Source organism: Phocoena phocoena, chromosome 3, assembly GCF_963924675.1.
Source record: "Phocoena phocoena chromosome 3, mPhoPho1.1, whole genome shotgun sequence".
Classification (NCBI taxonomy): domain Eukaryota; kingdom Metazoa; phylum Chordata; class Mammalia; order Artiodactyla; family Phocoenidae; genus Phocoena; species Phocoena phocoena.
In genome coordinates this window covers 149,168,826-149,313,004 of record NC_089221.1, presented here as the reverse complement: position 1 = coordinate 149,313,004, position 144,179 = coordinate 149,168,826, and the positions used below count along the sequence as shown (strand labels likewise).

General features: G+C 42.1%; 5 protein-coding genes across 6 annotated transcripts in view; all 5 read right to left on the bottom strand.

The window, feature by feature from the left end:
* Positions 1–6,699, bottom strand: part of BNIP1 (BCL2 interacting protein 1) — an 18,807-nt gene extending 12,108 nt beyond the window's left edge. Inside the window, exons 1-2 of one of the 2 annotated variants that reach the window (XM_065874154.1) lie at positions 6,613–6,699; positions 3,579–3,671 (exon numbers count right to left, since the gene is read on the bottom strand). In XM_065874154.1, coding sequence (XP_065730226.1) covers positions 3,579–3,671; positions 6,613–6,696 — 177 coding nt within the window. In that variant the 5' untranslated portion in view covers positions 6,697–6,699. The remainder of the gene's footprint in view (positions 1–3,578; positions 3,672–6,612) is intronic. The other variant, XM_065874155.1, reaches the window with a different exon arrangement.
* A 9,674-nt stretch (positions 6,700–16,373) lies between these two features.
* Positions 16,374–45,875, bottom strand: CREBRF (CREB3 regulatory factor). The gene is made up of 8 exons (XM_065874709.1): positions 45,867–45,875; positions 43,462–43,587; positions 40,699–41,785; positions 33,525–33,719; positions 31,682–31,871; positions 30,394–30,467; positions 22,436–22,558; positions 16,374–16,489 (listed from the first exon to the last, which is right to left on the bottom strand). Exons 1-8 carry the CDS (start codon positions 45,873–45,875, stop codon positions 16,374–16,376), a joined length of 1,920 nt encoding a protein of 639 aa, XP_065730781.1.
* A 38,377-nt stretch (positions 45,876–84,252) lies between these two features.
* On the bottom strand, positions 84,253–118,952 carry ATP6V0E1 (ATPase H+ transporting V0 subunit e1). The gene is made up of 4 exons (XM_065874291.1): positions 118,789–118,952; positions 113,816–113,863; positions 93,217–93,346; positions 84,253–84,749 (listed from the first exon to the last, which is right to left on the bottom strand). The coding sequence occupies exons 1-3, from the start codon at positions 118,890–118,892 to the stop codon at positions 93,253–93,255; spliced, it is 246 nt and encodes an 81-aa protein (XP_065730363.1). The 5' UTR covers positions 118,893–118,952; the 3' UTR covers positions 84,253–84,749; positions 93,217–93,252.
* A 7,641-nt stretch (positions 118,953–126,593) lies between these two features.
* On the bottom strand, positions 126,594–134,580 carry RPL26L1 (ribosomal protein L26 like 1). The gene is made up of 3 exons (XM_065874282.1): positions 134,413–134,580; positions 127,684–127,824; positions 126,594–126,921 (listed from the first exon to the last, which is right to left on the bottom strand). The coding sequence occupies exons 1-3, from the start codon at positions 134,578–134,580 to the stop codon at positions 126,793–126,795; spliced, it is 438 nt and encodes a 145-aa protein (XP_065730354.1). The 3' UTR covers positions 126,594–126,792.
* A 9,194-nt stretch (positions 134,581–143,774) lies between these two features.
* Positions 143,775–144,179, bottom strand: part of ERGIC1 (endoplasmic reticulum-golgi intermediate compartment 1) — a 71,701-nt gene continuing 71,296 nt past the window's right edge. Inside the window, 1 exon segment of the mRNA XM_065873744.1 lies at positions 143,775–143,882. Within this exon segment, the coding sequence (XP_065729816.1) occupies positions 143,775–143,882 (108 nt within the window).

Genomic DNA, 144,179 nt, shown 5'->3' with positions numbered 1-144,179 from the left:
TGCTCTGGAGCCCGCGCGACACAACTAGAAAGCCCATGTGCTGCAACTACTGAGCCCGTGCCCCACAACTAGACAGAAGCCCACATGCCTCAGCTAGAGAGAAACCCACATGCCTCAACTACTAAGCCCGCAAACTCTGGAGCCTGCGGACCGCAATGAAGGGCCCACGTGCTGCAACGAGAGATCCCACATGCCACAACTAAGACCTGATGCAGCCAAATAAATAAATATTAGAAAAAAGAAAACCCTCCTAGAACGGAAGACTTAGGAATGCCAGTTCACATACAATAAACATCCTTTTACATAGATAGCTCAGTCTGCAGGAAAGTAAGGAGCATCCCCAGGACCACAAAACGAGAAGGGAACTAAGAGCCAGAGCGGCCTTCCTGTGAGGGATGTGAGGCTGCCCTGGAGCAGGAGATACGCTTCTCTAATCTAGGGCATGCCTGAAAAGAAAAGGAAAAAAATACAACTATATAGGAGCCTACTGATTCCACTCTGAAATATGATGGAAATACCACTGCTGTTGCTTCATGTTTACTCTCAATCTCTGTACATATTTCATTTTAGACTGGAGGCAAAGAGGGTTTTAAAGTCCACGTGGGGGGACTTCCCTGGTGGCGCAGTGGTTAAGACTCCACGCTCCCAATGCAGGGGGCCCAGGTTCAATCTCTGGCCAGGGAACTAGACCCTACATGCGTGCCACAACTAAGAGTTCACATGCCACGACTTAGGAGCCGGCGAGCAGCAACTAAGGAACCCACCTGCCACAACTAAGGAGCCCGCCTGCTGCAACGAAGACTCAGCGCAACCAAATAAATAAATATTTTTTAAAAAACAACAAAAAAATAAAGTCTATGTGGGGACAGAAAATGAAGCCTTGGCCATTTGAGGCCAGGAATTGGAATGGAGAACACCACAAAGCCAGGACCACAAAGGGATACACCCTCAGTGAAAAGGTGAACTAGGAAAATGTCTGTCAACCAGCAGAGAAAATGTGGAAGCTTGTCCTTTTTTGCTGTGGGGTCTGGCTAGAGGGATACAAAATATCTTCCCTGAGAATACATAACCATGGAGCTACCCTCACACTGATCTAGGATTCAAATTCATACTCCCTGAGTGGTTTCAGAAACTCCACGAGGAGAAAAGAACATGAAAGTGCTCCCAGACTTGTGATAATCCTAGGAGACCTGGCAAAAGCAAATGCAAAAACCTTTGAAGAGACTTGCCTTCAACTCAGGCCACACAAAAGTCCCACCAGGAAGGGCTTCTGAAGAGGAGTACTCAGAGCCCAAAATAACCAAACACCAGGACCCAACCGTCCACCACAGTGAGGGACAGCAGACCTAACAACCAGCTGTCTGAGACCCCCAAGAACTTCAGATGATGGAACTATCAGACAGACCATAATTAAAGATGTCAATATACCTTGAGTCTCATGTCATATTTTTTTAACTGAAGTATAGTTGATTTACAATATTGTGTTAGTTTCAGGTATATAGCAAAGTGATTCAGTTATATGTGTATGTATATATATATATATATTCCAATTCTTTTCCATTATAGGTTATTATAAGATTTGACTATAGTTCCCTGTGCTGTACAGTAAATCCTTGTTGTTTATCTATTTTCTATATAGTGGTGTGTATCTGTTAATCCCAAACTCCTAATTTATCCCTCCACCACCCTTTCCCCTTTGTTAACCATAAGTTTGTTTTCTATGTCTGTGAGTCTATTTCTGTTTCTGTAAATACGTCCATTTGTATTATTCTTTAGATTCCACGTGTAAGTGATATCATATGATATTTGTCCTTCCCTGTCTGGTCATGTCATACTTTTGGCTTTCAAATTAAAACAAGTTCCAGTTTTAATCAAGCTATTGATGCAAAAACATAAACTATTAGCTCATTTATATACTAATTTATTTATTTATATGCTTGTTTATACACTAATAAATGTTTGGAGATGCAGATTAAAACTGGGATGGAGTCAATATTCATTGACCATGTGCAAAATTATTAGGGCCTTACTAGGTGCCTGGGTAGACTGGTGCTTGAAGAGCTGATGATCAGGAGGGAGGGACATAACAAATGTGTAAATGTACTGAGGTTATCTTACTTAGTGAAGGACATCAACACTGGGTGAGCACACAGAAACTTAAACAGAAAGAACAAGGAAATACTTATACTTAAGGTGGTGAGTGTGGTTGGAGAGCTGAAGTCATATGAGTTGAAAAAAGGTCTTTCATGGAATAAACTTGCTTTAAAAAGCAAAAAAACAGTCCAAATAAATGCCCTTTGACAGAGAACAGGCCAAAAATAAATTATGGCTATAAAAAAAGAATGAGGAAGCTTCCCAATACTGACATGGAAAGATTTCCAATACATATTAAGCTTAAAAATGGTATGAGAATACCATTTTTAATATGCTACCTTTTAGATGAGAAATGGGAAAGAAATAAGAAAACATTTGTCTTTTTTAGCATCTGAGTAGAGAAACTATGGAAAGATACATAAGTAACATATAAGAGTGGTTACCTATTTGGAGGAGGGGAACAGAGAACAAATAAGGAGGCACACCTGAGGTTTTCACTGCACTTTTTCCTGCCTGCCAATATTTACACACACATACGCATATATAAAAAACATGTGAAAGTAACAGGCTTTCTAAATTAAAAAATTAAAATTATTAAATCAGCACTAGAGATGGAGGTGGAAAGAGATCAGCCAGGTTCAGTGACATTGCTGAAATCTTCAAGTGAACTCCTTTGACAAAAACTGCATATTGCCAAAATTGCCCTTGAAAATCCCTTAGGAAGCAACGCACAGGACACAGACATCCTGTTTTTCAGGGTCCAAACTGCCACTTTTTCTATCATCTTTGGAACAGACTGTCTTCTTCTGGTAAGCAAAAACAGGGTTATTGGCTGGCATTTGGGGCCATGTCATAAAGAGAGCACAAGTCTTTAAATCCAAGAACCATATGCAGCGAGACCAGGTGCCCCAAGACCGAGACAGGAATGGCCAGATCCATGCCTCCCATCTTACCCTCACTCAGGGCACAGCACAGAAACACCTATGCTATTCAGACTGCTACTTTTCTCATTCTATTGTTTTTGGAGACAGCACATATACCCTAGTCAAATTCAGGACTGTTACATATGCATATGATGTGACTGGAGACTACAGAAACAGAGAGGAAGAGGCTGGGCAAAGTGACAGCACGGAAAAAAAAAACCAGGGGACACTGGTAATGGATTGAGGTGGATGGGTTGGAGAGAGTGGTAGAGAAAAGAAAGTAATGCAAGTGACCTCAGAGTTTTCAAGTTGAAAAATTCCCAGGACAATGGTGTCCCTACTATCCACCTGTAACATAGCTGGCAGTGTTGTGCATTCAGAAGTCCCTCATCTTTACCTGGATAGCAGGTTAGTACAGTTACCTCCACTGTCTAAACGTTTACTACTCCCATCTGAACATTTACTGAAGGACCTGGACAGCTCTCGAGCAGAGGTTAGACCCAGTTCGAAGCCCCGTTCATCGTTACCCAGTTTCAGCATCCCAGCTCTGCAGACACTCACCTGTATTCTGTGCCGCAACTGTTGAAACTTCTCTTTCACTTTAGTATTCAGCTCGGTAAGTGCACTTAATGGCCCTGAACAATCTCCAATATCCTAGGAGACATTGAAGAGATGAAGAGGTCTTTCTCAAGACAATGCAATGAAATGACACCAGCTGTATAGTGAGAGGGTTGGCTTACAGCACAACTAAGTTTGGCCTACTGACTGTAATTCATCCTGATCTTTGCTGTTTACCTCTGCAACACAAGCAAAAACATTATAATTTACATTTTCTCATCCCTCTTTAGGATAATTCTGAGCAAGCAACATAAAAGCATAGATAGAAACAAAATTGTCTTGACTTATTAGTTCCTGAAGCTTAACAAAATGCCACCCAGCCACTATGAAAGACTTAAAGCTGCTTATACATCTGACAAGAATAAACATCCGAAAGAGATACTATAACTTTAGATCTTTCCAACTTGAAAATCAGGATGCTAAATTCCTGGCATCATATGACAAGATTAACTTCTCAATCTAATTTTACAAACCATCTATTATAAATCACACTGTTTATAGACATGTTGAAGGTAGATTTAGAATTTGTTTCTGGACATTCAAAATTACCGGGGCCAGGTTTTTAGTTTTTGTTTTTTTGGTTTTTTTGCAAAAGGGCGGAGCTGGTTTTATTCAACAGTCTCATTACAAAAATAACCAAAATGTGTACAGCAGCGAATTAGGAAGGACCCTGCCTGACTTCTGCAAGAGTGGGCAGCCCCCTTTTCCCCACAGCCCTGCAAGGGCAGTCAGCTAGCACAGAGAGCCTCAGGGCAAGGTAGAGGGCAGAGCTCTGCATGGGGGCCTGGCCTTGGCTACTACTGTCCACTCTGAGCACTTCCATCCTCCCCGCCATTGTAAACACCATGCTCAGGTCAGGTCTCCCAATGCTGGGCATCAACCCTACCCCGCTGTTTGGTCCTCAACAGGACAAACTATCCTGGAAACTTCCTTCCATCCAGCCAGCCAGGAAGGTAGCAAATAAGGGGTGACGACTCGAGGAAGGATGGGCCACCCCAGTATGGTTGGGTGCACTGCTTTCCCCCAACACTCCTAGGTGGGCTGTCCCTGGGCTGAAACAGTTCCCAAAGAGGCCACAGCGGCTCCCCAAGGCTGAAGGGAGTTGAGGCTGTGGTGGGCCCAGAGGGGAGCACTGGATTTCATTCCTAAGACCCTAGAGGCCCAGGGAGGGGAGCCCTGGGAGGCTCAGGCGTGCTCCATGGGGCCGGGGCCACCGGCGTAGGAGTGGGCAGGGGCTGCAGCCTGCAGGGGGCCAGCACTGGGCTCTGGGGACGCCGGCAGAAGGCCTGAGAGGCCGTCAGCGGAGTCTGTGTTGAGGTCCAGCCTCCAGTAAGCTTCACACAGAGGCAGACCATTAGCTTCGCAAAGACTTGAGCTAGACGAGTAATACTCCTCCTCCAGCTCGTAGAGGTCTATGGAGACCTCATCCCAGGGCAGGTTTTAAAGCAGGCCCTAGAGCCAGATTATGTGGATTCAAATTCTGGCTGTAGCAGTTTATTAGCTGTGTAACCTTGAAAGTTAGAGTCCTCTGTGCCTCAGTTTCCTCATCACAACATACCCACTTCACAGACCAGGTACCTATGTAAAGGGCTTAGCAGAGGAGCTGGGACACAGTAAGAGTATGCTAAATCTGGCTATCATCAATTGCTCTCATCATGAGAATGCAAATGTTGGAAAGTGCAAAAGGGCGCTTAAGCAATTTCGATTATGTGAAAAGGCAATTTCATTTGTTCTGAATCTTAAATTTATTTTTCTAGAATTGGCCCAGATGTTTTGTAGTTTACACATGGGAAATGTGAAGTTCAAGAAGTTTAAATGTTTGCATCAAGTTGCCTCACTTGTTCTCTGGATTACTCGTTAAATCACAGTCCTTGCAACATATACTAAGCTATTAATTTGGTTTATTTTGCATCTGATTTCCGTGGGTAGCCTTACTTTCCTTCACCTTTTACGACAGCTGGTTGCAAACTCTGAGTCTACATCGAATGTTTAGTAACATTTGTTGGAAATGGAAACGATCTGCCTAAAAGGAAGGTTTGTTTTTTTTTGTTTTTTTTGCGGTACGCGGGCCTCTTACTGCTGTGGTCTCTCCAGACGCACAGGCTCAGCAGCCATGGCTCACGGGCCCAGCCGCTCCGCGGCATGTGGGATCTTCCCAGACCGGGGCACGAACCCATGTCCCCTGCACTAGCACGCAGACTCTCAATCACTGCGCCACCAGGGAAGCCCAAAAGGAAGGTTTTAAACTTTTGGTTTCTTTTTGCTAAACTCAAGGAACCATTTCTACATTCCTAACTCTTGCCTATGCCAATTGGTTTACTGCAATACTACCTTCTACCCTTAAAATTGGCTTAAGGCAAAGGACCTCAATTACCCCATCTGTTAAACGAAAGAGTAGACTCTTAAGTCTTTTCTACAGACTGACTTTCCCTATCCGGGTCCCAGTTTTGCCAGTATCTGCTTTCTGATCCAGGCAGACTCGATTTCCTCATTTCCAACAATCTCAACTACGGTCCAGGTGACGTTCGTTTCACGTAACGAACGGTGCCTCCCATGCCAGGTGGCCTTTGGTGCCACGGGGCATCGGACCCAGGGAGCTGGCCAGCAGGGGGCGAGGCTAATGGCTTCCAGGACGCTACCAAAGGATGGAGAGGACGGTGTCAGAAGGCGGGGCCAAGCAGGATGACAGGTAAGCTTTGAGGCTGTCGTGGGGGCGAGGCGACGGCCAGAGGTGTGTAGGGGAGGGGCCACAAAGGGGAAGGCTGGTCGGGGCTGAGGTGGAGGGGGCGTCCCGGAAGAGGGCGAGCCAAGGGCAGCCAGATGGAGTACCAAGGCCAACGGTCAAGGGGACGAAGGGGACGAAGGGGACGGGACCAAGGGGGAAAAGCTCGGGAGTGAGACCGCCGAGCTCACAGAAGGCCAGTGGAGCTTGGGTTTAGGGCTACTGGACCCCGGCGGGGGTCCCGGGCATTAGTACCTGGATAAGCGCCTTCACCTCCAGATCGAATTTGACAATCTCTTGGTTACAGATCCTGACGTGGACGTCTTGGGGAAACGCCATGTTGGGAAAGCCAGCTACGGGCTGCCGCGGTGCCCAAATTCCAACGCGTTTTCGCACCGGCTTCCTTCTTCCCCGTCGGGTCTTGCGGCAGCGCCCCCTAGAGACCGGCCTGCGGCGAGCGAGGGTGGTAGCGCCGAGTCGTGTGGACTTTCGCTGACTCGTGGGAAAAATCAGTCGGCCTCTTGGTGTGGACCTAGTAAGACGGAGAGAAAGAGAGGAGGGAATTATCGGCAACGCTTTAACAGGGGCCTCTCCCCATCTTCCGCCCATCAGTCATTCTAATGACTGCATATTTTTTGCATAGAGGGGGAAAAGAAACTGGAGGAAAAGTATCAATCGGGATGTCTCTGGAAGGTGGAATTAAGTTTTTTATATTTCTTTAAACTTTCTTGTATTTTTCATATTTTCTACAGTGAATATAAATTGTGGAGTGAAAGAAAAAAATGACAAATGTTATCATTACTTTTTTAAATGTACGGAATTCAAAGCAGTTTGCTAGGGTACTTCCTGTCAGTCCAGCCCACGGTTCAAGGGATCTTCCTAAAACGCACAACTGATCAAGTCACATTCCAGCTTACACCCCTTCACTGGCTCCTGGTGGTTGCCTTTTGTGTACAACTGGATTTAATAAATTTACCTCGCTGGAGTAGTTTCGATGGAAATAATTAAGAAGAGACCCTCAACAGATGGAGGCTCTTTCATTGTATTTTTATTAACTAGTCCAAGCTTCTTAGCTGGACCTCAAGGGCATCAGGTACCCCACACAGCCCTGTCTCCTTCCTGGATTCTTCAAGCTCTTTTTGGATCTGTAGCCTTGGAGGGAACACCCTCCCTTAAGGTGTTCATCACCCCACTGCACCTAATAAACAGGCTGTATATTGCAGGCTTGGGCATCTGCCCTGGCTTGAATCCTACTTAACAACCCACTTCACATCTCTGTGCTTCAGAGGCTAAATGCTGGTGATCACAGCATTGACTGAAAGATTAAAAGAGGTAATACATAAAAAGCACCAAGCACAATGTAGTAATGTGGTACATCGTAAGAATGCAATGCACATGACTACTATTATTATATTACTGACATTTGTGGAGTACTTCCCTTGTGCCAGGTACTTTGTACTAAGTGCTTTATGTGTATCATTCTAACTTAACTCTCACAACAACCCTGTGAGGTAGAGTTATCCACTTTTTACAGATGAGGAAACAGGCACAGAGAGATAATGACTTGCCCAGAGCAAATGGAATTGCTAGGTCAAAGGATATATGCATTTTAAAATTCTGATACATGCTACCGAATTGCTCTTCATAGAAGTTATATCAATTTACACTCCCACCAGCAATGTGGTACAAATGCCTGCTTTCTCACGGCCTCGTACACACGGTGTGTTAACAAACACTGGGATTTTTGCCAATCTGATTGAGTGAAAAATGCCATCTTCCAATTTTCATTTTTCTTATCATGAATGGAGAACTACTTGTATTTATTTTACTATCTGCTCATTTTTCTATTAGGTTGTCAGTCTTTTTCATATCAGCTCCCAGAGTTCTTTAGATATTAGGAGGATTTGCCCTTAGAAATGAGCTTTGTCTCTTAGTCTACAGAATTTTGACTTGGCTTTTATGGTGTTTTGGGCCTTAAAAAATTTTATTTGAAATTTTATTTTTACATTTAGATCTTTACCCATTTTGAAATATGTGTTGGCTTATGGTGGGAGATACAGAGCCAAGTTTACTTTCTCCAGAGGGTTACCCAGTTGTTCCAACACTATTTTCTGAACAATCCATCCTTTTCTCACTGGTTTCAGATGCCACACTTACCATATAAATTAAATAATATATAAATTAATAACATATTAATATTATTTATAATATATAAATTAAATATAAATACATCTGAATCTATCTCTATACTTTCCATTCTATTCTGTTGGCCTATTCATTCATTCACCAAAATGACACTGTTTTAATATTAGTTTTATGTGTTTTAATATCTGTCAGGATCGAACACCCCATTTTTTTCCCCATGTGAATTTTAGTTTTTTGAAATCGTATTGGTATGTCTTATCGGGATGGCACTGAATTGTTCGTTTAAGTTAGGAGGACTGACAGGTTTATGCGGTTGACTGTTCCTATTTAAGAACTTGGTCTATCTTTCCACTTGTTCGTCTTCTGTATCCTTCATAGTATTTTAATGTTTTCTTCAGAGTTTGTACATTTTCTTTTAAGCTCATTCCTGGAGACATTTTAAGATTAAAACCTTTTAAAGAAACTGAGGTTGACATTCTTCAGGTCAAACGTTTTGGATCCTCAAGTAGAAGCTCCCTGTTCAGGACACTGAAGAAACCCAAACTCTGCACGCAGTAGATAGGCCCACGTGACCTTGAGCCCCTTTCCCATCATGCTACTTGGTGGAAATTCCTCTGCAACCAACAGTCACCAATTGCATTTCCATGAGGCAATTAGAGAAAACATAGCTCCTCTTTTCTCCACCCTCCAACATACACCATTCTAATAAAAAAGACTCAATTCTAAGGCCTTCAGCTAGAGGCCATCTTTGAGGGATAAATATACAATTTGGTGACCCGCACTCCCCATCACTGACTACTGCCAATGCTGTTTTGCTTCCATCACCTTTACCTACTGATCCTGAGACTAGCTTTTGTTTACTGCATCTACTAGGTTCTGGCTTTGGTTCTTTCTGGTTTTCAGACCCTAAGCCCATTATCTCCCTCCTACACAGACATCCATCCAAATATTGCCAGTGACTTGGCCAGGTCCCTTACAGAGGAGTATGGATTGTCTCTGAGTGCTGCAAGCAGATTGCCATTTGAATTGGAGTTCTGTATCATCTAAGCTGGGTCTGGGGTGAGTCCCTGCATCTGGTTCTAGTCTCTTTTGTAAAATGGACATGATCACCCACCTTACTGGGCCACAGAGAGCAGCAGGTGAGTTCCCTGATAGGAAAGCACCTAGCAGGGGCTTAATGAATGCCACCCTAGCCTTCTAGGACTTTCTAATGCCTTCTTCCTATTCTGAACCTTTCAGCTGGGATATTAAAGTATTTCCCAACTAATGTTTTTCTCTCTAAGGTGCTCTCTGGTTCCGAAATCAATGTGGGCAACGAGAGACAATTGAACAGCCCATCTCACTGGGCGCTACCTAACAGAAGGGTTGGTTTCCTAAGAGCTGTACTGGAAGGGCTGGCTTACCCAGCTTCTTAAAGTGCCCAGACTCTGACAGAGGCTCCTGTGAGGTCAAGTCCTGAAGCAGAACCAGTCCATGAGAGGCTAGGCCCACTTTGCTTCCTGACAGCCTCAGTGTCACTCAAATGAAGCAAAAAGGGCTTCTTCAAGGGACCAGGGATGTCATGCACACAGCCTATCTATTCTCTTAACATACCCCACTTGATGTGGTACCAGTGTCCTTGCAAATACCTCTGCGGTAACGTACCTAGAACCCTTTGCGTGTTTAACAGCTCTTGTGTTGTTTTGTGGCCCTGTTCACACGTGGCCTCCCTCAGCAGACTAAACGTTAGTGGCGGTCTCTTTAGTCTCTTTCTGGCCAGTACGCAGCACAAGTCTTGGCAGAGAAAGTGCTAAACAAATGTTTGTTGGCCGAAGGAACACACTGCTACAGTGGTGTTTACTCGGGTCCCCTGATTTAACAGTTCTATGTATATGCCCAGCCTAGCTTGGGGACCTACTTAGAATTATGAAACACACAAACACATACAAAGGCTTAAGTCAGGAGAGACTCAAAATACCTTCTTTCCCTCAGAGATATCGCTTGGCCAAAGAATCAAGGAGGAGAAATAAGGATAAACTAAACTATGCTCTAAACTATAAAGAATGTAAATGTTTTTGTCAATGAGTAATTCTACGTAATAGCTAAATTTAACTAAAGTATTGAAAAAGCAGCCCAAAGTGTTAAAAAAAAAAAAATGTTAGCTGTTCGCACACTACACCAAGAGAGGGGCAGCGCGATCAAGAGTTCACTGCTGTCTCTAGTTTGGAATTTTGTTGCAGTGGGTTATTCTGAAGGGTGGATGATCACCTTGGAAAGCAACAGAAAAGCAACAGAAAAAGGAAGGACGAAAGCATGAGGCAAACAATTCAAAACCTTTTCTTTTCATCTTTTTTTATTTTAAATTACAAAGGATGTTGCATACACTGATGAATCTGTATCTGACTAGAAGTGCTGAGGGGTTGGAAAGTGACAGAAAACAAAGGCAATGTTTGAATTGCCTTTTCTTCTGAAAAGAAAAACTGCACAACTATTAACCAACATTTAATAGAATAATTTTTAAACAGCTCATGCGTCAACGAGATAAAATTCTTTCTAGACAATAGACAAGACTGAATCCAATAAAAAGTTTCATAGCTACAGTTAGGGGAGTGGGGAACAAAACTACAGAATATTTATGATAGCATTACAAACAGGATCCTACGCAACTATGCAAAAGAGGCCGCCACATTGTATGAACAAACACTTTGAATTCTTGCCCTTCCGCTCTTCTCTTGTGACGTCTTATGTGCAGTCAGCCCTAGTATCACTGTTAACCACAAATGCTAAGTTATAGGACAAATCCTAGGGAAAGAAGGTTAAAAGAAAAAAAAAAGCAGGCAGTGGAATACAGTGTCATAAAAATGTGGTGAAAAGGCAGATACAGTACACACATATACATTTCTGTTATTTGGTTCTGAAAAAAACAAAGGGCGAAGGGCAAGACACAGTAATCAGTCCCGCTCACATCCACCCATAATTTAATTAACTACACCATTGTGTTTACATTGTTATGAAAGAGGCAAACTTAGTTCACCCGAACTTGGCACATTGAAATACCCAACTTTGATGTTCCTCACTAGTCACCAAGTCATCAATTCCAAAATACTATTTGGAAGTAGTTTTAAGGTTCTATTCCCTCACCACTACCCCCAAATCTCTCTTTTCTAAAGGAAAATGGCAATTTGGCATAATTCAGTTCCTAGGTGTAATTTCTACAATTTCAGTCAGTTTACTAAGCACGAGGATTATGCTTCAACACATAATCCCACTTGTCTATGGAAGTGTAAAACTGTCAGTAGTACATTTTCATCATCTTCCCCCAACATGCTTATTCCTTAAAACGAAACAACCATTCCTACAGTTGACATTCATGGTTACATCCCAATGTGTTTGAAATATTAAAAAAACATGGAGTCATCTTCTCATAATGCCCTTATTAAGATTACAAAGATTACAAAAGAATCCACAAGTATTACGGCACTGTGTGAGGCTTATTTGTCATGATCCGAGGGAAGAACAAGACTGCAGTTCTGTGCAAAGTTGTGGAAATGGCCTTAGTTCCATGGGAAATGGTATTCCACAATAGACTTCACTAGAAGGATAATTTGAAACTTTAACACTGAAAGCATAATTCAATGCGTTCTCAAAATTCAAGTTTCAAGATTTGGAGAGATGCTAACATTCTGTTACATAATTAACTAGAAAATACTTGAACAGAATTTTAGGAAGACTATATAAAGAAAGGGAACATAAGTTTTTGTTAATTCCTGCTGAAGGCAACTTGATTTCGTTTCTTAGAAAGTTAACTAACTCTTAGCAGCTAAAATATTTAGAAATGTATGGAATAAAGAAAAGCACATCCATTCTTGACATTTTGGTGAATAAACTAACAGCTTTATTAATGAAGGCAAACATCAGATAACTGTATGAATATTATATATAAAAAAAGAAATCCAAACTAACAGCATTGTATTTCAAAAGTACTGTACTTCTGTTTCTTTTAAAGAGACTTGTCATCTGTTTTATAAAACAAACAAAATGAGTACTCTTCTCCTAAAAAATTCTGGAAAAATGAAAATAGTCAATTTCAAGCTGATGAACTGAGCATACCTTTCTTTAAATGCAGACTACTGCTAAGGAGCAAATGAAGTCAAGCATCAGAAAGAAGATGTATGACAAATTCATGAAAGTTAGGAAAAAGGGATGTAGTGAAATTACTGCTAATCTCTCCCCCTCATATTCAAAGACCATTCAAAACTGGTCTTTCATACAAATATAAAATAACAATAAAGAGAGGGAATTTGAAACCATACCCATCTGAAATCCTTCATGATGTTTTTATAATAGCTCTGATTCTCTTACCAAAAAGGTCAAAGTGAAAGATTTAGGAAGTGAAAGGGAATGGAGATGTTTTGTTTTAAATGTACAAGTAAGGCACAATATAAAGCCACATCATAATCTGTCATGAAGGATATAGGAGAGGACAAGAATCGTACATGGTACAGTAGAACAAGCAATCATATTGACTGAAAAAGTGTGGCACCCAATTCAAAACTCAGACAAGATCTTAACAAGAACAACTGGACAGCATGCTTTCATATGGAGACAAACTCTATAAAGAATCCAGTGTATCTGAAAAGAGGAAGAACGTTTTTTGTTTTTTTAAATCATAGTAGTACTAGAGTCAAAGTTTATAATCGCTTTGGGAACAATGGGTTTATTTGAGGTGAATTCACAATGCCTTCACTTAAAGTAAAATTCTGGACTTCATTATGAGCTATCTGTATACCATGTATGAACACAGAAAACCTTTAGAGAGCTCTTCTCTAATGATCTTCACCCAAAAATACATGCCACAATTTTCAAAAACAGAACACGTACAATTGTTGGGGTTTTTACGTTACCCTTGTAAGATTTGTTTGTGTGATACACTAAACGTATACATTTTAATGACAATAGAGGAAGCAGATTATTACTGGCATTAAAGTACAACCATTTCTAGACGGTTTTAAATGCCACAGAGTCCCCTGGTTAAAATGTAAAGCTGCACAGCTTGCCTATGTCATCTTTATGATAAAGTTAAAACAGCAAGAGGATTTAACTTTCACTCTACATTTTACTGCCAGGTTTTTATTTAGATCAAGTATCGCTGCAGCATTCTGACCAGCCCAGATTTAGCAGCAAATGGCAGGAATCATATAAAATGCAATTTTTTTTAACAAAGTGCTTTTCTAAGATATACATACATATATAAATAGGTACAAAATAAAGTGTCAACATTAAAAAGCTCAACTATTTAAAAGCTTTTACCTATTTAACTTAAGTAGTACATATAAAACACTGAAATGCAAGGATATGGAATCTACTAAACAGATTCAAAGTCTTTTTTTGAAATGCAAGACCAAAAAATCAAATTCTGGTTTGCAGACAAGAAAAAGGTATAAAAAACCAGAATTCCTAACAGAGCAGCTAGAAAGGGGCAATTTTATAAACCTCATCAGCTGAATCTCTATCATGAAGTGATTTTCACCTGATTGCAAAACTGCCATATTTTGGAACATGTTTCAATTTCCCAGACACATTCTGTCAAAACTTCATATACCTCCAAGTTACAAACCTGTGCTTTGCCTTCTCCCACCTAAAAATGAAAAACTTTAAAACAATAAACTTACATTCTATTAAACCATTAGATCTAAGCTTATCTGTTTAGTGTGAATGCACTAACCAGGTACATTTCCACCAAGCACACAGGGTAATCTTGTGCATCACAGCTCAGCTAAGGTGTTAAGACAATCCTTCTTGGAGTTTCTTTTTCATAATGTCAAAGAAGCATGAAAGCAACATTGCTCACTTGTTACTGTGTGTTTTAGAATCAAGCAAACCTTTATAAGCTATAGCTTCATGTGCTATCACTTACAAATGGGAAACCGTGGTGGGGAGGGAGAAAATAACAGAAAAGGAAACACACTGTATAGACAAAATATAATTAAAAATAAATTCTCCAAGGGGTAATGGAGAAATAGTTGGAGAAATAGATACTTTCCCGGCAGCTAGGTCGGAAATTTTTGGTTTTTTTTTTTTTCTGGCTAAATAGGATTTTTTTTAAGGTATAATTTTTAAGCTACCAGTTTTCAGAGTTCAAAACACAAGATTTGAAAATAAAACAGTAAGAGAGACAGGACGGAAAGATCTGTAGGGAAGGTTTATAACGTTGCCTTGACATAAGAAATTTCTCATCAAGAGGTAAAGCTTTAACATAGTTAAAACACTGACTAATGAAGCTGTTTTATGTGAACAAAAAAGAGCACCTAAAAACTAAATGTGTTAATATTTCTCAGTTCTAGAAACTATAGAAGAAGAATAAGTCACATGTTAAGTTTGAAGAAGCTAGTTTGAAAATACCTGTACAAAAATATAAAAATCTATAAATCTTTTTGTTTTTGTTTAAGCTTGTGTTGATCTTTGAAAATATTACATGCACAATAATACATCAATTGGAAAAGTGGCAACTAAAGAATTAGATATTTTTAGCTTTTTTCTGTCTTTACATATATATATACATAATACAATAAAAATAATCTGTATTTTGGTTGTTTGGTGGAAGTATACTACAATAAGCTAAATAAACTTTTTAATTTTCAAGGTCAAAAACTATTTTACCAATAGCTTACTAAAATGAAATATATTAAAATTTCCTACAATAAGTGCAGAAATAAAAAGACTTATAGACACCTAAATGGCCACCAACTTATCTACTATGGAAGCGAACTAGAGGAACAGCAAAATAATATCTGTATGTGTGGATGCTCCTTCTGTAGATAATTGGACCCAAACAGAAATAAAATTCACAGTTCAGTAAGATCCCTAACCCTGACCTTTTCGTTTTTCTTTTTTTTCTCCTTTTTTTTCATACATTCATACAGTATCATGTAAGCTGTGCAAAACTTTACTTAGACTGGCAGTATGCCATATCAGTTGCATTTGTCTTTGGTACAAAAAATAAAACAATCGCAATAATGTGCAAGTATTTGTCTTCTTCCGGTCAAGTACCGAAATATGAGTTTTCTAGAGCCATCTTTTTTTTGTTTGTTTTTTGTTTTGTTTTTTATACAATACACAGACTCTGTGGCATATATCTACATTTCAACATAGTCCTATATACATTCAAAAAATTTGAAAAAGAGTTGGAACAAAAAAACATTTAAACCCCATAATTTTTCCATCTATATATCTTGTTTTTCCTCATTAGGGTTTTCATCATACAAAATATTACCAGTTTTATAGTTTCCCCAAAATACAAGGCACAAAGAATATGCTTTTTTTTTCTTACTTGCACAGACATTATATATATATATTTATATATATATTTATATATACCATATTGAGCTCGGAAAATGAACATCTAATATGGCACATGGGCATGAGTGCTGGGTTGTGCCATGTACAAGTGAGATTAATGGTTGTGGAAAATTAGAATAAAAAGCAATAATTCTAAAAACAATCTAAACTGACTGTTCAAAAAAATGCTTCCTCAATTTTTTTGTGTGGTTCAGAGCATAAACCTGCCACAATATTTGGCATTTACTATTATCTTCACTCTTCCAAAATGTTTTGCTTTAACAGATTTTGTAATCTGTATCTAAACATCTACTTAAATGTATGAGTTTCAATTCTGATGCCAGTAGCAGTTTTAACCAACGGTTTATGCTCTGAAAATGTAATAATCAAGTATTTTGGATCATGCTTCACTTATGCTACTTAGTTCTTAAAACAATGTAACCTAATTGTAAATGTTTACATAATGCTAAACTGACATGCAAAACAGAATGAAAATTTACAATGAATAACGTGACAAACACAGACATTTCTGACCAGTGGTCCAATGAGGCTGATTACACTTTTGATGTTGGTATCCTTAGTCCTACAAGGCCTCCGGTGGGATTGCCTTCCGCAGTCTTCTCTAACACTTGGTTAACAAATTCTGAGGTTTGCCCAGCAACTGGGAGACCTGAAGAAAAGAATAATAGGCACACTTAGACACATATGAAGGTGAGGAGTAGGAAAATCTGAGGGTCAGGGGTGACTCTCAGCTAGACACTGGTCCCAGATGAGTGTTCTGCCATTTGCTACTGCAGCCCAGAAAATAATTCTACCCACCATAATTAGAGCCTACAAGATTAGAAGGATCAAACCACCAGTCTCTTCCAACTGCTCCAACCTCACTACATCTCATGGATGGGCTTCACCCACGTGACTGAAAATATATACCTGAAGGATGTTTTCATTCATTTTTATAACGATGATCAATTTTACGTTCCTTTTTCTTCATTTTAAAGAAAAGTGGATAAATAAGCAAACTTGGAAGAGAAGAAGGAAAGGTGGGAGACACTGCAGGTATGTTGATTTTTTCATCTTCCTCATCCTCTATAGCTGAGGTCAAAGATATTTGATATATTGATTTTACGTAACAGAGGTGTACGTGCTTTAAATGTAATACAAAACGGAGCAATTAAAGGAGATGGAAGCAGAAAAATACTATGCAGTAATTGCTCATAAGAAGTCAAAAGATATTGTAAAAAACAGAGAATTGACACCACCTTAACCATGTGATCAAAATCAGCCTGACCAATAATGGGACGAACTGATACTGTTTCTTGATTGACATAATGAGAAGGATATATAAGCTACAATGTATTCTTGCCAAGAAAATTTAACTGTAACTAATCATGGGCAAACAGATGAATTCAAATGTTGGGACATTTTACAAGATCAACTACCTGGATTTTTTATGGAAGAAAAAAGCCTGGGAAACTGATCTAGATTAAAGGAGACAAAAAAAAAAGACACAACTAAATGCAACTCATGATCCTTAATTGGATCAAAAACAAACAAAAAGGTTAGAAAGGACATTACTGAGACAACTGGGGAAATTTAAATATGGACTCCATATAGATATCACATCAACGGAAGTTATAGCAGTATTGTGTCTAAGAAAGTGTCCTTGTTCTTGAGAAATACATGCTGAAGTAGTAGTTATGGATGAAGAATCATATGTTTATGTTACCTTCAAATATATAGGGAAAAAATGTACACAGAGGCAGAAATAAAGCAAATGCAGCAAAATATTAATAGCTGGTGAATCTAGCGGAATGACACGCAGGTGTTCACTGGACTGTTTCTTTCTGCTTTTCTTGTAGGATGGATATCTTAAATGAAAAGTTGAGAAAAAAATTAAGTATACATGTTATTAGCTAAAAAGTGAACCTGCAAGACAAAAATGTAGAACTTGAAAATAATCAGAGGACACATACAAAATGAAACTATAATAATAATGGATCATACAGTGAATGACATAAAAAGGCAAGAAAGCCATATGAACAAATCTTAACAGCTTTTTTTTTTTCTTTTTTTCTTGTGGTACGAGGGCCTCTCCCGTTGCGGAGCACAGGCTCCAGATGCGCAGGCTCAGCAGCCATGGCTCATGGGCCTAGCTGCTCCGCAGCATGTGGGATCTTCCCAGACAGGGGCACGAACCCGTGTCCCCTGCATTGGCAGGCAGACTCTCAACCACTGCGCCACCAGGGAAGGCCCTAACAGCTCTTCTGATAACAGAAATAAAACCAAACATACATCAATAAATAAAAATGAGCTGGGACTTCCCTGGTGGCACGGTGGTTAAAAAGCCACCTGCCGGGCTTCCCTGGTGGCACAGTGGTTGAGAATCCCCCTGACAATGCAGGGGACATGGGTTCGAGCCCTGGTCTGGGAAGATCCCACATGCTGCGGAGCAACTAAGCCCGTGCACCACAACTACTGAGCCTGCACTCCAGAGCCCACAAGCCATAACTACTGAAGCCCATGAGCCTACAGCCTGTGCTCCGCAGCAAAAAAAGTCACCACAATGAGAAGCACGCACACGGCAACGAAGAGTAGCCCCCACTCACTGCAACTAGAGAAAGCCCGTGCGCAGTAACGGAGACCCAGCACAGCCATAAATAAATAAAAATTTAAAAAAAAAAAAAAAAAAAAAAAAGAGAATCCGCCTGCCAGTGCAGGGGACACGGATTCAATCCCTAGTCCAGGAAGATCCCACATGCCGCAGAGCAGCTAAGCCAGCCCGTGCACCACAACTACTGAGCCTGCGCTCTAGAGCCCGCGAGCCACACCTACCAAGCCCACGAGCCACAACTACTGAAGCCCACGTGCCCTAGAGCCTGCGCACCACAACTACTGAGCCTGAGCTCTAGAGCCTGCAAGCCACAACTACTGAGCCTGTGCACCACAACTACTGAAGCCCGTGAGCCTAGAGCCCATGCTCTGCAGCAAGAGAAGCCACCGCAAATGGAGAAAGCCTGCACACAGCAATGAAGACCCAAAGCAGCCAAAATTAATAATAAAATAAAAATGAGCTAAACTCATCCATTAAAGAAAAACTCCTAGACTGACTAATAAAGAAAATCAAACTACAAGTTACATATAAAAATCTAGGAGTGAATTTTATGGTATGCAAATCGAAATTAAATGTAAATTTTAATCTAATTAAGATCTTTTAAAAAGAGATGTATATCATATAAAGTAATTCAGAAAGACTGAAAATAAAAGGGAAGGCTACCAAGCAAAGATAAATAATAAGAAAGCTACATTCATGACTGTAAGATCAGACAAGATTGAATTCAAGGAAAAAGCTGTAAACAAGACAAAAGATGTGTGCTTCTTGATGATAAAGACTATAATCCATAATGAGGGGGATGTAACGTATAGCATGGTGACTGTAGTTAATAATACTGTACTGCATATTTGAAAGTAGGTAGGAGAGAGGATCTTAAAAGGTCTCGGCACAAGAAAAAAATATTTTATAACTATGTATATTAACAGATGCTAACTGGACTTACTGTGGTGATCATTTTGCAATATATACCAGTATCAAATCAGTACATTATACACCTGAAATTAATATAATGTTATGTCAATCACACCTCAAAAAAAAAGAAAAAAAAATGAAAAAAGGAACTCCTGAAATTAAAACAAATCTAAAAGGATATAAGAGCTGCAAATAAACACAACAGATAACGCATTTAAGAGAAACAGCAGTGAAAAGGGGAAGAATTTTAAAATAAGAAATTAAGAGATTTTTTTTTTTAATTTGAGAAGAAGTGAATATACTTCAGAAAATACTGAAGACAGGCAAAGAAGATCCAACCCACAAATAGTAAGAGTCCCCAAAGAAGAAAACCAAAGCAAGGGAACAAATCAAATATTAAAAACATACGGGCTTCCCTGGTGGCACAGTGGTTAAGAATCTGCCTGCCAATGCAGGGGACACGGGTTCGAGCCCTGGTCTGGGAAGATCCCACATGCCGCGGAGCAACTAGGCCCGTGCACCACAACTACTGAGCCTGCGTGTCTGGAGCCTGTGCTCCGCAACAAGAGAGGCCGCGATAGTGAGAGGCCCGTGCACCGCGATGAAGAGTGGCCCCCGCTTGCCGCAACTAGATAGAGCCCTCGCACAGAAACGAAGACCCAACACAGCCAAAAATAAATAAATTAATTAATTAAAAAATGTTTATGATGTAATATGGTAACATCAACAACTAATACTTACTAAGTATTGAGAATTTGTGTTCAGCAGTATGCTAAGTGCTTTACATGCACTCTTTCCATTTAATCCACACAACTGTCCACACTTTACATTATAGATGAATAAAATTAGGTTGAGGGAAGTGAAGTTACTTCCCTAGGGTCCTCAGGTAGTAAGTGGCAGGGCCAGGACTTGAATCTAGAACTGATTTCAAATACTCTGATTTTAACCATTATGCTAAATGAGCTTTTGTTTTTTGGAAACATATCTTAATTTCTGCACATGACCAGTGGGTATTGCTAGAGCCACAGAGAAACCACTAGCATTTTGTGTGTAAAAAGATAGGAAACAAGGCATGCAGAACCTTAAGTACCTTAAGATAAAGAGAATGTTTTAAGAATGAAGATAAATGCTCAAAAGAATCAAATGTTACACAGAATGTCAAGAAAAATAAATTCTCAAGTAAGTCTACTGGATGAGGCAATTAGTGGGCCACTTGGGAACTATACAGTTCAGAAACTATCTAAAGATGAGTGTCAGATGACAGGGCCAAGTGATGATCCATGGGTACAGTGCAAGCACTTGCAACTAGGAGCACTTACTTCTAGCTCCTAGTCCTGCCACTTGTTGGCTATAGGACTTGTGGCAAGTTACTTAATACCTTGTTGGGCTTCCAATTCCTCATCTGTAAAACCAGGATAATAATACCTTCTTCACAGAACTGTGGAAGTAAATCACTAAATCTGAGTAGACAGATCCTGGATCATAATAAGTACTATATAAATGTTAGCTGTTTATCCCTTCCTAGACTAAGGAATTCTTTTTTCTCATCTCTTAATCTCTCTTTTAGATCTTCTCCTTTGGCCTTTAAACATGAAAGCTGTCAAATTTCATGAAATCGTTGGGTTAAAATCTATATGCCTTGCTAATTTTACTAATGATTCCAAATTGCTCTACAGAAACACTAGTATATTTTACGTTCAGTATGAACACAACGCTGACAAGAGAAATTAATGACATTTCAAAAACCATAAGAAACTTACTAAGTGCATGGAAGCATAAATGTGTATTTATTTTCAATTAAAGAAAATGCAATGATTTGGGTAGCAGATTTGGTATACAGGAGCATTTCTGTATAAGTAGAAATAAAATATTCTTGCTCACTCCACTGCATCTAAGCATCTTGATTTCTTCATAGCAGTTACCACAATGTTATTATTATTATTTTTGGTTTTCTATTCCTTGCCTTCCATTTTTAGACTACAAGCATCTAAGAAGAGTAGCAACCAAGTCTCTACTTAACCCCTGTATCCCCCAACACCTGGCAACATAGTAGGCATTGAAAACATTTTGTGGAATGAATGAATTTATAATAACTGGAAGTCAGAAAAACTGTCTTAACAAATTCTAAGATATTTACAATTAAAAAAAATTTTTTTAATTATAGTGTTTGGCACTCTAAAATTCAGGTAAATAACTAATTAATGATTGAAAAGTAAGCTGTAATTCTTTTAAGTGACGTGATTCAATATACAGTCAGCATCCTGGGGAAGAAAATTCTCAGGTAAGTGAAATTTACTACTCTACACAACAACTATGTAAGAACCAGTTTTTAAGAGACAGTCCTAGAATAAAAACTGCTAAACAAAGAACATATAATACAGCTGAAACAATTTTATGATGCTTCAGGGTTTTCATGGCTGGTGTTATGCTGTAATGCCCTTGGGATGCTACTGATCATAGGGTGATTTGCTCCTATGGTAGCCAAGCTCCTGGGGCCTCTAGGGTTTGCATGTCTTTGTCTACATTAGCTACCTCTACCCTCCCTGTCAGGTATCACTCTGCCTGACTTCTGGATGCCTGCCTCTCTGTTCCTCCCCATGTGGTATAAACTGTTCAGGGATGGAAAACCAGATAATCAAGTCTGTTAGAATCCTGTGAAAGAGTAAAACAAATAGGTAAGAACCTCTATTGAAGTATATACTGCAGGCTTGACAAGGTCAGGGATCTTTATTTTCCCCACAGAAGGTTAAAGTTGCCAGAAGTTTATCTTTCCTAAGTGTTAAAACAGTTCAGTGACGAAGTCTAAATAATAAATTGTGGGGCAGCACAATGCTCACCTGCCCACTTGTAAGTCTAGTAAGCGTCCTAATAAATCACTTCTTGTCTATCAATCAATCAATCAATCAATCGTGGTAACCAGCAGAACATGTTTATGAATGCTAACTCTCAAAACACAAATCTTCGCATAAAGGGAGGTAACTACAATGAGACCACTTGAGTTTTTCCTTGAAAGAATTTTGAATATTCCCTTGAATCATATACCTTACACTATACGTTATTAGTGATTATTAGTTTATCCAGTGTTCTTCTTACCAAGAGTATCTTTAATGAGGATTTCAAGCTTCTGTCCCATGTTGGGTCCTCTCTCCTCTCTTGGATTCTGTACTCGGTTTACAATCTCTTGCTTGATGGAGTTGATTACAAACAATAAATTATCTGTAAGACAGAACAGGACAGTTGGAGCATGTCATTAACATGGAAGAATTTACTTTTAATTATGTAATAACAGATACTCAATTAAAAATGAAGAACATATAAGAAAACATTAAGCAGTGATGGTTGTAACCTTTCTTATCCAAAGAGACTAATAATCAAACGATATGCCACTTTTGATAACAGATTGTAGACATGTATCAATGTCCACTATCCTGTAAGCAATTTGCCCTACTTGTCTTCAAAGCTATGACAGTGCCTGGTATATTGAATCATAGGGTCTTAGTAAATGTTTATTAAATAAATCGAACAAAGCCCTTCAAAGACAAAGCTTTAAAAACAAATTTCCCGGGCTTCCCCAGTGCCTCAGTGGTTAAGAATCCGCCTGCCAATGCAGGGGACATGGGTTCGAGCCCTGTTCCGGGAAGATCCCACATGCCGTGGAGCAACTAAGCCCGTGCGCCACAACTACTGAGCCTGTGCTCTAGAGCCCGTGTGCTTAGAGCCCGCGCTCCGCAACAAGAGAAGCCACCGCAATGAAAAGCCCGTGCACCGCAACGAAGTGTAGCCCCCCTCACAGCAACTAGAGAAAGCCCGCGCACAGCAACAAAGACCCAACGCAGCCAAAAATAAAATAAATAAATTAAAACAACAAAAACAAATTTCCCCACCTTAAGAAGCTTTAAAAAAAAAAAAGAGCAAAGTTAACCAGAAGTAAATAAGGAGGGAAATAATAAATATAAGAGCAGAAATCAATAAAACAGAACACAACAGAGAAAGTTAACAAAGCCAAAAGCTGGTTCTTTGAAAATATCAACAAAATTGATACCCACTCCCACCCTCATCCCCATCTCCAGCTAGACGGCTTGATCACCTCTACCTAGAATGGAAAACGGGTTATCACTTCAGAATACAGCCATTAAAAGGATAATAAGAAAATGCTATGCTGACAAATTCAAAAACTTGGATGAAATGGACAAATTTATTGAAAATGCCACTTCACAAGAAGAAATGGAAAATCTGAACAGCTCATTTCTAATAAAGGAATTGAATTTATCAAAAAGTATTCCCCAAAGAAAATGCAGAGGGCTTTAATGTTAATGGAAAATTCTATCAAATGCACAATGAAGAAATAAAATTAATTTCATCAAACTTTCAAAAAAAAAGGAAGAAAGATCATGGCTGAATTCATTCTCTAAGGCTAGTATCCTCAAATACCAAAACCTGACAAAGACATTACAAAAAAAGAAAATCACAGACTAATAACCCTCTTGAATAAAGATATAAAAATCCTTGACAAAATATTAACAACAGAATCCAACTTAAAATATCAGAATAGAATCTTACAAAATATTTTCAATAGGCTCTAATATAAAAAGGAAAATACATCATAACCAAATAGAGATTATTCCAGGAATGCAAGGTTGGTTTAATAAAAAGTTAGTTAATATAATTCACCATATTAACAGGGGAATATGTGATACATTACCAGAATAAAGGAAAACAATGTGATTGTTCCAATAAATGCAAAAAACAAAAAAAAGGAAAGAAAATGACAGTATTCAGTATCTATTCATGATAAATGAAACTAGGAAAAGAAGGAAACTTACTCAAAATAATAGAGAGCATCTCATCTACAAAAAAGCCTACAGCCAATATCAGCTTAAAGGTCAAAGTTTCCCCTGCAAACAAGGCAGTCACCACTTCTATTCAAATGTCTTAGACATTGCAACAAGGCAAGAAAAAGAGTTAAAAGGCATAAAGATCAGAAGGGAATAAATAAAGCCATTTCTATTTGCAGATGATGACTGCTAAAATAGAAAATTCCAGGGCATCTACTGGAACTAATAAATTTAGCAAGAAAATAAGGTATAAGAGTAATACACAAAAATTCATTTTATATACTACCAAGAAAGAATTTGAAATTTCAAAAATGAGTCCATTTACAACAGCACCAAAAAACATAAAATACTTAGGAATAAATCTAACAAAAGATGGTCAAGCACTCTACATTGAAAACTATAAAACAAGTCAGAGAGAAATTAAAGAAGACCTAACTAGATGGAAAGAGAAACCAAGTTCATGGATAGGAAGCCTCCATTTTGTTAAGATGATAATTCTCTCCAAACTGATCTACAGATTTAAAGCAATTCCAATCAAAATTTCAAGAAACTTTTTTTGTAAAAAGTGATAAACTGATTCTAAAATTTATATGGTCATGCAAAGGACCTAGAATAGCCAAAACAACTTTGAAAGAACAAAATTAGAAGACTAACAAGGACTAACAGTGCCTGACTTTCACAATCTACTATACAACTACAGTAAGACACTGTATATTCACATAAAGATAGTCAAATAGATCAATGGAACAGAATACAGAGTCCAGAAGTAGACCCATACATATAGGATCAACTGATCTGATAAAGGTGCAAAAACAATTAAATGGGGAAAGGAAAGTTCTTTCAATGACTGGTGCTTGATCAACTGGATATTCATATGGGGAAAGAAAATCAACTCTTAGCCTACACCATACATGAAAATTAACCTGAAAAAGATCTCATAAACTTAACTGTAAAACCTAAAACTATATAAATCCTAGGAGAAAATATACAAGAAAATACAATTTTTGGAGTTGGCAAAGTTTCTAATTAGAACACACAAAAATGTAAAATATAAAAGGAAAGACTGACAAATTGGACTTCATCAAAATTGAACATTTTTGCTCTTTGGAAGATGTCAGTGAGAAAACAAAAAGGAAATCCAAAGACTAGTATAAAATATTTTCAATACATATATCAGACAAAGAGCCTGTATCTAGAATAAAGAACTTTTAGAAGACAAAATTTTTAAATGGCAAAGTAGTTTAATAGATACTTCACATATACACACAAAGTATATGAATAGCCAGTAAGTACAGTAAAGATGCTGAACATCATTAATCAAAGCAATACAAATTAAGACCACAATGAGATACTGCCACATACCACCCATTAGGTTGGTTAAAAGTAAGAAGATTGACCTCGCCAAGCGCTGGCAACGATATGGACCAACTAGAACCCTCATACACTGTTTTTGAGAATGTAAAATGGTACAGCTACTTGGAAAACAGTTTGGCGGTTTCCTATACAGCTACTCGTAGGTATTTAACCAAGACAGATTAAAATATATGTCCACCCAAACACTTGTACGGAAATATTCACAGCAGCTCTGTTACAGCGAAAGCAAACAATCCAAGTATCCATCAATAGGTGAATGGATAAAGAAACTGTAATATATCTAACACAATGGAATACTACTCAGCAATGAAAAGGATTTAACTATTGATATAGATGACATGGAGAAATTTTAAAATAATTATTCAGAGTGAAAGGAGCCAGGCAAAAAAAAGAGACTGTATGGTAGGATTCCATTAATGTAAAATTCTGAAAATGTAAACTAATCTACAGTGACAGAAAGCAGATCGGGGCTACTAAGGGGTAGGAATGGAGGGAGGGTTAGCTTACAAAGGGGCACTATGAAACTTTTGGAAGTGATCAAAGTGTTCATTATCTTGATTGGTTTCACATGTATATACATATGTCCAAACTAACCAAATAATACTCTTTAAATATGTAGAGTTATTGTACTTCAATTATACCTCAATAAAGTTGCAGGGGGGAACACATCTCCAATTTCAACACACAGAATTCCTATGGTCTGAAATAAATCTCTACTACTTCAGACACTGCTTTGAAATCAATGATGTGTTATTCCTAACCCTGTAATACTTAGAAGAGACCAATCTAGACTAATATTGAAGCGAGAAGGCAGAAATAACTGGGGGTGAGGGGGTGGGGAGGCAGTTTAAAACTACATGCAGGAACAATATATATAAAACGTGTCAGTAAACAAGGAAAGCACAGCTGACTCCCTAAATCACATGAAACAAGAAATTTATGCTTCTTCTCGAATAACTGAGAGAGAACACCATTTACTCAAATATAACGACATTTACATGCAGGCTGGACTTATGAGAAGCAATGAGGTTCCCTCATCTTCAACAGGTAAAGTAAATCAGGTCACTTTTTTTTTTTTTTTTTTTTTGCAGTACGCGGGTCTCTCCCTGCTGTGGCCTCTCCCGTTGCGGAGCACAGGCTCCGCACGCGCAGGCCCAGCGGCCATGGCTCACGGGCCCAGCCGCTCCGCGGCATGTGGGATCCTCCCGGAACGGGGAACAGGGCACGAACCCGTGTCCCCTGCATCGGCAGGCGGACTCTCAACCACTGTGCCACCAGGGAAGCCCCAGGTCACTTTTAAAAAGAAAGAAAGAAAGAAAAAAAAACCCCACTGTAAAATCAAAATTGAAACAGAGCAGAACAGCTCTTCTCAACCTGGGCAGTGTCCATGCCAGGCCCTGGGGGGAGGGAGGGCAGAGGTGAAGGGTTCTAACACCATCAAAAACTTCTGGGTGAGGAAGCGGAGGCATCTGGCTCAGAAAGTGAGGCCAAACCGTAAATCTCTAACAGATCCCTCCTGTTTTGATTCCATGTTCATCCAAGAATCTTCCAGTTTTAATTTTCTCATGTAGCTTGCTTAGGGATAAAATATGTCAATCAGGATGAACGTCCAATCCTCTTAGTAGCTTTACTTTTCATTCTGAGTCAACAAGTCGACATTTGACTCACGGAGCAGCTTCTTGCGAGCTTTGGTAGAAGGAATCAATAGGAGGAGGAGGTTCGGCAGGATAGGACGGGATGAGTAGGACAGTCCTGGGCCCTGAAGCTAGTCCTTGAAACGGTGCTAGTTGATGACAAATTTAAAAGGATAAGGACAACAGAGTACATTTTTTCATAAAGCTAACTTTACTCTGAAATTATGCCTGTCTCAATTTTCTAATGCTAAAATATTCTTCCTTATATGAAATGACAGTAATTGTAGATGATGTTCCTTTTAATGGCTTCACGTGGCAAAATATAAAGCTGGCAACACTATGGTTCCCAAGTCCCAAAATCTTTTCCCGATGTCACCGATTTGTAAATCACAAATTCTAGAAACCATTGGGTCAACAGATAGGTAACAGGGCTTCCCTGGTGGCACAGTGGTTGAGAGTCCGCCTGCCGATGCAGGGGACACGAGTTCATGCCCCGGTCCGGGAAGATCCCACATGCAGCAGAGCAGCTGGGCCCGTGAGCCATGGCCGCTGAGCCTGCGCATCTGGAGCCTGTGCTCCGCAACGGGGGAGGCCACAGCAGTGAGAGGCCCGCGTACCGCAAAAAAAAAAAAAAAAAAAAAAGATAAGTAACGGATAAAAGTGCTCCACAAAGCAGTAACAGAGTGACTCCCAGATATTTAGAGGAATCAAGGGCACCATTCCCTTGAGAGATGTATCAGAAACTCTGGGAAGAACTTTCAGACTACATGTGGCAAACTACACAGGAGTATCTCATTGCTTCTGAGATGTCTTCTGAACCAACAGTCGAAGCTGCTCTTCCCCAGACTGGAGGAGAGAAGCTAGTAAGACAGAAGTGGAAGAGAAATAAATGAATGAGAAGATCCTTTTCCTCCATGCTGACTAATTGAGAAGAAAATGCTACCTTTTAAAGACAGGCCTTCAAATGTAAAATAGCTAGCTAGTGGGTAGCAGCCACATAGCACAGGGAGATCAGCTAGGTACTTTGTGACCACCTAGAGGAGTGGGATGGGGAGGGTGGGAGGGAGATGCAAGAGGGAGAAGGAGATATGGGGATGTGTGTATGTGTATAGCTGATTCACTTTGTTGTAAAGCAGAAACTGACACACCATTGTGAAGCAATTATACTCCAATAAAGATGTTAAATAAATAAATAAAAAATAAAGACAGGCCTTTCCTACATGAAAATATCTAGAGGCTTTAAGCTAGCTTTGGAAACAAGAAACATTTAAGGCCATCAAAAACTCAATTTGAGATAGAACAACACATTCAGAAATACACATATTCCTGGCCCTTACCAATTCCCCAATTGTGCCACACCCCAGAATATATTTACATCACAGACAGAAAGCATGTGTGCGTGGGCATGCATGTACATATATACAAATGCAAAAACATATGGCCACACAGATGTACATCATTATGGATAAATTTATTAACTGAGTAACACACAGATATATGCCTACATGTGTCCAGAGAAAAAGAGACCAGAAGGCTCCCAGGAGCTCACCACATTTCCCTGCAGTGTGATTCAGCTGGGTTCTAAAATGAAGTATGAATGTCCATGACATTGCAATCATATATATACTCACAGAGCCCAAGGTCAAAATGCTTCAATAAGCAAGAACGAATAACAGGAAAATGGGAAGATCTCCATTCCAACAAACCAACTATTGTTTTACCTAATTCATTTACTTTGATTAGAATTCCTGTTTGGTCATTAATAAATAAAACCATCAGTTCCTTTCACAAGTTGTAAACATCACAGTTGGAAATCCTCTTTCTGTCCTCACAAATGCAAACAAGATAACCAAGATAAAGGATTAAGAAAAAACTCCACAACATTTATTGAGCACTTATGTGCCAGACATCATGCTGGACTTAAGAAAACCTCTGGAAACAAATAATAATCGATCATTTAGCCACTGTTCCACTTTCAGATACAATTTAGCCCAAGAGCAACACAGTGAAGAGGACAATTTTAGAGGCAAAGGAACATATGAGCTCTTATGCTACCAGGCTTAAGGAAGAGTAACAGAGCAAGGGGGAAAGAAGGGGTGGTTCTTATTACAGAAGATCAAAAGCAGAGCTTTCCAACCCACTAGTTCGTTGTAGAAGGGTTCCAGGTGTATGAGATAATGATCATCTCAGCCCAAAAGGGCCTCCTCCCATCAGCAGCCTACTCTGTTATACTCCAGGATGCCTTAGGGATGATAGTTTTCTGCATGTGCCATGATGTGAAAGATTGGGAAGCACTGATCTATCTAAACCAACAGTTCCCAAATATGTACTAGGATGGTTGCATAAGAGTAATCTGGGGTAGGGGCTTCCCTGGTGGCACAGTGGTTAAGAAGCTGCCTGCCAATGCAGGGGACACAGGTTCGAGCCCTGGTCTGGGAAGATCCCACATGCCGCGGAGCATCTAACCCCGTGCGTCACAACTACTGAGCCTGAGCGCTAGAGCCCGCGAGCCACAACTACTGTGCCTGCATGCTACAACTACTGAAGCCCACGTACCTAGAGCCTGTGCTCCGCAACAAGAGAAGCCACCGCAATGAGAAGCCCACACACTGCAGCAAAGAGTGGCCCCCACTCGCTGCAACTAGAGAAAGCCCATGCGCAGCAATGAAGACCCAAAACGTAGCCAAAAATAAATGAATTAAATTTTTTTAAAAAAAGGGTAATCTGGGGTAATGTTAAAAATATGGATTCCTGGGTTCTACTTGCATAGATTACAGTTCAGAGTATCTGGGGAGAAGCCTAGAAATCTACAGTTTAACATGTACACACAAATGATTCTAATGAACAATCACATTTGTAAAACATGTTTCTAAACTATCCACTCAAAGGTTAAAATATACATTACTTAATAAAACTGGCTAACCCAGCACACAACTGTAAAATGGAAGTCAGAGATTACCCACGGTCACAAGAGGTGAGCTCTTTAGGACAGAGGTGAGATTTGGCTTGGCACGCCACAGACGGACATACTAAGAGAAGGACGTGAATGAGTAAGAGTGAGTATATAGCTTACTGAATGGATGAACAAAAAAGAGGCTGGCCTAAAGCTGGGCAGAATACAGGGAAAGCAAATAACAAAACCAAAGAAAAAGAGAGGGGTCAGCAAGGTAAAAGGAAGTTAATCAAATTGTTAAAAGTGTAGGTTTACCATATTCTGTGTTGAGGCCCCATAATTTCACTTTATTAGCTTCATACTGTGCTTTTTTCTTTAACCGACAAGCCCTGTGAAAGGAAGGAGCAATTAGTTCACTTTTTTTTTAAAAGGAACATTCAGAATATACTTCTTTTGGCTGCTGTCAGACATTTTCTAATAGCAACCAAAAATCGCTGCCTACTGATGTTTGTATCGAGGGCCTCAATCATCACCCCAAAACATACAATATCATCATTTATCCAAACTGATTTTTTAAAGTTTCAGCATAGATTCAAAAATAAAGCTATGGTTAGTATGCCAAAATAAACAAACAAACACTGACAATACCAAGTGGTGTAGAAGATGTGAATAAGTGTAACCCTCGTATGTTGCTGGAGGGGATGTAAAACAGTACATACAACTACTTCGGAAAACAGTAAATATTGTTTTAATTTACTTCATTACCTTGGAAATAGCTACTCTGGTAGTTTCTTATACAGTTAAACACACACTTCTGGGAATTTACCCAAGAGAAATGCAAACTTATGTTCACAAAAACAACTGCAGATGAATGTTTATGGTGACTTTATTCATAACTGCACAAAATTAGAAACCACTCAACTATCCCTCAACCGGTGAACAGATACACTGCAGTGTATCACTTCAAAGGACTACTACTATCAATACTCCTCCACACAACAACATTATGAATCTCAAATTCGTCCTGTGTGATATCAAAGCCAGACTCAAAAGGCTGCATATAATACGATTCTATCTATATTCTGGAAAAGGCGCAACTGTAGGAACAGAAAACAGATCGGTGGTTGTGAGGAGTTAGGGGTGAGAGAGGGAGTTCACTTTTACAAAGAGGCATAAGGAAATATTTTAAGGTGATAAAAATGTTCAATATCTTGACTGTGGTTGTGGTTACATAATTGGATATGTTTGTCAAAACTCACAGAAGGATACACTGAAAGTGAAGCATTTATCAAGTAAATTATACCTCAATAAAAAAAACGTGACTTACTGCAAAACAAACAAAAAATAAAGAGCTATGATAAAATTTTTCCTTTTTATACTATAAGGCACTTGAGTTCATTCACCTCTCCCCTTTAAAAACTTCTTCCATGAAGCATAAATACCATCATTTACTTTCAAAGGAAAAATTATAATACTCTCATTGTAGTATTTATAAAAGTATATTTCTGAAAAAAGGGCCGAGGGCCATCTCCTCTATGAAAGCTCACTGAAGTCTAACCTCACCTCCTAGACTTCAATCACATGAGTAAACATTACCATTTACCTGGAAGCCAGCTTATTTTTTTCCTTCCTTGACCTTGGCCGGGCTGTTAAGGGAAGCTCACTGACTGGAGTCAGATCACTAATCACCTTATTCAGTTTCCGGAGTTCATTGCCTATCTGGAGCAGTTTTTTAGGATTTGGAGTCAGGTCTTCCACATCCGTTCTCCGTGACTTCTTTACTGCATATTTTCCTATAGATGGTTTAAAAGAAGTTTAAATGAGATCATTTTATCTAACAAGAGATACATTTTATATAGCCATATGTAAAAACCCATCTCTCCCCTCCCCCCTTTTCTTTTTTCAGAGGTCTCACCATGTGAACAACCTACGCTAGAAGGGCTGGCCTCCTCTCCTTCCCACTTTGTGATGGCAAGAAATGAGGGTAATAGAGCACAACTCCAGGCTTTTCCCAAACCTTCTCCACCTTAAGGTTTCTAGCCCTGGTATGATGGATTCTTAATTATCTGTATGGAAATAATAAGCATCTCAAACCTCAGGACTGGAGTCCAAGTTCACCTGCACACAAAAATCAGGGCTAGGGTACAGTATATGGTCAGCAACGAATTTGGAAATTTTACCCAAACCAAGACATTTATGTTGCTATGACTGAAAATCTGTCAGACACATATATTCCTGTGTTGGACCCAAAAGTCCAACAAATAAGGATTGCCTTTTCAGAAACCACGTCTTCAGTTAGTTTGATAAATAACATTACAGAAGACTCAAGAAGACTTTCCCTACCACTGCAGGCAAGAGGAATGGCTCTGTCCTCTGAACTACAATACCCTGAACAACTTTCCTAGTACTCACTACATGCTACCTGGACCTATTTGTTGGACCCATCTTTTCACTTCTGGTAGAAAATTAATCTGAAGTCAAAAACTAGGCCTTTATTCACTGAAAGATAATAGAGTACAGACCTGGGTGCCAGTGGAAAGGGAAAATGAGGCACAAATATACTTCTGATACAACTTCGGTGTCAAAAATGCTTAGCAACTTATATCTGTAGCATGAGCAACTACTAAACTGTTTACTGAGCTCCAAGCCTACTAGTGCCCCTCACCTTCTCAGTACAGGCTTTGGATTAAGGTAAAAACATCTGTGCAGAAGAAATTCTACTCAATTACATCCTCCTGGGCTCACAGTTCAAAATCTGGCCTACCTAAGATTATAAGCCTCTCCTGACTCTTACTATTCAATTCTTCCTGCTCCATTCCTTTTCTCTGCAATTGTTCTTCCTTTCTTTCCTTTCCCTCCTCTTTTCACTCCACCACCGTTTTGATTCCAATCTCCCTGTTTATATTTAGGCCTGGAGAGTGGACAAAAATGAAAGACAGAGATGCTAGAGCCCATTCTCTTCTTCCCCAACCCTTCTTGCTTATGGCAACTGTGACAGGTCAGGAATCAGCAGGCTCTTGGGTCATTTCCTGGGTAGGATATATAGAAGAAGAAGTGACTAGAAATCATTTTTACACAAGCTTTCCTCCCTGTTTAGATGATGGCTCTCAATACTGATAAAAGCTATTTGTGAATGAAGAGCAGTCACAGCAAATACAGCACCTCTATTGTTCTACTCTCCAATTTGCTAGGAAGGGTTGAATACCTACATATAATGTATAATGATTAAGCATTATGGTTTACTATCTCTATTTAAAAGTGACATGAAATATCCAGGACTGATGGTTACACCAAGACTTATCATGGTGATCATGGTGCCTGCAAATGTCAGATCACAATGTAATACACCTGAAACTGACATAATATTGCACATCACCTATATTTCAATAACAAGAGAAAGGAAGGGAGGGAGGGAGGGAACATACATGATCACAATCCCCTCTTACCATGATGTAAGCCATTTTTCTGATACATGTTACTTGGCAAGGTATCTCTGTTCCATTCAGATGGCCTTAGCATCCTCTCTTGCTGTGATGGTGTGAGTTGTTCACTATACTCCCAGAAGTACCTTCTTTTACCTCTCTTCCGAGAGGTAATTGAAGTCATCTCCTTCAAATCTTCCACAGAATCATTTTCATAGCCTTAAAAAAAGAAAGCCCCCCCCCCCCGAATTTTTTAAGTTCTGTACATTTCAATAAACCAATCAGGACAAACAAAAAGATCCCCTCTATTTACCATTTGACACATTTCCTTTCATCAAAAAACAGTATTAACATGTCAAAGATAATAAACCAAATCTATAAAATAACTTTTAATATAGAAATCTCTAAATCAAAATATTTAGAGACTAATAAACAGAGATAACTACACTGTTTACCTTCCTTAGGTTTCTCTTTGGTTAGTATATGACACTTTTTTTTTGTATCTTCACATGAGATTGAGAGAATAATGAAATACAGCCACAGGAAAACAAACAACCCAATCAAAAAATGGGCAGAGGGGCTTCCCTGGTGGCGCAGTGGTCGAGGGTCGGCCTGCCGATGCAGGGGACATAGGTTCGTGCCCCGGTCCAGGAGGATCCCACATGCTGTGGAGCAGCTGGGCCCGTGGGCCATGGCCGCTGGCCTGCACGTCTGGAGCCTGTGCTCCGCAACGGGAGAGGCCACAGCAGTGAGGGGCCCACGTACCGCAAAAAAAAAAAAAAAAGGGCAGAAGACCTAAATAGACATTTCTCCAAAGAAGACATGCAGATAGCCAACAGGCACATGAAAAGATGCTCAATATCACTAATTATCAGAGAAATGCAAATCAAAACCACAATGAGGTATCACCTCACACCAGTCAGAATGGCCATCATTAAAAAGTCCACAAACAATAAATACTGGAGAGGGTGTGGATTAAAGGGAACCCTCCTACACTGTTGGTAGGAATGTAAATTGGTGCAGCCACTATGGAGAACAGTATGGAGGTTCCTTAAAAAACTAAATATAGAGTTGTCATAGGATCCAGCAATCCCACTCCTGGGCATATACCCGGAGAAAACTCTAACTCAAAAAGACACATGCACCCCAATGTTCATAGCAGCACTATTTACAACAGACAAGACTTGGAAGCAACCTAAATGTCCACAGACAGATGAATGGATAAATATATATATATATACACACACACACACACACACACACACACACACACACACACCCCAGGATACTACTCAGCCATAAAAAAGAATGAAATAATGCCATTTGCAGCAACATGGATGGACCTAGAGATTATCATATTAAGTGAAGTCAGACAGAGAAAGAAAAATAAGTATCATATGATATCACTTATATGTGGAGTCTAAAATATGATACAAATGAAGTTATTTATAAAATAGAAACAGACTCACAGACATAGAAAACAAACCTATGCTTACCAAAGGGGAACGTGGTGGGAAGGATAAATTAGGAGTTTGGGATTAGCAGATACAAACTACTATATATAAAATAGATAAAACAACAAGTTCCTACTGTATAGCACAAGGAACTATATACAATATCTTGTAATAACCTATAATGAAAAAGAATATATATATGTGTAACTGAATCACTTTGCTGTACACCAGAAACTAACACAACATTGTATAAATCAACTATATTTCAATTAAAAAAAAAGAAATACAGCCACAGGAATGTTAAAAAGTACCATTAATTAACGGTACTTAGACACTATACAATTATTTTTAATGTCTTCCGTCTAATATTTATGCATCAGAAACATCCCCAGACAGACAGCTGTGTGCATTTCTGGGAAGGTATCCTATGAAGCAGAATTCTGTGAGGCAGCAGTGGTTTTCTTCCTATTTCCCACAATACGCTTTTTGTAAAAGTACAAAAATGACAGTTCTCACACAGGCTATTCAAATAAAAACTTATATGCCTATTCTAACTAATATTTTATTGGAAGCAATTTGCATTTACTGCACTTTTTAAGAAGTTATTTTCCCTACTAATAGGAAGTTTCAGAAAATACTTAATTCTGAGCTGCTAGAACTACTGGTCAGACCCAATACAGAATAACCTCTAAATCTAAAATACCCTCAGAGCATGCCCATCTTAGAGATTACTCCACCTAATTAGTACTAGGTACCTGGGGCAATGGAGATGGGCTGTGCACGGGGTGTATACAGCCCTAAACCTAAGGTAGCAAGAAAAAACTGGATGGCAATGGCCAAGCAAAATGACCATTTTCCTTCCTAAAAACATGACTCCTCTGGAACTGACACTAAGAAAGTGATGACATCTGGACATTTTGGAAATAAAATCGAATTTTAGAATTTTGCCAGGTTTTCTTCACATTAAGAGTTAATTAGGAACATGATTCCATTTATTCGACATTGTGGGAAAGGCAAAAGTACAGGGAAAAAATGGTTGCCAGAGGTTGGGGGTGGAGGGAGAGGCTGACTATAAAGGAACGGGAGGGAAATCTGGGGGGTGATCAAACTATTCCGTACCTTGATTGTGGTGGTGGTGGTTTCATGATTACATGCACTCGTCAAAACTCAAAGAAGTGTACACTTAAAGAGGGGTGAATTTTACTGTTATGCCTCGATAAACATGACCTTTGAAAAAAGAATCAATTCAGAGAGCAGAATGATTTCGAGGCAACAGTAAAGACAAGCTTTTGTAGCACTGCTGGCTTAACAGCATTATAATGCTCATGTAGTACTTTAAAACAAATTAAAAAAACACAAACAAACAAAACAACAACATGGCAAGCAGTGTGACAGAGAACCTTAGTTCTTCTTAAGAAATGAGGCACAGACTTCCCTGGTGGCACAGTGGTTGAGAATCCGCCTGCCAATGCAGGCGACACGGGTTTGAGCCCTGGTCCGGGAAGATCCCACATGCCGTGGAGCAACTAAGCCTGCAAACCACAACTACTGAGCCTGCGTGCCACAACTACTGAAGCCCGTGCACCCTAGAGCCCACATGCTGCAACTACTGAGCCCACGCACCTAGAGCCTGTGCTCCACAACAAGAGAAACCACTGCATGAGAAGCCCGTGCACCACAACAAAGAGTAGCCCCCGCTTACCGCAACTAAAGAAAAGCCTGCATGCAGCAACGAAGACCCAACGCAGCCAAAAATACAATTTAAATAAATAAATAAGAAATGAGGCACAAGTGACACAATCATTTTTGGAAACCTGATTTTTGAAAATTCTGTTAGATACATAAAGTAATAATTTTTTATTTACTTGTGTTAATGTATCATTTTAAATTAAAGGACTTTATCTTATTCCAGTTATCAGCCTAGCTTTGGAAAAGGTACAAGGGCTACATGCTTCCGCCAGATATGGCCTTTTTAAAAAGGCCTTTGCTCCATGAGGCCAAGCTAAAATTACTGGCTCACAGAGGCTAGTATGGCTGGGAACACCTCAACACAGGCAGCACCAACCAAAACACTCCCATCTTCCTATCAATGTCAAGAACTGATGTCCCAAGTCTACCGCGGCCCAAAGTGTAAGGTAAACATTTTTACATACAGCTTCCTCAGGCAACCCATCCCCTGACACTTTATTTGATATGCTCCCTCAGGTGGCCTAGATTTCTGGCAAAACACTGTCTCTCTCATTTAATGTACTCACGTATTTCACTCACAGATGTTTCATTTGAGGCTTCTAAGAACTGGGTAGGAAGAGGTTATTAACCCTATTTACACAAAGAAACATGCTCAATGGAGGGTTTAAGTGATTTGGCAGAGCTGGGACTGGCTCAGGCTCCATGACTCCAGCTCCAAATGGGCTTCCCGCTTTGCCTGTGCCTATCTAGTTAAATGGTCTAAACAGATTTTTTTCCCCACATATATTCCACGTTAAATCCAAAGAGTCATTAGGATTTGGATTTCTTCTCTCCCACCCAAATTAATAACCAGTTTTATTTACTTACATATGTTCAGCATTTTCCCCAAAAAAGTATTTAAGGGTTATCAGTTTTCTTTGATCTAATATTTTAATATTTTCTAATAGCATACACCATGAACTCACAATGACACACATACACACAATGGATTTGTTAAAGTCATCTGCCTTTCAATACAGAGACTACTGTGATCAAGTAGAATGCATGAAAATTATATTCCCAGATCACTGGTCTTGCATTTAAGGTGATTAAATATTTCTTGAAGTGTGTTCTGAGGAACACTATTACTATAAAATGTCTTCAATCCCAAGTGAGTTCTGTGATCAAATAAATTTTAAGAAACTCTTGTCCTGAATCTTTCTCTTGCCAAGTCACAAGTACACATAAGATCAGAAGACTGAGAAATCATGACAGTAAATAAACCCACTCAGCTCTAAGTTGCATGAAGATAAGGATCATGTCTATTTTGTTCATCTCTGCATAGCCAAAAATCTAGTACACACAGTGCCTAACACAAAAATAGGCCCCCCCACACAATTTTTTTTTAACAAATCAATGATTTGTTTAATGTAACATTTCCCATGGAGCCTTTTCCATTTTCTCGTCATTTGATGGATCACCATATTGATCTAACTCATTCCTTCCTGACAGTTACCAAAACGTAGTCAAAAAGCCCTAAAATTCTGATCACACGTCTTTGGTTAGTGCAGATTACTGCCATTAAGCTGGTAAAGTCAATCATGAAAATCCTTAGTAGGGATTACAAAATAAACTCTCATTCTGGGGGCCTAATTCTTAGCCTTACAACCATGTAATTCCATGACCCCAAACAGTTGTAGCCTGTCCACAGAATAGGCTCTATTAAAACTTGGGAGCAAGTCCAGAGTAGGGACTGAAACTCCATTTTACACCTTTCCTGGAGCTTTGTAGGCTCAGGCACTGTTGTAGCCAACTGCCAAGAAACAGCATCAAGGGAGCTAGTCATCACAAAAGGGCCTTTGTAAACTGCTGCAAATTAAACCAATCAACCCACTCTGAAGAAACTATAACTATCCCACTTTTCTGCTTCAAAGAATTTCTTCTTGCCTCTCACCAATAACTCACATTTGTATTCTTAAAGTCACTTGTTTATTAGCTCTTTCTTCCAAGAAGAAGGGAAATTTTCATTAGCAAATGAGAATAAGCCCCCAAAATACCATAAAAAATCATTGATTTGTGGATAAGGCATGTCATTCGTTGACATTTGTGAGAAGTGTCCAAGTAATACTAACCAAAGAGGTTTTACTTCAAGTCAACTGGAAGTGAGTGAATTAAATGCCATCCAAACATTTAGTATTTTTAAATAGTGCCAATAAGAGGGCTTCATCCTGACAAATGCCAGCTAACACATCTCTGTTTAAAGCACTGTTGGTTGCTTATCACCAACAAACTCACAAATCAGGGCTCTCCCGCCCCACCCCCGACAAGTCAAAAGGCTGAGAAAATGGAAATGAGGGTCAACTTATCAAGTGGTTTCTTTTCATGGACCTACTCATCTCTCAACACATTTATCCTTGTGAAATCAAGTCAAAAGATCAAGGATGACTGGAGTTAAAAGTCAAAGAAAAGCAGGAATTCCCTGGCAATCCAGTGGTTAAGACTCCACGCTCTCATTGTCGAGGCCCAGGTTCAATCCATGGTCAGGAACTAAGATCCCACCAAAAAAAAAAAAGTCAAAGAAAAGCAAAACTACAACCAGAAGTGGAATAAACAGTATAGTCCTTGCCTGCCTTGCTTGGTGATAGTGGCATTTACCGACTCCCTCAGATTTACATATTCCTTTTAGCACCAGCCAGTAAAGGCATTTTCTTCCCCACACTTCCCACTTCCTAGTTATCACCCTAGTTATCACTCCCTGTCTCAACCCTTTCCCTCCCTCCTACCCTAATTCTAAATATGGGACTCAAAACAATAGGACTGACCTGTCAGGTTTTAAGGACCACTCATGGAGAACACTTTGGTCTCCCTATGGGAGGGAGCTATATAACTTACTGCTAACTGCAAAGACAGTTTGAAACATCTCAAAGCAGATTTCATTAACTTGTTGAGAGAAAAGTTTTCCTGCTAAGTAGAAAAGACAATTGTTCTGTCTAGACTATACTGAGTGCTAAAGTAAACCAAAGAAAAGGCATAAACCCTTTTCCTCCACCTTTTCCTTACTTGAAAATCCACTCAAGTCAAACAACTTAATTATATCAAATGCATAAATCTAAGCATTTGTGCAATAGAAAGATTTCACTAAGAGGAAAGTCTCTGGGCAATAATATGCTTCACTGGCTACAATATAGCTACTATGGCTGAAAAACCTTTCTGAAAATTAAATACCAATGTTTATACTGCCTGAAATTCCAACAATGAAAGGGCTCTCTTTGACAATTTACATTTTTCTTAATAACTTGGTCTTTTATGTAGAAGTTATAGTACCAACATTATTTTTGAAGAAAATAACTTTCGCTTAAATGTGAAGATCTTCACTTCTTTGTGCATTTAACTGTGTGCCACTTGGCAACACCATTTTCATATATAAACTGCACAAGCCAACAGTGGCAAGAGCCCAACCATGTACATGCTGAAGTGAACCAGTTCCCCGCAGGTTTCATTTTCTTTCTCCCTTTTTTTTATATGCACTGTATATAAATAGAGCAGAGACTCCTTCATGCTCATTAAATTATAGCATGTATTTTTCTTCAGTGGAAAAATACTGTGCAAATGAAAGATGCAGCAGACACAAAGAAAAAGCTCTCTTTTACCTTATTCATTAAGTAGGCTTTGTTGGTTATTAGGGATGAGTAATATAAACCATCATTGCTTGGTTCACCATTCTAGGGACTCCAAACATACCTCAATTATAACAGAGGGACACATGCAGAAATAGGAATATTTTTTAAACCAATGAATTTTGGCATCTTTGCACAGCTGCTCAAGACAGTAACAAATCAGATCACTTAACATAAGATAAACTAAGAAGAAGCCCTCGAGGAATCAGCATATGAACTACACATGAGCAAGAGTGATTATTTTAGAGCTGTTTGAATAGATAAAAGCAATTACATATCCAAGTCAAGATACTAAGTCATTTAATCCCCAAACAAACAAAGCAAGCATCCACAGCAAAACATTCTATTTCAAGAGAGTAGCAAAAAGTCAATTCAGTAAGCCTCCAAGCACTACAATACCTGGTTCAGAGAAAGTGTCACTGATGTCATCATCCTTGTCATCTTCATAATCCTCTTCCTCTTCTTCCTCTTCCTCGTTTTCAGAAAGTTCGTGCTCGCTGCCAAATCCTTCATCATGGTCCTCATCGTCAACATCTTCCTCGTCCTCCTCCTCTTCTTCAGGACTGCATTTGGTTGGCTGTTCACCCAAGTTGTCAGAGACAAAAAGGGAATAATTGTGCTCTTCTTTTTTCTGGGATGAATCTGAGACCGATGTGCTGGCAGAAAGGCTGCTACTCTCTCCTGCTGCAATAGACACAGGCCCCTCCTGGGGCAGGGGACTGAGTAATAGTTCCTGGGTTTCTTTAAAAGGCAAAGCTGGAGTGGCATGGCCCTGCAGAGGCTCCGTCCCTTTTTTCTCTGGTCTTTTGGCTACGGCACCACAGTAGCAGGTGTTCTCCTTTGCTGCGTCTGCATGAACCTGGCTCAGTAGAGGCCGGCTCTGCTGCACTGGGTTGATCTTTACCTTTGCCTTTTTCACATAGTCTTTACATTCAACATGAAAGTTCACTTTTTCATTATGATACATGTTGGTCTTCACCATGATTTGTGTGCTTGAAGTGGGTTTACTTGCTTTTTGGACACAGTCTGACAAAGGGACCTCAGCCTGAAGAGTCTTAGAAGAACACACAGGAGCAGCTGCTCTACTTGCGATCTTTTTACCAGGGAATGATGAGGGCAAGGGATTTTGTTTGACACTGAAAAGTGAATCAGGGTAATAAAGGGAATCAGAAACAGACTGAGAGTCCTCGCTATTAAGCTGGGCCAAAGTTGGAGTTTTACTTATGACCTCTTCATCTTGGTAAGGGCTAGAAAAGTCATCGAGACCCAAGTAATCCACTTCTTTTGTTCCCCAGATGTCACAGCTGGTTAGTTTGGTGTACTTCGTTAAGTCTTCACAGTATGTATCCCACTGTTCCCAGTTTGAGGTTAAAGTACCCTCGTTATCCAGGACATCTGTGAAAGACTCCAGATTTTCAATGTCTTTGCAGTCCTCCAAAGAAAGGAAGTTGTCTCTAGGATTTTGCTGGTAGTTCATCTCTCTATCCTGAGAAAGGTTTAAAAAAATATATAAATCACATACTGTAATTGAGGAAAGAATTATTTACCTCCATCGTCACTTTCATGCATCAAATTGATAAATCAGTACTCAACCTCTGGTCTGCTTTTACGATAAACACTACTTACATGACACTCTACCATTCCATTTAATATCATTTCCTCGGGCAAGGAAAAAAAAAAATAGGGAAAATATGTCCCCTGAGAAACTTAGGTATGGTTCAGGGCTCTTGAACTTCACTGTGAACACTCTTCCCGAAAAAAAGTTTACATTTCCTGATCTTTAACTTAGAAGGATTTTGGGACCTTCTCAGAAACAAGCTTCAGTTATAAAGCAAATAACAAAGGCCTTACCTTCATCACAGAATATGTCTTCCTAAGTGAGAATTTAAACATAGAGGTGAAGAGCAATCCAAAGAGAGGTGCAACTCAGCCACAGAAAGATAAGATCTTTGGTAAGACCTCATAACAACTCTTGGGCATGGGAAAGTACTTTAACTCCTCATGAGTAGAGAGATGATTTTTTTTTTTTTTTTTTTGGTACGCGGGCCTCTCACTGTTGTGGCCTCTCCCGTTGCGGAGCACAGGCTCCAGACACGCAGGCTCAGTGGCCATGGCTCACACGCCCAGCCGCTCCATGGCATGTGGGATCTTCCCAGACCGGGGCACGAACCCGTGTCCCCTACATTGGCAGGCGGACTCTCAACCACTGCGCCACCAGGGAAGCCCGAGAGATGATTTTTTAAATGTCAGTAAGACTATGCAGCCATTAAAAGGAATGCAGTTAAGCTCTAATGTACTAGGATGAAAGGCCACTTACCACGTTTTTATGTTAGAAAGAGTTAAGTTACAGAATACTGTATCAATGATATGTCATCCAATTTAAAATATTCATATATTTATATATGCATAGAAAATCTCTGTTAGTGGTAATTATCTCTGGGGAGAAGGTTTGGTGGGTGGAGGCTCAGGAAGAAAATGAGGAAATTTTCAGTTTTCCAGTTTGTTTTTGTTCTGTTTTTGATTTCTCCATTTGTTTGTGGGGTTTTGGTTTTTTTTTTTTTTTTTGGTTGCACGTATGTCTCTGTGTGTTTTAACAGCTTTATTGAAACATAGTTTATATACCACAAAATTCACCTCTATTAAGCGTACAACTCAATAATTTTTAGCAAATTAACAGATTTGTGTTAGTTTTCCAGTTTTGATATACCTCCGTGTTTCTGAAGTTGCATGTAATTTAAGCTATTCTTAAAGTCTTTTTCTTAAGAATCTTAAGTGTCTTTTTACCTCGAGAATAAATAATTAGTATATTCAGATGTTGCTTGGAACTGCTACCTTTGTCTCACATTCTCTGTGTCACCTGCCTTGCTCAATGTTATCAGTCCTAAATAGCCCAGCTGAAAAGTCCTTTAGCAGTTAGGCATATTAAAAAGAGGGCTTCTACCTTCATCGTCAAAAACTAGAGTTAAGGATATTTAGATAACCTTTCCTCTTACTATTTTCAATGGGCTCATACACCCTTCTAAAATACCAGACTGATAGTGACAAGAAAAAAATTTGGCCTGATCACATCATTTTTTCTTTTTAGACATTTATAAATAAAAAAATGATACAACACCTTTACCTCAAATCGATTAAAGCAGAATCCAAGAAAATGTTACTTACCAGTTCATACATGAAATCTGGATCTGAACTGTTTGCTAAGAGATCTGTGCTCGTCAGAGTCTGTTCTGAAAAGGTGTGGCTTCGAAAGGCATCCCCAAAAGGCGGATCCATTCCGCTTACACTAGGCTACAACAGAGTGATTTTAATTTTGGAAAGTTAACGACTGCTTCGAGACCAGTTTATTACACACAAGCCCCACCCTCACACCTACTAAATAATTATCTTTAAAACAATTTTGTATTTTTTCCTGCTTTTTAATTTTAGTACATTTAAAATATCTAACTAACATTAAACTATGGAATTATATTAGGAAAATAACTAAGATGCATCAAACATTGGAAAAGGAATAGACTGGAAATTGTTAATTATACCTAACTTCTAAAAACTAAAGCTTATTTAGCCACCAGAGTCAGCATGTAGTACCTAATGAGTACTTTTATTTATTAGCTATATAACATTTCTTCAAATCCATCTCTAACAACACTCGCTGTTCTAACTCCAGAAAGTGGAGAATCCCCTGCCATTTCTTCAGGTCTGAAGAGATAGCAAAACAGTCTCTATACTCCTAAATGAGTTCAATGTCTTATTTCCCAAAACAAGTGTAAGACCATTTGGGCATCTCTAGTCCAACTAATGCCTCCAGGAACGTGATGGAGTCAGGATCAGCCAACTATCAAAAAATGTGCTGAGTGAGGCCAGTAACTGGGGCATGAACTCGGTAGCCTTAATCGTGATCCCTGAGAAGGATACAATTTCTATGATAAATAAGAAAGGGAGAAAAAAAGGCTTGGCACCCAGAGTTGATGCTCCTTCTTTTCTCTTTATCCCCCCCTTTATCATTTCAAGGTCTAAACAAATCAGTTCAGAGTGAAGTTCAGGCTAAGACTACTAAAGTGGCCCAAACAAGTCAAAGTCCTCACTTTGAAATCTACCTTGGATAAAGGAAGAAGATGGGAAAGAATACAAATTCCCTGTTTGCCTTTTTGTTCTTCTCTTGCAAGTTTCTGTCAAAACTTTTAAAATTATATTAGTCTACTTGCTTATATTTCTCTATTCATATACCTTCTATCTACCACAGACTGACCCCTTTTCACACACTCTTTCACCATGTTTTCCTTCATGGGTACTTCCCATCCCATTCTTTTCTTTCTCTAATTTTCTGCAAGCTTGCCAGGTTGCAAGCTCAAAATAAGTGTTTTATAGACCTAAATTCAAGTATTCAATAAATAGTGAATGAAACCTTGAATGGGAAAGAACTCAAAATGGGTATCTGCAGTCCACTTGGTATAGTGGTTGGGGTGGAGGGAGGCCACTGGTCTTTTTACTGTCAGCTAGCAAACCCCCTTTTGCCTCCGCTGCCTGCCTCCAAATCACTGGACCATCTCGGCAAGTTGCTGATTTCCTGTGCTCGAGGCACAGTTCTGCCTGGCCCCATATAAAGCCACCTCAGGGTCCCTGCCCTCTCATTATTTCTAGGTTTCTCCCCAGCATAAAAAGAGGAGGGATAGGGCTTCCCTGGTGGCGCAGTGGATGGGAGTCTGCCTGCCAATTCGGAGGACGCGGGTTCGATCTCTGGTCCGGGAGGATCCCACGTGCCGCGGAGCGGCTGGGCCCATGCGTCGCAGCTGCTGAGCCTGCGCTCTGGAGCCCGTGCTCCGCGGCAGGAGGGGCCGCCGCAGTGGGAGGCCTGTGCACCGCGGCTAAGAGTGACCCCCCTCGCTGCGGCTGGAGAGGGGGCCCGCGTGCAGCAGCAGAGACCCAACGCAGCCAAAAAAAAAAAAAAAAAAGTGGGGGAGGGATAAGACCTAACCCCCGGGGGGTAAGGGAAGAAGTTTGGGTATGCCAAATAGGGACTAACAGGACTTCATTTATTGTTTCAGTGATTGCCTCAAACCAGAACTGAGCAATTCAAAGTAGTTACCATGATATAAATAGTCATCCTTAGACATGTTTTGTGGGAGGTATAGGTATATATGTGTGTGTGTGTGTGTGTGTGTGTGTGTGTGTGTGTGTGTGTGTGTGTGTGAAAGACAGAAAGGTTGAAGTCCCTCACCATTTCCTCCTAACTGAATTCAATGGGCATGAAGGGAAAGGAACAATTGGGAAACTAGAAGAAGATAGAGGGGATGGAAATGGGCTTTCTGTGGCAGATTAATTTTCAGGGGAGTTGGTTTAGACCCCATAAAAGCCAGGACCTCTGCTACCTTCTAACCAACTTTTCCTGTGTCAACCTCATTAAATTTCAAAGCTATAGCAAAGGAAGGACACGTATTCAAAACCAGTTGAGATAAGCAGCAAAATGTCTTTACAAGATAGTACAGCAAGTTGTGTTAAGATTCAGAGAACTTACTGAACCAACGGCAGTGGGAAAATATAAAACTTTGCACCTACTCTGTATGATTTACCTGAGGCATTTCCAAGCCCAGATCCTGTGAGTCCGATCCCAAACTTCTGTTTTTTCTCGTTTGTAAATTCCTTTCCAGCTTTACTTTTAATTTCAAGATCAAAGATGATTTTCACAATAAACAGCAGGTTTCCCAGAACGCCTTCAATTCAACTGCTTGTATCACTGTTGTTTTTTTAATAATTCTGTGCGAATCTGTCAACAACACAAAGTTACTTCACTGAAAGCCACTAGAAACAAGTTGACCTTTCAAAAATAACATTAACAAAGAACACTTTAAAGGAATAAGTACTGTGATTGTACTATCAAGAATTTAGGCCATTTTTTAGTACCAACTATTCTGAAATTCACTATCCCTCCCTTTATTTGTTTCTACAATAGGACTGGTCAATAACCAACTGGCACCATTAAAAAAAAAAAAAGCTGACAAAATTAACATAGGCCTGGGACTTCCCTGACAGTCCAGTGGTTAAGACTCCATGCTTCCAATGCAGGGGGCGCAGGTTCGATTCTCTGGTTGGGGAACTAAGATCCCACATGCCCGGTGGCACGGCCAAAAGGAAAAAAAATATTATTAACATAGGCCCATCTTTCCTGTGATCTAAAAATGTATTTTACTTAATGTTAAAATAAACCTCCCATTCTCTTCATGTTTTGTATGAGAAAACATAATGTCTCAGCAATTCCATCTACTGTATAATCATTACTGCTAAGTGAACCTACATTTTATATCTCTCATAAATGTACAAGAAGAGCAATGAATATGTATCACCAATAACAGAATTTAATATATTCTCTACATTACATAAAATCATGTTCATAATGGTATACGCAGCATTATTCTTTGAGTTATAAGTGAAATCTGTCCTTGAAGTAAGAATTATTCCAGTAAGCTCTGAACGTGTATGTTGAGATGGGAAACAGGGATAAGGACTACTTTGCAGAGTGGTTTCAAGGGTTAAATTAAATGACTGCAAGTCACCGGGCACAGGGTCTTGACTGTGGTAGAAACTGACAGGTTAGTTCCCCTTTCCCTCCTCTGTGAAGGCTTTAATCAAGAAGAACTAAACAGCTATACCTACTTCATCATCTCTTCCTAGATAAGTGGTCCTCAAAGTGTGATCCCAGGACCAGCAGCATCAGCATCAACCTGGAAATCTGTTACTAATGCAATTCTTGGGCTCCAGCCCAGACCTACTAAAGCAGAAATTCTGAGCGTAGGGCCCAGTAATGTGTTTTAACAAGCCCTCAGGGTGATTCTGCACCTCTCTAAAATCTGAGAACCTCTGCTTTAAACTGAACTCCTTGCTCTTATTCATTCTAGATGCAGTATCATTTCTTAGACTGATGTAAAGAGCCAATTTAAGCTACGCTGCCCTCTGTAGTTAACACATTCTCTGGCCTAGAGCTTTAGAGTGATACATTACATCAATTTCAGAGACCTCTTGCTGAACAAATAAGAGATAGTCAACAAGGACGAAATAATTGTTCTACTCAATTAGATTAATAAATTGAGTATCATCTTCATTTCCTAGATCTTTGCTGGGCTTTTCCCACTAGTGGGCTGTCATTCTCAGTGCACTGTTCTAGCCTAGGAAACACCCTCAAGTGCCCAACCTGGGCCCAGAAACAGAATTAACTATGCATCTCAATCCAGTGCTAAGGTTTAAATGGACTGATGCCTGCTTGTGCCAAAGGCTAGTTCTGGCCCAATTCCTCCTTGGACATACTGCTGACACGTACTCTCAGTCCTAACTCTTCCCATGATTCCTGTGAGAAACAAGGTCAGTTGCCTTTTCCAGACCTATTACTTAGACCCCCGCCAAAAAAACAAATTATTCAAGTGATGCATTCAACAAAGTGGACTAGTATAATCCTGGTCTATAACCTTGGATCTGGGAGAAAAGTTTGATACTCTCTAAAACCTGAAACTTATCCTTTCTAGCAACAGGGTTGAAGAATCAAGAAGAGATTGTGTTCTCTACAGCATATAGATTTTGGCATATATTTATTGACAACCACTATAGACACCATGTACCAACAGCTTGGTTTATCAGGAAAACACTGGACAAAAAAAGGGCTAAGTTCTAGTTATTGCTCTCACTTGCAAACTCTACAATATTGGGTAGGTCAATCTTTCTAAGACTCATTTTTCTCATCTATATAAAGAAAATAATATTACTCCTGGCTACCAAATTTTCTAAGCCATAAAACTTCCATACAAATACAAGTATTTATGTAAAACATTATTTTAAACACTTGGCATCGAAACAAATTTGTCAATGCAGTTAGCAAAAAGAGCACTTGTTTGGAAGACAAGAGACCTGGATTCGAGTTTTGATACCATAATTAAAACTAAATAGGAGGGCTTCCCTGGTGGCGCAGTGGTTGAGAGTCCGCCTGCCGATGCAGGGGACACAGGTTCGTGCCCCGGTCCGGGAAGATCCCACGTGCCGCAGAGTGGCTGGGCCCGTGAGCCATGGCCGCTGAGCCTGCGTGTCCGGAGCCTGTGCTCCGCAACGGGAGAGGCCACAACAGTGAGAGGCCGCGTACCGCAAAAAAAAAAAAAAAAAAAAAAAAAAAAAAAACCCAAAAAACCAACAACAAAAAAAAAACACAAAAAAACGAAATAGGAGAGTGGCCAAGATGGCGGAGTAGAAGGACTTTAAGCTCATCAACTCTCACAAGCACACCAAAATCACTCACAAGCACACCAAAATCTGCAGAACAATCATTGTTGAAAAAGACTGAAACCTACCAGAAAAGATCCTCTACAGCTAAAGACATAAAGACAGAACCATGAGACTGGTAGGAGGCATGGACTTACAATATAATCAAATCCCATATCCCCCAGGTAGGTGAACCCCAAATTGGAGAATAATCATATTATAGAGGTTTCCCCACAGGAGCAAGAGTTCTGAGCCCCATATCAGGGACCCCAGTCTGGGGGTCTGGCAACAGGAAGAGGAGCCCCTAGAGCATTTAGCTTTGAGGGCCAGCAGGGCTTGATTGCAGAAGCTCCACAAGATTGGGGGAAATAAAACTTCATTCTTAAAGGGTGCACACAAAATCTCATGCACACCAGGACCAAAGACAAAAGCAGTAATTTCACAGGAGCCTGGGCCAGACCTACTTGCTGGTCTTGCAAGGTCTCCTGGGAAGGTGGGGGGCAGCTGTGACCCACCCTGGGGACATAGACACTGGTGAAAGATAGATGGGGGAGGCTGATACATTGGCACCAAGACCTGGTTGCACCCAACAGCCTGAAGGCTCCAGTGCTGGGATACCTCAGGCCAAGCAACAAACTGGGTGTGGACACAGCCCCACCCGTCAGCAGACAGGTTGCCTAAAGACTTCCTGTCCACAGCTGCCTCTAAACACAGCCCTAAACATGGCCCTGCCCACCAGAAAACCAAGACCCAGTTCCACCTACCAGGAGGCAGGCACAGGCCCCTCCCACCAGGAAGCCTGCACAAGCCCCTGGACCAACCTCACCCACCAGGGAAACAAACAAAATTAAAGAATACAATAACTGAAATGAAAAACACACTACAAGGAACCAACAGTACACTAAATGAAGGAGAAGAATGGATCCGTGAGCTGGAATACAGAGTAGTGGAAATCACTGCTGCCAAACCAAAAAAAGAAAAAAAGAATGAAAAGAAATGAGGACAGTTTGAGACCTCTGGGACAACATCAAGCATGCTAATATTCACATTATAGGGGTCCCAGAAGGAGAAGAGAGAGAGAAAGGACCTGAGAAAATATTTCAAGAGATAATAGCTGAAAACTTCCCTAACCTGGGAAAGGAAATAGTCGCCCAAGTCCAGGAAGTGCAGAGTCCCATACAGAATTAACCCACAGGGGAATACACCACAACACACTGTAATCCAAAGGACAAAAATTAAATATAAAGAGAGAATATTAAAAGCAACAAGGGAAGAGCAACAAATAACAAACAGGAGAACTCCCATAGGGCCAGCAGCTGATTTTTCAGCAGAAACCCTGCAGGCCAGAAGGGAGTGGCACAATATACTTAAAGTGATGAAAGAGAAAAACCTACAACCAAGAATACTCTACCTAGCAAGGCTCTCTTTCAATTTTGATAGAGAAGTCAAAAGCTTTACAGACAAGCAAAAGCTAAAAGATTTCAGCACCACCAAACCAGCTTTACAACAAATGCTAAAGGGACTGCTCTAGGTGGAAAAGAAAAGGCCACAACCAGAAACAAGAAAATTACAAAATAAAAAATCTCACTGGGAAAGGCAAACATACAATAAAGGTAGGAAATCATCCACACACAAAGCTAGTAGGGAGGTTAAAAGATAAAAGTAGTAAAATCTGGACTTCCCTGGTGGTGCAGTGGTTAAGAATCTGCCTGCCAATGCAGGGGACACGGGTTCGAGCCCTGGTCCAAGAAGATCCCATGTGCCGCGGAGCAACTAAGCCCGTGCACCACAACTACTGAAGCCTGTGCGCCTAGAGCCCGTGCTCTGCAACAAGAGAAGCCACCGCAGTGAGAAGGCTGTGCACTGCAACGAAGAGTAGCCCCTGCTCGCCACAACTAGAGAAAGCCCGTGCACAACAACAAAGACCCAATGCAGCCCCAAATAAATACATAAATTTTTTAAAAAGTAGTAAAATCATTTGTATCCAACAATAAGCAGTTAAGGGATACACAAAACAATTAGATGTAAAATAGAAAATCAAAAACAGTAATCATCAGGGGAAGAGAATACAAATTCAGGGTATCTAAGATGCGTTTGAAATTAAGAGATCAGCAACTTAAAATAAGCACATATAAATATAGACTCCTATACAAAAACTTCATGGTAACCACAAAACAAAAATGCATAATAGATATACACACAAAAGAGAAAAAGAAATCCAAACATAACACTAAAGTTAGTCACCAAATCACGACAAGAAAACAAAGAATGGGGGGAAAAACCTACAGAAACAAATCCAAAACAATTAACAAAATGGCACTAGGAACACACATATCGATAATTACCTTAAATGTAAATGAACTAAATGCTCCAACCAAAAGACACATACTGGCTGAATGGATACAAAAACAAGACCCATATATTTGCTGCCTACAAGAGACTCACTTCAGATCTAGAGACACATACAGACTGAAAGTGAGGGGATGGAAAAAGGTATTCCACGCTAATGGAAATCAAAAGAAAGCCAAAGTTGCAATACTTATATCAGGCAAAATAGACTTTAAAATAAAGACTGTTATAAGAGACAAAGAAGGACACTACATAATGATCAAAGGATCAATCCAAGAATATACAACAATTGTAAATATATATGCACCCTACATAGGAGCACCTCAATATATAAGGCAAATGTTAACAGACAAAAAAGAAGAAATTGACAGTAACACAACAGTGGGGGACTTTAACACCCCACTTACATCAATGGATAGATCATCCAGACAGAAAAGCAATAAGGAAACACAGACCTTAAATGGCACATTAGACCAGACGGACCTAGTTGATATTTATAGGGCATTCCATCCGAAAGCAGCAGAATACACATTCTTCTCAAGTGCACATGGAACATTCTCCAGGACAGATCACATGCTGGGCAACAAAGAAAGCCTCTGTAAATTTAAGAAAACTGAAACTGTATCAACCATCTTTTCTGACCACAACACTATGAGGCCAGAAATCAACTACATGAAAAAAACTGCAAAAAACACAAACACGTGGAGGTTAAACAATACACTACTCAACAACCAATGGATCACTGAAGAAATCAAAGAGGAAATAAAAAAATACCTAGAGATAAATGAAAATGAAAACATAATAATCCAAAACCTATGAGATGCAGCAAAAGTAATACTAAGAGGGAAGTTTACAGCAATAAAGCTTACCTCAGGAAACAAGAAAAATCCCAAATAAACAACCTAACTTTATGTCTAAAGCAACTAAAGAAGAACAAACAAAACCCAAAGTTAGTAGAAGGAAAGAACTCATAAAGATCAGAAGAAATAAATGAAGTAGAGACTAAAAAAACAATAGAAAAGAGCAACAAACTAAAAGCTGGTTCTTTGAAAAGATGAACAAAATTGATAAACCTTTGGCCAGACTCATCAAGAAAAAAGAGAGGGACTTCCCTGGAAGCACAGTGGTTAAGAATCCACCTGCCAACGCAGGGGACACGGGTTCAAGTCCTGGTCTGGGAAGATCCCACATGCTGTGAAGCAACTAAGCCCATGCGCCACAACTACTGAGCCTGTGCTCCAGAGCCCATGAGCCACAACTACTGAGCCCCTGTGCCACAACTACTGAAGCCTGTGCACCTAGACCCCATGCTCCACAACAAGAGAAGCTACCACACTGAGAAGCCCGCACACTGCAATGAAGAGTAGGCCCCGCTCGAGGCAACTAGAGCAAGTCCGCACGCAGCAACAAAGACCCAAAGCAGCCATAAATTAATTAATTTTAAAAAAGAAAAAGAAAAAGAAAAAAAAGGGAGAAGGCCCAAATCAATAAAATCAGAAATGAAAAAGGAAAAGTTACAACCAACACCACAGAAATACAAAGGATCATAAGAGATGACTATGAGCAACTGTACACCAAAAGAATGGACAACCTAGAAGAAATGTACAAATTCTTAGAAAGGAACAATTTCCCAAAACTGAACCAGGCAGAAATAGAAAATATGAACAGACTAATTACCAGTACTGAAATTGAATCACTAGTTAAAAAACTCCCAACAAGCAAAAGTCCAGGACCAGATGGCTTCACAGGCAAATTCTACCAAACATTAAGAGAAGAGTTAACACTTACCCTCCTGAAACTATTCCAAAAAATTGCAGAGGAAGGAACACTTCCAAACTCATTCTATGAGGCCACTACTACCCTGATACCAAAACCAGACAAAGATATCACAAAAAAAGAAAATTACAGGCCAGTATCACTGATGAACATAGACGCAAAAATTCTCAACAAAATAGTAGCAAACGAAGTCCAACAATACATTAAAAGGATCCTACACCATGATCAAGTGGGACTTATCCCAGGGATGCAAGGATTTTTCAATATCCACAAATTAATTCAGTGTGATACACCACATTAACAAACTGAATAAAAACCATATGATCATCTCAGTAGATGCAGAAAAAGCTTTTGATAAAATTCAACATCCATTTATGATAAGAACTCTTCAGAAAGTGGGCATAGTGGGAACAAACCTCAACATAATAAAGGCCATATATGACAAACCCACATCTAACATCATACTCAATGGTGAAAAGTTGAAAGAATTTCCTCTAAGATCAGGAACAAGACAAGGATGCTCACTCTCACCACTTTCATTCAACATAGTTTTGGAAGTCCTAGCCACAGCAATGAGGAAGAAAAAAAAGAAAAGAAATAAAAGGAATCCAAATTGGAAAAGAAGTAAAACTTTCACTGTCTGCAGATGACATGAAGATACAGATACATATGCAGATACATAGAAAATCCTAAAGATGCTACCAGCAAACTACTAGAGCTCATCAGTGAATGTGGTAAAGTTGCTGGATACAAAATTAATATACATTTCTATATACTAACAAAAGAATATCAGAAAGAGAAATTAAGGAAACAATCCCATTTACCATCACATCAAAAAGAATAAAATACCTAGGAATAAACCTACCCAAGGAGGCAAAAGACCTGTACTCCAGAAACTATAAGATGCTGATTTAAAGAAAGTGAAGATGATACAAAGAGATGAAAACATATACAGTGTTCTTGTGTCAGAAGCATCAGTATTATTAAAATGACCATAGTACCAAAGCAATCTACAGAATTCAATGCAATCCCTATCAAGTTACCAATGACATTTTTCACAGAACTGGAACGAAATTTTTTTTAATTTGTATGGACACACAGAAGACCCCAAATAGCCAAAACCGTCTTCAGAAAGAAGAATGGAGCTGGAGGAATCACGCCCCCTGACTTCAGACTATACTACAAAGCTACAGTCATCAAACAGTATGGTACTCACAAAAAAAGATACATAGATCAATGGAACAGGACAGAAAGCCCAGAAATAAACCCATGCACTTATGGTCAATTAATCTCTGACAAAGGAGGCAAGAATATACAATGGAGAAAAGACAGTCTCTTCCATAAGTGGTGCTGGGAAAACTGGACAGCTACATGTAAAAGAATGAAATTAGAATATTCTCTAACACCATGCACAAAAATAAACTCAATATGGATTAAGGACCTAAATGTAAGACTGGATACTATAAAACACCTAGAGGAAAACATAGGCAGAACACTGTTTGACATAAATTGCAGTGATATTTTTTTGGATCTGTCTCCTAGAGTAATGGAAATGAAAACAAAAATAAACAAATGGGACCTAATTAAATTTAGAAGCTTTCGCACAGCAAAGGAAAACCATAAACAAAACGAAAAGACAACCTATGAACTGGGAGAAAATATTTGCAAATGATGCCATCGACAAAGGATTAATTTCCAAAATATACAAACAGCTCATACAGCTTAATATCCAAAAAACAAACAATGCAGTGAAAAAATAGGCAGAAGATCTAAACAGACATTTCTCCAAAGAAGACAAACAAATGGCCAAGAGGCACATGAAAAGATGCTCAATATCACTGATCATTAGAGAAATGCATATCAAAACTACAATAAGGAAAAAAATAAATAAATAAACTACAATAAGGTGTTTCCTCACACCAGTCAGAATGACTATCATTAAAAAGTCTACAAATAATAAATGCTGGAGAGGGTGTGGAGAAAAAGGAAGCCTCCTACACTGTTGGTGGGAGTGTAAATAGGTGCAACCACTACGGAGAACAGCATGGAGGTTCCTTAAAAAACTAAAAATAGAGTTACTATATGATCCAGCAATCCCACTCCTGGGCACATATCTGGAGAAGACTCTAATTTGAAAAGATACATGCACCCCAATGTCCACTGCAGCACTATTTACAGTAGCCAAGACATGAAGGCAACCTAAATGTCCACTGACAGAGGAATGGATAAAGATGTGGTATATATATACATACAATGGAATATTACTCAGCCATAAAAAAGAATGAAAGAATGCCACTTGCAGCATCATGGATGGACCTAGAGATTATCATATTAAGTGAAGTAAGTCAGACAGAGAAAGAAAAATACCATATGATAATCACTTATTTGTGGAATCTAAAAAAATGACACAAATGAACTTACTTACAAAACAGAAATAAACTCAGACATAGAAAACAAACTTGTGGTCATGTAAGGGGATAGCAGGGTGTGGGGGAGATGAATTAGGAGTTTGGGATTAACACATACACTATTGTATATAAAGGAGATTACCAACAAGGACCTACTGTATAGCACAGGGAACGATACTCAATATCTTGTAATAACTTACAAGGGAAAAGAATCTGAAAAAGAATATTACATATACATGTATAACTGAATCACTTTGCTGTACACTTGAAACTAACACAACACTGTAGATTAACTATACTTCAATAAAAAAAAGAAAAAAACTAAACAGTCTTATGAATTAGAGCAAGTTAGTTAAATGTATGCTTTAGCTCCCAGACTGAGGAATTACAATTATTATCCCTTAACTATGTAATAGAGGTGTTATGAGAATTGAATGAGATATTAGATTAGGATGTAGCAATGAACTAAATCTGAAAGGTGATTATTATCAATAGGTGTATTTTGCCAACACATTCTTTTCTCCCACAGCTACTCCAGCTTAAAAACTCAACATCTGTGACAGCTGTTGACAACAAAGCTGTATATTTTAAAGACACCAATTCCCAAAAAGAGGGTATCCACCATATAGAGGGTTGAGCTTGTTCTCCTGGGATAAAGGTCCTTAGTTGCTTCTCCTAGTCTCTTAGGTGGCAGCAAACAGGATGGGGGAGGGCCAATTCTACCCCAAGCAGTAGAACCTCTTTTCAGTGATAAACTCTCCCAGTCTCTAAAACTAATGACTAAAGGTCACAACACCAACTATTCTCATTCCCAACATTTTGCACCCATTTTCCAGAAATGCTTGGTACTGTTCCAAACATTTATTGTGAAACAACCAAGAAGAGCAAAATTCCCCACCCAAAAGTGGAAGGGAAAAAGAAGAATAAGGACTTCTACAGCAGTTATACCGTTACAGTTCCACCGTCACACAGAATCTTCCATAATGACACACTGCTCCAAAACTACCTCCTAGGGCTTCCCTGGTGGTGCAATGGTTAAGAATCCGCCTGCCAATGCAGGGGACACGGGTTCAAGCCCTGTTCTGGGATGATCCCACATGCCGCGGAGCAACTAAGCCCGTGCGCCACAGCTAATGAGCCTGCGCTCTAGAGCCCACATGGCACAACTACTGAAGCCCGCACGCCTAGAGCCCGTGCTCCGCAACAAGAGAAGCCACCGCAGTGAGAAGCCCGTGCACTGCAGTGAAGAGTAGCCCCTGCTCACCACAACCAGAGAAAGCCCGCGTGCAGCAATGAAGACCCAACACAGCCAAAGATAAATAAAATAAATAAATTTATTAAAAAAGGCAAACAAAACAAACTACCTCCTATACCAGGGAGCCATATACAAAAGGCACATTAATACTTAGATGGCCAAGTGACACTGAGGAGGAAGGTGTAACAACATGCTTTTTGGGGATGCCTTCACACTTCTGTGGTCTCAAGAATATCCATATTTTATTCAACGTTTTTGACATTAAAGTACATAAAAAGTTAATGATCTAATTTCCCAATGTGTGACCTGAGGAATATTTGTCCCTAGGAATGTTAAATGGTTACTCAACAAAAGGGTTGTGAGGTTAGGAAAACACCATGTTAACCAAACTTATACTGCCTTTATGCAGAATTTCTTGGAAACTTCAAGATGCTAGGTGTTAATGTGCATTACAGACCCCCAATAGGTGAACAGAGCAGATCTCATTTCTCAAACTTATTTGATCAAAAAATCCTCCACCCTGCCCTCAAGCTGACCTCAAGGACTAGTAGTTATTCCAAAAAAACAAAAACCCAACAATGACAGCTAGGGGAAAGGCTAAATTAATTCCCCTACTTTCTTATTCACAGCTCTGGCTCACCAGTCCCAATACAGTTTTGTGAGCCTTTCAAGGGAGAGAAGACTGTGGTCTATCAGAAACAATATTTACCAATAGATTTTCTGTACCTGGGCTCATTCAAAACTATTCAACAACAGCTCCTAGGGGCAGGAAGACATTGCAGTAACAGAGAACTACCTCTCTAAAGCAATGAGATGGGGCAAATGATTTATTTATGAGCAGCAATGGTACCACCCGAAGAGAGCCACAGCTTCAATCTCTTTTCATAGCCCTTTCCACCAGGTCCTACCCTACGTTTTTTTGGTTCTCCGTTTGAAAATATGTTGAGGCTTACTATGTACATTAGGCAAGGCAAAAGGTCAAGTAAAATGATAGGAAAGATCAAAGGACTTCTTACAAAGGTTCATCCCCGGGACTGCTCACAACAGGAATCCAAACCTTAAAAGCCAAATCCAAGAGCTGACTGGTGTGGCCCAGGCAGCTCACACATACCCAAGGGCTCCTAAATTGTGCCCCTTCCAAATCCGAGGGTTTCAGCTGATCCCTAAGGGTCCACATATCTTACAAAAAAAAAGGTTGACATCAAGAAAAATATAAACCTCTTTATAAATAAAAATGTCTATGAATAAGCAGATATTGCATATGATGGCTAGAATCCCTGCAGCTCCTCTTTTATATGTCACTGCCTTAGGCCACTGCTCCCTTTTACTATCTTGAGGGAACTGGTTCCTCACAATAGTAAGCAGCACTTCTGAATCATCAGAGTAGATGTTAAAAATTTTTGACATACCCATCAGGATGGTTATCATCCAAATAAGAGAAAATAACAAGGGTTGGTGAGGATATGGAAAAATCAGAAAACTTGTGCACTGCTGGTGGGAATGTAAAACAATACAGCTGAGACACAGTTTAGTAGTTCCTCAAAAAGTTAAACATAGAATTACTATATGATCTAGCAATTCCACTTCTGGATATATACCCAAGGGAATCGAAAGCAAGAACTCAAACAGATACGTGTACACCCATGTTCAGAGCAGCATTATTTCCAATAGCCAAAAGGTGGAAACAACCCTAGTGGTCATTGACAGATGAAAAGATAAAGAAAACGTGGTATATACACACACTGGAACATTATTCAGTAATAAAAAGGAATGAAATTCTGATACATGCTACAACATGGATGAACCTTGAAAACATTATGCTAAATGAAATAAATCAGATAGAAAAGACAAATAATATACGATTCCACTTATATGAAGTACCAGAATAGGCAAATTCATGGAGACAGAAAGAGAAGAGAGGTTACCAGAGGCTGGGAGAATACGGTTTCTGTTTGGGGTGATGAAAATATTCTGGATATTTCAGAACAGTGGTGATGGTTATACAAAACTGTCAATGCACTTAATGCCACCGAATTGTACACAATATGGTTTAAATGGCAAATTTTATGTTTATTTTACCACAAGAAAAATTTTTATTATTATTATTATTATTATTTTTTTTTTTTTTGGCTATGCCGTGCATGGCTTGCAGGATCTTTGTTTTTGCTCCCTGACCAGGAATCGAACCCGTGTCCCCTGCTGTGGAAGCACGGAGTCCTAACCACTGGACCACCAAGGAATTCACCACAAGGAAATTTAAAAAAAAAAAAAGTTTGTGGTAAGACAGGCCAACACATTTATACTGTTATATACCACGGTTTATTTTGATCTTTCCTAACTCTGCTAGTTCATGTTCATCATTTCTTTCAGGTGGCAGAGTTCTTGGGTTCTCTCTCTGTAGGTGGTAATTGTCCTGACTCCTAATTTAAATCAGTCATTCCTCCTGAGATTTAATCCCCAAGATGAAAGAAAGGGAAGAGGGGGAGGGAAGGAGGAAGGACACCCACACACTCCGTCCAAACTGTTACACTTCAAATGTCCCACTCAACAATTCCTTGCTTTCTGAAAACTACTTAGCAAGAGTTGAACAAAACAAACCTTCAGATGCTTACTAAATCAAGCCACTACCTATTTCATGGTACAGTAGAAATCAGAGATCCCCAAATCTCCAAACCACTGAGGAGGAAGAGGCTGACTAGGCAAGGAACACATTGGAGAAAAGGCAGGGGCTGCGTTCTCCCTTCATCATGTAATATAAATCCTGTGAACATGACTGCAGAGAAATTGCTACTCTCTGCCCTTCAACAGCAGTTCACTAGACTCCAAAATCTGAAAAACAAGTAAGTAAATTTCAGTCTAGATGGTTATCCTAATTAGATGTTAATACAATCAGGATATGGATCCTTCTGCCATAACACCTTGTGAACTCTTTATCCCTGGGTCAACCCAATAGTCACCTTTTATCCTCACACTCAGAGTTTAAAAAATAAGGGGGTAAATTAGGTTGGCCACAATATCTTAATTAAATAATTAAAACCACATTTTCCTGAGGATCCTGAGGAGCTAAGAAAATATACTAAATCTCAAAAGTGATCTCTCCTTGGAATGCTGTCTTAGACAGACACAAGCCCTCTCAGAGAATTTTATTCAATTCTTTTCCAAAGGCTTTGGCCCAACGTTAATCTTTGGGCTACAGAGACATCACACTAGAGCTTATTTAAACCACTTTGGGAACCAATAAGAAAGATCATTAAAGCAGGTTTCTAGATCAGCATGAGGTGAATGGGAAGAGTTTTTATTTCTGAAAACTACTGACGGTTAAGATACTAGTAGGCTCTTTCTGCAGCCTTTATACCTGCCAATTAAGTTGTTCAAAGCACAAGAATAAGAGCATGAGACAGTTTTAGATAGAACCAAAGAATGCATTTCTAACCCCAGCCACCTTTGATTACTCCTGGCAACAAATATTCAGTTTATATTTGATGTAACTGTTTACAGATTACAGAAACACTGCTATACCTTGTCATTTAACAAAACGTAGTGAAGTAATTAGGGTTAGTATTAGCACCCCCCACCCTCTGTCTAACCACTTGTACATGAATTTTAAAAGTTCAGCAAGGACAAGAGTTGTCCAAGGTCATCCAGTAAATGGATGCCTCTGTGCAAACCTATCATCACAAAGACCATCTCTACTCTCAGTGCCTCAAAAGTCATCTCTAGAGAACTCTCGAATCTACCTCTTCATCCTAAACACACCAGTGCACCATCCCTACCATCTGAGATCCAGGTATTTCCCTGGATCACCTGCATCCCATGACCTCAGACACAACATGCCACCTCCCCACCCAAACATTCCTATTCTGCCAATAGTATCACCACTCTCAGACATCCAGGCATGTAACACTGATCTCAGCCTTGACTCTTTCTTTCCTCCTCCCCACTTGCTTTGTTATTAAATCACGCCAGTCTCGTTTATCAAAAATACACTGACGACTTACCTTGTACAGAGCATGCATGTACCTGTCTGACTTTGCCTTTCCCACCTTCTCAACCCTTGCTTGGACCTCATCATTTTCTATTTACCATCCCAATATTTGCCCTGCATGTCTTCTTGCTTCCAGCCTCTCCCTCTCTCCAGTTCTTATGCCCCATTATAAAATTATTTTCCCTAAACTACCACATCATATTAGCACTGTGCTCATAAGTTTTTAGCAACTCCCGTTATCTCTTGGATAATATTCAAAATACTCAGACACAAGGAAACTATCTTTCCAACCCCATCTTCCACTACTCTTTGATAAATATAACATTAGTATTAGTTTGGTCTTACAATTTTCCCCCAAATCCTTGAAGTACTTACAATCCCACTTCACTCCACTAAGGATGTCCAGCAATGAGACTCCAGCTTTTCATGCCTTTGCCCATAACGCTTTTCCTCTTTCTCCTCCCCAACCCCTTGCCTCTTCTACCAGAGATTGTAAAATTTTTGAGAATGACCATTACATCTCATGTCTGTTTCACTACAGTGCCAAAAGCAATGCTATGCCCAGCACAGGCATGCAGACAAGAGCTGACTGACAGCAAACAGGCAATCTCCTAAGACCACAGGTCATTCTGGATAAGGAGTCAAGAGGTGCGACATTCTTCATGTAGAAAGAGTACATTACAAAGAAGTCAGTCATTCAGTATATATTTATTAAGTCTCTTTTAAATGCTCCAAAGTATCTTGTACAAGCTTGTTCATTTGAGTCTTGAACCACTGTAGTATTGTATAGTAAAAATATTTAACACTGTACTCCTGAATTTTCTTTTAAATTTCCAGGAACAGTAGTGTTTGAATTTCAGTCAATTTTAAAGACCTGAAATAATTTTTGTCTACGGAGGAGAGGGTAGAGGAAAAGAGGAGGATTAAAACTTATTTAAACCAACTGAATCCAGGCACTGGATTAATACATGTTCTTTTTTCTTTTTTAATTTTATTTTATTTGGCCACGCCATGCAGCATGCAGGATCTTAGTTCCCTGACCAAGGATCAAACCCCGTCCCCTGCATTGGGAGCACAGAGTCTTAACCACTGGACTGCCAGGGAAGCCCCTGGACTAATAAATGTTGTACTATACTCTCTCTCTTTCGCGTGCGCTCTCTCTCTCTCTGTCTCTCTCTCTCTCTCTCTCTCTCTCTCTCTCATACACACACATTTTTAACTAAGACAAAGTACTTTATCCAGGTTAAACATTGGAGTTTTAAAGAATCATTTCGTTTTCTGAGCTGTTCTGCAAAAATCTACAAGATGTAAAAAGGGTACAGTACAATTAAAGGTAGCGGCATAAAAACAGCGGTGCACGTGAGATCACACTTGAGCCGTCCAGCAAGATTGCAGGGAAACATCCATCATAGAGGACACTGGGGACATACCCTAACAACTTCAGTGCTCTTGTTATCAGGGATCTGGACCCTTCCTCAAAATTTATTGTCTCCTCCCTCCCTTCTCAGAGTTGATGCTTTTCACAAGTAGCATGAATGTATACTAGAGACAATTTTGAAATTCCCTTCGAATTCCTTCCTAGTGTGAAATGGGCTATATAAACCACCAGCTCAGGACTATAGAGGTACAGAGGTTGTGGCGCAGGGCTACAAAGAGGTTGTGAATACAGTTTTGCGATCATTTCTTTCAAAACTGAGAAAGGCTGGCTGCCTCTTTGGCTCCAATACTCCTAAAGACTTGCTCTTTGAGAAACAAACTCTAGATTCAAGATAAAAGGTTCTGCTTTAAAATTGAGTATTTGGAATTTCATTCCAGATTCTTACTTGCCTTCTTTTATTTGTAAATACAAGAATTCCCCCTCTTACTTTGCAGGGATATTGTGATTCATGATAATATGTAAGGAATCTAGCCCTGGCACAAAACAGACAATAAATGGTGGCTATTTTTTGTTTCCTGATTCCTTCGTCAGTGTAAGATGTTCCTGGGATGTGGCTGCTATTGAATGTATAAACCTAAACTCAATTCAGAATCCTAGATTGTCTGAATTCCACACTTAATTATCACAAAAACCCAACTGCCTGGAACTAGGGTGAATAAAGGATATGCAGGCAACACAGGTCATTTAACACCCTCACTCCAGCTTTATGAGGGTGAAATCTTCAACATGCTGGTTTAATCAGCAAAAGAATCTCTGGAGTCACAAAGTAATTCATAAAGTTGCAAACTAGTCATCTCTACACACAGTAAAGAATTGGTGGATAAGTTACAAGGGGAAAGGCTTCTTCAGAGAAATTACTGCTCTTATTGTTCAAAAAATTACATACAATTTATCTTTTTTATAGTATTTATACTGGCTTCACCAAAGAGGCTGAGCAACTCGAGGGAATGGATTTATACAAAATTTATCTTTGTACTCGTAATACCTTACACAGTTTCTAACGAACACACACACATACAAACACACAGTTTAATCTTTACCATACTTGTCTCAACAGGGTTCAGAATAAATCAAAGGAGGCAGACTATCCCAATTGCTGGGAAAACAGCTTTGAATAGAATCAGCAGCTCTCAGAAGAGAAATACAAAGAGTAAAAAGAATCTGATCCCACCCTTCCATCAGACACTCATAATTCTTATATCCCCCTACAATCAGAAAACAGAATAAAATTCATTTACAGTAATTCATTAGTTTTTAACTTGGGAGATAGAAAATCAGCAAGTTATTATTCTAAGCTATAAAACAAATGTAACAAGGTCCTAATAAGTTCACTCTACCAAGAGTATGTACATTTTAAAACAAGAGACAAAAAACTGAAGGCTTTGTTTTTTTGGCCATATTGCACGGCTTGCAGATTTTAGTTCCCCAACCAGGGATTGAACCTTGGCCCCAGCAGTGAAAGCACCGAGTCCTAACCACTGGACCGCCAGGGAATTCCCAAAAAACCGAAGATTTAAAGCAAAGATCTCAAACTGGATTGCAGTCACAAATCAATGCCTACATATGAGTTTTGTTCAGCCCACACGTTAGTGTTTTGAAAAAATTAAATTTTAACTGCCAGCACTTAAGTTGGAAATTTCATATAAAATTTCTGTATCCTGTTATCAAATGCCACTCCCTTGGGGGAGAAATATCAGACCTGACAACATTGGGTACATATTCTCAGGAAGATCACTTGAATTGAAGTGAGAGTTATCGCTTGAAACGGGCCTGTGCTTTCCAGCTTGCTCCAATCTCCAACCAGTCCCATTTTACAAGTAGGGAATCTTAAAGATTCTCAAGGGCTTCCCTGGTGGCGCAGTGGTTGAGAGCCTGCCTGCCGATGCAGAGGACATGGGTTCGTGGCCCGGTCCGGGAAGACCCCACATGCTGCGGAGCGGCTAGCCCCGTGGGCCATGGCCGCTGAGCCTGCGCCTCCGGAGCCTGTGCTCCGCAATGGGAGAGGCCACAACAGTGAGAGGCCCACGTACTGCAAAAAAAAAAAAAAAAAAAAAAAAAAAGATTCTCCAAACCACAGAATTAGCAAAAAGCTTGTTTGTGAACACAGGTAACTCCAGAACTTTCATTCTTAACCATTTTGCAACTCGACCTCCAAAATGAAAGGGAATGTGAAAACAGGTATTTAAAAGAACTGTCCATGAATGTCTACTGCAGCTTAATTCACAGTAGCCTAAAATCTGGAAGCAACCCAAATATTCACCAATATGGTAAATGGACAGACAAATTGTGGTACATCCGTATAATAACAAGTACTCAATTGATAACTTGAAACAACATGAATCTCAAAAGCATTATGTTAAGTAAAAGCAGTCAGACTCGAAAGACAACACATTCTATGATTGCATTTATATGAAATTCCGGAAAAGAAAAAACTACAGTGATAGAAAGTAAATCAGTAATTGGGGCCGGGGTGAAGGTGGGCATGAGGGAACTTTCTGTGGTGATGGAAACGTTCTATATCATGACTGCAGAGGAGGTTAAATAATTGCATACATTTGTCAAAACTAAAAATTGTGTGAATTTATGTAAATTATACCTCAATAAAGCTAGTTCTAAAAAGAGGTGTTCAGAAAAGGCTATAAAACTAGAGAGAAGAGTACTGCCATCTCTACCTGGGAAAGTTTCAGGCAAGGTGAGATTTGAATTGGGTCTCATCACAGAACAAGTTTAAGGCACATAAGAAGTAAAAAACACAAGATATAATTAGTAATATTCTGCACTGTAGCCTATGAGAAGTGACATCTCTGAATACAAAGGAAAATGCTTCGAAAAAGGAAATTCACAGAGATGGATAATTAGTACCTAGATAGGTATCAAAGACAAGTTGATTTCACAAGATTTCCCAAGAGGGAATCAACTCAGACATATATTGCTGTTCATATGCAAAATAAACAGTAATGTGAAAGAATTTTTGTTTTCTTTTTAAATAGAGCAAAATGAAAAGTAAGACTCAAAAAAGGGAAAGGAAACCTAGAGAGTAAAGGAAGGGATGGCGGCAAGGAGATGAAGTAAAGGTAAGGGACACACTGGGTCAGAATCAAAGGTACCTGGTGACCACAGATGAGAAGACAGAAGAAGGGAGGCGTGTCAGACCTTGATGAGGGGCTAAAAGAAAAACTAAAAACTAGGGGGAAAGAGACCAAAGTCAGAGCTACAGAGACCTGAGTGCAAAGCAGGCCCAAGAGAATTAAAGGCCAAGGGAAAGCAAAAATGTTCTTTCCTCCTAAATCTCACAAAGTAGTCCCTTCCTCTTCCATCTCCACCTCTGCCTTAGTTGAGGCCTTCTCATACCCAACCCCACCCTACACATCTTGTACATTTTTTAGACTTCCCTGACTTCCTTCACTAGTCTTCAAACCCAGGTCAAATGCTGTCTTTTCTGGGAAGCTTCTCCAACTTGCCCAGGCAGAGTTAGTAGTCCATCTTCCATATTCTCAGGACATGTTGTTCTAAATACTATAATGTTGAACTGCAATGTCTGTCTCCTCTACTCGTCTATGGGCAACTCCAGCAGAGGATTCAGTAGTAAGGATGTAAACCCTTACTAAAAACAGTTCAAAAAGCTAGAAAGTCTACCTCATCTTTCATAACACAAGTAGGATGTTTGAAGCCTTGCTGTTTAAAGGGTACAGTGAGGGAATTCCCTGGCGGTCCAGTGGTTAGGACTCGGTGCTTTCACTGCCAAGGGTCCAGGTTCAATCCTTGGTTGGGGAACTAAGATACTGCAAGCTGAGCAGTGAGGCCAGAAAAAAAAAAAAAAAAGGGTACAGTGAATCTTTCAAACAAGAGTATATCCACCCCGCCCCTTGTTTCTCCCTATAACATCAAGGACATTTTAAGTTTCGTTTTCATAATGCTTTAATTTCTTGGTGAATGGCAAACATATAATAGGGAAGAAGGCAAACTGTACCAGGAATGGTGTGTAGCAGTCAAAGGAACTTCCTCTACAAAACAAAAGGGGCAGCTTAAATTCGCCAAGACAAAACATTATCCGGAAGAAAATAAGTGTCAACAAAGAATCTGAAGAAAACTGAAGAAGGACAAAAAATCACCAAGCTCATGACGCTTTCGTCAGAAACTTGTCAACATCAATAATACCCAAGGATAAATGAGTGAAAACATGACTTTGTAACAAAAAATGTAAAAGTGGTTTTGGCGTTAAAAGGACAGAATGACAGGATGATCAGAGTTGCTGGGAATTAGTGGAGAGATGAGTAGTTTAGAAAGCTGTTGGGGCAGGAGAGTTCCAATATAGATTTCTGGAAGGAATGTCATGAACTGGCATTGAAAAGGTATACTGTCATGAAAAGGCACACAAGGCTTGGCTGGCAATGGAATGGGATTGCAGTCACAAAGTACCATTTTCTCTCTCCCTCTCTTTTCTCTTTCAAATCAAAACCGCAAGTCCTGAGACTGACAACCTGCGACAGTCACTAAGCTTCACCCGCTGACAGGGCTGGGGCCTGGAGGCCCCTGGAGGGGGTGGCCTTGCGGGGAGATGGCCTCTCCCAGCCGCCCTGGGGCCAGGCTGGCTCCTCTGGGCTTCCAGGGAAGTTCCATCCATCCATTTTCAAAGACGTCAAACCACCCTTCTAACTATGGGGCCTCCTGTCAGGGCCAGACCAGGGAAGGCTATTTTCTATTCTGGGGGATTGTTGTAATTTAAATGATTGTTTTAATAAAAATTCTAAGTTGTTTAAAAAAAAAAAAGGCATACTGTCATGAAAAGGCACACAAGGCTTGGCTGGCAATGGAATGGGATTGCAGTCACCAAGTACCACTGCAGTCCCCTGCATCAAACTCCCTCCACATCTAGCCTTCCCCATTGGGGTAAATCAGACTTATTAGCCAGAATGCTTTTACAGTGCTTCTCCACCAAAGGGACCCTGCTACACAGATGAATAATTATCCCAAACAGCTAAGAAATAAGAGGCTTCACTCACATTTGCCAAACACCCAAAGACCAAGTGTGCCAAGAGCTAATGACAAATCCAAGGACAAAGCACAAGGTCTTTTTGTTGTTGTTTTTTGGGAGTGTGCGCACCTGGAAGGAATATTCAATGAGTCTAACTAACGGAATGTACCTGAAAAAAATTAATAAAAGAATTCAAGGGGTTTTTAGACATCATCGAAATAGCTTCTCTATAAACTTTCTTACAAGAAAGGGTCAATTTTAACATGAAGACTTTTTGTATGAGAAGATGGTGATTAATTACTCCCTTCCAACTCAGAAAGCCCAACATCTTTACTAATAGCAGACTGACTTCACTGCCTTCCAGATAAGCAGTTTTTAGCGATTCACTCATTTATTTAAGTAGTTCAGAAGCACTAAAAGGTGTGAGGCACTGGAGATATAGAAATAAGAGGCAGACTCTGACCTCAAGTTGCTCGCTGTTAAGTGGGTAGAGAAATGCTGTAGGGTGGGGAAAGTCCTAATAAAGAGAAACTGAGAGGCAATCACTAAGAGAAAGAAAATTGAATCCAGATTTGGGATGTGGTTTCAAGCGGCCTGAAGCATTAGCATATTCAAAGTACAAGAGTTTGAGAACACAATAACTAACCATTTCCCAATATCCCTCTGTGAGATAGAAAAACATCCCCACTATTAACAAATTAATAAATTGAATTACCCATAGTCACCCAGGCAAACACAGGTTAACTAGAACTAGAAACAAGACTGAACGGCACATGATGCTTTTCAGCTTTAAGAGGTCAATATATTCTCTTTCCTGAACTTTCATGCTCACGCTTGAAATCCAGTTCAAATCAACAAGACTGGTGAAATATTACGTAAAAACAAAACAAAAAACTACACGTGAAAAAGTATCTGCCTGTGTATATTTTTAGTTACGGCATCTCTGCTTCATTGGGCACTTAGCACCACCTGACATTTTCCAAGGAAGGGGAGTGGCGGCAACCTAAAAATTTTGGGGGTCTTCTTTGGAAAAGCACCCCACCTTATTTAGGTAATTCTAGAAACATCTCAGGCAACAACACAATCAATGTGGCTTCCAAATTAACTGTATGTGTGTGTATATATATATATATATGTATATATATATGTATATATATATATAAATAAGAGCTAAGTGTGTTATCTATTCACTTGACCAACCTCTCTTCAAACAGCTGTACAGTTTTGTTACGAATGATGTGTTAAATGCACTTTTAAACCTCAACAGGACTATACCCTTGAATATACTGAGGTTCTTAGAGACATCTTAAAGCCAAATTTTTTTTCAATCACAATGCATCTCTAAAGTAAATAGGACTTAACAGTCCAACATTTGCTTTAAATGGTTTTTCAGGAAAACACCTACTTGCAAATAAAATTAAAATATAGAATACAATGTTGCCATGTGCTCTTACTCTAAAAATTCTTCAAGGCAGGAGATATGTACATTCTGCAAGTGCTCAAATATTACTCGAAGTTCACGTTTATATATGCTGCAATAAGTTAACATCTAAGTACTTAAAACCCAGAGACTGATGTCTTGGAACATGGGTTGACAAACAAATTACAGCCTTCAAATACAGCCTGTTCTTATAAATAAAGTTTTACTGGATTATAGCCCCAAACATATTGTCTATGGCTGTTTTCATGCTACAATTTGCAGACCTCAGTAGCTGTTACAGACACTCCATGGTCCACAAAGCCTAAATATTTACTACTTGACCCTGTACAGGAAGTCTGTACAGGTTACACTATCTTAGAATCATTAGCACCAATGATCTGACAAATTTATGTCCAGTCTAAGAGTTTATCTACCCTGAAAGACAAACTACTGAATACGGTGAAAGACGACTCGTCCCCAAAACATCCAAGTACAAACCCACATGGAAACAAACCTCTGCTGAATCACTGAAAGTCTCGTAGTTGTCAATCTTGACTAAAAACTAAACTTTAAAAGCGAACAGTGAATTTAGTTCTCTTAATCTTTTAAAACTGTGCTACATTAATAGAATCAATATGCAAACTCACTGTATTTTCATTGTCACTTGTATTTAGTTCACCACCACAAGGAGCCATAATTATTCCTTTATTCCTTACACTGGCATCCAAGAACCCACACATGTTAAACTAGTAAACCAGACGAGACATAGTTTTTGTAAAAGCTTGTTTCCCCTTGTCATGACAGACAGAAAATGGGATAGTAAGTGGAGGATCCCAAATCTCTTCTTTTGGATATATTTAGCCTCTTCTATGCTTACTAGTCTAAAAATTCCAAAAATGCTTTATCAATCATATAAAAGAATTACATCCAAATAAGTCCTGTTGGATCTATTTACCATTCTTAGAATAAGAGAAAAAATAAGGTAATATTTTAATTTGTCATAAAAATTATACTTAATAGCTGAAGTCTATCAAATAGTCAGGGATTATATTTTTATATATCATTCTTAACAGAACCGTGAATCAATCATATCAAATTAATACAGAAATCGATAAATCATTTATTTACCAATTATTACTTTTCTCCAATTAACAAAATAGGAGATAATGCAAATTCCTAAATAAAAAGTCAACTCTTGAATAGCCCCTGCACGATATACCTAAGGCATGTTCCTAACCATAAGTGTTTAACCAAAGATGCAACAACAGCCTGGTACCCTTGACAATACCATTGCAGTCACAGATTGTAAGGTTATGTTAACATAAAACTAAATTAAGCATCTAATACGGCGGACAAGATGCCAAAATAATCGTGAAGCAAATAAAGTAAAATAAGTTACTTTCTAATTACTCATACCATTTCCTCTTTCATCTTTGGTGTTTCTCCTAGCTATTGTGGATTACAAGAAAATGGGGAAAAAAAATATTTAGAAGTACAACCAAGTGACAAACAGTGACAAACAGTTTACCACAAATCACAAGATTTACAAAGAAATCTTATTTTCTGCTTTTTCAAAAAGAAATAAGTCAGATCTTGATCCTATTTCTCACCTGCAGGATATTCGCAAGACAGAGTCCTAAAGAACCTTCAAATCTAAATAATTTTCTCATGGCTCAGTTTTCTCACGAAGCTAATTTAAGTGAGCTACTAATTTATGTAAGCAGGAGGGGCAAATTACTACTAAGCTAGGGCAAACACGAGGGGCCTGATCTTTAGACGGTATCCAGATGAAAAAACGGAGACCCCGCCCAGCCCTTAACTTTCTCGGCTTTTCTAATCCTGGCTTCCTCTGTGCAAAATCCAGAAAAACATAACTTCCTCCTCACTGCTTCTATCTGAGGCCTGGTGCAGAAATTTAGACCGCTAGTTATCCAAGTACCTTCTTAAGGCTCAAGCTCGCTCAGAAACAGCAAAAAGGTTTGCCTTCTTGGGTTAAAGGAGGGCAATTACAGGGTTTGGCGGCCGGGTTTGTCAGGAAGCGTAAGGCCGAGAAAGAGGGCGAATCCAGAGACTGAGCTCCATCTAGTCCCAGGACCCACCCCCAAGGGGCGGCTAGACTGCCCTCGGTACTTCCCTGCCTCCTCTGCTCGGGTGGGGAGAGCGGTGGGTCGGGGTCAAGCTCCCCTGAGCTACTTCATCGTTCGATATGACTCGCCTTCGGACACCCGAAACGCCCCCGGCCCGGCTCCCTTGCCCTTTGCCCTGTCTCCTCCCCTCTCAGTGACCCACCACCACCGGTCCCCTCCCATCTAACATGGCCGCCCCACCCGGCCCACCCCGGCACAGCCTAACTACTTGGGGGTCCGAGGCACCGCCTCCCCTACTCTCATTGGCTTGGCAGCCTTCATCCGCCTGCTCCATTGGATAGCAGACCTGCCACTCTGCGCAGAAAGCTCCGCCTCCAAGCCGCTTCAAGCTGCTTTGAGAAGACATATAAACAAATCCCGGGAGGGAGGCCCCCGCTCGCCAGTCGCCGGGGCGGGGACGGGAAGGGGAGCGGCCACCCCCGAGACACCCCTGCCTGGAGCCCCCCCAACCCCCAGCCCGCGCCTCCTCGTCTCCTGTCAGCCTGGTTCCAACCTTCGTGGCCCCAGCCCTTCCTCACACGCCCCTCTCTCTCGTCCTCCCCCGCCAGCCTCGCCTCCCCTCCCTTCCCCGGCCCCTCCCACCCGCTCGCTTCTCTGACAGGCCGGTTGCCGGCAGCCACGGCCCCGGGCTCCAAGGCAGCGGTGAAGGGCCGGGCGGCCTGGCAGGGCGGACGCCCGGCACTGCCCACCCCTGGCCTAGCCTGCCTCCCGCCCGTAGCTCCCTCTACCGCCGCCCCGCGCTTTTATATAACCATCCCGGGCCGGGGGTGGGGGAGGGGAGCCAGAACCCCCGTGACCGGCAGGCGGCAGCCTGCGGCCCGCGCGCCCCTAGACTCTGCCCTGGTCCTGGCCCACGCCCCGCGCCAGCCCGGCGCAAAGCCCCGGCGCTGCCACCTCCTAGGCCAGCGGCCCTCCTCCGCCCCCCGCCCGGCTCGTCCCCTAGTCCTGGCCCCTGCGGGCTCCGGGTGGCGGGCAGCGGAGCTCACCTGTGGGAGTGGGGGCGGCTCAGGGGCTGGGTCCGGTTCCGCTGCAGGGGCCGCGGCCCCTCTCCATGCTTCCTCGGGTTTGTTTTGTTTATGTCCTTCCTGACGGGTTCCCGGAAATCGCGTGACTCGCCCCCCTCACGTGGGCCGCGGCGAGGAGGAGGAGGGAGGCGGGGGCCCGCCGGCCTCGGGCCAATCGCGAGGCGTCCTGCAGCCCGGCCAATCAGGAGATCGGCCCGGTGAAGCACCCCTATCACATGACGCGGGAGGGGCGGGTGGCCGGGAAAAACCAGAAAGAGGGGGCGGAGCGGGGGCTCGGCGCCTGCAGCTGCATTGTGGGCGTGGGCCGTCTGATAGCCAGCTACCCTCACGTTTCTCGGCGCTGTTCGTTTACAAATGCTTTCACGTCCTGCATTCTATCTAACCTTAGAACTACGCTGTGAGGCCGGAAGTGCCCGTATGCCCATTTTACAGTTTAAGTTCACTGAAACTTGAAGGGATCTAGGAAAACAGAGGGCATTAACTTAGAAGGGGGATTGCATCCACTTTCTGTTTTATGAATGTTCTTCCCATCCGAACCTCTCAATTCACTGAGAAACTGACCTTGCCTTCAGTCGTTCGATCATTCTTTCAACTAATATTTATTGCACACGTTTGCTCCAGATGCTGGAATAAACCAGATTTCGTGCACCTTGGAGACAGCGATCTGTACACAACGGTACAAACAAAATGCTACCAGAGCGCCTAGACAAACAAGCCTTCGTAACACATGGACCTGAGTGTGTGTGTTTCCTAATTCTATTAATAATAACACGCAGTGCTAATACACCAATTTTTCAGACGGGGAAATTAAGGCTCAGAGAGGTTAAGTTACTTGCTCAAGGTCAGGCAGTTTGTAAATGACCCAACTGGGACTAGAACCCAGTTCTGTCATCACAGCCTGCGCTTGCAGACTGCTCTTTATTCTCCTTAAGGGCACAGAATTCATCTTCTGAGCACAGAAATCTAATTTTAGTAAGCATTGGGAAAGGAGGATTGGGGAACAGAAATGCTTGACTAGATTCCTTTAGGATGCCAGTTTCCTCTTAGGAATAATTGCTTTTGAAAAGGTGGCTCCTCTTTGCACACATATAGAGAAGTAGTAACGTCAATGTCAAAACCATGGACTTTTGAATCAGAGAGTTTTATAGGTCATAAGCTTCAAGAGGACAAGGACCAGCCTGTATTGTTTATCCTCTACCTTTCATGCCTGCCACATAGTCATTAAATACTCGTTGAATAGCAACCTGGATTTGAAACCTTGCTCTACCGTGTGTGAATCAGCACAAATTATTTAACCTCGTGAGGCTCCACTGTAAGTAGCTCATGGGGTTGATGTGAGAACTGAGTGAAAATAATTCGTATAAAGCACTTACCATAGTGCTTCAACTATAGTGAGCACTTAATGAATGATAGTATGATTAGATTGTTTCAAGGACATTATTTAGAAGATCCACAGCAGACTAAATACAAGCAAGGATAACTTTAGACTTCAGCAGTTAAACAGCTACTGAAATACTTTTGTACACCATATTAATAGATAAGTATATGTAGATACCAAAGAGGACAGTAAATCTCACCTCTGTATCCTTCAAAATGCCTTAGGGTCTCAATACCCAATGAAGGAATGAGTATTTTCCCTATTGCACAGGAAGTAGCAGGACTATAATTATTTTCCTAAGTCTAACATACCACCTTCTAATTTTCCACATGAACTGGAGTTTAAAAATGAAACCCCAATAGAAAAACTAGCTTGGGAAGTTTGAGCCATGTTCCTCTCACTCATTCATGAGATTCATGCATTAAATCTCTGTAGGTCACAGATAATCCTCTCTCGTAATACTATATTTGGAAAAACTCCAGCAGATGGTTAGCTTCTCCACCGTTACTGCCCTTTGAACATAGGTATTTTCACCTCCTCTACTGGGCAACCGTTTCTTGGGCTCAAGGACCACCCAGATTCTTCTCCCAGCACGAGACGCTGCCCATTGAAAGCACTTACTAATGAATTACGTTGTATTCCCGCCTTTGCATGTTCTGTTGTCTTGGAAAGGACAGACTTTTGGCTAACAGAGACCTTTCCATCCAGCTTTATTAATGACTACTTCCTGCTCTGAAGTGAATGAAATCACTGACTCCTAATTGATTTCTGTTTCTCTGGGCTTTATCCTGCCAAAGTTGGCAGGGAGTTAGGACTCTGGAATAGCATTGCTTTGAGTTTCAGAAGGCTCTTCTTGTTCTAGCCACAAAGCAGTAACCAACTGCCATGACCACTTCCAAAATGCTTAACCTTGATATTGCAGAACCATTTTACATACTGGGATAGCCTGAGTCAGAAAACTATGTTTTACCCAAATATGAGTCAATGGGGTAAAAAAGTAATACTTAGGACTCCACTGAATTCTTAAAAATAATTTTTATTGTTTGATTAGGTAACATGTTTATTACACTGTACAAAATTCAAAAGGTACGAAAAGTATTCAGTGAAAATTAAACCTCTCTCCCACCCCTGTTCCCTGGCCACTCATCTCTCCTCAGAACCAACCACGGTTACCCACACTCTCTGTATCCTTAGAGAGACATTGGAAATGCAGACATTTCACCCACTTTAAGCCTTGATGTATTTGAAACACTGTTCTTGGCGCCAAGACCCCAGTTGGAGCTCTACCACCAACTATGAGACCCAGGGTGAGGGGCTCGACCTCTGTGGGTTCCAATTTCTTCACCAGGAGGAACTGGGCTAGAACTGGATGTTCCCTATGGTCCTTCTAACTTTGAGTTCTCCTGAAAGCATTAAAATAATTGCCACAGGTCCTAACTTTCCTTTTGACCTAAAGTTTGCACTGTGTAATTTTTCATTGGAGCACAGACTGAGCCCTGCCTGCTGGTCATGCACATATCTTCTAAATGAGTGTTTTCCTTTTGAATCTGTGTTTTCTTTCCAGACCCCTCTGGATCTGTGTAATATGTTAACATTTCACAGCTTTAGAAGTGAGATTAATTAACTCAAGATTAATCAAGATCTCCAGGAAAAGCCGTGTCCTTCTGACACTTTTGAAAACCAATTTTCTTCCTGAGAAAACTGGAGCGTTGCTGAGGGTGAATCTAAAAGGGATACTAGTTGATGTTTGGCAATTGGCACCCATCCCTCATTCATCCCTCCTAAAAAATATTCTTTGGGGGAAGAGAAAAGATCAGTTCTTCCCATAGCCTCAACCTCTCAATAGGATGCAGTGTTCTTTATGTGACAGCTCTGAGCTTCGGTTTCTTACTCCTCCTGGGAGGCACCGAAGTTCAGCCCCAAATGCACTTCCCTAGTCGATCATTTACTTATTTCCCCTGAATCCTCATTCTCCAAACCCAGACCATGTTTGCCACAGGACAGGAGCTTGTTAACTGCTTGTGGTCGGAAGGCACAGATTAACCTCTAAATCCTATTCATCCTCCATGGCTGAAGACCCCATACCTTTTTTTTTTTTTTTGCGGTACGCAGGCCTCTCACTGTTGTGGCCTCTCCCGTTGCGGAGCACAGGCTCCGGACGCACAGGCTCAGTGGCCATGGCTCACGGGCCCAGCCACTCTGCAGCATGTGGGATCCTCCCGGACCGGGGCACGAACCTGCGTCCCCCGCATCGGCAGGCAGACTCTCAACCACTGCGCCACCACGGAAGCCCCCCATATCTTTTATGAAGTTTATTTCTATCATATCTATTTCTGCCCTCATTAATCTCCTTCCTTCTTCCACCCAACTGAGCATTTAATGTACTTACTGCTTTGTATTATTCGTAACATGTGTTAATATTATTTCCTCGAGTAAATCAAGGGGCATAAACACTAATACATCCTTGAATTACAGAGAATGCCAGGCACATCAGTAGACAGCAGATTCAAGCCTGCTTAGTGACAGATAAGGGAAGAGAAAGCAACAAAGAAACTGACATTTGTTGAGTGCCTAATGTGTACAGGAAGACACAGCCTCTGCCCTGGAGGAACTCAGAACCTGGTGAAGGAGACTGACTTGGGAAGGTGACAATACAAGAGTTTATAAGAGGGGAAGCCCTGACCTGGTTGTTAAGAACATGACACATGTTTCAGGGCCACTTTCTTGCTAACTGATTTGGGCAAGTTCCTAATCCGTCTATCCCTTGATTTCTGTCATCACCTGCCTCACAAGTTGATTTTGAGGATGAAATGCACAGCCTGATGCCTAATAGGTGCTCAACAGTGTTGGTCTTCCCCTCCTCTACCTTCGAGGGAGGAATGTGACCAGAAGTTTCTTGGAAGAGAAGCAGCAGCAGAGAAGGGAAAGTGGCATGGCAAGAGAGGGCAGCAAGCAACTCAAGACTGTTTTGGGATGCCATTATCTTCCAAGGCAGCATTCCTGTCAAAATTGTTGTCTGTTTCACTAAGACTGAAAATTTCCAGGACATCTAGTAGTTCCTGTGGGGTTTTCGTTTTTTGGTTTGGTTTTGGTTTTTTGTCAGTGCTGAGCTGAAGATACACTGTTACTATCAGCCACTCTAACTGAGAGCTAACCAGGAAGCCAGGGAGTGAGAACAATCTAGTGTTTGTTGTAGGAAAGACTCCCAACGGACAGGTACAATAAGACCTTCTTGTTGGGGAGGCCAGAAATAGGACAATAAAAACAGAAAGCGGAGGAACAGACTGATAAGAAGTAGGAACCAAGACCTGTAGCCAGATAACAGTTTGTTGAACTACAAATAGAGGCACATTCCAAAAGGCCCAACCTGGTGTAAAACTGTGAAGCTGGATTTCTAAACACAGGAAGTAGAGTCCAGAAAAGGTCACTAAAGGAAAGAAATAATAATAAAAAGTACAGAGGACTGAGGGTGAAGTTAGGGGGTCCTGTGTATCCAAGGTCCCCCCACCCCATAAATTCACAAGGTCATAAATTTCCCTCACGCTACAGCAAAACCAGGGATGGTGCTCACCAGTTTTGAGTTTCCAGCTTGTTTTCACAAGGTCCAGCCCAAGAGTGAGATGCATGAAATAAATGGGTGCAATGTACCTGAATTCACACTCCAGTCACAGTGAGACATAGAGCACATTAACAAACCTGAACGCCAGCTGTGGACTCTATCCTGTGTTAAGAGGGCAGTACTAGGAGGAAGTCTCATTAATCTACCCCCATAACTCAGTGCCCATCTAGGCTCCTGCAGGGCTGCTGGCCTTTCCATACATATCCTAAGGGCACCAGCTCCCTGCAACCTGGGCGGTGCACCCACCACTCAGGCTTACGTCAGGATTCTGGTGGCAGAAGTCCTGGTGAGCTGGCTACAGCTCCTTCTTGGTGCCCTGATAACCAGTCAGCTGGACATGAAGAGGCTTCTTGCCCACTTACCCAATCACCTCTTCCCAGTCTGGCAAAAGAGAAGTCGCCTTTGGGGAACTTGGGAGTAGGGTGGATCAGGACAAAGTAAGGGGTGGTTCTCCTTTCCTCCAAACAAAGGTTCAGGCTCCTGCCAACTCCATAAAAGAAGGGAGGACCAGGTCGGTGGTTTTCTTCTCTCCTCTGGTTGGGGAACAGAGGAGTAGGGAGTATTAGAAAGGAGGGAAATGTACAATACTGCTCTTGCCCTGCCCCAACTCAATTACACTCTGGTGAGGTATAAGGCAACACAGGTAAAGTCCTTAGAGTCTGGCACACAACAAGCCTAAGTGAAGGTTAGCTATTGTTGTTGTTATTAATAACAATGGCTCTGAACTTCCCTAGGGGTCTGATAAAAGCCATAGACTTGCTCCCCAGAAAAAAGCGCACAAGTATACACACACCTAATTTTGCAGGTGATTTCAGGGGGTGTGCAGATATTTGTGTAATACTCTGATTAGGACCCACTGCGGTCAGAAGAACACACTCCAGCCTACAGAACAGCTACATAATTTGCAGGTCCGAGTACAAAATGAAAATGCAGGGAGCCCTTGTTCAAAAATTAAGAACTTCATGACAACAAAAGCAGAACATTAAACCAGGTGTGGGACCCTTCTCTGCATGGGGTCCTGCTTGACTGCACCTGTCCCACACCCAAGCAGCTGGCTCACCAAGACCTTAGAGCTCTAGGTCAGACCACTGTACCTTTGCTTTAAGCAAACTCAGCATCCCAAGAATGGAATTTACAAAATGTGCATTTGAAAGCTGGCCACCCATAGGACTCTTATTGAGCAACTACTTAGTCCAAGGTTGTAGAGATCAAACACTTGAAATGAACAAGCCAGAGATGCTGCACAGCAAAGCTTTTGCAGCCTGGGGGGAAAGACCTGTAAATTACACAGCTGTGATGACAGGAATCAGCCACAGTTGCTGTGGGAACCCAGAGGGGGCACAATTTAGGAAGGGAGGAGGTCGGAAAGCGCCCCCAGGGCCTGACTAGGGTCAACACAGCAAGATGAGAAGGGTGTGAGGTGTTCTAGGCAAAGGGAGGTGAGAGGAGATGATGCTTTGCCCAGACCCACACTTTCTGTGCATGTGCTACATTATGCCTGAAAATTCCACTGGTGACCCTGCCTTTCAGAAATGCCAGCGGAGAGCAGGAAGCGCACCCCCTCCCTCGGACATGCAGGTGTAGGTATGGGCTGCTCCTTTACCGCAGGTACCACAGAAACAAACCACGGTGAAGCAGCTAAGACTGCAAGACCCCACCCAAAAGGGTCACGTGAGGAAATTTACCCTGGGACAAAATGCCATGGAGGCTCAGCAGCAGCCCGGGACCTTGCGATCAGACTCCTCTGGGTTTAAATCCCCTTACCTCTATGTAGCAGCTTGTGGCCTTGGGCCTCAATTTTTTCATCTGTAAAATAGGGATAATCGTAGTATTTACCTAACAGGGTTACTGTGGGGATTAAACACGTTAACATATGTGAACCATTTAGAACGTCTTGCTTACCCAAGTGCTACATAAGCGCTAGCTATTATCATTAGCAATAGGACTGATAACAATGAAGGAAAAAACACAAACTAAAAAAAAGAAGTTGCAAAAGGGCTCCCGGATCTGAGATGGGAAGAGGCTTGGGTGTGGATGAGTAGGAAGGTTGGAGGCCCTGTAACCATACCAGCTGAAGGGGCAAAAAAAACCTTTGGAATGTGATGACCTTTGATGTATTATAAAGATAGACCTCTGGGTGGCATTGGCTAAGTCATGTAACCTTTGTTGACCTCAATTTCTCCAACTGTGGAATAGGAATAATGTGTCCCACTTACTTCATTGGATAACATATGTGAAAATATTTGGTAAACTGGAGGCGAAGGTGGTGCTGACTACTGTCTAAGCCACAGGGTTTACTAATGATGTCATTTATAGACAGACCCCTCGTCCTCTGCCTACCCCTTAAGAGTGGGTGCTTCTCAGGTCTCCAGCCTAGACTGCTTCTCAGCCCCCATAACCACACCCATAGCTTCAGTAATATCCGTGCTGGTGCCTAGCATCCCTACCTCCAGCCTGGTCCTCCTTCCCAACCTCCAGGCCCATGTAAAAAGTACACACTAGGTACGTCCATGTGGATATCTCAGGCACCTGCAAACTCTCATTGTCCATGACTGAACTCATCATGGCTCTGTATCTCAGTGAAAGGTTCCACGGTCCAGCCAGCAGGAAACCTGGGTGTAATCCTTGACCTCTCCCCCGACCTCTGACATCCATCAGTCATCTGTATGTGCTAATAAATATGGCCCCAGTGCAGCTACTTCTCTGACTTCATTTCACTCCTATTCCCATAATCCAGGACACCTCTCCCTTTCCTAGACTCCCACAACTTCATCACTCATTAGCCTAGAACACCTCATTCACTCCTGTTTGCCTAGCTCTTACTCATCCTTTGGGTTTCCCCTTAAAGGTCATTTCCTTTAAAAAGCCTTCCTCCAGGGCTTCCCTGGTGGCGCAGTGGTTGAGAGTCCGCCTGCCGATGCAGGGGACACGGGTTCGTGCCCCGGTCCGGGAAGATCCCACATGCCGTGGAGCGGCTGGGCCCATAAGCCATGGCCGCTAAGCCTGCGCGTCCGGAGCCTGTGCTCTGCAATGGGAGAGGCCACAATAGTGAGAGGCCCGCGTATCGCAAAAAAAAAAAAAAGCCTTCCTCCACCACTCGTTGAGGGTTCCTAGTGCTCTTACCCAGCAACCTGTACTTGCTAAGATACTGCACCTACACTGAGGTCCATTGCTAAACTCTCAGCTGGAGGAGGTCACAGGCTGAGTTTCTTCCGCTTACCAGTGTCTCAAGCAGGTAACATCAGGACAACAGGAGCTGAAAATACTTGTTGAATGTTGCTGAAAACCTTACACGGCTTGCAAAGTCACACTTAGCTTCTTAACTCACACTTCCCCAGACACAGCGCTTACTTTTACAAAACATCTGCTCCTCGCGTTCCATTTTGGGGTGGCGCCCACAGCAGTACCACACTTTGGACAGTAGAAAGAAACTATGGAAACCATGTCAAAATCCTGATGGCAACTTAAATAGAAGCTTGACTGGATTCACGTGGGTAGCCGTCTTCATCGTTGAGCATCCTCAGCTAGAATACTCCTGTTTTGGAGTTGGCCTGGGAAGGGGGGCTGGGGAGTAGTGGGAGGTGGGGAAAAAAGGGCCAATACATTTCACAAGGAGGGGGTTTGAAATGAAACAGCAGCATAGCCTGAATGAAAGACTTGCTTGGAGCAGTTGGGAGTGGAAGAACAGTAGGGCTTTTTCTACCCGTGTGGGACCCCAGAACATTCATACCCCAGGCTTCCACTTTTCTATGTGGGCAGAATCAAAATCAATGCTCCCTTTTCATTTCACCGCACGGTCACTGTGAGCACCTATACAGAGGGAGGCTGGCATTTTATAAGCTGAATGCTCTGCACTCCATCCTGCACAGTGCAAACAGTTAATCAGAACTGCTGTGTGAACTCGCGGATTTTCATTGATTCAGAATAGCTTCAGTGTTTTAATAAATCTAGCTGACTTCATTTCCCTGGGCCCTGAATTACTCTTAAAATAAAAGTGTGTGTGTGTGTGTGTGTGTGTGTGTGTGTGTGTGTGTTATATAATCTTTGAAGGAAGTACTAATACTATTCTGACAATGTTCCCCTGCAAAACAGCATTTTTCCCCTGATTATAAAATAACATGCTCTTTGCAGAAAATTTGTAAGTACACAAAGCTGTAAAAGACATAATCACAATCAACATTTTGGTCCATCTCCTATCAGGTTTTTTTCTGTGCATGTAAGTTTGAAATCCTGTGGGGTTTTTTTCCCTCTTAACATAATATCCTATTATCTTTTGTTATTAAAGAAACTTATTGTTTCTTCTTTTTGCTAAAGTATCACAGCTTCATTGGAGAAAATGCTGAAAAGGAAAAAGAAAATTAAAATCATTTGCAATTACCATCCAGAGGCCATGTTAATAGTTCTGCTGTTTGTCTTTTCAATCTCGTTTTCCAGGCATATATTTTGGGGAAAAAATTATTAAATGCACCAGGATATTCCTTTATTTGTATGCAGTATGGCTTATGTAAGAATCTCCTTTTGTTGAACATTAAGGTTGCTTTCCATCAATTCTGCTACAAAAAATATCCGTCACGACAGCATTTTACATTGTGCTTTTTTCCTTAGAAAATTATGGATTTTCTACAATTAACTTCATACATTCAATTCTTGAGAGAAAACTGAAATAAAGGGACAGGGGGAAAAGTAATACACAATTTTCACTTGAGTCCATCTCCATTTTAAATACATTTGTCCTCCAAACAGAAGAGAGCTCTTGCATAGAGAGGTAGGGTGATGAAACCATTCTAAACTGCCAGATAGATATTTTTAAATGTAATTTAAATATAGTTGATAAAGGAGCAACTGACTTCAAATTTTTGGAAGATGAAATCCAGGGCCAGATCTTCCATGAGTCCGAGCAACAGTTTAAAATAATTTCTCAATTCTATATTTCCCTCCACATGGCAGAACACCTACCAGTACTTAAAAAAAAAAATTAAAAACTGGCCAGAAGAAATAAACAAAAAGGTGCCATTTCTGAAGCAACACCAAAGGAAGATATAATAAAAAATTGTTGGGTCAGTGATAAGGGTACAGACATCATATGTTTAAAGAAAACAACAAAAAGAATGTTAAAAGAAACCAATGACCCTTGAACTACATCTTCAAAAGCACACCAGAAATACTCCTGTTCTGGTATATGAGCTGGTAGAGCCTGGAAGGGCAGGAAGGATGTGGTCTAGACACTTATGCTATGATTGTTTCTAAGAGATCCATCTCCCTGCTCAGAGATCAGGCCTAGATCCTGGTGTGTGCCTTTTATTTTTCTGTAACCCAAGTACAAATGACTAAACAAAAGGGAAACCATATGTTTAAAAAAAAAAAAAAAATCAGCTGGCTGCCTCTCTGGGGCCTATCTTCATAGAAAAGTACTGTCAGTGGGTCCTAGGGATTTTACCATTTCTTTGAAAAATACCCTTTGTATATTATTATAATTTACAAATCACCTTCACCACCACATCTGGTAACAACGTCACATAGCAGAATGGTCAGGTATTATCCCCATTTTATAGATGAAAAAACTGAGGCTCAGATATTAAATGATTTTACCCAAGTCACATAACTAGCAAGTGATGGAATAATTGCAAAGCTAGGGCTTCTCCTAGTCTGATGATCATCCCCAGGCCACACCATGTTCACCGGGACTTTGGAAGAGAGAAACACTTCCAGTATCCTTTTAAAGCGCTGGATGGTGCTCCTTCCAATCTGGGCCCTGACAAGCACTAGAGCAAGGGCACTGTCAAAGGAAATAGGATTCACAGGCATCCATCTCAGATGCTGGGTCGTTTTAACAAAATGGTTCAATTATTAGGGAGGAGGTGAGGAGAAAACATATATCTGAGTTTACCTGGCTGTTAGGAGCTTGCAATCAGTCTTTGGGCAGGGAGGGGCAGGAGGGTGGGGGGGTGGCCTTTGATCTCCAATCTGGCTAGGAAATGAGCTCCTTTCTTCTTCACAGGCTTTATACCGAGGCCTCATCGGGAGTGAGTCCTAGTAGGGTTTGGAGAAAACCCTCTAGATTCAGGCCTGAGCTGCTGCCTTATTAGGGCCTTTTATCTCCCTAGAAAGTTTACTGAGCAGGCTTTTCAAAACCTCCCTGGCACATCACCAGGCCCTTCAGTGCTCATGTCCCTGTGTCTCCCACTGCTGTTAGTGGAGCCAACACATAAATCTTCCCTACCCGTCTGTAAGAATTGGATCCCACCAAATGGCAAGCAAGCCCAAGTGCAAAAAGCAATGTAATCCAGTTTACCCCCTAATGTCTTACAGCGAACAAGAAGTACGAAAATGGATCCGTACAAAGTGACAGAACAAGGCAGAACTCAGGGACCTGGATCAGCCAGGGTTGTGACCTCTGTCTTCAACCATGCCATTAAATCAGAAATGTGTCAAACCACGATCGTGAATGAGAAGGGTCCCCCAAGAGCTGCCCTCCATCACTGCTGCAAGCATGCCACAGCCGAGGTCTGCTGTGCTGAACCCATGTAGGCTCCCTATCAGCTCATGCCGTGCTGAACTCGGGACAGGCAAAAGCAACACTCAAGGGAAGCACCACACTAGGGACGACATGAGGCTCAGCTTCAAACCCATGGTGGTCTGCTGGGAAGCAGTCCAGGGTGGGAGTTGGAACAGTTTCAGACTGACCGCCAGTGATGATGGGCAGTAGGGCCTGACTTGAAGAATCTGGGTACACAGCTGCACTCAAGTCACGCTCCCCCGACCGCGGTCAGGACTCAAAGACTGTGGCATCCTTTCATGTACCCACAGTAACACCAGCATTGGTTTCTTAGATGACAAATAACGATTAAGGATCAAGTAAGTTGCTCCGATGAGAGACAGCTTGATCATCCACAAAGGCATAATTCTTCCCTCCCACCCGAGCCCCAGAGGTGGCTCCTGGCCAGTGGAACTCTGAGAGAGGCGGGGTACAAGGAAGAAGTGCTCTAGAGTAGAAATTAGAAAACACGGATTCTACTCCCCCATCTGCCTCTGACCAGCTATGTTAAACTGGGAAAGTAACTCTCCCTGTCTGGGCTGAGATTCCTCATCTATAAAATGATGGGGTTAGCATGTATCACTATGGTCCCTCAACATCAAATCTTCAGTGTTTTCTGGATTCCATGAAAGTAGCTAAAGAGGCCTGTTTGCTGGAAATGTAAAGTACACAGCTGCCTCTCAGGAAAAACTTTAAGTTCAAAATGAAGGAAAAGAAAGAAATGAAAGCAAGAGAGTCATGTCAACTTGAAACTCTCTTTGGTCATAAGAATAGCAAAGCAATGAGTTCAGATAGTTTGGGAGGAATAGAAAAGTACAAACTGCAAAACAGGAAACCCATTCTTGGCTGGCTGTCAAAGAGCCATGAGCTGGTGAAAATTTAGATCCATTTTCATTTTAAATTTCTTAAAACTAATAAAGTCCCCAAGTTAGTGAATTATTGAGAGGCCTGCTACCGAAACACAGAATTATTGTTCCCGTCCCAGGCTTTTTAACCACTTGATTTTTCAGTCCTATTTCTGATAGTGAGGTGGTACAAGGAACTGCTGGTTCCTGCTTGTCCCTGTGGCTGGCACCGCCCCTCTACCTGCTTAGCATCATGACCACATTTTTATGGACAATGGTCAAACGGGGCCTTGAATTATATACCTCCCCAAATAGCATTCCAGCTCTTGAATTTACAGGGACCCAACTTCCACATCTTTGATTCCTCCAGTGGCTACAACAAGCACTCAGGTGTTTACCGGATGATTAACAACAGTACTTACCAGACTCCTCAGGTATCTCAAACTACACAGCCAGATTAATCCATCCAAGCTACGTTTGGACTACAAAATCATTTTTCAAAAAGGCATTATCCAGAGACAGAAGAGCTTACAGAAATGAGCTTAACAAACACCAAAACCAGATTTCCATAGAGAGCAGAAAAATAATTTATTCCAAAGGAGGGCAGAAATAAGAAACTCATCCTGAAAATATACTTTGGTATAATTCTGGTGGGACACATTTTCCCTCTGAACATGTTCTCCTACTGACTGCCCCACTGGAGTCTTACTGTCATGTAATAGTTTTTAAACACTTCGCTGATTCTCATGTTGTGAGCAGGCAGGAGCCATCTTCAAATCCACAGTTTCCAAGGAGAGAGTAATCTTATTTCTCCAAAGAACAGCACTTGCTATCTCCAAACAGTACATAAACATTTTATAGAGGCAGCACAGTTCAGATTCAACAGGCACATCATTCATCAAAGTGTAAAAAAGGTGACAGGAAAAAATACTGCATTGTAGAATAAGATATTCAAATGTGGTGGGAACGTTTAAGGCAGCTGACAGCCAAAGTGGGCGAGTCAAGGAAGGTGGTCTGGGTAAGGAGGTGATTTTGCATCTAAAGGAGTTCTCTTCGTGACCTGCAAAACAAAACCGTTCCAGTAACTGGGCCTTTCCATCAACCTCAGGAGGACAAAAGGGTAACACCAAGAAAGTCAACCAGGCCAGTAATTTTAAATACAAAGATGCCCCCTAAATGAAAGTGGGCTCGGTTAATGTGCAAGTTCGGGCAGGTTTTGCGGGGCTGTGACAGTAAGTCCAGTTACCAAGGACAATGCTAAACTGAGGATCCCAAGTCCCGGTTTGACGGTATCACAGAAAGCAGGAAGAGTGGAGCTGACTAAGACCCGTTGCACTGGGACCTGACAAGTTCCCTTGGGCTTCAAGAATCTGTATTTGCACTTCCGCTCCCACAGGCGGGCAAGCTGGTCCCTGCGTCAGACTCCTAAAGAGCAGGCTCCTTGCTACTCGAGATGGCTCACCGTTCTTGCCACCCCAAGTGTAGGTGACAAATGAGAATTCCTTCTTCTAGAAGCTTAAAGCTGCAACACCACCTTTGCAGAGCTGGCAAACATTTAAAATAGGTATCTTCACACATCAGACTGCTAACAGTGGTCGCATAACTCCTTCACGCAAAAGCTTATTGTATAACGTCTTGATAAATAAAGCCATATGTGCTACTTTTGAAGTTAAAGAGAAAAAATAAAGAGAAAATAAAAGCTAAATAGTGTCTTTAAGAGGTGATTTCCACACAAGCCTCGAGTTAGTGGGTAAGAAAACAAGCTGGTTGTGGCCCACCATTTGCTAGGGTGTTGAGGGAGGTGCAGGCGGAGTGAGGGGCTAGTTAAGTGGGGATGAGGCACGGCTGCAGCAGGCAGGTCTGGAAGGCTGGAGGTCACAAAGCCCACAGGGAGACCACACGGGCCCTTGCGATTTCCCAAGCCAGTGGGCACGCACCCTGGAGAATCCCCAGTGCCGGGAGATTAAATGGCGGGTTTCCCAAGGCTCCGGGGCCAAAGTGCCCAGAAGCAGACATGAGACTGCTGGTAAATCTTACTGGAGCAAGCTGGGCAGGCCAGCCGCCCTCCATGGTGGAAAGCACCGGACTGCTGGGGACCCACTAGGGCAGGACAGTGCAAACAGTCAACTGAAGATGTAATTAGAGGACCATTTTTACCACGTACTAAGGAAAATAACCGTAGCAGGCTAGGTAGGGGCAATGACCAGAGCTACCGGTTTCTTCCATGGCTTCATGAAACCTTTCCTCTAATCTCACGATCATTTTCTCTTCTCTTCCTTAGGCCAGCAGAACAGCCCTCTGCATAGACCTGAGTTCCAGGCAGATTATTAATTTACTTGAGAATATGTGAAGCAGTGAATCCAAATGTTTTGTGTGTGAAGTTCCTATGAAGAGCATACGGTCAGGGGACTTGCCTGGTGGCGCAGTGTGTTAAGAATCCGCCTGCTAATGCAAGGGACACAGGTTTGAGCCCTGGTCCAGGAAGATCCCACAAGTCACGGAGCAACTAAGCCCGTGTGCCACAACTATTTAGCCTGCACTCTAGAGCCTGCACGCCACAACTACTGAAGCCTGCTCACTCTATGGCCCGCATGCCGCAACTACTGAGCCCACCTGCTGCAACTGCTGAAGCCTGTGCACCTAGAGCCCACGCTCTACAACAAGAGAAGCTACCGCAGTGAGAAGCCTGCAAACTGCATTGAAGAGTAGCCCCTGCTAGTCGCAACTAGAGAAAGCCCGCGTGCAGCAACGAAGACCCAACGCAGCCAAAAATTTTTTAAAAAGAGCATATGGTCAGACTTCCTCACTGTTTAGGCCTTTCTGGATGAATGAACAATCACAGAAGGGGAAAACAGGTCTTCACTTTTGAAAAACCACACGGAAAGAGGGAATAATTTTCCCTCAAGCTCAGTGATACCAGTTTAAGATTAATGTGAACGAGCATTATGCTCGAAGACCTGTGGTTTGATTCTGGAGTGAATTAAAGAAGCACATATTCTAATCATCTCTCTGATATGAAATAGCCATTCTGGGGTGGAGGTGGGGAACTCAACCAAAGGGTCCATGCTCTCATTTTGTAAAATAAAGGAATCACAAAGCTACTTTCAGATAAAACTGAGAATAAAGACAACATAAAAATATTAAGGCTAGGGCTTCACTGGTGGCGCAGTGGTTGAGAGTCCGCCTGCCGATGCAGGGGACAAGGGTTCGTGCCCTGGTCCGGGAGGATCCCGCATGCCGTGGAGCGGCTGGGCCCGGGAGCCATGGCTGCTGAGCCTGCGCCTCCAGAGCCTCTGCTCCGCAACAGGAGAGGCCACGGCAGTGAGGGGCCTGTGTACCACAAAAAAAAAAAAAAAAAAAAAAAAAGATAAAAATATTAAGGCTAGAATCAAGAAATCTGTTCAGGGAAGGATGATGAGTGAATATACATATTTTTAAAACAAAAAAGAAGAGGTCTCATTTTTATCTTTATTTTTTCTTTTCAGATAACTTCGCAAAATAATTCCTTCTTTACTCTCATGGTAAGGTATGTATTTATTGTAGGAGATTAACTACAAGAGGTATTTAAGCAACCTATAAAGGCCTGAATGTTTCACAATTCAAGGCAAAAACAGCAGAGCTAAATACATTTAGGAGAGAAGAGATCTCTGGGAAGCCAAGTGGCCAGGAAAGGAAGTGCAAGGACTTGCAAGCTGGACACTCAGAGAAAACATCAGAAAGAATTGAGAATGGGCGAGTGGAGACAAGAAACCAGAATGTTCGCTGAATAGTGTGTTTACTAACCGGCCTTCTACATTAATGACTGCGGTAGGGTAGTGAGGCAGGAAAAGCTAAGTAAAGCTAATTAGGTCAAGAGCATGAAAATGGTATGGCTGGAACCAGTAGGTCACGGAGGAAAGTTGTGCAGAGAGAGGCGAAGGTGGTTGGAAGGCAAACTAGGCAGGCCTTGACCACCAAGTTAGAAAGTGGGACAGAATCTGCAGACTAGTCATCCTTATCTTTTGTGGCTCATGGGACCTTTGGCGACCCTGACAAGCTGTGCTGACAACACGTTACATACAGCATTCCAAGCGGCACGTACCCATTAAAATCAGGGACCTTGGGTTTAAGAAAAAGCCCTGCTGTAGCCCACAGAGAGCTACTCAAAGTTTCTGGGGCAAGCAGGATGTGTTTCAGGAAGTGCTATGTCAGGAAGATAAACAGGGTGGTGGTTTGTAGATACCTTGAGTGTAGAGGCAGGCAGAAGTGATGAGGAGCCACTGCAGTAATTCAGAGCCGCAGTGACTGGGTCAGATAGTAGGGTCCCCGACAGAGGAACAGAGTAGACAGGCAGACACAAGTGACATAAGTGGCTCAACTGGATTCAAGGAAGAGGAGAAAGAAGCGATCGAATGGGTTCTAGGTGACAGGGAAAACTGTGACAGGCTTTTTAACCAGAAAACACCTTGCATTGTTTTAACTTTTCACAAGTATGGCTTAGTTCCAACCTCTCAACAGATCACAAACCCCTTCAGAGTCCACAGCCTCCTCTGAAATCCCCACTCAGTACTATGTACCTCGTGACACTCAAATATTTTTGGAATGCATAGAAAAACAGCTTCCTCAGGGCAGAGGCCTAATTACCAATAGTGTATAACTCTCCGGTCCAGACTTTGTAATAAAATAGAATGCCTGCCCTTTTAGGACCGCGGTAAACCATATAGGCTTATCTAAACATATCACCATGATGCGGTTAACCAACTAACTTACAGAACACTGGTCTGAAGCCATTCCAAGGAGATTCCGTACAAGCATCACACCCCCAAAGCTGCAGGAAAATGGGACATTGGAAAAACAGCAACCTTGATGTGCTAGTTCCATAAGCATCTCAGGAATCGAGGCTCTAGAGGCAGCCAAGGTTGCAGGGGACAGAGATGGCATGAACATAGTTCTTTGAAGTATTGGGTAAGATTTCCAGCCAATAAACATAATGTGCTATAACTCAGCCTATCAACATATGAAAGAAAATCATGGCAATTAAAGTGTTTAGAGTAGCAAAGGACCGGCTTGCTGTTTAACCGTGTTGTTCAGGATCAGTTCAATTTCATCTGTATAGAATTATTATTTGAAAGCTTTCATGACTGCTCCTCATTTTTCTCTGCTGAATACCATGCCTAGCTTACATCTCCTACTTTCCAAATCTGGCCTCTTAAAGAATCACATACAGAATTGAACACTTTTCCTTACCAGCTGAGGACAGGCCTAAATCTGGTTTCTGCACTCCTTTATCATCCCACAGTTGTGTAAAAGTTCAAAGTTCTAAAGGGAATTTAGCTCATTCTTTGAATTTTACCACCAAGAAAAGTGAAGTCCTGTCTTAAGAGCTCTGTTTATGGGCTTCCCTGGTGGTGCAGTGGTTAAGAATCCACCTGCCAATGCAGGGGACATGGGTTCGAGCCCTGGTCCCGGAAGATCCCACATGCTGCGGAGCAACTAAGCCCATGTGCCACAACTACTGAGCCTGCGCTCTAGAGCCCGCAAGCCACAACTACTGAAGCCCGCGTGCCTAGAGCCCGTGCTCCGCAACAAGAGAAGCCACTGCAATGAGAAGCCCGTGCACCACAATGAAGAGTAGCCCCCACTCGCCACAACTAGAGAAAAGCCCACGCACAGCAACGAAGACCCTACACAGCCAAAAATAAATACTTTTTTTTTTTTTTTTTAAAGAGAGTTCTGTTTGCTCCAATGTTAGGATTAGGTTAGATTAGATCTCCTGATGTGATAACTCCATAGGACTAGAGGTACAGTACTACCACAATCACTACCTCAAACATGGAATCAATGTGACATGATGTTCACAACTAGGGCTAACTGGCTGTGCTCTATTTCCTGCCATTCTGCTTTTAAAGGAACAACCGTTAACATAAGGGTTTCAAGCAGTCCTAGTTTGTGCTGTGGACCAGAGTGCAAACATTAGGAATTCATCATTCAGGTTACAGACACATGAAACTGAAAAGAATGGGCAAATGACACCAGATCCACAAACACAGTGTTATTCACTGTGGGCCCCATTTACTTACGGTGAGAGATGGAAATGAGGCTCAGAGAAGGTAAGTAAAAGGCAATGCTAGAATGAAGATCTCACTCTTTGAGAGGCCTGAGGTTCTCAGCTTTAAACCCCAATCAATACCACCTCCTAACATTCACTATAGTTAAAGAGGAAGGACATAAAACAGAACCTGATGGGGAAAAGGAGGGGGCGGGGAGGTTTTATATATATATATAAATCAGATTTTTTTTTTTAAAAATCTATATAAAAGGGAATCAAAACCCCTTTAGGCAGGCAGAACTCTAAGGGAAAAAAACGGCTGCCTACCTATCAGGCTGGCAAAAATCCAGGCTGTGAGGAAATAGAAATTCACATACATTGTTGGTAGAAATGCAAAAATGGTACAATCCCTATAGAAGGGCATGTATTTATACCTTTAACACAGAGATTCTATTTTCAAGGACTCTAATCTAAAGAAAACTGGTAAAAATACAAAATGTCATATGCACAGGATGGCACTGTGGCTTTATCAATAATAACAAAAGACTGGAAATAATGCAAAAGGATATCAATGGCTATAAAAAGAATTAAGGAAGATCTCTATACACTGATAGGATATATTGTTCAGTGAAAAAGAGCAAGGTACAGAATAGCATATGTAATATGATATTTCTTCTGTAACAGCTGTGTGTGTCAGGGAAGGATGGATACACACACACACACACACACACACACACACTATGTATTTGCTTATCTCTGCACAATGAAACACTGGAAGGATATAGACTTCTATGAATATAGCTTACTTAAAATTTTGACTCTGGAAATGTTTTACATATTCCAAAAAATGTAGCCAAAAAAAAGAAAAAATTACTATAAATTGAACACAAAATAAATCATCTTAACCTAACTGTATAACAAATTGATAACCACCAGAGGAAATAATTTCAAGTAACCACAGAAAACAGCATGTTGTTCTTTACAAATAAAGCAGCAAAGAAATCCTAAACTGCATTCAATAACCTAATAGTTAGTAGTTACATTGGGGTAATTTTGAAACTATTTTATATATATTATATGATAATCAAATTAAGTTACTGTCTTTAGGAGCCAAGATTTTCAGCATATGTGAATGATATTCAAGTATAAAACTGAATAAGTCAAATGAAAATCCTGTAGTGTTAAATCTGAATTAGAAATACTGACATGAACCCGTGATTATTTTTTTTCCTTTTTAAAAATCCATACTTCCTGGCTTTGTCCACTGTAAAGGCTTAGAAGCAACAACACCCCAACAGAAATGAATGCACCTAGCAATCAGATCATGGTTTATAAATACCACTTCCACTGAAAGAAAAACAGGGCCAACTGGGCTTGAGGACTGACTAGTGAACCAGGGAATCCTTTCAGTGGGAAAGTTATTAGAGGAACAGCTGATTCCAAGTCAAGAAACATACAAGAGAGGTCTGGGACACCTTGATGTTGCCAGAAAGAAAATTATCAAAGACTAATATCAAAGGGACATAGAAGCCAGTCTAGACAGGTGCCCACAGGGCCAAAGAAAGAACAACTGAACTTTATCAAAAGGATAATAAACATTTAATTGATTAAAATTGAAAAGGAAAGAAAAGAAAACCTCATTGAATACCCCAGAAGTAACTTGGGCACCAAGTTACTCACTTTGAAAACTAAAAGAGGGACTTCCCTGGTGGCACAGTAGTTAAAGAGTCCGGACACGGGTTCAAGCCCTGGTCTGGGAAGATCCCACATGCCGCAGAGCAACTAAGCCCGTGCGCCACAACTACTGAGCCCATGTGCCACAACTACTGAAGCTCACATGCTCTAGGGTCCATGCTCTGCAACAAGAGAAGACACCGCATTGAGAAGCCCGCACACTGCAACGAAGAGTAGCCCCTGCTCGCCGCAACTAGAGAAAGCCCACATGCAGCAACAAAGATCCAACACAGCCAAAATAAATAAAGTAAAAAAGAAAGAGGGCTTCCCTGGTGGCGCAGTGGTTGAGAGTCTGCCTGCTGATGCAGGGGACACGGGTTTGTGCCCCGGTCCAGGAAGATCCCACATGCCGCGGAGCAGCTGGGCCCGTGAGCCATGGCCGCTGAGCCTGCGCGTCGGAGCCTGTGCTCCGCAACGGGAGAGGCCACAACAGTGAGAGGGCCGCGTACCACAAAAAAAAAAAAAGAAAAGAAAATTAAAAGAAAAAAACTAAGTGTGTATCCCACCTTTCTTATATGCTCTACATTTCAAGGTTAGTAAATAACTCTAGTTGATAAGGAAAAGTTCATCTTTTAAAAAAATATTTATTTATTTATTTATGGCTGTGTTGGGTCTTCGTTGCTACGTGCAGGCTTTCTCTAGTTGTGGCGAGCAGGGGCTTCTCTTCATTGTGGTGTGCGGGTTTCTCACTGTGATGGCTTCTCTTGTTGCAGAGCACGGGCTGTAGGCACGTGGGCTTCTGTAGTTGCGGCACACGGGCTCAGTAGTTGTGGCACGCAGGCTCTAGAGCACAGGTTCAGTAGTTGTGGTGCAAGGGCTTAGCTGCTCTGTGGCATGTGGGATCTTCCCGGACCAGGGATGGAACCCATGTCCCTTGCATTGGCAGGAGGATTCTTAAGCACTGCACCACCAGGGAAGTCCAGGAAAAGTTCATTTTTTTATAGAAATATTTCACCTAATCAAATATGGAAGTAATAACAAAAACTAGAAAATCACCATTTTTGCAATTTCTACTGCAATGCTTCATTCAGGCTAAGATCATCAATGGATACAATCACTGGATAAAGGTTGACAGAGACCTTTACACCTGGAGGGACCAGAACCCACTGATCACCTTGGCATCTCTAACGACCAGACAGCCAGACATCACGTCTCTCCTGATATAAGGCAATATGAAGTTCACAGAACCACTTAAGTACCCTTGCCAAAAAAGCTGAACCTGAATCTAGTCAAACATTTAGCGCTAACCTCCAGTTAACATAATAATGGAGACTGAAGAACAAATGAACTGACAGGCTTTCTGACTCTTGGCCAGTGAATAAATCATTCCACTACACCACTCCTTACTTCCCTGATCCTCAGAAGCAAATGAAACTTGCAATTTTGAGACCAATTTTCAAAAAGCATCTGTCTCTGTCTGTCCAAAGCATTCACAGATGCCCTTCATCTAAAATCTGTCAGCCACTTAAAGTTGCTAAATCTCAAAATACCAAGTACACATAGTCACATTCCTGATCTGTGTCCGAAAGACCACATGCAAACATAATTTATTTAACTGGCTGGGTAAGAATACAATTTAAAAGAATCTTATGGATAAATCCTTTGCTAAAAGTGAATGGCCTAAGTTCCAAATCTATTTCTGCAATTCAGATTGTGTTTGCTTTCAGCAGTCTGCCCTTGCCAAGTGTTAAAATGAGGAAAAGTCCAGGCAAACTCTAGCTGACCGATTGACAACATTGATGTGAAAGGTCAAGGGCATAGTCACCTCAATGACTGAGCACTGGCGAGCAGGTCTTCTTACTCAAGGCCAATGATGCTTGAGGTACCAGATGGTTTCATTTTTCAACTGCGGTCCAAAGAGAGGGTTGAGTTGGGCCAGAATTGCAATCAGCCAACTAAAAAAATAATGGGGGAGGAAGGACAACAGAAAGTGGTGAAATCATGTTGGAACGGGACCATTTTAAATTAGGATGAGAAAAGTGCTTTAGTAGAATTTAAATCTATTGTTCAGACCAAACCTTCAACACACTTAAAGTTCATAAAGCACACTGTGCTAATGGAAGCATGTCTTGTAAGAAAAGCCTTCACAGAACACACCCTCCCTTCATCTGATACATTACTGACAAAGCAGTGAGGCTTCATCATAGTATGTCTCTGTCTTTTCTCTCATTTTCTTAATTCCCTGTCCAAGTAGTCAAGATTTCCTGAATTCATATGATATCGTCACCTCAGAGTGTTTTTGCCTAATCTCAGTTTATCATCATCACAACTTCTGGGCTCAGGAAAAATCAGTTTACTTTACTTTATCCATTCTCCAAATGCTAAGACCCACAACCAAAATGACACATCCAGTTTTACTGGTATAGCCAAGGTGAAATTTCAGCCCACTGTCTCCCAATTAGACTATATCACTTGAGCACCCCTTCTCTCATCACCATCACCACTAAAACGTGTTACATATCTTTTGGGCAGTAGTGGAGCTGAACCAAATGGGCATCTAACTCCCCCTGCTTACTTCAGATCTAAGTAACAAGGTATTCCTCTGTATCACAGACCGATTATGGAGGAAGTATGATGGTGTTACATATGTACCTCAGGGTCGGAAGTGCAAAACAGTACATAGCCAAAACTGTCTTTAAAGTTTTCTTCTACTGCTCACAAAGTTCTGAATAAATGGTTTTGTATCTGATATGGGAATTCATATACTCAGTGAAGTTTGAGAATCACTGAACTGAGACCAAAGCAAAGAACAAAAGAAAGACAGTAAAAGATTTGCAAATCATATATCTGATAAGGGGCTAATATCCAACATATATAAAGAACTCGTACGGCTCAAGAGAAAGACAGCAAATAAACAGCTGGCTATTCAAACCATTCCATGTTTTACTTTATTAAACCAATATTTAGTGAGCACCTGCCAGGCTCCAGGCCCCAGCAATACAAAGGAGAAAATGAAATGCTACTGTCCTCACAAAGCTTACGGAATGTAATGTCAGGAAGGAAATAAAGTGAGGCGAAGGAAGAGAGAATGATGGAGGTAGTACTCCTTTGATGGGGTGCTCAGGAAGGCCTTTCGAAGAAGTTACCGCTTCAGGCGAGCACAGAATGAAGCAGAACACACAGTGCCTTTAATTCCTATTCAAAATACATGAGTTTTTATTTAAATTAGAAATTAGAATTGCTCTCATCTGGGGGGAGGGGGTCTGGTAAACAGGCCCAGACTCCATCCACTACTGATCTTGGAGGATGGATTTTAGCATCATAATCTGATACCGCTGTCCTCTCTGCATGGGATACAGAGAACTGCTCTCTAAGGGAAAGGAGTTACCCTGCCTCAGCTATCCTGTAGTCTCCTTCTACAATTTTAGGACTTTAAATTCCCCTAGAAGAGGGGAACTAGCCAAACGCAACCATTATCTGGCTGGATCTCTTTTCTTCCATTTGCTGTAATATTTAGAACTCTTCCAATAAAAGGATCGAAAAGCTGATTCTGATCACCAATGATCAGACTGCTGGAGAATCTAGCAGCGACAGCAGCTTCACCTACAGAAACAATGTACCCGCCCCTCCCCACCCCAGCCCAACAGAAGGTGGTTCTGTGACAGGAAACGTGACACCTGAGGACATCCAGCCAAGACAGCTACCTCAAGCTGACTCACTTTATAAACAAAAAATTCAGATGAGACTCTCTGATCTGTCCTTAGAACTACAACATTTGACGCAAACAAAATACCCATACTTGTAGTTGAGGTTTAACATCTACCTGAAAAAAAGAAAGAGAAGGGGAGCACAGGCAGACACACTGAAGAGCTGTGACTGCAGTGAACAGTAATGGTGCAGAGCTGAGAGTCATGGAAAATTCCACACAGACCCAGGACTTTCCCGATCCCAGCAGGCAATGGAAGCAGACAGTACAAACAGTCGTCCGTCCTTTCAGGACAGACTGAAATACTGGCCAGTGCTTAGAAATGCTAAATAAAAAATACGTTAGAGCCTCGCCTCTGTCTCCTCTCGTTACCAAAAATGTTTAATACTGAATAAAAACACCATCTCCCAGTACTTTGTACGATGTGGGATAGCGATGCTTCTGAATTCTGACTTCACATTACAAACACCCAGGGAGCTTTAAAAAAAAAAAAGTGATGGTAGACTTCACAAATGATCTTTCTTTTAATTCTCCCACAACATGGTTAAGGAAACTGAGGCAGAGAGAGGTGAAATGATTCGCCTGTGGTCACAACACTAATTAGGTGGTAGCAGCTCCTGAACCCAAAATCAGGTCAGACTAATGTTCTTACAAAAGTTACCTTCTGTACAAAAGTTACCTTCTGAAATATTTTAACTGACAACAGTTCAGAAAGCATCAATCAGTTTAGCTAAATCTAAACTGTCTGGGAGTTAAGGAAACAAAGAATCCATCTGCTAACTATAGATGAAGTCCATCATGAGCCTTTGGTACCTGAGGTAAAGAAGAAATATCCAGAAGCAAGAACGAAGTCCACTCTGCTTGCTCAGATCAGTATTCGGAAACTTTTTTGAATTTAATTTTACGTACTATTTTTAATGTTTCAAATCAAGTGAAACATCTTACTTAAAACAACAACAACAAACCGAAGTTCAAGAAAATTCCTTGGGAAACAGCCCAGGTCAGTCCATTTGAAATGTCCTGGAGGAAATTCACCCCTCTAACCAGATGAGCTCTTCGTCTGCCCTTCTGATTACTGCCTGACTTCAGATTTTTCTTTAAAGCTGATAAACAGTGGGGAGAACTGGAAGGAGGAAAAAAAAAAAATCCACTCTGAATTGATGGAAGTGGGTGGAGAAAGAGATCATATTCCAATGAATCTATTATTTCACATGTCCAAGAAAACAGAACTAAATGTACTCTTCATATTTGCCCAAACTGTTCCACATGTCTCCACAACCTGAAGTCCAGCCTAATAACTAACCTGAGCTTATTCAAACTACCGAGGCAGCTGTGGCACGGTAACATCTTTCAGAGAACTGAAGAGCTGGAATGCACCAGAGGTCAAGTTCACGGTCCTCATTTTAACAGCAAAGAAACTATGTCCTAGGGAGCTTAATACTCCCATAGCGAATCAGGGATAGAGCTGGAAAGGGAAACCAGGACTTCTGAGTCCCTGATACCAGGCTGCTTCCATGGGGTATTAAGGATGAAACACATCAGGCAGCCTAGGAGTTCCTCTTTTATTCCACAATCATTTACCAATGCCATGCTCCATCATCAGGCCCTAAGCATGCTCAGAGGAATCAGCTGAGGGGCCAACCCCCCCCACCCTGCCCCCAGGGGCTCATGAGCTTGTGAGAGACAAACCAAGGGTGGGGGCAGAGTATGCTCTGGAAGAGAGAGGCAGAGGGTACTTCATCTACAAACACTCCTGGCCACTTATCTTGAGCTCAGCTCTTGGTTATTAGAATTCTTCAAGCATAAAATACGTCCTCCCCACAGAAAAGGCTATATACCGAGCTCTCTCAAATCCTGCTTTGTTCTTTTGTTCCACATTCAGATATGAGAACAGGGAACAGAGGCATGGTTACTTCCCAGTGATGCACAGGTCAAGCGGATAACTGCTCAGCTTCCCTGCTGGAATAGGGAAGTCCGGCTAGAACTTCTGATCTGCTGTCCCTCCAGCGAGGGCCATGATAGGAGTAACCTCTATCACCTCCTTAAGAAACAGCAGAGAAGTGACTTGCCCTGTCTCTACCGAGATGACCTCTGTCAAATATCCTTATCCCAATCCAATGACGCAAATTCTTTCAAGGGCAGCAGTGTTATTATACACTATTAGAAAATACGGGATTCAGTATTAGACAGGGCTGGATTTTAATTTTAACTACATCAAATATTAGTGGAGTGACTCCAAGCAAGTGAGCTTACAACCCCGAGCCTCAGTTTTCCCTTTTGTAAAATGAAGATAATAATCCCTGCCTCAAGATACTAAGAATTAAAGGAGGGACCTCCCTGGTGGTCCAGCGGTTAAGACTCCGCACTCCCAATGCAGGGGGCCCGGGTTCGATCCCTGGTCAGGAAACTAGATCCCGCATGCTGCAACTAAGATCCCATATGCGGCAACGAAGATCCCGCGTGCCACAACTACGAGCTGGCACAGCCAAATAAATAAGTAAATATATATAAAAAAAAGGGCTTCCCTGGTGGCACAGTGGTGAAGAATCCGCCTGCCAATGCAGGGGACACGGGTTCGAGCCTTGGTCCAGTTAGATCCCACATGCCGCGGAGCAACTAAGCCTGTGCACCACAACTACTGAGCCTGTGTGCCACAACTACTGAAGCCTGTGCACCTAGATCCTATGCTCTGCAACAAGAGAAGCCACCACAATGAGAAGCCCATGCACCGCAACAAAGAGTAGCCCCACTCGCCACAACTAGAGAAAGCCCAGGCACAGCAACAAAGACCCAACGCAGCCAAAAATAAATAAATAAATTTATATTAAAAAAAAGAATTAAAGGAATAATATATGAAAGTGCTCCGTGTAGTAGCTGACAAACAGGTGTTCAATAAATACTACTTATTCCTTCTCTTTCTCTGTGATACAGCTAAAAATGCATTCAAGCCACAGAATGAAATACAACCTATTTTACTTTACAAAGGAGTTTCTCATGCTGCACTGAGTCATGCTCATCTCCACCTCCTCTCCCGCCCCCACCTGCTCTGCAGTAGGCAGAATTCTAAGATGTTGCTCAAAACTCCCATCCCCTTGCGTACACACCCTGTATAAACAGGGGATGGTGGATATGTAGGGACAGTCACTGCAGTGATTAGATTATAAGATATGGCTGGCTTGACAGAGAAAGACAAATACTGTATATCACTTACATGTGGAATTTAAAAAATAAAACAAACTAGTGAATATAACAAAACAGAAACAGACTCACAGATATAGAGAACAAACTAGTGGTTACCAACGGGGAGAGGAAGGGAGGAGGGGCAATATAAGGGTAGGGAATTAAGAGATACAAACTATTATGTATAAAATTAGCTACAAGGATGTATTGTACAACACAGGGAATACAGCAAATATTTTATAATAACCTTTAAACATTGTGAATCACCATGTTGTACACCTGAAACTTACATAACATTATTCATTAAGTATACCTCAAAAAAAAAAAAAGATACAGCTGGCTTTAAGGGAAATTTCCATCAACAGATGTATGGATAAAGAAGATGTGTGCGTGCGCACACACACACACACACACACACACACACACACTCTGGAATACTACCCTGCCATAAAAAGGAATGAAAATGCCATTTGCAGCAATATGGATGGGCCTAGAGATTACTATACGAAGTAAGTCAGACGGAGAAAGACAAATATCATATGATATCACTCATATGTGGAATCTAAAAAAAATGATACAAAGGAACTTATTTATAAAACAGAAACAGACTCACAGACATAGAAAACAAACTTATGGTTACCATAGGGAGAAGGGGAGGGATAAATTAGGAGCTTGAGATTAACAGATACACACTACTATATACAAAATAGATAACCAGCAAGGACCTACTGTACGGTACAGGCAACTATATTCAATATCCTGTAATAACCTATAATGGAAAAAAATCTGAAAAAGTATATATATGTGTGTGCATATATATATGTATATGTATAACTGAATCTCTTTGCTGTACACCTGAAACACTGTAAAGCAACTATACTTCAATTAAAAAAAAAAAGAAAGAGAATTTACCCCGAGTGAGCATGACCTAATCAGGTGAGCTCCTAAAAGGGACAGGGCTCTTTCTGATGAAGGCCATTTGGAGTGCGTGTATCACTTATTAATTCATTGCCAACCATCTTGCAACGCACCCTTTAATATGTGCTCTGTAATAAAAAACTGAATCCCTTTTTCTCCTTTAAAGTGAGCACGATGTTAAGCTTTCTCAGTAGAGGTAGCTGGAGGGACACAGCATGGGCTAGAATTTGGGGGAGTGGGTATGAGGACATTTGGTGGAATCTGCACAGGCTCTGGCCCAGAACATGGCTGCTCTTTGTTCTAGAGACTTGGCCTGGAAATAACCTTTCTGCAGCCCTCTCGACATGAAAACCAGAGCCCCTACCTGGCCTACATGCTTTGAAGTCCTCCTGATCACACTGGCACAAGAATTCCCACTACCTGGCCACTGATCTCTCCAGCCTGCTCTGCTACCTGCACTTAGAGCGTGGCCAACTGCTTGCCCAGCAACTCCAGACCAACTCCAGCCTGGCCAAACTAATGAACTTCTCTGCTATCTGGTGGGCTGAACTACACCTTCTCCAACAAGGTCTGAATTCTTTCCAAGTTTGTCCTTGCTTGGGTACTCTCCCTGAGCCCTAGGGTACCATATGGAGTTTCCTTCTATCTTATAGTAACTCTTCTGCCATAGTGAATAATTATGTTAAACTTCCTGTGTTTAATCTATTGTGTGGTTGCTACCTACTTATTGGACCCAGACTGCTACAGGATGAGGAGGATTTGACACAAAGGAAGATTCTCTCTTGCTAGCTTTGAAGATGGAGGAGCTACATGGCAAGGAATGTGAGTGTCATTTAGGAGCTGAGAGCAGCCCCCAACTAATACCCAAGCCAAGGAAATGGGACCTCAGTCCTACAACCACAAGGAACTTAATTCTGCCACAGCCATGGGAGTTTGGAAGAGGACCCCAAGCTCCAGATGAGAAGGCATAAACTTACTTTCCATTAACCTGATGCCAACTGTATCTCTTCTATGGCCCTTGCACTACTACAATACAAAAATAGGAATATGCCCTATTTTTGCCAGCTCTAAAGTTGAATCATCTTTTCCTTTCTTTTCTCCATACTTTCTATACTAGGCCTTCCAGCTCAAATTCTCTTATCTGCCAAATTATAAATGAAAAGATTATATGGTCAGAGTAAGAAAAATAAACTTTTAATATAGTAGGTAATAGATATAGTAGATAATCGATAATATAGTAGATAATAATATCTAGAGGTACCTAGATTTCCTTTCCACTATCAACAGTCAAGACATCCAAATATTTTACATGAATCCATGAGAGAAATATAAGCAAGTCTCAGAGCAAAAAACTAAGTGAAGGCAAGTACCCAGAGAGGAAAATAAAGTGACTACAGGTTGTGTTCCATACTTTGAGAGCATAACTAAACCAGATTAACTTCAGCTTTTATTTTCAGACATTGAAGGGCATGAAAAACGGTAGACAAAACCCAGCGCCCACTGAAGGTAGAAAGTCTAATGAAAGTTTCACCCACACACCGCAAAAAAGCTAAGACCCCAAAGGGTTCTGTCTCAAGATAAGGAAAAATCAAACGACCCCCTTAAGGGGAATGCTAGGAAAATCAACTGTCTCAAATACAAACACCAAGAAGGAAGGAGAAAAACACTGCCATTGAGAACTGGTCTTCATGAAGGTTTGCCAACTACATGGTTTTAAAAAAGAACATACCAAGAATTTTACTTAATTTAATGCCACACTCATGATGGCCTTAGGCACCTGGCAGAAGCAATGTAAATACTTTCTGGAAGAGCCCACCCTCATACCAGGCCCCCAAGAAGTCATACATATAAAACTATAGGGAAAACAGAGAATTCCCTGGTGGTCCAGTGGTTAGGACTCTGCACTTTCATTGCCGAGGGCCCAGGCTCAATCCCTGGTAAGGGAACTAAGATCCTGCAAGCCGTGTGGCACAGTCAAAAGAAAAAACTCAAAAACACACTACAGGGAAAATGGACAGATGGCAGTCAAATATAACTAAATGCATATGGAAACAAGACACCATGAGTGAGAGACAGAAAAGAGCAGACACAAACCTGAAGAGACTTCAGATAATGGAATGATCAGATACGCACTAAAAATAAACTGTCTACTATGTTTTAAGAAATAAGATACACTTAAAACACATGCAGGGAGAAAGAAAGAAGGAGGAAAGGGAGGGAGAGGGGGAAGGAGAGGATAGGGAGGGAGAGGGGGAAGGAGGGGATAGGGAGGGAGGGAAAACAAAACTATAAAAGCAGCAAAAAGAACTTCTATAGAAATGAAAAATATAATACCTGAAAATAAAAAAAGTCAACAGGTAAAGTTCTGGTTCTGGTAGTAGCAGAGTGGCTTATATCAGATGCATTCTATAGATAGTAATTATAAACTCTGAACAAAATATGAAAAACAACTAACTGATGGTACTAAAGAGTGCCCAAAGCAGGTAGAGACTAGAAGGGATTCAATCCTTGAAAGAAGGAAGTTTTATACAGCATTTCCCCTGAGGACACTGTCCAGTCCGTGTGAAGCTCTAGCAAAACCCTGCAGTCTTATTGGCTTGAGTGAGGTATCAACAGATGAAGTTCAGAGCTGCCAGCAGTTAGAAATTAAGAGGGGAAACCACAAAAAGAGATGTGTCACAAAGGGGAGCCCCAAAACCTGTGTATAAATTCCCCTTAACTCCTTGGCTCATCCTTGAACCATGAATGCAAATGCCAAGGACTGGTGGAAAACACCCAGAAGGCCGAAAAAACAGAGCAGAGATTTCCACTGCTGCGTACAACAGCGAAAGAGAACTTGGAGTCTGAAGTTAGAGGGGCTTGGTAAACACCTCAGACTTTCCACTGAAACCTCAGAAGGGCCACATCTTAATGGAGAACTCACTCTAAGGGCAAAAACTGAAATAGATCTGCCCAACGAAGTGTAAAACCAACCCTCCACAGGTTTAAGGTGATCAATTAATAATTTAACCATTTGTTAGAAAAAATTTATCGTTTTTCAGAGGAACAAAGTAGAATCCAGAATGTCTATCATCTACAATATCTAGCATTTAGTAAAAAACACACATGCAAAAACCCCAAGAAATGTAATCAACAATCAAGGACAAAGGAATCCAAAATGACACAGACGATCAGTTAAAAGGTAATGTCTCTAAAGTAGGTGTGGCCTGCGAATGGCTATGTACTAGAGGGCAAGGAGCTGGAGTTCTATCTGAGGAAAATCAAGGCCCAGAAAAGCAAAGAAATCCTCCTCCTTCTTATGTTAGCTCATGTAACAAAGGTGTTTATTGATCTAAAACAAACTCAAAACAAAACAGCATTATAAGTATGGTTAAGGACTTAAAAGAAAAATTGGCTATAAAGAATGAACAGATTGGGAATCTCAGAAAATAAGTTAAAACTTTAAAAAAGAACCAAATGGAAATTCTAGAACTAAAAAGTGTAATATATGAACTGAAAAATATTTGGATGGATTTACCAGAGGATTGGAGATGACAGAAATAGTGAACCTGATGAGAAAAACAGAACCTATCCAATCTGAAGAAACAGGGAAAAAATATTGGAAAAAAAAATCAAACAGTCTAACATAGGTGGAAGTGTAGTCTCAGAAGGAGAATGAATAGAGCAAAAGGAAAAAAAGGAGACTATAGGCTGAAATTTTCTCAAATTTGGTGGAAAACATTAACTTAAAGATCCAATAGCTCAGCAAACCCAATCAGAATAGATTCAAAGAAAACCACACGTTTGCACATCACAGTGCAACTATGCTGAAAAGCAAAGATAAAGCGAAAATCTTGATAACATCCAGAGGACAAAGAATGCATAAAGAACAATTATTCAAATTACAGCCAGTCCTCAACAGAAACAATGGAGACCAGAAGATAATGGAAGAGCACCTTTAAAGTTGTCTGAAAGAAAGAAAAAGAAATCTTGTCAGCCCAGAAAAAAATCCTTCAAAAATGAAAGTGAAATAAAGACATTTTCAGATAAACAAAACTGAAGGAATTTGTAGTCAGACCTATCCTGTAACAAATATTAAAGGACGTTCTTCAGGCTGGAAATCCAATCTACAAAAGGAAATGACAAACTTAAAAAATGATAAATATGTAGGCAAATACAAAGGACTTTTTTCTCTTAATTTCTTTATAAGACATATGATTCTTTAAAAATTGTAACACTGTAGTAAGGGTTTTACAACATATAAAGATGTAAAAGATATGATAACTAGCACAAGGATGGGGAGTAAATGGAATCACATTGTTGCGAGATTGTTACATTTTACCTGAAATGGTTCAATATTAACTCTAAATAGATTGTGAAAAGTTAAGAATGCATGTTGTAATCTCTAGAGCAACATTAAAAAAGAAAAATACAAAAAAATAAAGGGAAAAAAAAGAAAAATACAAAAGTATAGCTAAATGCCATTGGAGGAATTAAAACAGAATACTCAAAATATTCAATTAACCTAAAGAAAGGCATAAAAGGACAGAGGAACAAAAAAAGAGTTGAGACAAACAGAAAACAATTAACAAAATAGTGAACCCAAACCTAGCTATATCAATAGTTACATTAATTGTATAAGGAATATCCATTTGGCAAAAGGCAAAGACAGTCAGAATGGATAAAAAAGTAAAAACAAACCACCTACTGTCTTCGAAAAGGCACATTCTAAATATAAAGACACAGATACAATGAGCATAGGAAAGGTGGTATGGTTATTGATCAAAGTAAAAACTGAGTTAAGGAGTATTACCAAGGATAAAGATTGATATCTTATTAATATAATGACAGAAATGTCAATTCATCAAGAAGACATGACAATCATATATATGCATGCTCCTAATAACAGAGCTTCAAAACATATGAAGCAAAAAAAGGATCTTTCTTTTAAGAAGAGAAATAGAAAAATCCACAATCATAGCTGGTGATTTTAACACCCTCTCTCAGTAATTAATAAAAGCAGACCAAGACAAATCAGTAAGGACAAAGAAGATTCGAACTACCTTGACCTGATGTTTACAGAACACTCTACCCAACAACTGGAGGATATACATTCTTTTCAAGTGCACATGGAATGGTTATCAAGATAAGACCATATGCTAAGCCATAAAATACATCCCAATTTCAAAAGACTGAAATCTTACATAATATACCTTCTGATAAGATACCTAGAAAGGTGCCAAATATGTGGAAATTAAACACCACAATTCTGAAAATGAAAATACAGCATCATCAAAATTTGTAGGGTCTAGGTAAAGTGATGCTTAAAGGGAATTTTATGGTATCAAACACTTACATTTAAAAAGAAGGAGGGATGGACTTCCCCGGTGGCGCAGTGGTTAAGAATTTGCTTGCCAATGCAGGGGACATGGGTTCAATCCCTGGTCTGGGAAGATCCCACATGACGTGGAACAACTAAGCCCGTGCACCACAACTACTGAGCATGCACTCTAGAGCCTGCGAGCCACAACTACTGGGCCCACACACCACAATTACTGAAGACTGCATGCTCTAGGGTCCATGTGCCGCAACTACTGAGCCCACGTGCTGCAACTACTGAAGCCCGTGTGCCTAGAGCTTGTGCTCCGCAACAAGAGAAGCTACCGCACCGCAACGAAGAGTAGCCCCCGCTTGCCACAACTAGAGAGAAAAGTCCACACACAGCAACGAAGACCCAATGCAGCCCACACACAGCAACGAAGACCCAATGCAGCCAAAAAATTAAATTAATTAAATTTAAAATAAAACAAACAAAAAAAATAAAACAAAATAAAAATAATAAAAAGAAGGAGGGGCTTCCTTAGTGGCACAGTGGTTAAGACTCCGTGCTCCCAATGTAGGGTGCCCGGGTTCGATCCCTGGCCAGGGAACTAGATCCCACATGCATGCCACAACTAAGAGTTCACATGCCACAACTAAGAGTTCACATGCCACAACTAAGGAGCCCACAAGCTGCAACTAAGGAGCCCGCCTGCCACAACTAAGACCAGGCACAACCAAATAAATGAATTTAAAAAAAAAAAAAGGGAAGTTTAAATCAATGCTCTTAGTTTCCACTTTAACAGCCTAGAAAAAAAGAGCAAATTAAACCCAAAGTAAGGAGAAGGAAACAAAGAAAAGAGAACTGAAATAAATGAAGAGATATACCATGTTCATTATCAGAAGACTCAATATTGTTTGCTCTCTCCAAACTTATCTACAGATTCAACACAACCCCAATTAAAATTTCAACAGGTTTTTTTGTTGTTGTTGAAACTGACAAGTTGATTCTAAAATGTATATGGCTATTTTAGAATAGCCAAAATAAACTTGAAGAACAAACAGAGGACTTACATTTCCTGATTTCAATATAAAGCTATAGTAATCAAAAGAGTGTGGTATTATCATAAGGCTGGACAAACAGATCAATGAACAGAATAGACAGTCTGTAAATAGACTCACACATATATGGTCAAACCATTTTGAACAAAGATGCCAAAGCAATTTAATGGAGAAGGGCAAGTCTTTTCAACAAATGGCGCAGTGACCACCATATCTTTGTTTACCTCAATTTTTGCCGGAAAAAAATTTTCCAGACCTCCTAGGACCATCTAATATGACCCAAATCCCATTCCCAGACTGCTCTGCTCTTCTCAACACTCGATCCAACTTCGCTCCCTTTTGTTTCTCCCAAACCCTTGCACTGTGTTCTCTGTAACTTGGTCAGTGATCTGCCACTCATACCTTCTATTCTCGCACTTCCCCAACTCCAGCATCACTGAAGCCGGGCTCCCCCCTGAGGCTCTCTCAAGCTGAGAAGGCTGCTTATTCTTACAACAGACAGCTCAGGCTTTGGCAATGGCATCAATAACTTCTTTGCTCCCTCTGCTGCCTGCAGACAATTCTCTCCCACTCTCATGAAGAACTGCCTTCTGCTTGGGTATGCGTGCCTACTGACTTTACTACCCTCTCATTTGTCCCAGTCACTCCCCCTTATTTGACAAAGGAGGCTTGAGTTTGCCCTTTGCCGGCTCTTCCTCATCTCTACAACACCTAAATGTTGGCATTCCTCAGGTTTGGCCCTAACCTCTCTTCTCTTCTCTCGCCATCCTTCCCTTTGGTCAGGTTTCTCCACCTTAGCACTACTGACATCTGGGGCTGCATAATTCTGCACTGGGGGGAGGAGGGCTGCACTGTGCAGTGTAGGATGTTCAGCAGCATCCCTGGCCTCTACCTACTGGATGCCAGCCTCATAGAAAACCACTGTCTTAGGCAATTACATGCACTCGTATGGCCTCCAATCTCTCTTCTTATGTCCAGTTTCCTATTTGATATCTCTTAGAAGGCTCACAGGCATCTCAATCTTCGCACGAACTCAACTGAAGTTTTGTTTTGAAATTTGTCCTGTCCCAAGTCTTCACCATCTTGGTAAATGGCCCAATCCAGAAACCAAGGACCCACCGCTGATTCCTCCCACCTCCTCCACCTGCAGGACCAATAAATTCTACTCTCAAATGGGTTCTCAAATCTGTGCACCCCCTTTATCTTCACTATCACCACCTCAGACCAAACCACAAAGATTCCTCACCTGAATGAATGCCGTAACCTCCTAACTTGTGGCCCTGCTTCCACTCTGGCCTCCAAGCAGTCTGCTCTCCACAGAGCAGCCAAAGTGGTCATCTGACCAAATCACTCCGTTATTTAAAATCTGAAAAGATTTCCTATCCACTTAAAATAAAACCTAAACCCCAAGCCCATAAAATCCTACATGACCTGGCCCTCACCTAAATCCCAAACCTACCACTCCTCGCCTCACTATTAAACCCCATCACACTACCCTCCCAGAACATTCCAAGCTCCTTACCTCTCAGTGCCTTCGTGTTTGCAGAAGACCGGGCCTCCAGCTGCCCCCATGGCTGACTCCTCCTCCAACAGGCTTTCTGTGAGCGCTCTCAATAAACCCTCCCTCCCTCCCACCCCTTCACTGTTCTCTATCACAGCACCCTGTTTGGCTCCTTAAAGCACCTTCTCACCTTGTCTACTACAAATCAAGAACAACTTTGCTGCTACTGTAGTTAACCTGCCTGTCTGACTCCCTTCACTGGACTGTCACCTCTAGGAGGGCAGGGACGTGGTTCTCTATCACAAACCCAGGAACTGGCACAGAGTAGGTATTCTACGAAATGCTTACTGGTTGAATTCTAGGGGAAGATGGGTAACAAAGCTGTGGAACAAACAGACAACTATAAATGAGAGATACAAACAGAAAAACTCACGAAGGCAACAAGTAAATTAGCTAAAACAGAACATGGCTTCCTCTGGCTATCCACCTGAGTTCCAAGCTGAAAGGAAGAAGGGCAGGAGGACTTCATATCTCAGGAACAAATTTAATTTTAATTACCCACTGTTTTCCAGGACTGATGCCGCTATTTCCTTTTATTAGCAGACATCACCAAACAAGACAGGAGAGAGACACACAAAAATTACCAATCTATGGAGAGACAAGATAGACATTTCACCTACGCCAAACACATTTCCTGTCTGAAGGAGCTTCAAAGCTGGAGGTGAAGACAGACCCCACCAACCAGCTAACAGAAGGTCATATACAGGTGCTTCTACTGGCCAAAGCTGAGACAATTTGAACACCAAAGGGATACTAATTATACTGGACTGAAATACATCAAATATGTTTAATTGTATCAGATCATAATGATCCTAACACAAAACAAAAATCATTACTCACCACTGGAAGATGCTAAGGAAACAATTTATTATTTTGAAACAGGTAAGCAGAGGGAACAGCACACATATATCCTAGCTTTCCCCTGTGAACCGTTTTTCAGTTATCTGAATAACAAAATACTTGATGAAGTACATCTTTATGGACATATTCTAGCTAATGAATAAATAAGAAGTTATAGAAATAGAACATCATCAGTGATGCCAACAACACAAAGAAAAATCAGACGTGATGTACCCCTGATGAAAATATCAACACCATTTATAAAACAGACTTAACAAAAAATTGAACCTGAATGTGATCTAGCCCCTAAGTATGACTACCAATTTACAGGAAATACAGAAGAAAGAGGATTATGTTAAATGACACCATGGGTATGCAGTTAATAAGACACAGACTCTGGAAAACTATGGGGCAAACAATCTGGGTTTTTTTCTATTAAAATATGCCAGGAAAAAAAGAGATTTGGAGAAGAAACCAATAGAGACTTGAAAGACACATCGCTAATCGCAATGCAGGGTCTTTATGAGCATCTTCATTCAAACAAACTGTAAAATAAATATATAAATAAAGTATATGAGACAACTACAGGAATTTAAATGATATTTGATGATATAAAGGAATAAACATTTTTTTGTGATAATGGTTTGGGACTATACTTGAAAAAAGAACGATTACCTTTTAGAGATATACATATATTGAAATATTTACAGATAAACTGATGGCTGGTATTTGCTTCAAAAAAAATCTGGGGTGGAAAGGGAAAGTGTGTGGGGATTTAACAAGATTGGCCATGAGTTGATAAATTTTTCAACATGGATGACAGACACGTGAAGGTTCACTTATTACATTATTCTACTTTTGTAGAGAGCATACAGTAAGTTTTAAAAGTCCAAAAACAGAAAGCTTAAAAAACAAAACAAAGCATGCTATAGTAAAGAACATTCTAGAAACTGACTAGCTGTGGGTACTTGGTGGGAAACCAAAGTGAAGAACCCTGGCCCTGGGAGGTAATCATGTCCTGTCCCCAAACTGGCTCTAGAGGCAGGACCGAAGCAAGGTTGGGCTCAACTGTGTATCTGCAAATTCCTAGACACTTAGGGGAAAGTGTCTGAAAGCTGTGCAGGTCCTGTGTGATGGGCAGTATTAGGGGGCTGGAGAAGTGAGTGAGGCGGACTCGTTTGGGGGCCACAGAGTAGGGGTTTGGGAGAATGAGTAGATGAGGAAACCTCTTTGGGAAGTGATTGGCGGCTTCACTGGCTCTCTGTTTTGCTGTCTGTCTCCCCTCCCTAAAGAGGGCAGGGAGGGGACTTCCCTGGTGGCACAGTGGTTAAGAATCCGCCTACCAATGCAGGGGAGACGGGTTCGAGCTCTGGTCCGGGAAGATCCCACATGCCGCAGAGCAACTAAGCCCGTGCACCACAACTACTGAGCCCGCGAGCCACAACTACTGAGCCCGTGTGCCGCAACTACTGAAGCCTGCATGCCTAGAGCCTGCGCTCCGCCACAAGAGAAACCACTGCAATGAGAAGCCTGTGCACCGCAACGAAGAGTAGGCCCCTGCTCACCACAACTAGAGAGAGCCCACGCGCAGCAACGAAGATCCAACGTAGCCAAAAATAAACTAAAAATATAAATGAATTTATTTTAAAAAGAGGGCAGGCAGAATATTTCTGCTATATATCCAGTGCCTGGTACACAGTAGGTTCATTATAGTACTATTAGTATATATTATTATTAACAATAAATAAGTTGAGTGAATGAACTCTAATAAGGCCCAATAAAATGAATGCTACAAAGGCAATGTAAGCAAACTGTGCTTACAAGTAACATATAGTTATTTGAATTAAAATAATTTATTTTTAAAAATCGCTGATAATACTATATTTTTCTTATCCTTTGTTATAAGTTTTCACACACAGCATCTTATTTAAAAATTTACCAAACCACACTACAACATAATCAGGCCAAATATTATTCAGCCTAGCAGAACCAAGGTCTCCTGGTCTCCTAGTCAACATTTTTTTTTCCTATATCACTCTGCTGGTAAGATTTACAATTAGTCAAGAGCTAAAGATACAGCATGTTTTCCAAGAAGCAATTGTACCTTCACAATACAACACTAAATTTCTACTTTACCCCTAGGATGTGAGTTTTGTAACTCTGGGTAAGCTACAACATAGCCCGACATTAACAACTAACCAAAGACCAAGAGAAAGTATAGAATAGTAACTAAAAGGCCTGTATGCTTAAGAAACAAAAGTGATCTTGTGCCTTAGAGAGGAAACCAGATGTAGAGCATTCAGACTTTACTCTGCTGAGCTAGCAACACAAGCTGGTTGTACTGGCAGAGATCCTGATTTATTCAGAGCTCAAACAAGGTTCGGCTGGCGGAATCTAACCTTGAACTAGAACAAACTGGAAGGAGGGAAAAAGTGCCACAAAGAGAAGGCAATTCAAAAGTCTATGAATGTATTTCAAAACATGACTTTGTTTAGGAAATCTAGTTTCTTTGGGGGTATCTTAATTGCAAATGAAGTATTTTCAAGAAACTATATGTACTAGTGCCAAACAGTAAAGTGTCCTTTGAATTTCAAATTAAATTTGTTACAGAAATCCCACCCCTTTGTGGAATAAGGTATGTAAAATACTTGGGATTTGAATTCCACCTGTATGCTTCAGGCAGATATTTCGCTAAATAGGATATATGATCAGGTTTCAAAGAAACAAAAGAAAAAAACAATTGCATAAAGTCTATACCACCCAGCTCATTTCCCCATAAAATGGCCTCCAGAAGCATTTAATGTTGGAACACTGTGTACTAACTAACTTTATTAATACATCGATGACAGTACTGACCCACTGACAATAGAGCAGTCACCAGCACATTGGGGACAAAGGAAAAAAGCTAGACAGCAAGAGAGGTAAGGGCTCACAGACTGTCCTCAACTAAGTCACTAATACTCAAAGTGACACCATTTCCAACCAAGTTCAATTATTTTATTTTATACTTGAAAGTGAATATAGGAGGCATGAGACTGACAGGTCTCCTGCCTGTTTTAAAGACAGTATCAGGGGCTTCCCTGGTGGAGCAGTGGTTAAGAATCCGCCTGCCAATGTAGGGACACGGGCTCGAGCCCTGGTCCGGGAAGATCCCACATGCCGCGGAGCAACTAAGCCCATGCGCCACAACTACTGAGTCTGCACTCTAGAGCCCGCAAGCCACAACTACTGAGCCCACGTGCCACAACTACTGAAGCCCGCGTGCCTAGAGCCTGTGCTCCACAACAAGAGAAGCCATGACAATGAGAAGCCCGTGCACCGCAACGAAGAGTAGCCCCCGCTCACCACAACTAGAGAAAGCCCGCACACAGCAACGAAGACCCAACACAGCCATAAATAAATAAATTTATTAAAAAAAAAAAAACACTAAAAAAAAAGAGAATAACAGGAAAATTAACCAGATTTCAAAGACGATGGAGGACCAGAAAGTCACAAAACATTTTAACCTCATCTTGGTTTAATCTCAAGTCATTCCTCTGCTCAATAATTTTGTCTTTTTTTTTTTTTTTTAAGACCCCACCACTAACCTTACTGCTCATGCAGCAGAGATCAAAGGAATGAAAACAAAGGCTTTTTCAACTACAGGACCACTCCTTGGCTCCTGGATTGATTAAGAGCTCCCTTGCTGGAATTTCAAGAAGAGATCCGGTAGGATAGGCTGGTACTCAGTCACCCCTACTTAAACGAGGAATTCTTGATGATGCATGTACTTCTTCTCATTTACTCTTTATAAACACAGCTAGGATAAGAATGCCCTCTATTCGCTATTGTCAGACTTCCATTCTGGGGGCTGAGCTATTACCTGAAAAGGCCTCTTTTTTACCTTTCTAACTAAAACGAAAAGACTAAACAAGCCAACTGCATAAAGTCTCATCACATATACACTCGTATCACGGCAGTCAAACAACATCATCATCATTTAGCCAAACTTCTATAGTGCTATATGATTCAGCTTTAAACACTTCACGTTGCACTGAAGCAAGTGACCAAATGGCCAGATAGCCAAAATTCATGGTAATAACTCTTTGTCAGGGGCAGATTTTGATCTATGCCAACAACCAGAATTGGCTCATACCCACAAACCTCTTTGAAAAACCTTAGTGCAAAAGTCCCAGGATACAAGAAATTCATAGATTCAGAGCCACGGCCTTTCATCACAGGATTAGAGTGCTGCTTCCTACCACATGTGGGCACTAAGCAAGAGCTGGCCATCACCAATACTCTCCATATAAGGAAGTCTCAGGAAGCTAGCAAGCTCTCTTTAAGGAAAGAGAATTGCTGGCTCTAAACTCTTAACAAGCAATCCCTAAAAGGATAAATTCTATGGTATGTGAAATATATCTCAATTAAGAAAAAAAAGAAAGAATAGTTCAACTGGGACTTCCTTGGTAGTACAGTGGTTAAGAATCCACCTGCCAATGCAGGGGACACGGGTTTGAGCCCTGGTCCAGGAAGATCCCACATGCCACGGAGCAACTAAGCCTGTGCGCCACAACTACTGAGCCCGCACTCTAGAGCCCACGAGCCACAACTACTGAAGTCTGTGCACCTAGAGCCCGTGCTCTGCAACAAGAGAAGTCCCCACTCGCCACAACTAGAGAAAGCCCGTGCCGTAATGAAGACCCAATGCAGTCAAAAATTAATTAATTAAAAAAAAAAATAGGGCTTCCCTGGTGGCTCAGTGGTTGGGAGTCCACCTGCCAATGCAGGTGACACGGGTTCGTGCCCCGGTCCAGGAAGATCCCACATGCCGCAGAGCGGCTGGGCCTGTGAGCCATGGCTGCTGAGCCTGTGCATCCAGAGCCTGTGCTCCGCAACGGGAGAGGCCACAACAGTGAGAGGCCCGTGTACCGCAAAAAAATAAAAAATAATAATAGTTCAAATGCAGTTTTGCCATTTTTAACAGTATTCCAAAAATATATGTTGAGAAATTACCTCACATATCCTAAAGCTTTCATTCAAGTTTATATAATCTATTCGAACAGATGCCAATTATTATCATACTTTGATACAGTGTATAATGAATTGTTTAAAAAAATTACCCTTACTCTACTCAATCACAATTCTAGCTCAACTTCTATTCATGAGATAAAACAAGAGTTATAATAAAGAATGGCAGGACTTCCCTGGTGTCGCAGTGGTTAAGAATCCGCCTGCCAATGCAGGGGACATGGGTTCGAGCCCTGGTCCAGGAAGATCCCACATGCCGCAGAGCAACTAAGCCCGTGCACCACAACTACTGAGCCAGCGCTCTACAGCCCATGAGCCACAACTACTGAGCCCATGTACCACAACTACAGAAGCCCACGTGCCTAGAGCCCGTGCTCTGCAACAAGAGAAGCCCCAACTCGCCACAACTAGAGGAAGCCCACGCACAGCAATGAAGACCCAACGCAGACAAAAATAAATAAATACATAATAAAGAATGGCTTTATTGGCTTCACAGTGAGATATTTAAGTGAAATGAGTAGGCACAAATACTTCACAGTAGTAAAATATAAAGCAGTACGATGACAATTTCTGGCTAATTGTATGATTGAAATTTGTGCCAAATAAATTACACTTGTATTGCCAGAAGAACTGAGCATCTGTACAGTTCTTTGGTAAATATACTGAACATATGAAAAGTGTTCTTTTCAACCTTAGGATACTATTTCTAGATGTTACACCAGGAACAAGCCCCAGTGAAACAAAAATGTAAAGTTTCATGACAATCATGCTCCACTTATTTAACTTTTATTCACACATATGATAAATACCAGGAATAACTGCTTATTGTTTTAGGAAAAAACTACTTACAAGAGATAGCAGCAAACGGAACAGGTCACCAACATGGTGATGATAACTCTGGAGAAAAAAAAAAAGTGCAAGCATTAGATAACTAGCAAACTATGCAGACTTTGCAGGAGGTTTAAGTTCCCTTACCAGGTGATCAAACCTGGCAAGGATTGCACAACCAGAAAAATACATCTGAATCTGTTCAAACACCGGAGACAGCAGGGTGCCCTGGGGTGCACACAGCAGAATTCTACGGAAGTCATTAACATTTGTATTTAAGGGAATGTGTACTGATGCCACAGTTTAGGGGTCTAATCCAAACCCATCTGAAACTGAACACAAAAGGCTGTACTGGTAATAGCTTTGACATCCAAGTAACTGCCCTATTTGGTATATGAAATGACACTATACTGCTAAAAATGTTACTAAGTCCAAGCTCGCTCTGCTCACCGCACGACAGGCCAATGAATCAGAGACGAGGTGTTGAGGAAAGGGATACGACTTTATTGGGAAAGCCGGCAGCCCGAGAAGATGGCAGACTGGTGTCTCCGAAAAACCATCTTCTCTGGGTCTGGATGCCAGTTTCTTTTATAGAATCAGAGAGGGAGAGGCGGTGAGGAAGTAAAGTAAAAAGGCAGAACAGAGGGGGAGAGGCGGTGAGGAAGTAAGGTAAAAGGGCCATCAGTCTTGCAAAACATCTGGAATGACCAGCCTCGGTGAGGGGATGTGTTAGTTTCTTCTTTTTTGCAGCCATTCACAGGTGAGCAGGGCTAGCAGAGGGACAGGGTTCCCTGAGGCAGGCCATTATGTATGATTATAATAACAAAAGCAATGAAAAGCAAAGGTTAAAGTCAAAGAAACAGATCCAATGTGGAGTCCGATTTAGCCCTTCCGTGTTACCAAAATATGACTTTCTAGCCTTGACCTCTCCCCATCTCCATTCCTGTCTGAAAAATAGTTAAACCGGGGTCTCTGATCAGCTGAATTTCAACGTTTAAAAAACTGAATTCATGATATTCTTTTCGCATTTCTCTTTCCAAATTTAAATCTCCTACTCCAGAGAAGCTCTGCCATTTCCACCCATCTGACCCACCCCTCCAATCTGTCATCTTTTTACTCATGCCTCCCCTGCACCTTCAGTCATCAAATGCTGTGGATTAGTCCTTTGAAGCAGCTCTCCTTATGTGGATTTTTTTCCTTTCTATTCCCATCGTTAAAATCAAAATTGATCAGGTCTGCCTGGCTAACTGCTGGCAGATTCAAAACTTTCTTCCTTCCCTTTCATTCTATCCATACAATCTTTCATTCATTCCTACAATCACCTTGGGTTAATCTTTCTAAAATATTCCTTTCATTACATCACTCTGCAGCTTATCACCTTTCAATGCCCCTCCCCATCATTCACAGGCGTGACTTCCAAAGAGGGGGTCTCCACACCCCATAGAGTAAGAAAGACTATCTCCTAGAAGGCAGGGGGCAAATATCTGAACTCCTATGTATATTATGTTTAACTCATCCTTTAGAAATTCTGTGTGCGTGCATATATTTTCTGTGGTTAATACACTGGCTTGTCCATTCAACAGATTCAGAGTGACTTGTATGCACCAGGCTCTGGGGAGAGAGGAGTCAACAAAAGGGATGAAAACCCCTGAACTTTAGCAAAGCAAAGGTTCCTGGTGAGAGGGTATCAGGCATTCAAAGAGGACAGAGGCCAGTGTGGGTGAGCTGAGCAAGGACAGCCTGGTAGGAAGTGAGGTCAGAGGTATCTGGTAGCCTCTGAAAGGAAAAGGGAAGCTATTTTGGAGGGATTTGAGGAGAGGACTGACAAAAGCTGACCCAAATTCTAATAGGATCTCTCTGCAGGGTGGAAATAGACTAGGGAAGAGAAAGCAAAAGGAAAAGCAGAAAAACCAGTTAGTGGGGAATTGCACCAATGGACCACTCTGGTAGCAGTGCCTGTAGTGAGAACTGGTCAGACTCCGGATATATCCTGAAGGCACATTCTTCAAAACATGTACCTTATAGTACATATATAAACGGGTATTGGGGGTTGCACATCATGTTTATTATTCTCCATCCCAAGCTTCTGCTCATCTTCTTCCATTCCCCTGCCCCAACCTGGAATCCCTTCCTCAGTCTTTCCCTTCCCCAAAAGACCAACTCAGAGATCGGAAACAGCTGAGGCCCCTTTGTACTACTTGATTAATAGTTCGATATCAAACGCTCCCTCATGGGAATTCCCTGGTGGTCCAGTGGCTAGGACTCCACGCTTCCACTGTGCGGGTTCGATCCCTGGTCAGGGAACTAAGATCCCGCAAGCTGCACGGCACAACGCAGCCAAAAAGAAAAGAAAAAAAAAATTTTAATTAAGATATCAGTTCCTAATGTGCTTCTTCTAAGTTATTGCCTGCTGAAGCGTTTAGGGGTGAAGTGTCATGATAACTGCAATTTACCTTCAAATGATTCAGCAAAATTATGTATGTATGTATGCACACCTGGATTCATAGACAAAGCAAATATAAAGCAAATATGAATATGTCAGCATTATTGAATCTAGGTGGTGTTATACAATACCTGTACTACTCTATTTTTCTGAATGTTCAAAAATGTTATGTCTGAAAAAATTGGAGCTGACTGAACTGTAACACTAATCCCCGTGCTCTGTCCCCATTCCCTCCCCCACGACTACTGCTAAGGGCGCCACTGTGAAAAAATCTGAAGCTTTTAGAGAATCTGTGGATTCCTTAAGAGGAGAATGGGAAATCATGAAAAATAGGAACGGTCAGGAACCAGTACTCCAGGTACAGACTTCATTTCATCCAGCCCTTTTTCAGTTGTAGAAAAGATGAGAGTAAGAGGCTTGCTTTAGGTTATACATAGATTCAGAAGAGTTTTTCCCCTTTTGCTCCCTTTTTCCCCCAGCTTCATGAGGTCCTGAAAACCTCCTAATCACCCAGGTTTCTGCATTCTGATGTGCAGGGGTCTCAGAGAAGAGGATTTAACAGCAAAGTCTCCTTTCTTCCCTTCTCACACAGCACCTTTACTTAGCTCCTTAATGAAGATGTTTTTAATCCTTCAAATCAGAAATGCTCTCCCGCGTTAAAAATTCACCATAGTCCTTGAATCAATTCAGCTCCTTCGTGTATTTAAAAAAAAAAAAATCACTTGCAGTCTTTTCAGAAGGTAAAGGGGAACTAATACTAATTCAGTACTAATATTTCCATTTTACAATGAGGAAACAGGAACATGGAAAAGTTAACTAAACTATCCAAGGTCATAGGGATCATCCAGCCGGGAGCAGTGTTTCTCAAAGTGTAATACAGTAACTCCAAGGAGACACCTAGTGTTTTAAGACCTGCTCAATCCTGCCAAGAGCAGGAAATACAAGGACTGAGGTGGAGGCTATGAATTAGATCCAGATAACATATCACTAGCAGGTCAAACCTGAATAGTGACACTAGGGCTAGAAACTGAGTAGCCCATGGACCACTGGAGGCGTTTCATTACCCCGGGTAACACCAGTGGCATCAAGACCCAAGGCTGGGCATGGTGGGCCCCAAATGGGGGTCTTCAAGAAAGGAGTGGTCAACACTACCAGAACATTAATAAATGTTTTCTGAGTATGACGGCTGGAAAGGCAGACAGTGGGTAATGAAACAGCTGAAGACAGAAACACAACAAAGGAGTACCATGTTGTTCTCTAATTTCAGTAGGAGAAACAAGCCCAAGGAATTAAATTTGGTTAATACAAATTGTTTTAATAACCCCAGAATTCTGACACTCCAAATCATCTATTACAGGCTGGAAAGATGACCCTATATAACTGATGCTAGGGGTGGGGTGTGGAAGAGGAACCTAATACAGTGAAATGACAGAAATTCATCCACCATTTTTCCTTTTTAAACAAATTATGATTTACTTGTAAGCTCGATGGAAGTAACAGGTCTAACACAGTTTATTCCAGAGAGCAAAAGGGGTTCAGGTCACAAAACATTAAGGAAGTAATAGCATTTTCTTTCCTTTAATAAAGGCAATAGACTTATCCACTCAATAACTCTTTACTGAATGTCTACTCTGCATGCAGAGCACTGTGAAGCCACCAATTCGTTTCAAAGAATAAAACAAGAGATGGTGCTCCCCCAAATCTGTGACTTCAGTCTAAGTTTCACCCCACATGATCTTGCCGCTGAGAAAAAAATGACTAAAAGGCAAAGAGGAACCAGAAAGAGGGTGTTCCAAAGCCCCTTTGAAGATAGACTCTGTTTCATACTACGATAAAAAAAAAGTTTACTTACAAAACAGATAAAGCTCTAACAAAGAAGTCTGGGGGAAAAAAGTCTTTTCTTAACCAATCATTCTAAGAGCTTGTTACACTCACATACAAGGGCTGGAGAGCCCTTGGAAAGGTATGACGCAGGGGTTTCTAAACAATACCTCCGACTCTTTGATAATTAATCTCGCTCTAGATCAAGCCCCAGCTAGATCCTGGCGCCCACTAGATGGAAGGCCTGGGCTCAACGTTGTCGCACAAGCTTGTCCTCTGCAACTGCGACAGCCCGTGAGGCAGAGAGATCAATTTCTGTTTTATTTATTTGATCCGTTCCTTTAAAGTTTAGGCAAACGAGGCCTCATTTGGGTGGACGGCAGGGCTAAAAGGGCGACAGACGTCTAGGGACGAACCCCAACTTCTCCTTGAGTCGGTATAAACCCATTTCCGACTGCACCCTCCCCACACAGAGACGTGATGAGAAAAAATTCCCCTACAACTCCTTCCCAAGGAGGGTCCGCCGGAAGTCACCCTCCTCACGTTCAGGCCGGGAGACACTGAGGCTGCTGCGATAAGGAAGTCGAGGGGCTGCACGGGGGTCGGGGCCTGACTGGAGGGCAGGATCACCCGGGCAAGGTCTCCGACCGGTGCGGAATCGCCCCCTCCCCCGCCCGGCTCCGCGGGTCCTCACCGCGCGTCCCTCCCCAGGCAGGCCTGGCGCACTTACCCCCGGTTGGGACCCTTAGGGATGAACCAGGGTACCAGGAAGCCGACGAAGCCCCAGAACACGCTCATCACGATGAGAGGCACGGTGAGGCCCGTATACGCCATAGTTGCTGCGGGAGGTGCCAGCCCCTGCCCCGCCGCCTCACTGTGGTCCCACCCGGAAGTGTCAACACCGGCCGCGTGACCTGCGCGCGCAAAGACCCGCCTCCCGCACCCCCACGTGACCTCGCGCCGGACTCCGCCCCGCCGGGGACCGGGAGACAGAGCCCCGCCCTCCCCCGGCCGGTCTTGGGGCTCCTGCTCCTTGGAGGGACGTCACCCCAGAGCCCCAGAGGTAGGGGTAAGTCACCAGGAGCTCAGCAAAGTTTTCTGATACGAAGGTGACCCTTTTAAGAAAAGAGTGTAGGTATTTACAGCTTTATCTTATGCAACAAACATATAAAGAACTTAATAGTAAGTTTCTGTTCAGAAGTCCTGTGTGCCAGGCACTGGGCCATGAGCTTTAAGTGCTTGAGTTTATTTTAAACACCTCACGACAGCCTATGAAGTCGTTTTCATTATTATCCCCACTTTGCCGTTGAAGAAACTGAGGCCCAGGGAGGAGGTTAAGGATCTTGGCCAGAGTCACATAGCTACTAAGTGGCGGAGCCAGGATTTAACCTTTGACGGTGTGATTTTCAAGCCCAGTGCTCTTAGCTACTTACCTACTGAATGACTTGTGCACTGTGCCAAGTTTGGGGGTTACAGAAATCAAACAGACACCGCCTCCCCTCAGGGAGTTCACAGGCTGGTGAGATGGACTTGTGAGCAGGCCACTGGGTAGAGTGGACCATAGTGCACAACTTTTCCATCCCAGCCAGTCCTGAGCTGAACCTTGAAAGAGGAGTAGAAATTAGCCAGAGTAGTAAGGAGAAGGTAACATGGAGTTTCAAATGCTTGCCAAGGATTTTCACATATGTTCATTGTAGTGTGTGACAACCTTGGAACAGAGGAACCCAGTTCTCAGAGAGGTTGACAGAGCTCTCAGGCAGAAGCAAGATGGAAAGCAAATCTATAAACCAATCCAATGTGCTTTACCCTGGACCATGTTTTCCCAGCAATAGTCACATTTCCTTACCTGGAATTGCCTCCTGATTTCTTTCTTCATTCAACTAGAATGGATTCCTGGATTAAATGAGAAATTGGACCAAAGATCTTTAATATCTCTTGAAACGCGATTCCAAGCCTTTACCTGAAGGACAAGGCAGGAAACTAGTTGGTCTCCTTCGTGCTCATCCTGCCCCCTGCAACAACTCAGTCTCAACAGAAATTCTGTTGTCCTTAAGTTCCAGTCCAGGCATCACCTTCACCAAGACCTATTTTCATTCTGTTATTGCATGTCTTGTGGCCTTCTACTTGTTTGTGTGTATAAATTAACCAACCCTCTACTAGAGGGCAAACTCCTTGATTATGGGCACTGTTTAACTGATCTTTGTTCCTTAGAAGCACTTTATACATAGAATGTGCTCAATAAACACTTGTACAACTGAATTGAATAGTTAAGAAAGGGTGAAATCAGCCAGAACTAAATTAGAGAAAAAAGTTTGCTCTTTCTTCCCATTTCTTTTTTTAAAAACTTATTTCTAATCGTGGCAAAATAAATATACATAACATAAAACTTAACCTTCTTTACCATTTTTAAGTGTACAGTCCAATAGTGTTAAGTATTCACACTGTTGTGCACCTGATCTCCAGAACATTTTCATACCCACTAAACAAATCCCCATTCTCTCCTTCCCCCGCCCCTGGCAACCACCATCCTACTTTCTGTTTCTCTAAGCTTGACTACTCAAGATACCTGATATAAGTGGAATCATAGAACATTTGTCTTTTTGTGACTGGCTTATTTCACTTAGCATAACGTCCTCTAGATTCATCCATGTTGAAGCATGTATCAGAATTTCCATCCTTTTTAAGGCTGAATAATATTCAACTGTATGTATATACCACGTTTTGTTTCTCCATTCATCCGTGGTTGGATAGTTGGGTTGCTTCCACTTTCTGGGCTATTGTAAAATTTTTTCCCCTTTTAAAAATAAATGCGGATGTTTTTAAGTTGATCTTGGTAAGTCTAACTTTTGCCTTGCCTTCTTGGCAGCCTCTCTGAGAAGCAGATGTTGGGGAGCACAGGGATGTGGCTGTTCAGACACCAGTTCTGTGGAAATCTGTTTCAGCCTCTGTGAAAGAGAAAAATCTTTAATCTCGGTATTATATTTGTGGGCTAGTATTGGCCAATAGCTCCCTCTATCAGTCAGTCTGTCCAAAACATTTTATCACATGTTCCAAGTGAAAACTGTGGAGAAGGCCAGGAACTAGCATTCAGTGACCCTCTGAATGAAGAAATATTCTCTGCTTTCAAGGCATTTAAAGTCTCCTGCAGGAAATAAACCAGACTTTGGGCAGCGGTCCCAGGACTGCTGGGGAGTCCCTGAGACTCTCCCAGGGGGTCCACCAAGCCCTCTCTTTTCTAACTACCAATCTGTGTGAGGTTGAATTTGCTTCCTTTGCTTCCTTTGCTTCCAAAACATCATATTGCAACAGACTGAATGCAGAAGCATTGTAAGAATCCATTTGCCTTCTACCAAACCAGACATTAAGGAATTTTGCAAAAATGTAACACAATGTCACTCTTTTTGCAACATTTTTTTGTTTTGTATTGGAAAAGATAGCTATTTTCCTTAAAAATGTTATTTCTGTTAACATGTTTTGGGTTTATTATTTTTTAATGATTTAAAAATCTTAAAATTTTAATGTCTAATATGGTAAATTATATCGATAGATATAACCCTCATAAATAAGGTCTTTGGGTCCTCAATAATTTTTAAATTAGAGGAAAATTCTCGGAGGCAACTTCAGTAGGATGAAATAAACAAGAGTGGATTATAAAACACTACAACGCAAACCCCAAGGAACCCTAAACAGGCATGCAGGGTTACAAAGCCACGGAGTCATAAAGCTCCTTTCCAAGTTGATTGAGAACGTTGGAAGTTAGTGGAGAAGCTGAAATTCCAGCATAATTCACTACTTGTTTGCTCTGCACATAGGTAGGGAACGTACACTGCCGGCAGACACCACTGATAATTGCAGCTACCATTTCTCAATGGCCGCGTGCCAGTCATTAAACAAGGTACTTTGAATTACCTGTCTCATTCAGTGCTCACAACACCTAATATAGATGTTATTAAATCCACTTTACAGGGCTTCCCTGGTGGCGCAGTGGTTGAGAGTCCGCCTGCCGATGCAGGGGATGTGGGTTCGTGCCCCAGTCCGGGAAGATCCCACAGTAACTTGCCCAAAGTCTAGCTGTTTTAAGTGACAAAACTGGCATCTGAATGTAGGTCTTCGTAGCTCCTGTTCTTCCCACTAAGCCATGCTACCTCTCCTATTTCAAATAGTAAGTCAACCAAAACAAAACAAAACACAAAAAAACCTTAAATTATACATTACTTAACAAGATAGAGACATCTAAGGCCTAAGAGGAGACCTTTAAAACCTGTTGCAGAATTAGCCGCCCTCCTACTGGGGATAGGCTAGGATGTGGTTGATTTCATTATTTCTGATGGACACAGAATATGTATTACTGGTGCATGTTTATATTGTAATTATGGTGTTCAGGAAATACATCAACCTCATACAGTTATTTAAATTTGGATGACCTGCTGTTCTCATGAAGACTTCTTTACGGATCAAACTTTGAGTAAAAACCCAATCATATATGCACAGAATATTTCTAGAAGGATATAAAAGACTGGAAACAGTGACTGCTTCTGGGGAGAACTTAGTGACTTGAGAGTCAGCGTGACAAGGAAACTTACCTTTTTTTTTTTTTTGGCCATGCTGAGCGGCTTGTGGGATCTTAGTCTTAGTTCCCCAACCATCCCTGACCAAGGATTGAACCCATGCCCCCTGCAATGGAAGTACGAAGTCCTAACCACTGGACCACCAGGGAATTCCCAGGAAACTTACTTTTCACTGTATACCTTTTGTACCTTTTTTTTTTTTTTTTAATTTATTTTTGGCTGCACTGGGGCTCTGTTGCTGAGTGCAGGCCTTTTCCAGTTGCAGCGAGCGGGGGCTACTCTTCGTGGCGGTGCGCGAGCATCTCATTGCCATGGCTTCTCCTGCTGCAGAGCATGGGCTCTAGGCACGTTGGCTTCAGTAGTGGTGGCTTGTGGGCTCTAAAGCGCAGGCTCAGCAGTTGTGGCGCACGGGCCTAGTTGCTCCGCAGCATGTGGGATCTTCCCGGACCAGGGCTCGAACCCGTGTCCCCTGCATTGGCAGGCGGATTCTTAACCACTGTGCCACCAGGGAAGCCCGTTTTGTACCTTTTTATGTTGTACTATGTATATAAGTATTACTTCTTTAAAAAAAAAAAAAAAACTAATTTAAAAGAACAATGAACAAAGACCCAAGCCATTACCAGATTGGAACTGCTCTAAGGCTGTAGCATCAGCAGAGTATGAAGGACTCTCGGTTAGTACAGTTCTGCCGGGTTCCCAGAAGATTTGGTTACTTATTTGCCGACCCAACTCACATGAAAACCTCTGTAGCTGAACATCTCAACCCAAGTGCGCTATGAAAGCAGACATTCAGAATCAGTTATGTGAAGTTTAAAAGTTTGGAGTCTTCCCAAAATAGCACAAGGGGACTCACTCAAATAAATGGACATCTGCAAATTTGATGAAAAGGTCAGTAGGAAACTGCTTAATTCAAACTCATTTCAGGAAACATGCTAAAACCCCCCAGGCCAAAACCTTGATAAGCAGGCCCACCCAGCTGGCATTCTGCAGTCCCCATTTCCTGCAGCAGCCCAAACACCATATTGATGCCTTTAAACCCTCCCCCTTTGTTCAAGAACCAGCATTTTATCCAAACTCCCTGGAAAAAACCTTTTCCCTCTGCTCCTTCAGACAAACACACTGCCCATCTCCTCAGAAAGACAATAGCTAACATTTGCTGAGTTCTCTGTGCTTTACACGCAGTATCTCAAGTAGTAAGTCTGACAACTCTGTGAAGTAGGTACTCTTCTCTTCCTTTCTTTCCCTTTTTTTCTTTCCTTTCTCCTTCCTTCCTTCCTTCCTTCTTTCTTCTTAATACGTTTACTTATTTTTGGCTGCGTTGGGCCTTCGTTGCTGCACACCGTCTTTCTTTAGTTGCGGCAAGCGGGGGCTCCCCTTCATTGCAGTGCACGGACTTCTCATTGCAGTGGCTTCTCTTGCTGCGGAGCACAGGCTCTAGGCGCACAGGCTTCAGTAGTTGTGGCACACGGGCTCAGTAGTTGTGGCGCATGGGCTTAGTTGCGCCACAGCATGTGGGATCTTCCCAGACCAGGGCTCAAACCCATGTCCCCTACGTTGGCAGGCAGATTCTTAACCACTGCGCCACCAGTGGAAGTCCCAGAGGTAGGTACTCTTCATCTCCATTTTATAAATGACAAACCTGAGGCCCAGAGAGGTTTGGCCATTTGCCCAGGGTCACACAGCTAGAAGCTGACTGAGCTGGGATTAGAGCTCTCAGTTGATGTCAAATTCCCACTGTTGATCATGCACTATTATTCACATGGCTGATGATAAAAAGCCTGGTGTGACTTGGGGGAGATTACAGCTCTCAAAGCTCTTATCACTTGTATTGAACAAAGTTGCTGAAAAGAAACCAAATATAACTCTTAGGAAATATAATTTAAGTTTCATGGTGAGTGTAACGGCTGGAGCCTAGGGCCCAGACCAGGCATCGGAAGATGTCATCCTACTACAAATATAATCGTTTGAAATCTGACCTTTATGCAAATTTGGGGCCCTGAAACATGTGTTGTTCGAGAATGAAGACAAAACCTCAAATCAGAAAAGTAAACCACAGCCCTTGCTGGTTGACCTACTTGTTATGCTCCCTAGACATACGGTTCAGTGTGCTAACATAGCCACCACGTTTTGGGCACCTGCTCTATTTTATGTGCTGTGTGTATGTATACATCCTAATCCACAATCTCCCAAATTTACCTAGTCATAAGCATCATACAAGGGCCATGTGAAAAAAACAGATGCACACGAGACCTGAAGAGTTCTCTCTTCAGACGTACTGTATCACAGAATCTCCAGGCAAGAGGCGGAGACTATTTTAGCAACCACCCACGTGACTCCTAAAATCAGGGGGATCTATCTGATGGACTGCTACTTTAATTTTCAGCCTTGAAGATCAGCATTTCCAGCTTCTTACATAGACTAGAGAAACAGAGGGTCATAAAAATGGCTGTCTGAAGACCACAGCAGGACTTGAATCAAGATCCGTCTGGCTACGGAGCCAGTATCATTCCGCCTACTCTTAAATCAATGCCACAGTCAGAGCGTGCATATTGAGTTCTGTGGTTTGTGCTCTTAGCAATCTTTTGTGAAAAATCATTCCTTCTTTGAGTGCAAAGTGAATGTCAGAACTTGAAATAGAAGTTAATTGAACAATAATAGCGATATTAGAATTTATACACTCCCACTATCAAAGTGTGCTCAGAAAGAGCCCATTTGATCATGGCATTTTATTTCTGCATTTAACATAAGAAAGGAAGGCAATGAAGGTATTACCATCTATTTACTACTGAGAAAATGGAAGCTCAGAGATGAGCTGTTTGCTCAAAGGCCTTTGACTGTCCAGTGGTAGAGCTGGGATTGGAGCTTGACCACTGGTGACAATGCTTTTCCCACTAAGCACTAATGCTTTTACTGCTACAGACACGTAAATTCTTCTCTGTTCCATATAAGTGTGTAGGCTCTTGTCAGACTCCAGTGAAGGGCTGACTTAAGAGCAGGAGGAACACCGGAGGCAGATGGCTGTGGGAGGTGAATGTCCTCTGATGCACCGAGGCCTGGGTTCAAATCCCAGCTCTATCTCTTAGGCTCTCTGGGATTTGGACAATTAACCTCAACTCATTTTCTTCACCAGTCAAAATGGGAAATAACTGATTCAATCAACATTTATTAAGAAACACCAGAGCGTCAGATAAACCCTGTGTTACTAGCGAGCCGTAAAAGGCTGTTTAATGCATTCATCAATAGATTATCCCAGGGGCAAGGGAGGATTTTAGATGTGGCTCTGAAGCTAATCTTAAAGAATGACTAGAAGTTAGACCCGGAGTCTAAAACTCAGATGCCACTGGGGGTAGACAACAGGGTACCCTGGCTCCACACAACCGATGCTGCCCAGGATCAGGGCCTCATGCAGCTAGATGAAGCACAAGATCTGGATTTCCTCTGTGATCTCATAAGTTTTAAATGTTGGAAATTAATTTTAAATTATGAAAACAATAGAAGGACAAGCAAAATCTATTTGTAAACCAAGTCTTGCCTGTAGACTGTCAGTTTTCTGAGTTGAACCCCGGGAAAGAGGAGGGCATTTCAGTCACATGGAAATAGCACTAGCAAGGTCAAGACTTCGGCAGGGCAGCTGGGTCAGTGAGCTGTACGCCCTTGGGTTTGGTTGGGGTGTGAGGGAGAGGAAGCTGGCCAGAGAGCAGACTGGCAGGCCTGAGTGTGAGTGCTGAGCAGCACTGCCCTCTGTGCGTGCCAGTTCACAGCCGGACCTACACCGAGTGGGACAACCTCTGCCTCAGGGACCAGAGCCCTGTCCTGTCTGCCCCATCGGCGTGAGGGTCCAGGCAGGAGCAGGGCTGTCTTAACCTCACTGCTGCTGTATTTTGCTGCCCTGTGGATTAAGCATGTGAAAGACTGGCAGTGGGGAATTGAAAGTAAGATGGATTTTATCTAAAAGGCAATAAATATGTTTTGGAACAAGAAAACGTGTCCAATTTTTATTCATAAAATTATTAATCGAAACAGCAAAAGTAGATATACAGAGCCACATATCAATAACGAAATAGGAAGGAAATGAAACGTTCCAGAGACACCTGGAAAAGTTTCAAAGGAATACACACCAGGCAAAAGAATCTACAGGTAAACCGTGGTTGCACAAAAGGTTATATTCATTCCTGCATTTTCTCAATAAGTTCTTCCTTATATTTGCCTTTCTCTTTTCCAACTTGTCGAGATTTGGCTTTGCGTTCAAGAATTTTTTTCCGATCTTTGTCCAGTTTTAGCCTGGTGATAACCACCTGTTAGCATAAGAGAACAAACAGATATTGAAATTTTTTTTTTTTTTTTTAAGGAGAAAGGACTTATAACCACAATTAATCTTATACAGCAGATCTTCCCTCGACAACAGTAGCTTGGGTTCCTTCTTCTGCTACCCAATGCCCAGCTCCTAACTCTTGCGGCTCTAGAAGACCATTTAGATAATTTAGTGGTACGAAGTGTCATTTAGCTTGTGAAACATTATACTACCCACATGGATGGTTTGTCTATCCATGTCGGCAGTATAATTTGCCCTTGGCTGGCAAAATGCATTGTTTTAAAAATACCTGCATTCCCACCAGCTGCTGGGCAATACAGAGATCATAAAGATGAGTGAGACCCAACCATTCTGCCCTTAAGGATCTGAAACTCTGGAGGAGAGACCCTACAATACAACGTATAAAATGGGAGGTTAAAGGAGGAACAGCATATTCCACCAGGTGGGTGTGAGGGCCGAAGGAAGAGGTGTTCTCTCTTCTCCCTCTGGACACTCTCTAGTGGGAAAGTGATGCCTGGAACACTCTTGCTACCAGCTTGCAGACGGGGCCTTCACCAAGGATGACAAAACAGACAGGGAAAGGAACTGGATCCCTCATGATATCACTAAGCCAGTGAACCAACCAAGCCTTCCTCCCAGGGAAGTCCTTACCGTGGCCGCCTGTGCAGAAAGTACCAACAGCCAACAACTCTAGTAGGAATGCTATGCTACACGCCCACTACCACTGCGCAGTCCCAGGCCATACCTTGCTTGGGTGAATGCCCACGTGGACAGTTGTGCCATTAGCCTTCTCACGCTGCACCCGCTCGATGTAGATGACATATTTCTTTCTGTACACCTGGACTACCTTGCCAATCTGCTGACCTTTGTAGTGTCCTCGAACCACCTGAGAGAAAATAAAAAAGAGAATTCTCCCCATTTCTAATGCTTGAACATCATAGTGAGGAAACTAATTATCAGCAACACACAGGCTAAAAATAGAACTTTTTGTATTCAGTCAAATTTTGATTCAATCAAAATCAGCTGGGGTTTTTTTTTTTTTTTTTTGGTATAAATCTGCTTTGTATTATTCTAAGTCAGGTGGAAATTCTTTGCCTGTATTTTTTTCTTCTCTTACCTGAACAAAACATTCCTTGAACTAAGATAGTCATCACATGACTAATCCTGAGAGTAAAAAGATATAATCGCTGTACATCTAAAACTAATACACGTTAGGGACTTCCCTGGTGGTCCAGTGGTTAAGGATCCACCTGCCAGTGCAGGGGACATGGGTTCGATCCCTGGTCCAGGAAGATCCCACATGCCGTGGAGCAACTAAGCCTGTGCACCATAACTACTAAGCCCACATGCCACAACTACTGAACTCCCTGCGCTCTAGGGCCCGTGTGCCACAACTACTGAAGCCCATGCGTCTAGAGCCCACGATCCACAACAAGAGAAGCCACCACAATGAGAAGCCCATGCACTGCAACGAAGAGTAGCCCCCGCTCGCCGCAACTAGAGCAAGCCCACGCACAGCTATGAAGATCCAGCGCAGCCAAAAATAAATAAATAAAAGTAATACGTGTTATACATCAATTATAGCTCAATTTTTTACAAAAAGTAAAATAAAAAGAATATATAATCACTCTCAAGATCTAAACAGAGAATGGTTAAAGAAATTATACTTAGTAACTGAATCACTTTGCTATACACCAGAAACTAACACAACATTGTAAATCAACTATACTTCAATTAAAAAAAAAATTATATTGAGATTCTCAGGCAACCATCTAAAACCCATGTTTTCAAAAAACAATTTATGACCAAGGAAAATGCTTAAGACATGACCTTTAGACAAAAAAGGAGAATACAAGGCTATATATATAGTCTGAATCTTATGTGTATATGCTTCATATTTGTATATGGCATGTAACATGAGATGACGATATATCCAAATGTCAATTATGGTTGCCATTAGGAAGGAAGGAGAATTACTGATGACTATTTTTTAACTTATGTTCTTCTAAATTTCAAGATTTCTACAATTAATACAAATATTTTATAGTCAGAAAAAAAAACGTTAAATTAAAATCTTGTGGGCTATTTTTGCAAGTAAAAATCAGCTCATGCTCCAATTCTACTCAAAAACTAACTAGATTATTATGGTTTCCCTAAAGGCAGGAGCCTATTAAACAGTAGCCATATAAGCACAGAGGAAATACCACATGTAAAGAATTGGCGAATCCCAATACTCCTCAAATGTCTACCTATATTGTTCAGCTTACTCACCAAGGCGATTTTCAGGTTGAAAAGACAAGAGCCACGCATGCCTCACTGAAGATCCACCACAGTCTACGTGACCAGAGACCCTCACATGGAAAAAGTAGGTGAAAAAGCCCCTATTAAGTATCATCCTGATTGAAGAAAGGTGTTAATAAAAGGAGTCAAAGGGACACCCGTGATAAAGAGCAGTGGACAAACGCTAGACCCAGAGAGGAGGGAGACAGGATAAGACTCAATCGACTGTGGAAAGGTGAGGGAGAAGAGGCGAGGATGACCTCCAGAGTCTGGCTGGGCAACTGGATGGATGGATGTGCCTTTCCCAGAGGCATGGAACATGAAAATTCCATACACAGCGGGAAGGCCAACTGGGCTGGTAACAAAGACCTGCGAGTCATCCAAAGAGATGGCAACTCAAAGCTTGATTTTACTTAGGGAGCTGGTGGTACAGGAATGTAGAAATCTAAGAAAAGCCAACATTTTGGAAGAGCTTACGAAAGAGACTGAAGTGGCCAGGAAGAATGGCAAACCAGGAAGTGTGGTGTTAGAGTAGCCAAGACAAGAAGGCCAAATGCCCTAGGATGGTCAACTACTGGAAGGATAAAGTAACAGATGACAACAAGCTGGTCACTGGTGGTCACGGCTACAGTGCTTTCGGTGGAGCAGTGGGATGGAAGCCGTTACGATAAGGCAACAAGTTCACCGGAGGTGAGAAGACGAAGGTGAAGAAAGACTGACCCAAGGAGCTTGGATCTGAAGAGGATGAGAGAGAGGACACATGTTCAACGTGGATGGGAAGTTAAGGGATAATTTTCTATTTTTAAAGAGGGGGAAACATGAATATGTTTAAATGCTGATGAGAAGGAACAAGTATGGAGGAAGAGGTAAAGGAAACTGTAGAGAAGGGGGATAATGGATAGAAGGATCTCAAGAGGGCAGTAAGAGAGTGGTGGATGTCACATGCAGTGGCAGCAGGATAGCTTACACAGAAACAGGGATTTCTCTTTCACTGTAACAGGAGAGAATGAAGATGGGAGGGGTGCAACTGCAGGTAAGCCAGAGGGTGTGGAGCCGGGAGTTGTGCAAGATCCTGGACAATAGTTCGAATTTCCTCTGTAAAACAGGAGGCATAGTCAACTGCTCAGAGAAAGAGGTAGGTGAGACTTAGAAGATCCCAAGAGAGAAAAGGCAGTTTTAACAAACCTAGCTGGGACGATTTTATTCTCCTGGTCAGAGAAGTGCTTACCCAGTATGGCCTTTGGAGTTAAGAGACCTGGATTCCTGGCTCAGACACTCATTTTCTATATTATTCTTTATTACTTTACCTGAGTTTCATTTTCTTCATATCTAAAAAAGAAACCATTCATAACCCCACAGGCATTAAAAAAACGGCAGCTCCTTCTCCCCTGCCCTCCTTGTCTTTTTTTTTTTTTACACATTTAAAAAAAATTATTTATTTAATTTATTTATCTTTGGCTGTGTTGGGTCTTCGTTGCTGCGCACCATCTTTCTCTAGTTGCGGCGAGCGGGGGCTACTCTTCGTTGCGGTGCACGGACTTCCTACTGTAGTGGCCTCTCTTGTTTCGGAGCACGGGCTCTAGGCGCATGGGCTTCAGTAGTTGTGACACGTGGGCTCAGTAGTTGTGGCTCGCAGGCTCTAGAGCGCAGGCTCAGTAGTTGTGGTACATGGGCTTAGTTGCTCCGTGGCATGTGGGATCTTCCCGGACCAGGGCTCGAACCCATGTCCCCTGTGTTGGCAGGTGGATTCTTAACCACTGTACCACCTGGGAAGCCCCTGCGCTCCTTTTCTTTATCTCATCTTCCAATTCCAACCCGTCAACAGTTTTCATCCATTCAATAAATATTGATTGTGCCCCTGTTGTGTGCCAGGCTCTGCACTGAGGTCAGGCAACAAAAAAGAAGAGTTCTCTGGCCTCACGGAGCTTAGTCTGATGGGTAGTAGGCAGCTGAGAGGTAAACATGCAAATATATAATCCTACCTGGAACAGGGCACATGGGAAGATACTGAGATGATAAAAAATGGTCTACGTCATATTAGGGTGACGCTACATGGTTTTACATCTGCCAAAACTCACCTGTGCATTTCACTGTATGTAAATTATGCCTCAGTTTTTTTTAAAAAATGATCTCAAATTGTGTTCAATGCTATGAAAAAAGAATAAAGGATGCTATACTAAAATACTGAGTAAAGTATCTGGGAAGGCTTTTCTGAGGAACTGACATTAATATAAGACCTGCAAAAGGAGGAGTTAGCCAGGTAAAGGGGAGAAGAGCACTCCAGGCAGAGGGAGCATTCTGGACAAAGACGCAGAGGGAGAAAAGATTTAGGTGCATTTAAGGACCTGAAAAGACCAATGTGTTTGAAGGACAGAGCATGTGGGGGATAATAAGATGAGAGGAGGTCAGAGAATTAGACCTGGACTGGCTCACGCAGGGCCTTGTCAGAGATTTAGATTTTACAGTCAGCACATCAAGCACCACGGATAGGTTTTAAGCAGGATCTAATTTGCAAACAATGCCGCTCTGTGGAGAGTGGACTACAGTAACAGTGGAAGCGACAGATGCTTTGAACTAAAATGGAAATATGAAGAAGTGGTCAGATTCAAGAGGTATTTTGGAGGTAAAATCAACAAGACTTAGTGATAGATTAGAAGAGAGGGGTTAGGGAAAGTTAGTAATAATTTAAAGGTTTATGATATACCTAAGTGGGGAGATAGAAGTGTCACTTACTGAGGTGTGAAAGATGGGATGAGAATCAGATTTTAGAGGCAGCGGGAATATCAGGATCTCATGCATAAGAAGCTTGAGATGTCTGTGAGATATCCAAATACAGATGTTCAGCAGGCAGTTAGATCTACAGCTCTGTGGTCAGAAAAGTAGTTTGGACTGGGATGTAAAAGAGGAAGGTGTTAGCACAGAGCAGACATTTAAAACTTTAGGAATAAATATTACCACCTAGGTAGACCATGTAGGCCAGCCAATGGAAGACCAGGTGCAGGCCCTGTGACAAAATCCAGCATTTAGGGACCAGGCAGAGGAGAAATAGCCAGCAAAGGAGTCTGGGAAGTTGCAAGTAAATTGTGAGCCTGAAGTGTCACAGAAGCTAAAAAGAGAAGCTATTTCAAGAAGTAAGGTGGTGCAACCTATGCCAAATTCTGCTGAAAAAGTCAAGGACAGGGCTTCCCTGGTGGCGCAGTGGTTAAGAATCCGCCTGCCAATGCAGGGGACACGGGTTCGAGCCCTGGTCCGGGAAGATCCCACATGCCGCAGAGCAACTAAGGCCGTTGCGCCACAACTGCTGAGCCTGCACTCTAGGGCCCGTGAGCCACAACTACTGAGCTCGCGTGCTACAACTACTGAAGCCCACGCACTGAGAGCCTGTGCTCCGCAACAAGAGAAGCCACGGCAATGAGAAACCCGTGCACCACAATGAAGAGTAGCCCCTGCTCGCCGCAACTAGAGAAAGCCCACGCGCAGCAACAAAGACTCAACGCAGCCAGAAAAAAAACAAAAACAAAAGTCAACGACAGTGAGACCAAGATGTGACCACTGAATTTAGTCATAAAGAGGTTGGTGGGGACTTCCCTGGTGGCACAGTGGTTAAGAATCTGCCTGCCAATTCAGGGGACACGGGTTCAAGCCCTGGTCCGGAAAGATCCCATATGCTGTGGAACAACTACGCCCATGCTCCACAACTACTGAGCCTGCACTCTACACCCCGCGAGCCGCAACTAGTGAGCCCATGTGCCACAACTACTGAAGCCCAGGCGCCTAGAGCCCGTGCCCCACAACAAGAGAAGCCCACGCACCGCAAGAAAGAGAAAGCCCCACGCAGCAACAAAGACCCAATGCAGCCATAAGTAAATACATACATACATAAATACATAAATAAATAAATAAGAGGTTATTGGTGATCTCAGCCAAAAGCAGTTTCTATAAAGTAAAGAATCCAGATTTTCCAGGTCTCTTGCAAAACTGAAGAATCTGACAACAACTGAACGTAACTGAAGAGTCTTCATTTCCCTAGTGCAGCGATGGGCTGAGGGTATATGACTATCTCCCTTAAAAGAGCCCACTTCCTTTAATTTGCCTAACTAGACCCTAGAGGCATTTGCAATCCCCCCCCATTCTAGAACATGCCTGATGGGAAGGATCCAGGAGAGAAGAGGTTGAACCATACTTCTGAATTATTTTTTTCTATGCTATTCCTGTCACAATCTCAGCCTAACTTATCCCCTGCTTCCAGTCTTTTCCTCCTCAAAGCTTCAGAGTCCCAGTGCCTTAGGTGATCCACCAAATCCCTTACTTCATTCTCTAAAACAATGGTTCTCAACTGGGGGAGGGTGGCAGGGGTGCATTTTGCTCCCCAGAGACACTGGGCAATACCTGGAAATATTTCTGCTTGTCATAACTATGAGGAGGTGCTACTGGCATCTAGTGGGGAGAGACCAGGGATGCTGCTAAACATCCTACAGTACACAGGAGAGCTCAGCACAACAAAGAATTATCCAGCCCAAGAAGTCAATAGTGCTGAGGTTTTAAGAGGGGCCTGTAGATCTTGTGCACTGTTAGTGTTCTAGGGAACACTGCCTGGTAAGTGCTCAGTAAATATTCCCTCAAGGAATGAACAGAGCCCCTGTCTATTTTGCTCACCCTCACTTCCCCTCTCTACTACACAGCCTAGTCCTAAGCTCCAGTCACAGAGAACAGAGGGCTTATACTTTCTCACATGGGCCGTACTCTCACAATTTCAGGCCTCTGACTTGCTGCTGCTTCTCCGTTCTCCCTGCCAAGTCCAGCACCATCAAGTGCCCAGCTTCCACTAAACTCAATGATAACAAGACCTTACTCTTATTGCAAAACATTCCCCTGCAAAGTCTGGTTCAAACAGCCACCCTGGGTAACGCCTGGCAAACTAGCGGCCTCCGCAGACAAAATAAGAAAACAAGAGTTTTGCTTGGTTGGGACAGTATACTTCTCAAATTATTATTATTAAAGAATTGAGTTGGAATGCTCTAAATTAGGCTGGACAGGCGCTCTCTGGTGACTCTGGGCCCCATCTCCGGTCTAACACATCTGCAGGGTCACATTACCTGCCAGTCCTCCACGTCCAAGCACACTCGACGTTCTCAGGCAAAGGCGGCGCCCGAGCGCCACGCAGCTGGGTAACCAGAGCCCGGAGGACACATACCTGGACCTCGTCGTCCTTGCGGATGGGCATGGAGCGAACGTTGTACTTCTGCCGCAGCTCCTTGGAGAGTGGAGACGACATGATCTTCCTGCGCACGTGGGAGGGGGCATTGAAGTGACGTTTGCGGTTTTTGCTGCGGTCCGAGGTCACGAAGGGGTTGAACTTCATGGTGACGGTCTGCAAAGAAAGGCAAGGGAGAGAGCGAAGGGACGCTCAATGGGGTACCGGGGCATTCTCTGCATCCGGGACACTTCTCCCATCCCTGCGCAAGGGCTCTAGGGAGGTGGCCTCGGAAGAAGGCGACTGAAGGAAAACGAAGGATGTGAGGGGTCTGGGTGTTACACAGAGCAAAGCGTGCGTGGGGAGCACATGCTTGACTAAACGGATCTGGGCCGAAGGTGGCACTGGGACCTTGAGGCTAACTGTGGGAGGAGGACTCGGACTGCACGGTTGGGGGTCACGCAGAGACAACTCCAGGGATGTAGGCGGCCCCTACACTCACCTACCTGGCGACCGCAGGTTTCAGACCCTGGGCGCACAAGGCCGGAAGTGAGGCTTCCTTGCCGCGCAAGCGCAGAAAGAAAGCAATGCTCCATTCCTATCGGAACGAAACTGAATAGCGCCCCCTCCGGCATGGGGTGGGATCGCAGTGCCTCGTTTTCGGGGGCCACGGGAGCGCTAGGCGGCTCCGGGAGTCATGCCTGGAACCCGGTGACTTCGTGCCGCTGGGGAGAAGGGGCACTTTTGTAGGGCCTGCAATAAAAGCTTGTTGATGTTCTTTTAATAGGTACATTATCAGTAGTCTCTCTCCTACCCCAAACTCTTTGTCCCTGTTACCCTCCGCAGAGGTCGTCTAGGCGTATGGTAGGGGTGATTTAACATCATGATTTAACATTGTTGTAAATGCAATCGGCTAACTTGCTTCTTCAAAATCACCGAGGAGCCTGTTCAAAATGCAGATTTTTGTGTTCCACCACAACCCTGAAAAATCAGACAGCGTTAGGTCGGGATCTGGGTCTCTGAATTTAGAGCAAGCACTTCCCCTCACCAAAGATTTTGAGGCGCACGCATGTTTGAGCGTCATTACAAACCAACCACTTGGCTTTGCAAAACTTCGCCCCAGGGCTTCCCTGGTGGCGCAGTGGTTGAGAGTCCGCCTGCTGACGTAGGGGACACGGGTTCGTGCCCCGGTCCAGGAAGATCCCACATGGCGCAGAGCGGCTGGGCCCGTGAGCCATGGCCGCTGAGCATGCGCGTCCGGAGCCTGTGCTCCGCAACGGGAGAGGCCACAACAGTGAGAGGCCCGCGTACAAAACAAACATTTCACCTCAGTCTTCTAGCCCTTTTTAGAAGAGCTGGAGTTGCAGTGAGACCTGAACCCAAGTGCCTATTCACGTTGCTGGACCTTGGCTCCTTATCTGTGAAATGGGGATGATCTTAAGTAGATGACTCATAGAGTTGTTACGAGGACTAAATGAGTTAATCCGTTTCTTGTGTTTAGAACAGTGTCTGGCGCATAGCGCTCAATTACAGCCACCTATAAAGAGAGCGGAGGCCTTGCTCCAGGACAGCCCTAAGGACAGGCCTCACCAGAGTCAGACTATTGCCATTAACTCCCAATGACGCAAACTGTAAGCTTTCCGTGTTTGATGTAAACACGTGCAATGCGCCGTGCTAACCGAAGCTGTGCTCTCTCTCCCCTTTCAACTCCGTTGAGAGTCTTCTTTAAAAGCCGGCTAGGGCAGCCGGGATTCTGCAGACCAGCGCGCCTGCGGGTTTGTAGCTATTGCCCCGCCCCACTCATTCCGGCCCCGCCCACCCCGCCCTGCCCACCTTGTCCCCGCCTCGCCCCGCCTGGTGGTGCCCGAGCTCCGCCTCCCGTCTGGGGTAGGCAACCCAGTGTCGCCGGCACCACCCCTCTCGTCAGACTGAGAGTCCCTCTGCGCGGCCTCTGGGAATGAGAGGCCTCCAATCCCGGCTCCGCTGTGCGGGAGACTCTCAGTGATTGGTTGAATGGATTCATTGAATGGATTGACTCATTCAATTCATATGTGTTGAGCGCCTACTTTGTACCAGACGCCAGATAGAAAGATAGCAGAGATGGGACTTCTCTGGCGGTCCAGTGGTTAAGACACCGTGCTTCCACTGCAGGGGACACGAGTTCGATGATCCCTGGTGAGGGAACTAAGTTCCCGCATGCCCGCGGTGGAGCCAAAAAAAAAAAAAAGACTTGCCCGACTCAGGCAGATCCCCTGTTCTCTCCCAGTTTACGGGTGTTCCCTAACATATGGTGATGAAATTATGAAATACCAGCATTTACTCACACTCGTGATCAACAATGGCATCTGGCTTGATCTCTAGACGTGCTGGGTGCTGTTTAAGGTTTAATTCCAGATCCCCTGAGGTCAGTGTTGGAGCCCTCTGGCCTTCAGACTCAGGGAGGATGGCTCCACCTGGGCTGTCTGCAGAAGCCAGGGTAGCAGCAGTAAGTGGGGTGAAATTTGTTGAAGCAATAGCAACTGAAAGACCACCCATTATAGGCTCCAAGAGTAAGGACGTGGGGGGAACAGTCATAAGAAAGGAAGATCTTAAATGTCCTCACCACACACACACACACAAAAGAAATGGTAATTATGTGAGGTGCTGGAAGTGATAACTAATGCTGTGGTAATCATGAGGCAGTATGTAAGTGTATCAAATCAACACGTTGCACACCTTAAACTTACAGAATATTATAGGTCAGTTATATCTCAATGAATCTGGGTGGGGGGGAGAAAGGAAGTCACTTTTCATGGGCATGGCAGGGGCAGACGCCATTATGACCGAGTGCACATAGATGGTCATAGAGGGCTTCTCAGAGCAGCCCTCACAGTGTTCATCAGACCAAAGCCCCCTGACGAATTCATTCATTCATGCAGTCATTCATTCACTTGCTCACTGGCTCCTTCTCGGCTCATTCATTACTTCCCTATCACATTCATTAAGTCATTTACCCACACATTCATCCATTTGCTCATTAATTTATTCACCATTTATTTGGTACCTACGTGGAGCCACAGGTACAGGGCTAGATCAAAGAGATCCGGGGAGGAGTGAAGTCCCGGCCCTGCTCCCAAGGAGCACAGGGCCTCACTGGTGAGGGGCAGCCATGTGAGGGTAGATCATTTCAACCCAAGATTATCAAGATCGTTCACTCTCAACCAGGGCAGTAAGGCTTTTCTTTACCCCTACCCTCTGCCCCCTGTGGCTCAACAGAATTAAGACAGCTACAAGGACATCGCCAGATAAGATGGTGAGAGAACCTCAGCCGGGGTTTCTGTCATTCTAATAAGGATTTAGGAGAATTGGCTACTATCCTGCTTCATGCCTACCTTGGAAACATGCACAGGGACTGGCGTAGAAGCCCCAGGGCCTAGCACAGTGCCGGGCTCAGAGGATAGGCCAGGAAAATATTTTTATGTCTCCAAGGCAGAGGGTGATGTGGTGGGAAAGTGTGAGAGCCCTGGATACTGGCTGCCTGGGTTTGGATATCCACCACTTCCCGGCTCTGGAGCTTTTGGATAAGATATTTAGCCTCTTGGTCACTCACTTTCCTCATCTGTGGAATGGGAATAATGAGAGTACCCACCTCATCAGTTTGGCGTCAGGATTCAATGAAACCTCAGCACAACGTCTGGCACAAAGTAAGCACTTAATACATGGTAGAAAGTATTTCTTTAAAAAAGAAAAAGTTTATTTATTTAAGCCACGCTGCGCGGCTTGTGGGATCTCAGTTCCCTGACTAGGGATTGAACCCCGGGCCCTCGGCAAGGAAAGCACGGAGTCTTAACCGCTGGATCACCAGGGAATTCCCAGAAATTATTATTTCTTAAATGAATGAAAAATAATGGCTAGTTGTATTAGGCTGAGCATTTTACTGTCACACATTGTGCTAACAGCTTTACGAACATTACCTTATTTATTCTGCTAAACAACCCTTTAAATTGTCCCTGTTACAGGTGAGAAAAGAGATTCTGAATGAGATGGGAGCAGAGGCTGAATGTGATCCACCATGAGATATTCAATATGATTATTGTTATCTGGTAGCCAATAAGATAATGAGGCGATCCACTGTTATTAACATTGGAAGGCGTCCATTATGTGAGGAAAAAAGTAAACTACAAAATAGTGTTAACAGCATGATCCGATTTTGTTTACGGAAGAATATCACTAAAACATTAACAATCATGATCCCTGATTAGTGGGATTATGGGTAACTTTAATTTTCCTTTTTAATTTTTCCCTTTTTGCTCTTGTCTGCCTTTCCTTCAGTGGAGCTATGAGCATGTATTATTTGTGTAATTAAAATCATATTGTAAGGCTTTTAAATTTTTGCTTAAGAAGATCCCCAATGTTCAACTTGGCTTTCTTTTGTAGGCTGTTTGTAATTTATTTTTTATTTTTAAATTTTATTTATTTATTTTTTTGCTGCGTTGGATCTTCATTGCTGTGCGTGGGCTTTCTCTAGTTGCGGCGAGCGGGGGCTACTCTTCATTGCGGTGCATGGGCTTCTCATTGCAGTGGCTTCTCTTGTTGCGGAGCATGGGTTCTAGGCACGTGGGCTTCAGTAGTTGTGGCGCATGAGCTCAGCAGTTGTGGCTCGCAGGCTCAGTAGTTGTGGTGCATGGGCTTAGTTGCTCCGAGGCATGTGGGATCTTCCCTGACCAGGGATCGAACCCGTGTCCCCTGCATTGGCAGGCAGATTCTTAACCACTGCGCCACCAGGGAAGTCCTGCAGGCTGTTTAAAAGGAAGAAAACAGAAAACGACAGTACCCTCACTACTTTCAATTCTCACCCGCCCCCTTTTTTTGGGGGGGATAGGGGGGTCGGTTTAGCCTTTTGACAGAGATGACTGTGGCGAGTAAGCCAGAACCATACAATTCTCCATAACCCTGGAGTCAGGCGGACGTGGGTTTGAATTCCAGCTTCACCGCGTGCTAGCTCTGTGACTAAGTTACTTAAATCTCTGTTTTCTTCTTCCTAAAAACGAGGTAACAGCCACCTTGTAGGATTGCTGTGAGGATTAAAAAAGACAAGACCTGAACAAGCACTCCTTGCCTGGCACGTGGAGAATGCCTAACTCTCAGTAGCTATTACTACCAGAGTTGAGATAAAAATAAGTTATTTTGGTCAGAATAAAGTGCATGACCTCATCACCACAAAACTGACAGAAGACAACTGCTGGGGGGCAGGGGAGGTTCGGGTCTTGGGTGAATGTTCTCCACACAGGCCCCCTCACATTTCTGGACTGCGACATCTATCTGCTGGAGCAGCTAAGGAAGCAGCTTCTTAAAAAGGCATCAGGACCGTCAGTGCCCTGGCACATTGAGAAAATGTGTACCTTTGTTTCGGGCAAGAACAAAATACAAATTTGTGACTTTTAGTTATAAAAACTATACAGCTGCCACTCATGAGCCGCACTGCCACACCCCACTTCTTCCCAAGGTTCACAGCCCCACCTCGACCCCAAGCAGTGTGAGCTCAGCACGTGAGGGTCGCTCCTCACCGAAGCACCTCTCCGACTTCACCTCTTCTGCAGCTGCAACACCTCCCCAGGAGAAGCCTTTTCTGCCTGAACCACCACAGCCCCCAAACCGTCACCTACACCTCCCTGGGTTTGCGCCATGAGCCCTGATTGAGAAATCCTCTTGCACGAAAACACGATAGTCTGCACTTGGTTAGGTAATTGAAAGAACTGGTTCAAGGGAGAAATCATAAAAATGACACACATATACCTTAACGGTTTTACATCAACTTAAAACACATTGGCCCGGGACTTCCCTGGTGGTCCAGCGGTCAAGACTGCGCTCCCAGTGTAACAGGGAAGAGCCAATTTTGACTCCATGTTGGATCTGTCTCTTTGACTTTAGGCTTTGCTTTTCGTTGCTTTTATTATAATCATACATAATGGCCTGCCTCAGGGAACCCTACCCACCTGTGAATGGCTGCAAGAAAGAAGAAACTAACACATCCCCTCCCGGAGGCCGGCCACTCCAGGAGATGTTTTGCAAGACTGATGGCCCTTTTACTTTACTTCCTCCTCGCCTTTCCCTCTCTCTGTACCTTTTTACTTTACTTCCCTCTCTGATTCTATAAAAGAAACTGGCATCCAGACCCCAGTAAGATGGTTTTTGGGGGAACTCTAGTCCACCATCTTTTCGGTCTGCTGGCTTTCTGAACAAAGTTGTATTCCTTGCCTCGACACGTTGTCTCCCTATTTATTGGCCTGTCGTGCGGCGAGCAGAGTGAGCTTGGACTCGGTAACACCAATGCAGGCGGCCCAGGTTCTATCCCTGGTCAGGGAACTAGATCCCGCATGCAGCAACAAAGATCCCTCGTGCTACAACGAAGACCGGTGCAGCCAAATAAATAAATCAATATTTAAAAAAAAAAACCCCAAAATCCCACATTAGCCCATCTTTTGACCCTGAGCAAGGCTTTTCATTGAGAAACCTCTGCTGGAGTTCTTCATACATAAACTATGTCCCTTACATAAACCAACCGCAGGGCTCCAGGTTTCTCGTTTTCTTTAACATGGAGTGAGAACTTACTTTCAACGTGAATGCAGAATCCTCGAGGACTCCCCCACCCCAACTCTTTTCAGTTGCATTACTCACATTGAATTCGTGGGGGTTTTTTTTGGGGGGGGGTAGGGGCTGAGTATCCTCTGCAGTGGAAGCGCAGAGTCCTAACCACTGGACTGCCAGGGAATTCCCTGAATTCGGTAGCATTTTGAGGACGGTGTGGCAACTCACCGTTATCAGGTCTCTCCAAAGTATTCAACTTAGTTTTACTAGACTCTTTGACTACCGGTGGGCATATGCTCTCCATCACTAGCTTTGAGTGTCACAGTAATTCAAGTATCGCACAGAACGTTAAAGAGAGAATGGGGAGGGTCAGTGAAGAGTTTCTCGCAGACTGGTTCGCTCTCACATTCATCTCTGACGTGTTTATTATCCACGTCCGTGGTGTTCCAGTGAAGGCCTTGAAGGACTGGGCAAATGTCCATGGAAGTCCCTTTCTCACAGCTGATGGTGGATCTCCCTTATTCTATTTGGGAAAACCTATACGGAACAACTACCATTTTTGAAAATTTACTATGTACCACTTTCCTGCATACATGAGCTTGTTCTGATCCAGTATAACTTATTTGCACCCATTATAGATTTAATTTCTGCAACAGCACCATGAGGTTAAGGACCTGGCCTGAGGCTACACAACTGGAAAGCGAGCAGATCAAGTTAACACAAGGTTGTAAATCAACTATACTTCAATAAAATAAATTAAAAAGAAAAAAGCAAGTAGCAGATCAGGGGACATTCTGTAGGGATTCAATAAAGGAAGGACTGAATCCAAGGGGTCCTGACTTTCTGATCATGCTAACAGATCTTCTCCACATTTCCCAGTTTCTCTCCTCTAGAATGAAATTCTCCTCTAGAATGTTCTGACTGTGATCCCAGCCTCCGGGCTACCCAGCCACAATCAAGTCAAAAGCAACACACAGCAATATTTCTGAAAATCAGCCTTTTAATCTATTTGAACCCAATGAGTGGAGAAAGAACTAACATTTTTTTCCCTTGAGATTTTGTTTATAAGAATAATGGGTCAGAGGTGTCTCTTCCATAGGAAACTGACATCCCCTATGTCCTCAAGAGTTGTTTTTTTTTTTTTAAAACACATAAACATGGGATTTCAATTCACTTGCATGCCATTTCCCCACCCTGCCCCGCCCACCCTCTACAGCCACACGTATTCACACACCCAAGGGCCTCCTTTCTGTAACTGGGGAAGAGAATGCAAAAAAAAAAAAAAAAAAAAAAAAATCCATCTGAGTGGCCACAGATACCAGAAATACCCAAATGCAGTTTACACTCACATTCATCAACTCATATGCAAAAGGGGAAGCTTTTCTAATTGGAATCTAGAGTCAAAAATTACAAACGGCAGAGACTTGAACCATCCAGAGATAATTTAAAAACGCCTTCCACTCCCCTTAATTACATGCCCCTTAATTACAAAAGTATGCAAACAATCTTGATATAAATGGAAAACAGGTGGACGACTCTCTCCCTGGGAAGTGGGGGGCATACCTAAAATTCCCTGGGTATAATTCATGCCTGGACCATTGCCTCTCCCTTTCAGGACTAAAGGGGAAGGATAGCGGGGGAGCAGTAGGGTAGGGACCCGCCCAAGAGCAAGTGAGGAAACAGTGGAGCTGCCCCAGGAACCAGGACTGAGTTAGTGTGTGGCCAGCCAGTGGGGAGCTTGGTGGGGCAAGTGGGCCACATCTGGGCTGCAGAGAGGTCCAAGAGCTATACAGCCTTGAGAGCCCCGAGGGTGGACATGCTAAGAAGGGAGAAGGGCTGGTCTGCTTTGCTTCCCCCACCTAAGGCCTTGGGACCGACGGCAAGCCGCCTGGGAGAGGCTGAGACGTGATTATCTTAGGGTCGCGGAAAAGGATGCTTCCCATCTGGACATAAGTGCACAAACCATGTCTGGCTCTCCAAGGATGACTTCCCAGTCACAGCCAGCCCCTCCACCAAGCCATGCTGTGGCCACACAGCACGGGGGCTGAGGCACATTGGCAGGGGGTTCAGAGGAACAAGATGAAGAGAGAGAGGAAGGGGAACTCGCCAGGCACCCAGGGACCAGTGGGCAGACTTGAGTCTACACAGCTGCTGCCCAACAACTGGGCATCTGCTTCTGGGGAAGAAAAGAAAGGGGTGGGGGTGAGGGCCTTGAGGCCTGGGCTCTAGGTCGGGCGGGAAGGGATGGAGCAGAAGCAAGGGCTCCATCTACAGGGCCACGTATCAGGGGCTTGCCTGGGAAGTACCATTCTTTGTTGAAGGCACCAGGTGGGAGGTACCTTTGGGCAGCCTGGTCCAAAGCCCAGAGCCCAGGTCTGCAGGTTGGCTGCCCAGGGGAGAAACCAAGTGATTAGTGGGACCAAACAGTGGGGAGATTGTCAAAGCCTGGCTGAGAGCTGGTCAACATAGATTCTGAGCTGCTCGCCCAACAGGGAAAGGACTGCAGTTTTCCCGGGAGTGGTCTCCAGCATTCCCGAACCTTCCCTGCCTGACTCTGGTGTTGGGGCTCCTCAGAGAAAGAAAGGGGCACCCAGACTTCAGGCAGTGTAATTCATCTACAGTTAAACATGGGGAAAAGAGGTAGCTGCGAACCCGTGAGCCACCCCCTCCCTCCCCTCACCCCCACTTTGGGACGCAGACAGATCCTGGGCCAGATAGAGGGCAGGAGGAGACGGGGCGCTGGAGACAGGGCTGGCGGTCTCCTTGGGTCCTCGGCCATCGGGCCAGGCGGGTCGTCAATGCATCTTGCCCAGCTGGATCTTCTTCCAGGCCTCCGAGGCTGTGAAGATACACGAGTCCAGAATGCCGGCAACAGTGAAGGTCCCGCCGATGATGGCACAGATCTGAAAGGGGTGAGGGGAGGTCAGAGGTCAGCACTGGAGGGAGCACCAGGCCAGACCCCTCCCAAACCACGAGATGATGAGCTCAGCAAGTGCAGACGCTCTGCCCCATTAGGCCCACCACGTGGTAACCAACAGGGGCTGGAACATACTCTGGGCTCAAAAACTCCACTTGTTGGATGATGAATGAAATAATAATAAAAGTAACCATTATCAGCTCCTTTCGTTCCCATATTAACCTTCTGAAAGGAGGGGGATTATTAGACCCATTTCAGAGGTGAGGAAACTGAGGCTTAAACA

Coding starts and splice junctions, on each gene's coding strand:
- RPL26L1 (XM_065874282.1), bottom strand. CDS start 134,580: ATGAAGTTCAACCCCTTCGTGACCTCGGACCGCAGCAAAAACCGCAAA. Junction 127,825..134,412: donor GCAAGGACGACGAGGTCCAG/GTATGTGTCCTC, acceptor ATTTTCTCTCAG/GTGGTTCGAGGACACTACAA. Junction 126,922..127,683: donor TGGGCATTCACCCAAGCAAG/GTATGGCCTGGG, acceptor TTATGCTAACAG/GTGGTTATCACCAGGCTAAA.
- CREBRF (XM_065874709.1), bottom strand. Junction 31,872..33,524: donor GAAAAATGGCTTACATCATG/GTAAGAGGGGAT, acceptor AACCATCTATAG/GAAAATATGCAGTAAAGAAG. Junction 30,468..31,681: donor AAAAATAAGCTGGCTTCCAG/GTAAATGGTAAT, acceptor TTCCTTTCACAG/GGCTTGTCGGTTAAAGAAAA.
- ATP6V0E1 (XM_065874291.1), bottom strand. CDS start 118,892: ATGGCGTATACGGGCCTCACCGTGCCTCTCATCGTGATGAGCGTGTTC. Junction 113,864..118,788: donor CCTAAGGGTCCCAACCGGGG/GTAAGTGCGCCA, acceptor TTTTTTCTCCAG/AGTTATCATCACCATGTTGG. Junction 93,347..113,815: donor TCCGTTTGCTGCTATCTCTT/GTAAGTAGTTTT, acceptor TTATTTTTTTAG/TTGGCTGATTGCAATTCTGG.